Source organism: Eptesicus fuscus, chromosome 9 (genome assembly GCF_027574615.1).
Source record: "Eptesicus fuscus isolate TK198812 chromosome 9, DD_ASM_mEF_20220401, whole genome shotgun sequence".
Taxonomy (NCBI): Eukaryota; Metazoa; Chordata; class Mammalia; order Chiroptera; family Vespertilionidae; genus Eptesicus; species Eptesicus fuscus.
Genome location: NC_072481.1, coordinates 89,117,411 through 89,261,589, shown reverse-complemented (window position 1 = coordinate 89,261,589; position 144,179 = coordinate 89,117,411). Strand labels below are relative to the sequence as shown.

The window sequence follows — 144,179 nt, the reverse complement described above, 5'->3', positions numbered from 1 at the left end:
AGATTATAAAAAATATTAAAAGTACTGCTACAAATATATTCAAATTAAATGAAATCACTATCTCAGGTATATCTGCACCCCCATATTCATTGGAAATAACTTAAGTATCATGTGTCCATAGACAAAGAAATAGATTTTTAAAAATTACACACACACACACACACACACAATATGGAATTTTTTTCAGCCATAATAAAGAAGGAAATCCTATTTGTGACAACATGGATGAACCTTGAGGGCATTAAGCTAAGTGAGACAGGTCAAACAGAAAAAGACAAATACCTTATGACTTCATTTACATGTGAAAGCTAAAAAGAGCCAAATTTATAGAAACTGAGAGTAGAATAGTGATTGCAAGGGTCTAAGGGTTTAGGTGGAAATGTTGGTCAAAGGGCACATACAAAATTCCAGTTATAAAATGAATAATCTATATATATAAAAGCCTAAGCGACCATCGTAACCGAATGGACAACTGAACAGGCTGCGTGGGGCGACTAGACCAGCAGGGGGGTTAGTGAGGGGTGACCAAACGACTGAGCAACAGACTGCATGGGGCGACAAGGCCGGCAGGGGGTCAGTGAGGGGCAACCAAATGACTGAACAGCAGGCTGCATGGGATGACCAGGCCCGAGGGGGAGGGGGGAGCAGTTGGGAGTGACCAGGCCAGCAGGGGGGGCAGTTAGGGGCGATCAAGCAGGCAGGCAGGTGAGCAGGTATGAGCTAGTGGTCCTGGATTGTGAGAGGGATGTCCAACTGCTGGTTTAGACCCAATACCCAGGCAGTCAGAGATCCCCCAAGGGGTCCCGGATTGGAGAGGGTGCAGGCTGGGCTTAGGGTACCCCCCCTGCCATGCACTGGGCCTCTAGTCTCATATATTCATCTAGGATTCTAATATCCAGCCTGGTGACTATGGTTGGCAATACTACTTAAAAGTTGCTAAGAGAGTAAATCTTAAATGTCCTTACCACCAAAAATATTTTAATTATATGAAGATATGAAAATGTTAAGTAACCTTATTGTGATAATAATTTTACAATATACACATTACCAAATCTTCACAATGTACACTTTAAACTTGTACAATGTTATATACCAAATATATCTAAATAAAGCTAGGAAAAATCTCTAATTTCCTCATAAGAATTACAAAAATTTGCACTTCAATCACCTCCCTTTAAATTATATGCTATTGTTTTCTATTATTTTCATTTTATCTAGTTTTTTAACCCTTTGCACTCGCTTGCTTTTTTCTCAATTCCTTCATTCTACTTGGGATTTAATTTTTAAATATCCCAGATTTTACAAAGTGTGGCAATAGAATGAAAAACTGGGGTTTCTTTTCATACAAACTTATTTATTTGGATTTTTTTATATTTCAAATTATTGATACATTCAAAGAGTAATTTTAATCTCAATGTTAACTGTGTCGAGTCACACTCGACATCCAAGTGCAAAAGGCTAAAACATCACAAATAAGACAATTATTAATATTACCCTTTAAACAGTTAATTATTGGTATTCTGGTACCATTTTTCTTTTTTCTAAAGTACATTCTTCAGAAGTTCAAGTTGCTTGGAGCTAACCTCTTTTCCTTTTTGCCTAAAAATGACATTAATTTGCCCATATGCAGACATAGTGTTAGTAGAATGAGAATTTTAAATAGTTATTTACTCATGACATTTTGAAGATTTTTATTTTATTTTACTGTCCTCTGGCTTCCATTGTTGCTGGTAAAAATTCTGATGTAATAATTTTTTGTATGTTGTAGGTGACCTATCTTTTCTTTCTGGATCCTTTTAAGATATTTTCTTTGTCTTTTATCACAACTAGAGGCATGGTGCACAAAATTTGTGCACGGGGGGGGAGGGTGTCCCTCAGCCCAGCCTGTACCCCCTCCAATCTGGGACCCCTCGAGGGATGTCCGACTGCCTGACTGCAAGGATGTCCGACTGCCCGGTAGGATCGGGCCTAAATGGGCAGTCGGACATCCCTCTCACAATCCAGGACTGCTGGCTCCCAACTGCTCACCTGCCTGCCTTCCTGATTGCCCCTAACCACTTCTGCCTGCCAGCCTGATCACCCCCTAACCACTCCCCTGCCAGCCTGATTGATGCCTAAATGCTCCCCTGCCAGTCCGATTCCCCCTAATCTCCACCCCCCACCCGCTGGCCTGGTCACCCCTAACTGCCCTCCCCTGCCAGCCTGGTCACCCCTAACTGACCTCCCCTCAGGCCTGGTTCCCCCCAACTGGCCTTCCCTGGCCACCCAGTCACCCCTAACTGCCCTTCCCTGCCAGCTTCATTGCCCCTAACTGCTCTCCCCTGCTGGTCTGGTCCCACCCCCAACTGCTCTCCCCTGCAGGCCTGTGTCCCCCCCAACTGCCCTTCCTTGCATGCCCGGTCGCCCCCAACTTCCCTCTTCTGCCGGCCTGGTCCCTCACAACTGCCCTCCCCTGCTGGCCATCTTGTGGTGGCCATCTTGTGTCCACCTGGGGGAAGCCATCTTTGACCACATGGGGATAGTCATCTTGTGTGCTGGAGTGACAGTCAATTTGCATATTTCTCTTTTATTAGATAGGATGTATCAGTAAAATACTATAATGGAATATATTTTACTGACCCTGTTTGTCTTTCTTATATTCATGGAAAAATAGCTTTTATCATTCTGGAAAATTTTAGACACTATCTTTTCAAATATTGCCTCCATTTCCTATCCTCTGATTAGATATGTTAGACATCTATCTACCTTCCTTCCATATTTTTTCCTCTTTGCTCTATGTGGGTAATATCTTCAGAAACTTTCTCCACTTTATGAATTCTCTTGTAATTTGTATATGTTAAAAACATACATCAAGCTATAATTTCAACCATTATATTTTTATTTCTGGAAGTTCTATTTGCTCATTTTTAATATATCTGTTCATTATTAATAGTATCTTGCTTTTAAGTAATTTTGATTATTACATTTTTATTTCTTCTTACAAAAAGAATTTTTATAAGTTTATTTGAGCCAAACTCACAACATATGCCAGGGAACAAGTTCTCAAATGCTTCCTACATTTTTTTTTCTTAAAAAAATAATACTTTATATGCTGTGTCTGGAAAGTCTAATACCTAAAGTAACTGATCTAACTCTGTTGTTTACTTTTGCTAATTCTCACTAGCTATGGCTTGTTTTTGTGAGTGCAGGTAATTGCTATTTTGAACTCACATGTGGTTCAGTTTCAACCAGGGGGATTCAGAGTGGCTTGCAGAGGAATGCTTCCCTCCAGGGATGATTTATGTTTGTTTCTGCAAGGTGTCCAGAGTCCTTTAGAGAAACACTTGTCAGTATCCATGGCATCTCTACACACTGAGGTCCTACTGTCACTTTAAGCTGCAAACACAATTGCAGTCCAGTCCCTGACAATAATCAAAGCCCTTTGACTTAATGTCAAATATAGTCGTCTCTAGTCACCTGCAGAGGAAAATGTGGGTATTATCCCTCTTCTCTCTCCAACCCCCAGCATTCACCCTCAACTACTGCTTGCCAATGGTACCCTATCAGGATCAAGACCAAGATGGAGAGCATTAGGAAAATGGAGTCAAACAGCAGCTGGGCCGTTTTCTATCCAATGAATGGTTGGCTACTTCCTTCTCTCATAGACATTTTGGTGGGCACTTGAGTGGTTCTCCTGTTGTATTTTTCCAACTGCAACTCCTGAAACATGAATAAATTGAACTGGATGCTTCTTTCAGCCCTGCTCTTCTAACCCATTTTCTTGCACAGATTCAGTAGAGTCCATGACTCCTCCATTGAGGCATCCTGGTTTCAGGCCAGCTCTCTCCCTCCACCCAGACCACTCTGGCCCATGGAGGAGCATCCTATGATTTACCTACAAGAGAGGTGCAGCCCCTTCCCCCCCAAAACTGCAACTCCCTTTGTTCCACCCTGCCATCCAGTGTCTCTCTACTTCTAGATATTTTTCTTAACAAATGTGGATTGAATACAAAACCTCACGTGGCATTGCAACAGATTATCTTCCTCTCCCTTGCCTGTGGCAGAAATTAGAGTCCTCGAGGAGGCAGCCTGACTGCATCCCAGCAGGAACTGGGTCTGCAGAGCCCGTGCTGGGTGTTGCGTGAGAGCTGGCCTCTGGATCTTTACGTGGACTCTGAGGCTGTGTCTTTGGGGGTCTCAACTGACAGCTGAAGGTGCCTACAGAGCTCCTCCTCCTTAGTGGTCTCTAAACTGAAAGCTCCCGCCACCCAGCTCCACAGCATGCTGCAACTTTGCTCAGCTTCTACACTTCTTAGCAGTTGATTGTGTTCGTTTTGCTTTCTTGGCCTTTCAAATTTTTAATGTACATCTTAGAAATCAGGAAATGCCTTGAAGAGAAATTGCTCATAGACTCAGTTCTCTTTGGTTCCCTTTTCTCTGTGTCCCTGGCTCATCGAGTCTGGCAACTTGGTGTCTCAACCTTCAGGTTTTTTTGACTGAAGCAAGCTATGAACTGCCACATTCTGTTTGGGTTCCACACCCCATGCCAGGACCTGAATCAGCAAATGCTCCAAGAGGACAAGAACAGTTGTAAAGAAAGGAATCACCTCACTGCATCTGTCTCCTGTCTAGCATCTTGGCCCTAGGAATCCTGGCAATTTGATTGCTCTTTGAGGCTCAGACTAATTTACATTTTTATTTTATTCAGCTTTCACAGTGCTTCAGCACCAGGGTTATTCTGATACAAAGTACTCCTTCACAGCCAGAAATGGAAATCCTTTTCACATTTTTTTTCCAAGAAATGTACCAGGTGGTATATATTCTTATTTAATAAAAATGTCTTGCTACTGGCTTTAAATATGAAAGATAATTTGACATAGAACAAAATTCTTGGTTCACAGAAACTTTTTCCAAAATGTTGTAAATGTTATTGCATATTCTTTTTTTTTTCAATCCTCACTGGAGGATATGTTTTCATTTATCCTAGAGAAAGAGGAAGGGACGGGGAGAGAGAGAGAGAAAATATCCACGAAAGAGAAACATTGATTGGTTGCCTCGCCTATGCACCCTGACCGGGAATAGAACCCACAATGTGGGTAGTGCCCTGACTAGAAATCAAACCTGTGACCTTTCAGTGTATGGGACAATGCTCTAACCAACTAAATCACACCAACCAGGTTTTGCTCCATATTCTTTTTGCATTTAATATTGCAGAAGAAAAGTCTTACATGAGTCTTTTTGTTCATTTGGAATAAAAGTTAAAATCACTTAATGTTTTCATCAAGACACCAAAAAGGATTAAAGCTACAAAACAATGTCTACATAGGTTTTATGTATAGGTGATTGGGAAGGGATTTCACAATTTGAGCCCTCCGTATAGAGGATGTGGGATAGGAGTTGGGATGATTCGTGAAGAGGTTTTGGGGGATGCCTTTGGAGTTTGTTATTAATTCCAACCTATAGCTGGCACTCTCCCCTCAAGTGTGTTGGGGATGAGTTCAGTGGACACTAAGAATCCTTGAGAAGATTTCCATTTTGAGATAAGGAAGTCCTTTTCACACAGCCATTTATTAGTGTTTGTATACTGGCCATTTATAAGAAGTAACAAATACCGTATGGTCTCAACTAAAGTAAACATGCACAGAATAAATGTTTTAAGGAACCACAACAAAAGGATTAGTGTACTTGGAACCTAGGTGATTCTTATTTTTGTCTTCATACATTATCTTATTTTGCCAAAATTTACAAAGACATACTACTTTTTATAATTATATATGTTGTTTTTTAAAGATACCTAATTATAGCCCTAACCAGTTTGGCTCAGTGGATAGAGTGTCGGCCTGCGGACTGAAAGGTCCCAGGTTCGATTCTGGTCAAAGGCATGTACCTTGGTTGTGGGCACATCCCCAGTAGGAGGTGTGCAGGAGGCAGCTGATCAATGTTTCTCTCTCATCGATGTTTCTAACTTTCTATCCCTCTCCCTTCCTCTCTGTAAAAAACAACAACAAAAAAAACCCAATAAAAATATATTTTTTAAAATATCTAATTATGGACTTATAGACTTGGAAAGAGTAGAGTACCAGGATTGGGAATGGACGCTCCATTCTCTTATACCATATTTTGACCTATGCATCTCTTCCAATTTTACTGTTCTGGAATTATATCCTTTTATAATAAACTGGTGATCAACAATTCAAATGCTCTTCAATCAACTTCTTTTACCACTCTATTTTGTTGGCTAAGGCTTATAAACAACAAAGGTTCAGAGAATTTAAATAACTTACCTAAAGTCTACACAAGTGTGTGACACCTGTACAACAGCTTGCACAACATGGTTTGGGTGGAGCCGCACAGTCTGGTTAGTTTGAGGGAAAATCCCACCCACGAAGAGGACAACAATAATAATACCAAATTACAACAGGAGAGCCTAAATAAACCACACAAGGGACATAGGATATCAAGGATATTGCACCAGTGGATCCCCCAGGACACCTACTACATAAGGTCATGCTGTGAAGACTGAGAGTCATAGCAGTTCTATCTAAGACAGAGAATAAACACAAAGAGAAAGCTAAAATGGGGAGACATAAAAAACAACCACCGAATGAAAGAAAAGGAGGAATCACCAAGAAAAGAGCTAAATGAAATGGAGGCAAGCAAATTATTAGACATAGAGTTCAAAGTAATGGTTATGAGGATGTTCAAGGAATTTAGTAATAACTAAAAGGAACTTAGTGAGAACTACATCGGTATGAAAAAGGACATAGAAATCATGAATAAGAACCAATCAGAAATGAAGAATACCATATCTGATATCAAGAGTACACTGGAAGGAATTATAAGTCAGCTGGATGAAGCAGAGGATCAAAGCAGCAATTTGGAAGACAAGGTAAAAACAAAACAAACAAACAAACAAAACAATACATTCAGTTAGAGCAACAGAAAGAAAAAAGAATTTTTAAATAAAAGGATTGCCCCTGGCTGGTTTGACTCAGTAGTTAGAGCATTGTCCCATGGACTGAAGGGTCTGGGTTTGAGTCTTGGTCAAGGGCATGTACCTGGGTTGCAACTGATCACTGTCTGTGTCAGGGGGTGTGCAGGAGGCAACAGATTGATGTGTCTCCCTCATATCAATGTTTCTCTCTCTTTCTCTTCCTCTCTATCCCTCCCATTCTCTCTAAAAATCAATTGAAAAAAATATCCTCAGGTGAGGATTAACAAAAAAATCACACCACAAAAACAAAAACAAAAAATATGACGAGAGTTTAAGGGAACTTTGGGACACCATGAAATGTAACAATATCCACATCATAGGGATACCAGAAGGAGAAGAAAGCAAGTAAGGGATATGAAAACCATTTGAAGAAATACTGACAGAAAACTTCCCTAATCTCATGAAGCAAAAAGTCCCACAAGTTCAGGAAGCACAGAGAATCCCAATCAAAATGAGCCCAAAGAAACCCACACCAACACACATCATAATTAAAATAGCAAAGTGTAAAAACTAAGAAAGAATATTAAAGGCATCAAGAGAGAAAACAGTTACCTACAAGGGAATTCCCATAAGGCTGTCAGCTGATTTTTCAACAGAAACACTTCAAGCTAAAGGGATTGGCATGAAGTACCCAAAGTAATGAAAAGCAAGAAACTGAACCCAAGACTATGCTATCCAGCAAGGCTATCATTTAAAATTGAAAGTGAAACAGCCCTAACTCGTTTGGCTCAGTGGACAGAGCGTCAGCCTGCGGACTGAAAGGTCCCAGGTTCTATTCCGGTCAAGGGCATGTACCTTGGTTGTGGGCACATCCCCAGTAGGAGGTGTGCAGGAGGCAGCTGATTGATGTTTCTCTCTCATCGATGTTTCTAACTCTCTATCCCTCTCCCTTCCTCTCTGTAAAAAAAATCAATAAAATATATTTTAAAAATAAAAAATACATACATACAAATATATAAATAAATAAAACTGAAGGTGAAATAAAGAGCTTCCCAGACAAAAAACAAAAATGCTAAAGGAGTTCATTACAACCAAACCAGCATTGCAAGAAATGTTAAAGGGACTGCTTTAAGAAGAAAGATATAGAGAGAGGAACATAGGTATAAAGAAATAATGTCAATAAATAAGTACTGATCAATAATAACCTTAAATGTTCATGGATTAAATGCTCCAGTCAAAAGACATAGGGTAGCTGAATAGATAAGAAAACATGACCCATATATATGCTGTCTACCAAGACACCCACCTTAGAACAAAAGACTCACACAGGATGAAAGTGAACAAATAGAAAAAATATACCATGTAAATAGAAATTTTTAAAAAGCAGGAGTAGCAATACTCATATCTGACAACATACACTTCAAAACAAGGTCATAACAAGAGATAAAGAAGGTCACTATGAATACTAAAGGTGTTGATCCAACAAGAAGACATAACACTTGTAAACATATATGCATCCAATATAGGAGCGCCTAAGTATAAAAAGCTTTTCATGGACTTTGAGATATTGGTAGCAATATAGTCATAGAAGGGTACTTTAACACCCCACTATCATCACTGGATAGGTCTTCCAGATAAAAAAAATCAACAAGAAAACAGAGACCTTTAATGATACACTGGATCAGATGGATTTAATTGCTATTTCATCCCAAAGCTGCAGGTTATATATTCTTCTCAAGTGCACATGGAACATTCTCAAGCATAGACCACATGTTAGAATACAAAATAAGTCTTAATAAATTCAAAAAAATTGACACTATATTAAGCATCTTCTCGGATCACAATGGAATGTAACTAGAAATCAACCACAATTTAAAAAAAAAAAACCTGAAAAATATTCAAACACATGGAGGGTAAATAGCAATGAATGCACTACAAACGAGATCAAAGAAGAAATAAAAAATTACCTGGAAAAAAATAAAAATGAACACACAACAACCCCAAATCTATGGGACACAGTGAAAGCAATTCTGAGAGGGAAGTTCATGGCATAATAGGCCTACTTCAAGAAGCAAGAAAAATCTCAAATAAATAACTAACCTGACACCTAAAAGATCTAAAACAAATATTCAAAAATGTATATGGAACCAAAAAAGACCCTGAATATCATTAGCAATCTTGAGAAAGAAGGACAAAGTTGGAGGGATCACAACACCAGATATCAAACTATGCTACAAAGTCACTGTAATCAAAACACCCTATATTGGCACAAGAACAGGCATATAGGTCAATGGAACAAAACAGAGTGTCCAGAAATCAATCCAGGTCTTTATGGTCAATTAATATTTGACAAAGGAAACAAGACCATACAGTGGAGTAAAAACAGTCTTTTCTATAAATGGTGGTGAGAAAATTGGACAGGTACATGCAAAAAAAATGCAACAAGACCACCAACTTATATCATACAAAAGAATAAACTCAAAATGGATAAAAGACTTACATGTAAATGATGATACCATAAAAGTCCTAGAAGATATCATAGGCAGTAAAATATCAGACATCTCTCAGGACAATATTCTCCAAGGGCAAGGGAAACACAGGAAGAAATAAACAAATGGGACTACATCTAACTAAAAAGCTTCTGCACAGTAAAAGAAACCTTTAACAAAATGAAACCACTGTATGGGAACACATATTCACCAATGGTATATCTGATGAGGGGTTAATATCCAAAATTTATAAAGAACTTATACAACTCAACACCAGGAAGACAATCCAATTAAAAAATGGACAAAAATAGACACTTCTCCAAAGAGGACATACAGCTGGCCAAGAGACATATGAAAAAAATGCTCAAGGTCACTAAACATCAGAGAGATGCAAATTAAAACTACACTGAGGTATCACCTCACACCGGTCAGAATGGCTACCATCAATAAATCAACAAATGACAAGTGCTGGCAAGGATGTGGAGAAAAGGGAACCCTCTTGCACTGCTGGTGGGAATACAGACTGGTGCAGCCACTATGGAAAATAGTATGGAGTTTCCTCAAAAAATTAAAAATGGAACTCGCATTTGACCCAGTAATCCCACTTCGAGGAATACATCCTAAGAAACCCAAAACGTCAATAAGAAAGTATATATGCACCCCTATGTTCATAGCAGCATTATTTACAATGCCAAGATCTGGAAACAGCCCAAATACTCATCAGCAGATGGGGGGGAAGCGGGTGTGAAGGTGGGGTGGAGGTGAGCAAAGGGAGGGAGATGGGGGACATCTGCAATAGTGTCAACAATAAAAAATTCAAATAAAAAAAGACCACAAAATAAAATGCCTAAATATACCACACACACACACACACACACACACACACACACACACACACCGGAAACCTTTTCTCTGGATAGTGATTTCCCCCTCTATATCTGTTCTATTAGACGGGGAGAGGACTTAAAGAAAATCCCTGTTCCAGACATCTGGAAGGTCTGTGTGTTAGGTGGTCAGAAGGGCACACCGGCTGTGTTCTCTCCAGCTGCAAACTGAAAGTTAGACCAGCCCTCATTCTGCCTCTTCATGGGGCCACATGTTCGGTCCTTTTTTCTTCACTACCTCCTGCCACTCATTGTGCCTTCTCTCCTCTGGACCTCTCCTCTGCTCACACACAGTCAGCCTCTACCCCCACCCCCACTGGCTGGTACACAATGCAGCATGTTTTCATTCAACTATTTCGGCCTTATTTTGTGGGTCCTATTTCCCCCAGGAGCCTGTGAGCTCCTAGAGGGCAGGGATGTGACAATGCCCACGCTCCTTCTCTGGGCTGAGCCACTTAGGGCTTTTCCCAAATGCGATTAGACTAAGCCGGTGCATCTGCTCATTCTGCCTTCACCGCTTTTGCCCCATGCCTTACCCATTCCATGGCATTCTCAGCCCCCAGTTTTCTTTGGGGATTCAAACAAGGCCTAAGAGACAAAGAAGAGCATTGGTGAGAGAAATGCGGGCTCTCTCCCAGGAGAGAAATGAGCCAGACAAGGGTAGGCTCCCCGCCTCCCCGCCTCCCCCAGTACAGTACAGTCCTTAATGGCTCCTGCCCCAGAGGCTGCCTTCAGATCGACAGAGAAGTGAATTGCGATGAAAAATTCATCAGCTTCTGCCTGTCCACAGCCCAGAAACGCGAGGATCACGTGACCTCGGCAGCAGCCAGGGGGCAGTTAAGGCAGCCTCTGCAGAGGCGAAGCTGAGCTCAGATCTGCAGACCTGCAGGGCTTAGCCTGCAGCGCCCACCTGCCCAGGAGCATGCGCACCGCGGGGATATGCAGGCGGCTTGGCCCCTGGGGCTGAGGGCCATAGTTATTTTCAAAATCCTGCTGGGAAGCATGCCCTTGGCTCCCAGGACCCCTTGAGTGTGTAAATAGGCCGTCCCTAAAGACTGGGCCTCCCAATTAGGGCCTATTCCCTTGCCACTAGCTTCCGGCCATTGCTCAACCCGAAGGAACAGGCTTTGAGATTTGGGGTCAGCCAGAGTCCTCCAGTGCTGCAGTCCCGGTGCTGGGTGGGGTAATGAGGGAAGGTGGAGAGACCAGAATTAGAGACATGCAACTGAGCACCAGTTTCTGGAGGCCTCTGCAGCCCCTTCCATCTGAGCACAGAGCAAACAGACATTGCTTGTGCCCTCCCCCGCCACCACCACCACCTTCTAGCTAGCCAGCCACCTCCGCACTGCGCTGCCAGCCATGCCACATCTGAGACTGGGGGGAGGGACACAGAACTGCTTGCCTGCTCCCCAAGTCTCTGCATTTTGAAGTCACTTTCCTAAAATCAAACTGTAAATAGGCATGGATGACTTGCCTAAGGGTCACGCAGTACCATGAGATGCTATATTCTGACCTCACTGGGGTGCGCAGCATTTTCTGCTGTTTTGTTTCTGAATCAAATGCAGTGGTTAGGGGAATTTTAAATTCAGGTCAGGCTCTCCCAGGACCACCAGGCTAGGGAATGCGCTAAATCTTAGGCCAACAGCGCTATCTAGTGGTAGCTGACAATATGCAAGGAGGCGAGCTGAGTGATGTAATGGTCCACACGAGTTCCTCAGAGAGCTCTGCAGCAGGCTCCGAGAGGCCAGGCGTTTTATACTTCAGTTTTCCTTGTAAATGCATCATCTTACAGGGGGTTTTCCATAAGACTAATATTATATGATGAAACCGAAATGTCCCTCTTTGATTGCCATCTATTCTAGAGCTATTGGATTTGAAGCTGAAGAGGACATGGAGGTCTAAGCCCAACCTCCTTGATTCACAGCCTTGAGGGGCTTTCCTAGGTCCCGCCCAGCCAGGACGTGAATCCATGCTTCTGACTCCCAACTGCAGAATTGTTTTACATCTGTCTGCTCTCTTGGCAGCATCCAGCTCTTTTGTTCCCTGAGAACTGGAAAACTGACTCCTCACTATCTGAAAAATTTGGCGGACAGATTCTGGTCAGGGGCTCCCTAAGGTTTCGCTTCAACAGGGCTCTCTCCCTCATACTAGGATCCCTGAACTGTTCTCTGCCTTTGCCCCAACCCTAACCCTGACCAACATCTTGAGCTGTTTTCTTGCACCTCCTCCAGCCAAGACTAATCGCCCCCACCCCCCGGACTCCCAGCCCCACCCCCCAGACCCCACCCCCACCCGGAGAAGGGGTCACACAGGAGAGTGGGCCAGTGGCAAAGTTAGGCTGCTGGACTGCAGATGAGCCTGCAGTACAACTCAGAGCTTTCAACATTTGAGGGTTCCTGCATTGCAGATAGTCCAATCATTTCCTTCTGATCTTTAACTCTTGCCCTTATGATATCTCACAGTTTGAGAAACAAGTTATCTGCATTTCCAGAGGTGAAGTTTGCCTCAGGTGAGCTTCCTCAATATTGTTTTTTTCCCATTAAAAGGTTTGTATTGTCTCCTATCTTTTCATTCTCTCTTCTATTAGGGAGGAAATCCTTTGTCTTCTCCAAGCCAAATGCATCTACTTTTACCTCTAACATAAACTATTGAGTCCTCCCAAGAACACAGGGGAAGAGGGGGAGAAGAACTCATTAGAGAAAAAAAAATAAAAAGAAACTTTAAGAATCTATCAATCACATCTCAGGAGAATGAAAGGAGATATTGCTTACCTGAAAAAATAAAGATGACACAAGAAACAGAATATCCAGAGAACAGGAAAGACTCCTTGGAAATTAGAAATTATGAGAGCAACAATGAAAGATTCAAGAAAAGAGTTAGCATAAAATTTTAGGGACACCCCCAGAAATTTGAGCAAAAACACAAAACAAAACCAAAAAGACTAGAGTCTGGCCAGTGTAGCTCAGTGGTTGAGCATTGACCTATGAACTAGGACAGTGATCGGCAAACTCATTAGTCAACAGAGCCAAATATCAACAGTGCAATGATTGAAATTTCTTTTGAGAGCCAAATTTTTTAAACTTAAACTTCTTCTAACGCCACTTCTTCAAAATAGACTCGCCCAGGCCGTAGTATTTTGTGGAAGAGCCACACTCAAGGAGCCAAAGAGCTGCATGTGGCTCGTGAGCCGCAGTTTGCCGACCATGGAACTAGGAGGTCATGTTCGATTACCGGTCAGGGCACATCCCAGGTTGTGGACTCGATCCCCAGTAGGGGGCATGCAGGAGGTAGCTGATCAATTATTCTCTCTCATCATTGATGTTTCTATTTCTATCTCCCTCTCCCTTCCTCTCTGAAATCAAGAAAAATGTATATATTTTTAAACTAGAAAGTTAGTACGAGGGACAGCATCAGCTACATAATGTGGGGTCTCTTGTTTAAAAAGCATTTAAGAGTTTCAAAATGGTGACAGCAGAGCATTAACTCACACATGGGGTTGGTGCAATGGGCACAGTTGTCTGGTCCTTCTCTCCTTCCTCATAGTTCAGGGATCTCATCACCCCACACCATGAGGAATCTTCCTGATGGATTTTTCAACCACAAGGTCACTGCCTTTTATGCTGCTTTGGGATGGGGGAAGGCAAGATATGGTGTCCAATGTGATAGCCTCAGCCACACGGGCCATTGAGATGCAGATGGGATTAGTCTGATGGAGACGTGCTCTAAGTGTAAAACAGCCAGATCTCAAAGATTGAGTATGAAAAAAAGATGTCAAATATCTCATTAATAATTGTATTGAATTGATTACATATTGAAGTGAAAATATTTTAGATATGTTAGGTTAAAATAAAATATAGTTATGAGTTTGGACAATAGTATGGTGGTTACCAGAGGGAAAAGGGTGGGTAAAGAGAGCCAAATATATGCTGATGGAAGATGATTTGACTGTGAGTGGTGGGCACCCAGTGCAATATACAGAGTATGTATTGTAGAAATGTATACTTGAAACCTAGATGATCTTATTAACCAATATCATCCAAATAAGTTTAGTTAAAAATGAAATAAAATATGGTTAAAATTAATTTTACCATTTCTTTGTACTTTTTAAAAGTACGACTGCTGGGGAAAATTTAAATGTAGCTCCTGTTGTATGTCTATTGGAAAGCACTGGTCTAAAGAGATTTATTACTAAGACAGTCATTAACCTATGGTAGTTATCTCTGTTCTCTTTCTTGTTGTTATTACAAGGACTCAGGGCAGCAGGCCTGGCCATGCTGTATTGATCCATTTCCAAAGAAGAAACCAGAATCCACTGTAGGTATTTCAAAATGAAGGAGATTTAACATAGGGAATTGCGTTATCAAATTGTTATAAAGATTGAAAGAGCAAAAGGTGAAAGAGTTGTTGGCAGACACCCAGAAATGCAGAAAGCAGCTACCAGTCCCCCACAAGTCTGTGCTCTTGGGAGCTCACATCACTCACCCTGACCTATTGCTCAGTGGCGCCAAGAGCTCATGTGCTGGCCACAGCCAGGCAGAAGCCTACTTACCTGTGGCTGCTGATGGTTTCAAGATTGTTGGCACTGTTGTTGGAGCCAACAGTTAGCCTCCACTCTCCCCGAGCTGGAGTCACTGAGTCTGCTACTGAGAGGGGACCTGCCAGAAACACCACGGCTTCTACCTTCTCATACTCTCTAATTTCTGAGAATGCCTCCAATTGGCAGCCTTCAGTAGAAGTCGGCTATCAAAGGAGTCTGCAAATACAGTTTGCAAGCTTCCAGTCCTGGAGGTGAGGAGGAGGATAGAAGGAGAAGGTGCAGACCTTCTATAGCATCTCCTCACCGAAGAGGAAACTGGTAAACATAAGTGAATGGACCAGCAGGAACACTTTGGCTGACTATGAATGAATCATTGGTAGTGAAATGGAAAACTAGGAGAGCAATAAAATTTTTAAAATAAGTCAATTACAAACTCCAGGGGGAAAAAAACCAAAAAGTTGTACAATCAAGGAAATATAGTTTTAATGCACTACTTGGTCCAGCTGTGAACAATGTTTCTATGGTCATAATATTATAAGTAGTGAATATTAATTTACCAAAAATTATGTATAATTTTATTGGGATAATGGCAAGTAGACAGTGGATGAAATGAATCTGAGATCTAAATCTTCATCTCCCATGGCAGTAATTTAACACATAATTTCAAACCTGGGGGGAAAAGTCATAAAATAGCATTTTAAGTTAGTTGGTTATTTGTATCCTCAAAGGAAAAATTGAGTAGTTAAAGTAGGGAGTGGGGGGTCTGGAATGAGGAATGGGGTAACAGCATTGCAGGTTGGGGTGATAAACCTAATTTGCTTTAATGATGCACATATATTCCTTTGAAAAATATAAAATTGGATAAGAAGTTTTTAGCTTCATAAAGAAACCTTCTGCCCTCCAAAAACAAACAAGCTGTCCACTACTCATAGAGCATTCATTGTATACATACATTTATGGTAATAACGAAAAGAAAATGCCATTAGTGTCATAGGAAAGCGATGCTTGACAGCATTGAGTGGCATGATTTATTTGTGGAAGGAAAAGTTGACTGAGCAAGAACAAATCATTATCTTTAGCCAGTATTCTTTACCATAAACAAGTGTAGCTGTTCTTTGGTCGAGCAACGGTGGTTACAAATACTGTTTTGGAAGGGTAATTTGGAGCATGTTGTTTCAGACTATCATCCATGCCAAGACTGTTAGTTAGATAACGTTGAAATTGATGTTAACTCATGGAAGCTAAATTGTATTTGGACAGAAACATTTACTGCTCACCAAACATCTACCCTCTTGTAGTTCGGTAGGGCCGTGTGACCTTCCAGCCAGGAGGCTGAGTGGAAGTGATCTGTTTCTCTGAGCCGAGCATTGGGGAGCCAGCGCTCAGCTTCTCAGCCTCTCCTCCCAGCCTAGTGATTATTGAGAAGAGAGTCACAGATGGTGGCAGTGTTTTGCAACTCTGAGTGACCATGGGGAGGAGGTTATCCTCAGAGTCACCCATCACTCAGTGGCTTTGAGTGGTTGAGAAATAAACCTTTATTGTTTAAACACCTGAGGTTTTTGGCATGTACATGTTACTTAAATATAATCCAACCTATTCTGCCAAATGTTCTTTCGTATCGCTTCACTTACTATGTAATTGTAAAATGTGCTATTAATGGAACTCACTGAGCCACCGTCATGAATCCATCACCAGGTGTATTTAAGCAATGATTCTAATAAGAACAATGAGTTTATGTGGAGTCTCACACACCCCCTTACAAAGGCTTCTAAGATGATTATTTTTAAGATTGTTGTTAGGAGAGGGAAGTACAGCAGGTGGCCACATAACATATCTTTTCTCTGGTTAAATTTAACTTAACTTTGAGGGCACAGAACCCACAACTGAATAGTCATCATGTCCTAGCTAACTGACAGCTCTCAAAGGAAACAGAACTAAAGGAGTTAGACTGTTTAGATTCTGTCAAATATTTCAATCGGTCAATCAATAACATTATTTCAAAGCCTGCAGAGTTCAGTTGTTGAGCAAGTACAACACAACACTAAAAATGAATGGGAGATATATTTATTTTCCCCAAAACAAAAAAGAAGAACCACCAGGGGCAAGCACTGTTAAACATTTCTGTAAAGTAACATCCCAACAAACACACAATGATATACTTCCGATTTCATGCTTGTGCTGAAGCCACGGAACGAAGGAGACTGGAGAAATCACTCAGTGGAGGATTCACAGGGATGATGTTTCAAGTTGGGCTTTGTAGGAGGCAAAACAAGTATTAGTAGACAGGTGCAAAGAACATACACCAGATGAAAATATGGGAATGCAGAGAAGTCCAGGGAAGAGCAGGTTATGTGCAGAAGACAAGATCAGCATGCATGGGATGACAGTTCCTGAAGGAGGATACAAAAGATGGCATCCAGAGAGGAAAAAATTAGTGAGGGACCCTGAAGGCCAGTGATGTAAATCATTTAAGAATTGCTTAATGAGGTTTATATAAAATGATCTGGAAAAGAGAGATTATAGAGATGGGGAAAGAAGACCAACCTGGGACATAATGCCATGATTCAACTATGACATTATGAATTGGGATATTGTTTTGGGGTTTGGAAAGGAAGGAGAAAATCCAAAAGATAAACTCAGAAGGATTTGAAGATGGATTTAGACGTGAGGGTTAACAAAAATGTAACACATTTCTAGGGGGATGCCTAAGTCTCTGGGTGATGCTTCTTTGGGGGCTTTCTATAAAGTGGGAGGCTCCCCTCGTATGCACCTCTGCCCTTTGTCCTTCCCCTTCTTCTTACAAAGAGTGTGGAGCAGCTGCTGTCTTATGAATACAAGGCTTAAAATACATGAAGACTAAAGCCATGTGCCCAGGAAGGCTGAACAGAATATAGGTAGAAGGAGATCAGGGCCCTGATGGCATCAAAGAGCCACTATACCATCCCGATTGCCTACCTAGAGACCTCAGGTTATGAGAGAAAAATAATGCTACAATGGGGTTAAGCCACCAGGTGGGCTTTCATCACAGGAAGCCAACGCAGTTCCTAACCTATCCACTGCTTTTGCCCCTTTGCTCAAACACGTACACCATCTGCAGCACCCTAGCTCTACTCTCTGCTCAACTGATTTATTTCTTTATGTCCTCTGCAGTCCCCGCCCCTCCTTGGCCTCCAACACACAAGGGTTCCTCCCTCAGCCTGCCCCTCCCTGGCCTCCTGCACACAGGGATCCCTTCCTCATCCCTCAGCACTGTTAGCTGGTTGTGTCACATGAATAGCATTTCTGCTTCCTGTTAGCTCCTCTTTTGTACAGGAAGTGTCTTCTCAACTATGCTGTGACATTCTGATGGCAAAGACCCGTTACTGTTTGTTTTTCTTTTAACTTCCACAGAACCCTTCTAGAGTAGCAACTAGTCCCTACTGAGAGCTTCTCTCCTGGAAGGCTGGGTTGGAGAGGCGATGTGTCCTTGTGTAAGTGTGGAGGGTGGGAGCCGAAGGGGAAGCTTGTTTAAAATCTTTTGAAAAGTATCATTTCAGGCGTGCAGTGGGAAACATGGGTGACCCGGGGAGCGGGGGGATGGAGGGGAAGGCGGGGGGGGGGGTCAAAAGGTACAAATTTCCAGTTATAAAATAAATAAGTCATGGTAATGTAATGTAAAGCATGGTGACTATATATCCAGAGGACTTTGCATTAAAGTTTATGGGCTATTTGATCTCAAGTTAAAATTTATAGTACTAATTATGGTTTATTCAGCATAGTAACACCAGACTCCAGCCCACACACATAGCCCAGGACACAGCCACTCCCAAAGCTGCTTGAAACTGCCAGCTTGGGGTGTTCCCTCGTTTGAGCACTCCTAACTACTCCTGAGCAATGCTGAGTGACTCACCAGCTTCCTTCCAACACCTCCACCTCTCCACCTTGTGCCAGGTCCACCTAGCTTCCTAAGGCCAAAATAGCATCCTGGGACAACTGTCCTAGAAATGTACCAGAATGAACAGGCAGAATAGTTAAGCCCCTTCAGAGGCACTTGGATGATTTTCTGGAACAGAAAATAACAGTAGTTCTTTTCCAAATCAGAATCCTTTGTTTGGCCCAGTGTATTAAAAGTTCCCCGCTCCGCCCCATCTGCCCCCCTTATCTATGCAGCAACACAGTTGCCATGATTCTCATTCCCATGCTGTTGCCTGACTGAGCAAAAGTGCAAAAGGGCCCCATGGTCTGTGAGTACCCAGCTGGCCCATTTAATGGCTGTAGCAGCTCACGCAGACCCAGGTGCAAAAAGAGCAGGCTCCACCTCACCACGTCTGCTGTGTGTGATCTGAGCCAAGGAAATCGGCCTTTGATACATCCCGGTTACCCACCGCACTATATTTAAATGTGGACTAAAGCAGGGCCTGCATGGAGGCATGGATACATGGAATAGACTGAGAGAAGTCAGAGAAAAAAGGGGGTTGGGGTGAGGAACATGATCAAAGGTGAAGAGATTAGCCAAAGAACATATATGCATAGCCCATGGACACAGACAACAGTGTGGTGATGGCCAGATGTAGAGGGGGCAGAAGCTAGGTGGAGGTGGGTAAAGGGGGGTCGGGGGGACAAGAGGGCATGTAATAGTGTCAACAATCCTATATAATAAAAGGCTAATATGCAAATCAACCAAACGATGTAATGACCAATCGCTATGATGCACACTGACCACCAGGGGGCAGATGCTCAATGCAAGAGCTGCCCCCTGGTGGTCCCCAGCGGTGTTGGTGGGAGCCTCTCCTGCATCCACAGCAGTGTTAAGGATGTCCGGCTGATGGCTTAGGCCTACTCCTAAGCCAGCAGTCAGACATCCCTCAAGGGCTCCTCGACTGCGAAAGGGCACAGGCTGGGCTGAGAGACCCACCCCCCCCCCCCCAACACACACACACACACACACACACACACACACACACACGAGTGCTCGAATTTCCTGCACTGGGCCTCTAGTAAATAAATAAAAATATTTAAGTTATTTCTTATCTGACCCTCCAACAGGTGGCTCAAATTCCAGGAGCCTTGCAAAAAGCTGCAGACCAGTCAGATAGCCACTAGGGGGTGCCCTGCTAACGTTTGTCAGACCCAGAGGGCTCAGTCCCTGAAGTTTTCTGATATATTGGGCACGATTTACCAAACTGCTTATTTTATCCCTCCATAAAGATGTAGAAAGCATTAATAATGGGCACACTCCCAATAATGAGCAAATGAAACTAATTGTTTTACTTTCATTTGCTTTTGAATTTAACATTGGCCAGCAGTATTGAAATAAGGTGTTGATTGGTGGCAAGATAATGCGCAGCAAACCTTCTGAAGAAAACCCCTAGAATGGACTCTATCCCAGAAATGTGGGGCACAGGGCATTCCATGTCCATGCGGGAGTGGAAGTCTTTTTAGAGCTATCCAAACAGAATATTTCAGTAGAAGAGCCAAATGTCTTCTTAGTTTATTGGAATTTTTATTGAGATAATTATAGATTCACATGCAGTTGTAATAAATAATTCTAAGAAATCTCATGTATGCTTTCCCCCAATGGTTAACATTTTCAAAACATACTAGGTGTACTGGTTAGTAATGTGGATTTTATATAATCAAAGAAAACATGATAATTTCAAGAGAAACATCAAAAGTGCTTTATTCAAAGTAAGGTTCATCGCTAGCTACACATTTCCCCATCTTTCAGGTAATCTGTGGATACCGTCCCAATAGAACTTCTTGTTTTGAGGCAAACCATTCAGACCCAATTTTCCACTTCTTTGTATGTTTTGAAGTGCTGCTCAGAAAGTGCGTGTGCCATCGACCAGAACAAGTGGTAATCTGAAGGAGCAAGGTCTGGTGAATACAGTGGGTGAGTTAATACTTCCTAGGCAAGATCTTTTAACGTTTTGCACTCAGATGTCAAGTGTGACTCAACATGGTTAGCATCGGTAGCAGCTCGTATGTCGAGCCACACTCGACACGTAGTTTCACCGCGGGGGGAAGGGGGATTTTTGTCTATTTTTCCAGTATCTTTTCTAGTTTTCATTAGCATGAAAGGACAAGTAAAATGTAAATGCCATCTCAACTGATGCCACCACCTAAGCTTATCTTTTGCATAGGCAGCAATCTTGAGTAGGAGGGTCCAAGGCATGAGTCGTTGCATCATGCCTTTTTGAGCTTGCATCATCTTCCCTTGATAAAGAACCTTCCTTATCTTTTCGTCTCCTAGGTTTGTTTAGGTTTCTATTAGCATATCACAGATGTTGTCCTGACACAGGGTTTAGTTGGATGATTGGTTTGCCCCCTAGCAGTCGCACGTTCTGAGTGAATTTCCCCTTCTCAGGATGGATAAGTTTTCCAAAGACATAGAAAGCAGCGATGATGAATTTTACTTCGAAAACGAAGAAAAAAGTGAAAAATGTAATAGTGACAAAGTGAGTTCTCCGAGGATGCGAGTGGAGATGATGAACAAATCGCTGGTCCTAGTGGAACTACAGAAAGGAAAAAGTCCCTTGCTTTGCCCAAAGATCTGGCTGAAATACTGACAGTGACAGTGACATTGAACTCATAAAGGCAAAACGAAGACGCACATTTGTTTATTCGAGTGAGAGTGATGGAGATATAGGTGATATCATTGAGAAATCGGGTATAAGACCCAGTGAAAGTTACGTTTCTAGGGGAAAACAGGAAAAAGAAAAGTGGACATCTATATCTGTGAATGACAAAGAGCCTAGCAGAATCCCTTTCTCCATTGGTCAGTTACATGTTGGACCTCAAGTTCCTTCTGGATGTGCCACACCAATAGACTTTTTTCAGTTGTTTTTTACTGAGACGTTGATAAAAAATATAACGGATGAGACAAATGAGTATGCTAGGCATAAATTTAGCCAGAAAGAACTATCCCAGGGATCCACTTGGAATAATTGGAAAGATGTGACGATAGAGGAAATGAAGGCTTTCTTGGTGTAATACTAAATATGGGTGTATTGAATCACCCCAACTTGCAGAGTTATTGGTCCATGGATTTTGAGTCTCATATACCATTTTTTCAATCTGTTTTCAAAAGAGAAAGGTTCTTGCAAATATTTTGGATGTTACACTTGAAAAATGACCAAAAGTCAAGTAAAGATTTGAGAACAAGAACTGAGAAGGTAAACTGCTTCTTTTCATACCTTGAAATGAAATTTAGGGAGAGATTCTGTCCTAGAAGAGAGATTGCTGTTGATGAGGCTGTTGTTGGTTTCAAGGGAAAGCTACACTTCATCACATATAATCCTAAAAAGCCAACAAAATGAGGTATTCGTTTATATGTCCTCTCAGATTCCAAATGTGGTTACGTACATTCATTTGTCCCTTATTATGGAGGAATAACATCTGAAACGTTGGTGAGACCTGATCTCCCTTTTACTAGCAGAATAGTTTTAGAGCTTCATGAAAGATTGAAGAACCCAGTACCTGGTTCTCAAGGTTATCATTTCTTCACTGACAGGTATTACACTAGTGTCACTCTTGCAAAGGAATTGTTCAAGGAAAAAACACACTTGACAGGGACAATAATGCCCAATAGGAAAGATAATCCACCTGTTATCAAACATCCAAAGCTAATGAAAGGAGAGATAGTGGCTTTCAGGGATGAAAATGTAATGCTTCTTGCGTGGAAAGACAAGAGGATAGTCACAATGCTCAGTACATGGGACACTTCAGAGACTGAGTCTGTGGAAAGGAGAGTGCGTGGTGGTGGGAAGGAAATAGTTCTCAAACCCAAGGTCGTGACCAACTATACAAAGTTTATGGGGGGTGTTGATATAGCTGATCACTACACAGGCACATACTGTTTTATGAGGAAGACTCTAAAATGGTGGCGTAAATTGTTTTTCTGGGGGCTTGAGGTCAGTGTTGTAAATTCCTATATATTGTACAAAGAATGCCAAAAAAGAAAAAATGAAAAACCAATAACGCATGTGAAATTTATTAGGAAACTAGTACATGATCTTGTTGGAGAATTCAGAGATGGTACACTAACTTCCAGGGTAGATTATTATCCACTAACTTAGAGCAACGTTTAGATGGAAAGCTCCATAGAATCACACCTCACCCTAACAAAAAACACAAAGATTGTGTTGTTTGTTCTAACAGAAAAATCAAAGGAGGAAGAAGAGAGACGATTTATATTTGCGAAACATGTGAATGTAAACCAGGTCTTCATGTGGGTGAATGTTTAAAAAATATCACACCATGAAAAATTATAGAGATTAAAATTACTCTTTGAATGTATCAATAATTTGAAATATAAAAAAATCCAAATAAATAAGTTTGTATGAAAAGAAACTCCAGTTTTTTATCCTACTGCCGCGCTTTGTAAAATCTGGGGTATTTAAAAAATTAAATCCCAAGTAGAATAAAGGAATCGAGAAAAAAGCAAGCGAGTGCAAAGGGTTAATATGTCTTTAACTGGTTTTGAAGTGTGTGATGGTGCGTTATCATGAAGCAACGTAACTTTGCCATGTCTTCTGGCCCATTCTGGTCATTTTATGATCAAAGCGTAGTTCAAATTGACCTGGACGTTCTTTGTCTTTCACATCAAAATCATCACTTTTAAAGCATTTAAACCAGCGTTCACAAGTATCTTGAGATGGAGCATGTTCACCATAAGCTTCCCGAAGTATATGATAACTTTTAGCAGCACTTTTCTTCAAAATAAAGTAATGAATTAAAACTTCCTGCAAATGCTCTTTTTTTGGCACTAAAAATATTTAAGTGTAAAAATGTCTATGATGTTAACACCTTCAGAAAATTTGATATATGAAGTTTTGATGCTTGTTGTCAATACAACAAAATAGCATACATATCAAATCGCATATATATCAATATAGGTTTAACTCCATCTATTGAAAAAAATCTGCATTATTAACCGGTACAACTAGTAGTATATTATAACAACCAGGATACTGACATTAACATAACCCACTGATCTTATTTATTTAGATTACTTAGATTTCCCCAATTTTATTTGTATTCATGTGTGTGTGTGTGTGTGTGTGTAGTTCTATACAATTTTATTACCTATAAGTTCGCCCAACCACCACCACAGTCAAGACACTGGTCATTTCCTCCACCACAAGGATTCCTCATGCTGTCCTTTTTATAATTACACCCATCTCTCTTGCAAGCCCTGGCAATCACTGATCTGTCCTCCATTTCTGAGACGTTGCCATTTCAAAAGTATTATATGAATGGAATAACACAGTCTCTAACGTGACAGAATTGGATTCTTTTTACTCAGTGTAATTCCCTGGAGATTCATCCAAGTCAACAGTTTGTAATCACTACAGAGTGCTTAACCATTTGCCTCTCAGAGTACATCCCTGCTGTGCTGCCTCAAGATTTGGCAAGTAAATAAAACTACTATGAACATTTGGGTAGTGATCCTAGCACTGCTAGCTAATGATGTTGAACATTTCTATCTTGCAAATAGTTTCTTTTTAATAATTATTCCTTTTCCTTCTTTTTCTTGACTTGTTTTAGTGGTTAGAACTCCTAGTACTACCAATAAGAGTAGTTAGAGCAGACATCTTTGCCATATTTCTGATCCTAGAGGGATGGCATCGTGTTTATGAGGTGGGACATAGTTATTTTTGTAGATGCTTTTTATCCAATTCAGATCATTCACCTTCATTTACAACTTGCTAAGAGTTCTTAATAATAAAAAGGGGTTGGATTTTGTCAAATGCTTTTCCTAACACCAATTGATATTATTATATGATTTTTAATTATTATACACTAGAGGCCCGATGCACGAAATTTGTGCAAGGAGCTCGAAATTTTTGCGGGAGGCCTTTGCCTCTGCCTCGACCCCAGCCTGCAGCAGCTTGGTCCAGAAGGACATCCAGTCTAATTAGCATATTATGCTTTTATTATTATAGATTTTGGGGACACCTTCTATATGTAGGTTTATTTCTGGGCTCTCAATTCTGTTCCATTGGTCTGTGTGACTGTTTTTCTGCCAGCACCATGTTGTTTTGATTATTGTTGCTTTGTAGTATAGTTTCAAGTCAGAGAGTATGAGTATGATACCTCTGGCTTTGTTCTTTTTCCTTAGAATTGCTTTAACTATTTGTGGGTTTTTTTGTGATTTCATACAAATTTGACGACTCTTTTGTTCTATTTCTTTGAAAAATGCCATTGAGATTTTGAAGGGGATTACATTAAATATAAATATTATTTTGGATAATATGCCCAACTATACTGATTCTTCCAATCCATGTCCTAGGTACTTTATTCTTTTGTTGCAGTTGCAAGTGGAATTATTTTTTTTATTTATTTTTCTGAAATTTCATTGTTAATAGTACTGTTTATAGGAATGCAATGGATTTTTATACATTGATTTTGTATCCTGCAACTTTATTGTATTTCTTTATTATTTCCAATAGATCTCTTTGTGGAATCTTTAGGGTTTTATATATAAAAATCATGGTTAATATCCAAAATATATAAAGAACTCATACAACTCAGCAACAAAAAACAAACAACCCAATTAAAAAATGAGCAAAGACTAAACAGACACTTCTCCCAAGAAGACATACAAATGGCCAACAGATATATGCAAATATGCTCAACTTCACTAACTACAAAGGAAATGCAATTCAAAACCACTTTGAGATACCACCACACACCTGTGAGAATGGCTTTATTGATAAGACAAATAATAACAAGTGTTGGAGAGGTTGTGGAGAAAAATGAACCCTCATTCACTGCTGGTGAGAATGTAAATTAGTACAGCAGCTGTGGAAAACAGTATAGAGGTTCCTCAAACATTAAGAATAGAACTACCAGAGGATCTAGGAATCCCTTTTCTGGGTATCTACTCCCAACATTGATATCAACCTAATATATAAAAACCCAGGGTCTGTAATGTCCAAAGGCTCAACCAAACACCAGGCTGCACGTGCAGCAGGCTCTGGTGGGCGGAGACTGGCAAGCGGGCTGAACTGCTGACCTCTCTGGGAAAGAGAGAGGCAGGGTTGATCAGCAGCTACTGCAGCTGCTGGCAAGGCCCCAAGAGAGAGAGAAGCAGATCAGACCTTGCTTCTCTCTCTCTTGGGGCCTCACCAACAGCCTCGCCTCTCTCTCTCAGAGAGTTCAGCAAATCAGCCCACTCACCAGCAGCCTGGGTAGCTGTTGATCAGCCCTGCCGCTCTGATCAGGCCTGGAGATAGGCCCAGAGACGCTGACTGGCATAGAAACCGAACAATCAGAACTAAATCTGGGTGAAATGCGAGGAGCCAATAGCTGCCTAGGAGGCAGAGCTTTTGATGCTGACTGGCATAGAAACTGACAAATCAGAACCAAATCTGGGTGAACTGCGAAGGCAGAACCTAAGGTGGGGGCTGAGGAGGGGTTTTAAGGGTGACAGCTGTTTGGTGTAAGGTGTAGGAAAGCGGTTCAATTTTTTCATGAGTGATTTGACAGTATAGTGCATATGGCTGGCTATCAGTCCAGATCTAGGGATTATGTATTTTTGTCTGCCAAGAGCATCTCCTCCTGCTGAAAAAGGCTCCCCTCCCCCCCATTTAAGCAATCCTATCCTATATAATCTATCTATACTAATAAAAGGGTAATATGTTAATTAGACCAGGTCAACCGGCCATCTTCCAGATGTCCGACTTCCTTCTGGACAAAGCCATGTGGTGGGGGCCAAGGCAGAAGCAGTTAGGGGCAATCAGGCTGGCAGGGGAGGATCAGTTGGTAGCGAGGTCAGGCCGGCAGGGGGTTAGGGGAAATCAGGCCGGCAGGGGAGGGCAGTTGGGGGCAACCAGATTGGCAGGGGAGGGCAGTTGGGGGAGAGATCAGGATGGCAGGAGAGGGCAGTTGGGGGCAAGATCAGATTGGCGGGGAGGGTAGTTAGGGGCGATCAGGCAGGCAGAAGCAGTTAGGGGCAATCAGGCAGGCAGGCAGAGAAGTTAGGGGTGATCAGGCAGGCAGGCAGGCAGAGAAGTTAGGGGCAATCAGGCAGGCAGGCAGAGGGGTTAGGGGCAATCAGGCAGGCAGGCAGGTGAACAGTTAGGAGCCATCAGTCCCAGATTGCAAGAGGGATGTCCGACTGCTAGTTTAGGCCCAGGCCTAAACTAGCAGTCGGACATCCCCCAAGGGGTCCCTGAATGGAGAGGATGCAGGCTTGGCTGAGGGGACCCCCCCTCCCCCATGCACAAATTTCATGCACTGGGCCACTATAGTCTATATATATAAAAAGTCAGTGACCATAATGACGATAAAGACCGGTCGCTTTGGCACACATTGTGGCCAACCTCACAGCCCCTCCCCACTGCCAGCCTGCTCTTGATCAGACACTCCCACCCTGATGAAGAGCAGGGCAGCCGGCCAAATACCCACTTCCTTTCCCCCGCTACCAGCCCCACACCCAATCAGCCAGGCCCACAACAATAAACCCGCAGCCCCTCCCCCTGACCGGCCCCATGCCCAATCGGCCCCCCAACCCCAATAGGGGGTGGGGCTCACCATTCAATCACCAGTAGCCCCTTCCCCCAGCCAGCCTGGCCCTGATCGGGCTCCGATCAGGGGCAGGCCAGCCGGCCAACCTCCCACCATCTCCTCCTCCCAACAGGCCCAGCCCAATCCGCCCTGATTCAGGCCAGGCCTGCTGGACCCCACCAGTGCACGAATTTGTGAACTAGGCCACTAGTTTATTCATAAAGCTATATGCATCCTCATGTTCATCACAGCATTATACATGGTGGCCAAGACATGGAAACACAAAAGTGTCCTTAGATTGTGACTAGATAAAAAGGATGTGAGATATATATACTGAGTGGCCAGATTATTATAATCTCTGAATGTAATCTGACCACTCAGTATATATATTTGTGTCTATATATATATATATATATACATATATATATATATATATACATATATATATATGTATATATATATATATATTTGTGTATATATATATATATATATATTTGTGTATATATATACATATATTTGTGTGTGTGTATATATATATATGTATACATACATATATATATATATATATATATACACATATATATATATATAGTGTGTGTGTGTGTGTGTGTGTGTGTGTATGTGTATATATATATTGGAGGCCCGGTGCATGAATTCATGCATGGGTGAGGTCCAGCCAGCCTGGGAAGGGGGAGGGGACATGGGCAGTTGGCCAACCTGCCTGCTGGTCTAACTCCTGGTCGAGGGGACAATTTGCATATTAACTTTTTATTATATAGGATATACACTGAGTGGCCAGATTATTATATGTTCAGAGATCATAATAATCTGGCCACTCAGTGTATATAATGGAATACTTACTACTCATCCATAAGAAAAGATGAAATACTGCCATCTGAGACAACTTGTATAGGTCATGAAAATATCATGCTAAGCAAGATAAGTGAGATGGAAAAAGACAGCAAGCATATGATTTCACTCATATGTGAGATATAAAACAGAAAGCAACAAACAAACAAAAAAACTCAGCGATACAAACAACAATATGGTGGTTACCAGAGGAGAATGGGGGCTGGTGGGAGGTAGAAAAGGATAAAGAGGGGGTCAAATATATGATGACAGAAGGAGACTTGACTTTGGTGAACACAATGCAATATACAGATGATGTATTATAAAACTGTATACTTGAATCTTATATAATCTTTTTTTTAAATAGATTTTTATTGATTTCAAAGAGGAAGGGAGAGGGAAATATCAATGAGAGAGAATCATTGATTGACTGCCTCTTGCACACCCCCTACTGAAGAGGATCGAGCTCGCAACCCAGGCATGTGCCCTTGGCTGAAATGGAGCCTGAGACCCTTCAGTCTGCAGGCTGATGCTCTATCCACTGAGCCAAACCAGCTAGGGCTAATATTATATAACTAAGGGCCCAATGCACGAAATTTGTGCACTGGGGGTGGGGGGTCCCTCAGCCCAACCTGCCCCCTCTCACATACTGGTAGCTCTCAGGGGGTGTCCTACTGATGGCTTAGGCCCGATCCCCACAGGAAGCGGGCCTAAACCACAATCTGGCCTCCCTTTATGGGAGGCAACCAGGCTGATCAGGGGAAGGCACCAGCCCCATTACCCCTCTGCTGCAGCCACTGTCAGTCACCAAGGTGTTTTCATCAACATGGACTCCAGTCCCTTCACCAAGAAAAAATGACAACTTTCTTTAGGCATTTTTAAGATGTGTCTTTCATAGGATATGTATTTCTTTCTTTCTTTTATTTTTTTTATCCTTACCTGAGGATATGTTTTCATTGACTTTTAGAGAATGTGCAAGAGAAAGAGAAAGGGAAAGATAGAGAGAAACATCAAAGTGAGAGGAACACTTTGATTGGTTGCCTCCTGCATGAGCCCTGATCTGGGCACCGGCCAGGGAGGAGCCTGCAACCTAGGTACATGCCCTTGATCAGAATCGAACCCAGACCCTGTTGTCGGCAGGCCGAGGCATTATCCACTGAGTCAAACCGGCCAGGGCAGGATATGACATTTCTTAGCCCTCCAGCAGTGGCCTTCATTTTTTTTCTCCAGAAGTGTGGTGGAAAAACCCCAGATCACCTTTTTGGATTCTTATTACCCAAGTTACTAAGAATATTACCAGTGGCATACAGGAAGCTTAGCCAATGTACAATCAGAAAAGGTGTTTCCTCTACAGTTCACACCAATCACGGGCTGGACCCTGCCCAGGCCAAAAGCCTCTGTCAGAAGCTTTCAGCCTTAGGCAGGGAACCCCCAGCTCCCTCGATCGCAGGCTCCTCTCCTGCCCACTACGCAGGCTCCACTCCTGCCTCAGCCTTTCGGCATTGGGCAGGAGTAGACCCCCAGCTCCCTGCAATTGCAGGCTCTACTTCTGCCCCCTCATTCTGGTTGCAGGCTTGGCCCTGCCCAGGAGCCCCCTGGCTCAGGCCCTTCCCAGGCTGCTCTGGGCCCACCCGGTCTTACCTCACAGTGACCTGGGTGCCAGAATGTTCCTGGGACACAGGCACTGGGCGCCTATGTATGCAAATGAACTGCCATCTTTTTTGGGTTAATTTGCATACTCACTCTGATTGGCTATGGGCGTAGCGAAGGTATGGGCAATTTACATGTTTGTCTATTATTAGGTAAGACTAGAGGTCTGGTGCACAAAATTCGTGCATGGGGGTGTGGTCCCTCAGCCCAGTCTGCCCCCTCTCACAGTCTGGGAGCCCTCAGGGGATGTCCTACTGATGGCTTAGGCTCACTCCCTAAGGGGAGCGAGCCTAAGCCACAGTCTGGTCACAGCAGCTCAGAGCAGGCACCCCTGTGTGTTGTTCTCTCAGTCTCAGGCCGCGCCCAGCCCCTTGTCCTGAGCTGGTCATGACCGTTATGGTGTACCAACTTAATTTGCATATTACTTCTTTTTATATATATAGATCTTATTAACTAATATCATCTCAATAAATTTAAAAATATTTTTTAAAAATTAGGAAGTGTTCCTTTCTCTTGTTTTCTGGAAGAGATTGTATAGAATTGCTTTTAGTTTTTCTTTAGTTGTTTGGTAGAATTCTCCAGTATGCAGAGAAGAGTTAACGTGCAGACCTGAGACTGTGATTCTTACAAAGAGCTGCTTGCAATGTTGGCCCTTGGCTGGTGTTTGGAAACCTGGGTGGCAGATAAATCCCTATGGTGATATGGCACTTTCCCTGAATGTTAACAGTGGCTCACTGTGCCTAAACTGTTCCTGGGATGTGGTTCATGCTAAACCACTGCTTTCCTCTGGGTGTCTGGCATCTCAGTGACTGTGGTCTGTCACACAGGTGCCTTCATAAGCAACCCTGATGAAAAATCTTGGATTTCTAGGCTCAAGCAAGCTTCCTTGTAGGCAAGACTTCACATGTGTTGTCATTACCCTTTGCTGGAGGAATTAAGAATGTTTCACTCCACTGGAAAATGGCTCTCCAAAACTTGTACCTGATTTCCTCGAGACTGTGCCCTGTCTCCCTTTGTTGATTTTATTCTGTATCCTTTCACTGTAATAAATCATAACCATGAGTTCACAGCATGCTGAGTTTATGAGTCCTGCTAGCAAATCACAGAGCCTGCGGGTAGGCTCAAGGGCTCCCAACACATGCTGTGAATCCATTGGAGCCTAAAGATTTCTTTTTCAGATTGGTTTTAATTATAAATTCGATTTCTTTAATGGTTATGGTATAGTAAAATGATCTATTTTATCTTGGCTATGTTTGAGTAGTTTGTTTTCTAGGAAATAATCCATTTCTGCCAAGCTTTCAATTTTATGAGCAAAAGTGTTCAAAACATTCCCTTGTTAGTTTTTCAATGGCTGCAGAATCTGTAGTGAAATCCTCTAGTTCATTTCTGATGTCGGTATTGATGTTTTCACTCTTTTCATTTTTGTCAATATTGCTAGAGGTATTTTAATTCCATTGATTTTTTTTTTTCAAATAACCAGCTTTCTGTTTCAGAGATTTTCTCTATCATTTTCCTACTTTCCACTTACTCGATTTCTGTTCTTTATTATCTCCTCTGTTATGCTTTCTTTGGATTGATATTGGTGTGTTTTTTCTAGTTTCTTATAGCAGGAGTATAGATTACTGATTTGAGACCTTTCTTCATTTATGCTATAATTTCTTTTTCTGCATTGCTTTACCTGCATCTCACTTTTTTTTTATATCCTGTGTTATCATTTTCATTCATTTCTATGTTTTTAAAATTTTCCTTTTGAGGATCCTCTTTGATCTATGGATTATTTAAAAGTGTGTTGTTTAAAATTCATGTGTTTAGAGATTTTCCCATCTTCATTTTGTTATTGGTTTCTGGTTTGATTCCAACAGAGTCAGAGAACAAATCCTATCTAATAATAGACAAATATGCAAATTGACCATACCTCCGACACACTCACAAGCCCTGCCCACAAACCACACCCACCATCCAATCAGAGCGAGTATGCAAATTAACCCAAACCAAGATGGCTAAAGCCACAGAGAGCAAGGTTTCCTAGATAACAGAGGAAGCCAAGCTTTCCGCCTGCCTTTGCCAGGCCTAAGCCTCCACTCAAGCTACAAAGTTTCAATTACAGAAGGTAAACAAATTCAAACAAATGGCGGCAGAATGGAGCTTGAGAGAGCAGGCCAGGGTTGCCGCCGGCAACAGGGGAAGCAAAGCTTTCCACACACCCTGGCCAAGCCCACCCGCTTAAGGCAACAAAGTTTCAATTATAACCCCAACAGAAATGGCTGCCGGCCTCGGAGGGAGCCCCAGGCTTGGCTCTGCTCCAGGCTACAAAGTTTCAATTGTAGAAGGAAAATAAATTCCAGTTACCAGGGCCTCCACTTGGGTTGCCAGGGGGCGTGGCCGGCCTGAAAACCACCACAGACCCCTCGCTCAGGCCGCCCCACACCCCAAGGGAACCCCCACCTGATCCAGGACGCCCTTCAGGGCAAACCAGCTGGCCCCCACCCCTGTACCAGGCCTCTATCCTATCTAATAAAAGAGTTCTATGCAGATCGATCATCACTGCAACACACAATATAGCTGCCTCCATGTGGTCAAAGATCCTGCCCCCATGTGGACACAAGATGGCCACCACAAGATGGCCAGCAGGAGAGGGCAGTTGGGAGGCACCCGGCCTGCAAGGGGGGGGCAGTTGAGAAGGACCAGGCCTGCAAGGGAGGGCAGTTGAGAGGGACCAAGCCTGCAAGGGAGGGCAGTTGGAGGTGATCAACCCTGCAGGAGAGGGCAGTTAGCGGTGACCAGGCCGGCAGAGGAGGGAAGTTGGGGGCAAACAGGCTGGCAGCAGAGTGGTTAGGGGTGATCAGGCTGGCAGGCAGAAGTGGTTAGAGGCAATCAGGAAGGCAGGCAAGCAGTTGGGAGCCAGCAGTCCTGGATTGTGAGAGGGATGTCCGGTGGGATCGGGCCTAAACGAGGAGTTGGACATCCCTCAAGGGGTCCCATGTTGGAGAGGGTACAGGCTGGGCTGAGGGACAACCCCCTCCGTGCACGAATTTCATGCACCGGGCCTCTAGTTCTGTATAATTTCTTTGAAATTTGCTGAGTCTTGTTTTATGGCCCAGGGTATGAGGATATTTTGGTGAATGTTCCATAGGGGTTCTAGAAATGTGTTCTGCAGTTGTTGGGTGGAGTAGTCTATATATTTTATGTCAATTAGATTCTGCTGATCTCATGGTATTGTCCAGATGTGCTATCTCCTTGCTGCTTTTTTGTCTAGCTGCTCTACCAGTTGCTAGAAGGTGATGTTGAAGTCTAGTTATAATTGTGGGTTTTTTCTATTTCTCCTTTCAGCTTTATCAGCTTTAATTTGTGTATTTTGAGGTCCTGTTTTTGGTGCACACATATTTAGGAACATTATACCTCCCTCGTAGATTGATCTTTTTATCATTATATAATGTACCTTTTTTTCTCTGGTAATTTTTTTGCTCTGAAGTCTACTTTATCAGATAATAATATAGCCACTCTCATTTCTTTATTAAAGATTTCATTATCATATATCTTTTTCATATTCTTTTACTTTTAATTTATGTAATGAAATCTGAAGTGAGTTTCTTAGAAGCAACATATAGATTGGTAGTTTTTAAAATTTTTTTTTAAAACCTCTTTGTTTTGACTTATGTATTTAGACCATTTACTTTTAAGGTAAATACTGATATTTTCATGTTTGTGATGCCATTTAATTATATTCTGCTTAATTTTTATTCCTGTTTCTCTTTTCTTATATTCCTGTGGGTTATATAGACACTTTTTATGGTTCCATCTTTATTTATTTGGAATGCTTTTTAGTGTGCCTCTTCGTCTAGTTTTCATAATGGTTGCTCTGAATTGCTCATATGTGGTTTATAATAGTCTACCACTATCAATATGAACACTTTGAGTGAGATGTCAAAATCTCACCACTATTTTGGCCCATTTTTTCCTCCTTTTTAGATATTATTGTCTTGAGTATAAGGTAGATGTTATAATTTTTGTTCCAGTCCTCTAATATGATTTATGGAGAGTTCAGGAGTTCCCAATTTCCACCAAGCTTTCGGTTTTTGTAAGATCACTCATGTAATTTTGGGAGTCTCCAAATTTACATGAGTGATCTTACAAAAACCGAAAGCTATTACACTCACAGATATGGTTTATTGAAGGAAAAGAATAAGTCTTTTGACTTATCATCTTTGGGGAGGAGTCCAAGAGAGTTTCATGTGGGAAGTTCAGCTGTACTCTCCCAGTGGAGTTGTGGACAGTGCTAACTTTTCCTGACAATTATGTGTGTCAGTAGTCATAATGTATTGCCAACCAGGGAAGCCCACCTGAGTCTTTGTATCCAGAGTTGGTGTGGTTATGCAAGCTTATGGCTGACCTTCGTTTCTAACCACTCTAGAAGTTGAACAGTTACCAATAGCCCAAAACCCACACCATAAATAGACTGTCTGATGTGATCCCAGGTTCCTAGGTAAATAAAGATGCTCTTATCAAGTAAGATATTCCAAGGGGTTCAAGATTACCTCCGAGAAGCTAAGTGCAAAGGCCAGAACTCTCTTTAGGTAAGGTTAATTCTTTACTACACAATTTGCAAAACTCATGAGGAAAAGGATACTACATGCACCTATATTTCTACTCTTTCCATTGTTCTCTCTTCCTTCCTGATGATTCATGATTTCTTTTTATCATTTCTGCTTTAAGATTTTCTATAGCCAATCTTTAAGGGTGGGTCCAATAGCAACACATTCCTTTCATTTTCCTTTGTCTCAGAATATCTTTATTTCCTCTTCATTTCTGAAGGATAGTTTCACCAGATAAACAATTTGTGATTACAGTTCTTTTCATTCAGCATTTGAAAAATATGTGTCACTTCCTTCTGGCCTCCAAGAGAAATCTCTCTTCCTTCTGAAGAGAAATCTCTCTCATTTGAATTGGTGTTCCTATACAGATTATGTGTTTGTTATCTCTGACTGCTTCCAAGATTTTTTTATACTTCTAAGGTTTAATTATGGCATGCCTGGCGTGGCTTTCTTTTGACTTATCATCTTTGTGGATCTGTTATTTTGTGTTCTTTGACAAATTTGGGAAGTTTCCAGCCACTATCTCTTCAAATTATCTTTCAATCCAATCTTTCTCTTTTTCTCATACTCTGATGATACAAATGTTGAATCTTTTCTATTGCCCACAATCCCTGAGTCTCTGTTCATTTATTTCCAGTCTTTTTTTTTTTTCTTTATATTGTTCATATTGGCTGAATTCTATTGTTCTGTCCTCAAGCTCAGTATTTCTATCTTCTCTCAGGGAAGACTGCCTCCCCTGGCTGCTCATTGTTGGTGGGACTCCCAATGGCCAGTGGTATTGGGCACACTGAATGTAGTCAGAGGGACTCAGCTTCAATGTAGTGGCAGAATCAGCCTCCCTATTCTGCTTCCAATGTTAAGTTGAGTGCCAAGGGGAAATGCTAGGTCTGGTGGCCTTTTTCTGTGGTTGAAGTTGTAAAATGCCGTGCCTCTCTCTATGTTGTTCCTCCAGCCTCAGGATTCTAAACAAATTCATCTTTTTTCTTTCAGAATTTTCCTTTGCTTGTCTCTTACATTATTTTCAGAGTTTATAGCTGTGCTTCAGAGGAAGAGCACAGGGAAAGGGGGATTCAACCCCTTTATCACTTCCCCTTGGAAGTCTTCAGAGGGCTAGGAAGGGATGCCGAGAGACCAGATTGAGGGTCTATGGGTTGGGAGAGTCACTATAAGTGTGCTTATATAGGAGGTTGTACCCACACATTGAAGAAATCTCACTGAGTAGAGAAAGGAATTAGAAGTGACCCAATAGCCAAATAGCACAGCATGACCTAAGGGGCCACTAGGATAGATTTGTAGGCCAAAAGAACAGTGGGGAACTCTTAGTTAAAAGGGAGAGGAGACATCACATTTAAAGAGTTAGGAACATTAGTAACTGTTGTGGACGAAAGGGGCCACATGCTAACCTGACAAGCTCAGGGGAGGCCTGCATGGCGGTCTTACAAACTCAGAGACCTAAAGTAACCACAAAGGATGGTCTGAAATTAAACTAACTAAAAGCAGTTACGTCCTAGGCCGGTATCTTCACTGACAAGGTCAACCTTTACCTTAACTGAATCTATGTGTCTTTTTGCATCTATAATAACATACCCTTGAAGTATCTGGGTAACTTGTAACTTCCCTTTTTTGGACCCCCTGGGGCACAACCAAATGTGCTGAGCGCCAGGACAGATACCACACATTTCTTCATTATCATGTTAATTGTTCCTGCACCCACCTAAGTGTGTGTTCATCATTTTACTTTTTATTTAATCCCAGGGGTTTCCCCGCTTTGCTTTCTCCTGCCTCCCTAGTCTATCACCAGTGGATTTCATGTAACCCACCTACATCCCTTCCTTTGATTGCAATGTATAAATATAGATGTAACCTGCCATTCTCCAGAGCATTATCTCAATTTGATGAGGTTCTGCTTCCCGGCATATATCAACAGTTTGGCTCAAATAAACTCACAAAAATTCTTTACAGGTTTCAATGTGTTGTATTTTTTTGTTTGTTTTTTTGTTTTTATGTTAACACTGCTATTATACTATTTCATCATTTACAAATAGGGGAACTGAGGCTCAGGGAGGTCCATTAATAGCTTCTAAGAGGTAGAGCTGGATTTTGAAGCCAGGTCTTCCTGTCCCTAGAATGAATGCCTCTTCCAATACACTTTCCCATGAATGGGTCTAGGCCCCTGTCTTTGAATTCACGAGGACACATGTCCTAGAAATAGAGCTAAATTGGCCTTGCTTCCTACTTTCAATATTCTCTCCCTTGTTGAGACTTAGCAGTGAAGCATCTGGGCTAAACCCAGGGAAGGTGCTTGACCAAAGACCCCACACATGAGAAAACTTTAAAAAAGCAGAGATGAGGCACCTACCTGACCAGTATTGCCCAGCGTTCTCTCGTCTCACCCTGCCCATCACAGCCTCATCTCTTTAGAGGCACATATTGGGCCCCGTCTGAACATGGCGTGTGATTATCCTCACTGCCCCCCTGCCAGTCTTGCCCACCCTTAGTGAGGCTTCCTCACCTTTGGCACAAGCAAACGTGATTGAAATTGGAAGAAAGCTAGATGTAGTGGTGTTGCCATGATGATATGGCTGCATTGGTGTAAATACAGCCTGGTGGGGAAGAAAAGGATTATTTGTTTTGTTCCTCATAGTTAAACACTGAAAAAGGCTGAGATGCAGTGTGCAAATTCTCCTCCATCTTCATCTCCACTAAACCCAAACTGGACATTTATTAGAACTGAATTTTAAATTTTTTAAAAAATCTCTTCCTTTCTAGAGGGAAAACATTGTGTGTAGCTGGTGCACTCTGTAATAATGGCTAAAATTAATCTGTTGAAGGTCTGTGCAATTCGAAATGCAATAGACAGGAACTCTGGCTGCTCCTAGGCTTTGCAGCCTTTGGCTTCAGAACAAAGACTGCAGGTTGGAAGGTGATGATACAGCATAAAACCCAAGAGCCACCTTTTGTCTGATCCACTGTAAAAACTTTATCTGCAATGTCTTGTGGATATCAACTTTTAGGGAAATGTTATGTTTTAAAAATCAACTCTCCTAAGTTTAGCTATAAATCCTATGGTAATTAAAGATGAAAAAAAACAACATTTCTTTTTCATTGATCTCATTTGTCTAATAAATGCCTTAGGGACTGACAGCTCAATCAATGCTTCCAATCTCCTGAAATTAAATTATCTTCCTTTCATGAGCTAGATAAAGATGATTTAACTAGGTGGAATAATTTGGCTATCTTAGTGTTATTAACTGAATGGCATTATCATCAATGTTTGTTCCCTCCTGTGTTATTTATTTTAAGAACAACCTGAGATTGCTGTAAAAAATAATTTTATTTCAGTAAAGATTATGTTTATAGCGGTTGCTCCCATTTACCCTTTGAATAACAGTGTAAATGTGAGGCCAGTAGGTCTTCCTCAACTGAAAACTAGATTTGGTCTTCTTCAAATCAGAGCATTCATAATACATTGAAAGCATTCTTACATAAGATAAGCACACAAATTATAATTACAGAAGAAACATAGAAAATGTCTTGGTGGCTTAATAAGAATCGTTTTGTTGGCATTTTTTCACTTGTTGTTTATTACATAAACATTTGTTAAACTATCATTACATACTAGACTCAATGCCAGGCTCTGTGGATAGAAAGATGAATAGCACAGAGACCTGCAGTTCGTGCACTTTATAGATGGAGAAGTAGACACAAATAAATAATGCTGATATACATAATGCGTGCAAATGCTATAGATGAGATAGATAACTGGACCCTAAGTGTGCAGGAACTGGGGATGGGGGAGGACCTAGATGACATATATTCTAAAGCAGCACTGTCCAATATGATAGCCACTGGCATCATGTAGCTATTGAGTACTACAAATTTTCAGGTTTATTTCATTTTAATTAATTTGAGTAGCCAAATGTAGCCAGTGGCTACCATAGTGGATAGCAGCATTCTAAAAGAATAGTTCTCAAGCCTTTAGTCTGCATCAGAACCACCTAAAGACTTCTGAGTTCTGATTCAATAGATCTGAGGTAGGGCCCAAGAATTTGCATCTTTACAAGCCTGGGTGACTCTCATGCTGCTAATCCATGGATCTCACTCTGAGAGGCACTGCTCTCTAAAGGAATCGTGTCCTTGGAAGTCACCATAGGGCTAACACCCGCCCTTTGCCAAGTAGACTTACGATGGAGTGAATGCAGTTGGCTCCAGAGCCCGCATTTCTATGGCCCCTTTGGAGACTTAGGAGGGTCTTCAGCAATGTGTTCACACAGGTCATAATTTATAAAATTGGTAAAACCCGAGATGGGTTAAGACCACCATCTGACAAACTCTCCATCACACTCCCTCTCCCATTGGCTGATGTGGAGAGGCTAATGGCATTTTGAGAATGGTGCTAAGGGGAGATTGATTGGCTTCCATTTAGCTGCCTAGTGGGTATGTTTTTGTGGTTTCCAGTCACATGTATGTATAGAACTACTGCAGCTGGTTTTGGTGTAAGAATTGCATCAAGACTGCTCCTATCAACCACTCTGCTGATCTGCTGGCACTGAGGTAAAGGTTCATTGCTTTACAGACTCTCCATACCACCAAACAGAAGTATGTGGATTGTAGGGGAGAAACAAGGTTTGAAATGGAATCTGTGGGATGTTTTCAATCATTGAACATTTATAATTGTAAGTGAAAGATTCAGTTCCTATAGACACCTAGTCAAAATGGAAACTCATTCTTATAGAAATGTGCTTGATTCAGCTAATACAATATAAACAAACCATTTTCTTTTTTGTTGTTGTTGTTTTTTTAAGAGATAGATATTTTGAGAAAGTTGTTTTCCCTAATACTGTTTCACTTGCAATTTGGCAAGAGGTTTTGGAATGTATATTTTTAAAAGTGAAAAATTACAGAGTTCCAACTTAGATATTTATTTTGATCATCATTAAATTTATTGAATCCAGCTAAAAATAAATGTAATCTAAAACAAAAGTCATAGAGATGAGCAGTGTAATTAGTAGAAATTATTCTGATATTGAGAAGTAAGTAGTGGAAAGTTTTGTCTTTATATTAAACCTAAAGTAGTAGCTCATTACGAGGAAGTAATACACGTTGAATGAAAGTAAAGAATAGGCTATTTGGGTTGTTTGATATTCCAATTAATGAAGAGAAGTAAGTCCTATAGCAAAATGGGAAAACATTGAACTCTTATTGATTTGTCACAAACCACTAGTAACAATAAAAACCTAAAACTCATAAGAAGCCATGAAATGAAGGCCTGGTGACAAGATGGTTTATAAGTGTTTCTAACTCAAACACTTCTTTAGAAATTAATATACCAAAAAAGTTGAAAAGTCCTCGGTGCAAGTATTGTAAGAAAAAAACTCAGTTGATATTTTCCCAAATTTGACAATAATCTTAAAATTTTACCAGAAACAAATTGGGAAACTAATAATTTTTTGTAAGCTATCAATAATTTAAAAAAAAAAAAAAACTTCAATCAATGATGCTAGAAGAGGCTCCTCGCTTCACTGTCCCACTGTCTGGCTTCTGAGGACTCACAACCTGTGGACCCACTACCCCACTACCCACAAATCTGCCAGCTCTCGTGTGTACAATCTGGTTCTGCCAGCACCACCTCTATGAAGACAGTGATTCAACAGCTCTGGCTGGAGGCTCTGCTCAACTGTGTGAAGATTCCCCAAGCAGCTGCAGATTTGAAACAATTCTGTCTGCAGAATACTCAATACGACCCCCTGCTGATGTGAATACCTTCAAGTACCAATCCCTTTGAACCCCGGAAAGTCTGTTCTTTTTTGTAGTGAAATGAATCTTTGAAGGTGTTCTAAACCACTTTTCATGAACCGGTGAATATTCAAAGAGAGCTATATTTGAAGCCTATACAAAAAGCTTGCCCTATAACATGTGCCATACTACAGAAACTTCTGCTTTTGTCCGTCCTTAACATCTTCCTCTCTAAATTTCATGAATTTCTATTTCACAAAGATGATTATTTTATGTACACTGGCAGCAGCATACAAACAAAATACTAAGTATAAACAACAACAAAAAATAATGCTAGAGGAAAGAAGAAATTATCTTCCTAAAATTGTCATCTGTAGAGAGTGAAGTAAAAAAATAACAAAAAACAAAACATTAGGTGAAAGAGTAGTTAGAGGATATCCAGAGAATTAATTAATTAAAATGTTATTTTTATAGATTATGTGATGCTTGTGGTGTCAGCATTTTAAACTTAATGGTTTAAAATTGAATGATATATTATTTATCTTATCATTTGAAATATCAATTTGTGTTTGCAAATTTTTTTCTTCATGAGGGCCCACAAATCATGAAAGTGTTAGGCTCTACAAAACCTGATTTTGCCCCTGGCCTTCTTAGTACTTATGAAGTGAATTGAAATAATGTTTCTATAAACAAATGAACTTAGGAAATGCTTTCTCCACTATGGCACCCACAGTGCCTAGTTCATAGTAGGTGCTCAATAAAAAGTTGTTAAAGAGTAAATGAAGAGTAAAGCCCAGGAGTGAATAATGGTGAGCAATTATCTGAGACAGAGCTACATGTGTGGGGTGAGGGGCTAGGGGACAGGTCAGGAGGAACCTTCTTTTTACACACCCCATTTTGCTTCTCCTCAGTTACTCAGATTTATTGGTCATGTGAAGCACACTCTGCTAGATTCCCGAGGTCTAAAGGTTTACACGACAGCCCCTCAAGGGGCTCTAAGTCCAGATGAAGGGACAAACTTATATAAAACAGTGTCACTGGGATGGTGAGGTAGCCTGGTGGACATCAGAGGAGAGAGACCACCCTGGGCCAATGTAATTGGGATGGAAAAGTAACTCTGAATCAGAAGAAAGGAGAAGTGGGAGAAGAGTGGGACAGGCAAAGAGTGGAGGTGGGAACTCACATGGCCTTCTTGAAAGGGGTCAAAAGGCAAACCACTTGGTGTGAATAGGAAAGTCCTGAAGGGAAAGCTTGGAGCTTCTTTGGAAAAATCAACTATGAAGGCCAAGAATACCAAACCAAGGGGCTTGGCACCATCCTAAGCATAGAGAAGAACATGCAGAGGGTTGAGTATGGGAGATGAGTGTCCAGTGGGGTGCAAAACACTTTGTCCCCATGGCACAGAGGAAGGCTTGGAAGAAAGGACTCCAGGCTGGGAGACCAGACCAGAGGTACTCCACCAGCTCAGGAGCAAAGGAACATAGGTCAGGGCTGAGGATGTGGGAACAATAGCAAAGGAGGATGGCACTGAGGCACAATATAAAAGAGAGAGACTTGGGGTTTTGCTTTGTTCTGTTTTAACATTCATTGAATGCCTAGTGTGCAACAGATGCTTTTTCATGAACTACTTCATTTAATCCTCAAACTGAAACTGGAACCAAGGATTGACTGCCTGCTGCCAAAAAAAAAAAAAGTCAAATTCATGAAACAGGTACTGGTGAAAAGAGAAAGAGGTTTATTCAAGTGCTGATCACCTGAGAAGATGGGGAACTCTTGTTCCAAAGCCCATCTTAGCATCTCAATGCAGGCAGGGGTTTTTTAGGGAGATAGTGGAAAGAGGGGAACTAAGGAATTCTGTCAATGTCCAGTTTCACATTCCAGTCTTGAGTAGTTTCACTGTTCTCTTTTGTGTGTGTCAGTGTCTGGTGTTTTCTTTCTCTGTGGGTTTCATTGCTGATATCTGGGCACAGGATGTTAAAGGCCTGGTCAGCCATGAGCATCTGCTACTCCTCTATGGCCGAGGCCAGCAAAAAGAGGAACGGGAACTGCTGCTTCCTGCAACATGCTTACATATGAAACTATTAATATTTTAGACTATATGTTTTATTAGTATATCCTTACTTTTAATTCTTGGTTAGTTAGTTAATTACATGTGAGGTTTTTTATACCCTACTAGAGGCCCGGTGCACGAAATTTGTGCACTCAGAAGGGGAGGGGGGTCTTTCAGCCTGGACTGCACCCTCTTGCAGCCTGGGAGCCATCAGTCAGACATCCTTAGCACTGCCGCGGAGGCAGGAGAGGCTTCCACCACCATGAGTAGGGCTTCTGGCTGAGCAGCGCTCCCCCTGTGGGAGCACACTGACCACCAGGGGACAGCTCCTGCATTGAGCTTCTGCCCCCTGGTGGTCAGTGCGTGTTATAGCAACCGGTTGTTCTGCTGTTCAGTCAATTTGCATATTAGCCTTTTATTATATAGGATAATGTCTTATTACGGGCAAGGCCTCTAATTCAATTTTTTTTAGGTAGTTAAAGGGAGGAGCAGAATTTTCACTTGAGCCTAAAGTTAAAATTGTCCTTAGCTCAAAAATCTGCATACCACTGAGACACATCTTGGTGAGTCTCATTCTGAACCCCCACACTGTTCTGTTATGTGTATAAGTATCGGGAACCATCTTATCTCTTTAGTGAAAGGAACCTTTTGTTATGTTACAACGACTAACTTTATCTCATGAGTTGTGTTTTCACAACTTCAAGCCTATATCCAGTATTCATGCAGCAACTTCAGCTCTCCTGTTCAATATTTACCTGGCATATCTTTTATTTTATTTTCTCTAAATCTTTCTAGATTTTTATGTATTAGATAGGAATAGCCATCGGACACAGACAACAGTCTGGTGAAGGCCTGGAAGGGGCGGGTGCAGGGTGGAGGAGATCAATGGGAAAAACAAAAACTAAAACAAAGGGACATCTGTAATACTTTCAACAATAAAGATACATTTTAAATAAAGGACAATATCTTAGTTGAAAAGAGTTTTATGTGAAATAATATAAGTAATTGCTCTACACTGTACTTTATATTCTCAACTCCTCTCAAAGAGATATTAATTGACTCTATGTTCACTTAATATTAATCGACCCTATGTTCACTGACTGCAGGACTGACTTCCGCCATGCCAACCCAGCACTGACTGCACAGGGGCTGCTATCAGACCCTGCTTTTCTCTCCCAGCCTCTGTCCAGACCTGATTGCAGTCCCCTCGGCAGCCAGTGCTGGGTCACTGAGACCCCCACAGTGCGGCAGTCAGTGCTGGGTCTCCAGGACTGCCTTCCGCCACGCTGACCCAGCACCGACTGCCACGGGGGCTGCGATCAGACCCTGCTTTTCTCTCCGGGTCTGATCACAGCCCCCTCGGCAGTCAGTGCTGGGTCGCTGAGGCGCCTGCAACACTGACTGCAGGACTGACTTCCAGTGTTCGGTCAAGCCTTTGGTCGCTTTGGATGATATGGACCCTGGCTCTTTATATATATATATAGATACCCTGTCACAAAACAGCCTGGAAAAATGGAGGCCATCATCCCCATGGCACATGTAAGGAACGTGGGGCTCAGTGAAGTAAACATTTGCCAAGCAGGCAGGATTCCGGGGGTTCCCCGTGAACACATTGTTTTCAGCTCATGCTCTTTCAACTCATGGCACAGGCCTGGGAGGGGAGACAGTGGAGAGTGTGCAGCATGGAACTGAGGAAGGCCTGCCAGAGAGCCAGTGGGGGGAAGGAGAAAAGTGGCTGGTTTTAACTGGGATCTTTTGCAGGAATTGATTTCTACTTGAACAGCTGGAGGATAGCTTCTTTCTCCTTGTTTTCCCAGCCTGACAAGTATTTCGAGCCCTGAGACTAAGAGAGAATCACCCTGCAGCTGTCCCTGACATTTTAAAATCTGCTCCCAGTTTGAATTAAGTGGAGTCTTCATTCCTGGATATGAAAGCTGTTGCCAAAAAGGTTGTAGAAAGCAGTTTATTTCAGCTTTTTCTCCATGTTGCAACTGACCTTCTAAATAAAAAATGTGCAATATAAATAGGTCTTCCTGTCTCCAGTGAAGGAAAGTAAGAGATAAGATCCAGGGCCAAAGTTCCATGGCCACATAACATATCTAACTCCAGAAGAGGGGTTCGCTCTGCCTTTCTGTCCCTAGAGCTAGGCCATGGTCACACTTGAGGTTAAGCTAATACAGTGTGATCGTAATACTGCTTCCACATGCGTGTTCTTTGTTTGCTCCAAATATCTGAAGCTCAGTCCTTGGAGGAAATACAATCACGGGGGTATGCTTTGGAGAGAGTACTTCTCCTGTTCAATAAGGAAAGAAATACTGATGTATTTCCACAATTTACATTTTAACAAAGACATGTTCATTTATTTTAACTATTTCTTGACAAGTCAGTTTTAACATCTTATATTAATCTTCCAAAGACAATTCACTACAGCTGCAAAACATCCCCCCTCTTGCAAAAACAAAAATTGTTCATTAATCACTTTAAATTTTTCTCTTCTATGGAAAGTGCGAACATTAAAGAAACACACAAATGGTACTCCTACAACAGGTAGCTGCTTTTAAAGACCCTTTAGGCATTCTTTAAGGTTTGAGGAAATGAAATAAGAATTTATATGCATATATGCATAATCCATGGACACAGACAATAAGGTGGTGAAGGCCTGGGGTGGGGCAGGAACTGGGTGGAGGGGAACAATGGGGGACATTTGTAATACTCTCAACAATAAAGATAAATTAAAAAAAGAAAGTAACAATCTCTACTTGCACCATCTAGGTGAATACTTTTTAAATCATCTTTTTAAGTTGCACAAGTGCTATGTGGTCACTATAAAAGTGACAAATGTCATAAAAATATAATTCAAAATATTATTGTCTCTCACCAATTATTACACTGTTGGGAAGATTGCATATAAATATTCTGCATACAATTTATAGTGCATACTCCAGGGATAACATAAAATTAGACAGTGATGCACTGGATCACTCATAACTGCCACTATAAAATGTCCCAGGTGTCATCCTGTTAGCTCAAAAAGCCTTTTTTGAGGTGATCAGCAGTGGTTCTGAAGTGCCTGCCCACAAACATGAGGAGGTACATGAATCATTTTTACCAGGCCCCAGCAAAATAAACAAAATAAGAATAATATTAATTTCAATGTGATGCTGCCAACTGTCTTGATTGTAAAGAACTTTGTTTTGCCGAAATCGGTTTGGCTCAGTGGATAGAGCGTCGGCCTGTGGACTGAAAGGTCCCAGGTTTGATTCCGGTCGAGGGCATGTACCTTGGTTGCGGGCACATCCCCAGTAGGGGGTGTGCAAGAGGCAACTGATCGATGTTTCTCTATCATCGATGTTTCTAACTCTCTATCCCTCTCTCTTCCTCTCTGTGAAAAATCAATAAAATATATTTAAAAAAAAAAAAAAAGAACTTTGTTTTAATACAAGAATGTATCTTTCTTTCATTTTTTTGGTTGTAAAATATCATTTCTCTAAAAACAATTATATCAATAGTAGATGATAATTTGGGATTTCTGTTTTCATGCCATTTATTGCAAAATAATAAGTTTAGCAATACTAGTTCAGCTTATTTTTAACAACTTTAAGTGTACAATTAAGTGGCATCAATTACATTCACAATGTTGTGCAACCATCATCACCATTTTCATATTTTTTCATCACCCCAGATATTCTGTAACCTTTAAACAGTAACTCCCCTCCCCCAACCCCTGGTAACCTCTATTGTATTTTCTGTCTCTAAGAATTCACCTATTCTAGGAACCTGATATAAGTGAAATCATACATTTATCCTTTTGTGTATGGCTTATTTCACTTAGAATAATATTTTCAAGGTTCAGCCATGTTGTAGAATGTATCAAAACTGCATTCCTTTTTAAGGCTGAATAATAATCTGTTCTACATATGTACCAGTTTGTCTATCCACTCATTTGTTAATGGACCCATTGTCTTCCCCTTTTTGGCTAATGTGCATAATGCTGTTATGAACATTGATGTACATGTATCTGTTTGAGTCCCTGCTTTCAATTCAAGTGCTAATGTAGCTAATGGCTAGCCTATTGGACAGCACAGCTCTGAAGGAACCACTAACAACATAAAACAAGGAGAGAGAGCTAAAAAGCCAACTGAGGAGGTAAAGTGGAATGCTGAAGAAGTACTATATTAATTCAGAAGAAGGAAAGAAAGAAAAAAGGCAAAGAATAAATAGAACAAATAACATATCTAGGTATGGCAGATTAATTTCTCATTAACTACAGTGGAATAGGGTGCAGGAAAGGGGAGCAAGAAGGCTCAAAAGCAGTGTTTTAGTCCCAAACCCACCTTATCACATTGCGGACCAGTAGTTTTATTGCTAGCTTTATTTACCCAGTGACCAGATAAGTTTCTATTGAATAAGCACAAAAAAGTTTTACATAAATGTTAAAGGCACACTTTAAAATTAAATACCCATTGCATTTTGAAGTTATTTATTACATGTTCTTACAAGCTAATATCTTTTTAAAGTATGATACTATGTAAAACACTGTGTAATATGAAGCGAGAATTCTTGTGATCCGTCCACAATGTGTTAACATGCTTTGTGAACTTGAGAGACCTAATCTTTCTCATCCTGCATTTATTCCTTTACCAAATAACTTACCAGAGGTGGGGCCAGAACGAAGTCACCACCCACCCCACCCAATCTCTCCCTTACTGGGGCAATAGAATATTGTAGTTAAGAAAATGGACTTGAATATTAGCCCCAGGTTTGAGTCCCAGCTCTGCCATTGTGCGACCTTGGACAAATTACTTAATTGCTATAAACTTCAGTTTCTTCATCTGTATAATGGGTATTATATAATACTTACCTTAAATCCATGTAAAACATGGTATCTGTCATCTTGGAAGCCCTTAAAATATTAGTTGTTTATTATTATTATCCACTCCACTAACTCTAAGGACCATGAACTATGAGGTAGACACCATTCAAGGCAGCAAGGATTCAAAGGTGAATGGCAAGGGCCTTTTCTTCAACAGAGAGGTCAGACATGTGATATCTGACTGATGGAAATAGCTATGCTGAGGCTGAAGTAAGAAAGTTCAGAGAAGTGAAATCAGACAACCAATGGATCTGGGCTGCCTGTCACTACTTCAATTAAACAGAGACATGGTTGAATCATATATGAGCGTTTATTCCAATACTGCCAGCAGTATGGGAGAGCAGCGGTCATCAACAAAAGTCTGCTCTCCAACACCCTATAAGACAGCTGCTTATATTGGATAGGACAAATATTACAGGGCAAAGTAGGAATTACAGGCATGGGGAAGTAAGCAATGCCGGCTGGGGTGGGACTCCATTGTTTGGGCAATAAGGTTATTAATCTTCCCATGATATTAGGTAGTTCTTGAATGAGAATGGACCACATTCCAAGGTTGACTCCCAGGTTCAAGGTTGACTCCCAGGTCCCAGTGGTAAGGGAGGTATACAACTCCCAGCCAGGTTAGAATATCCTTTCTTTAATCAGAACAAGGTAATCACAGTTAATAGAGCATGATTAATATTTCTTATAAATATAGCTACTCCCCAATATTCTATTTTTGCCCCTAACAGAACCATTAGGATAACCATATAAATGTTGCTATGTCGGTGTTCATATTGTGATGTGTACTCTTTTTTTTTTTTAGTAAAATACAGTAACCAAGGAGCCTGGAAAAATAATGAATATAGTTCTAATTCAGTTGAGGAGACAAAAGAAGCTAGGCAGATTGGGGCAGGACCATGGGAGGAGGAACCCAACTAGGCGGAGTTACTAAGTGAGACACACCTATTGGGTGGGGAAAGAAGGGTGGGCTCGGGAGGCACAAGCTGGAAAATGTATGGATATTTCTAAGTCAGGCAGCGAGCAGATAACCAATCACAAGATAGTAAGGCGCATAAACCAATTCCAAGGATGTTGATAAAGCAGAATTATTTGAAAAGACCAATCAGGAGCTAGCAAGGCTATCTCTACCCCCTAAATTAAAAGGTGTGTGCTTCCTCTCCCCTCTCTCTTCTCCCAGACTTGCTAAGATCTTGGGTTGATGGCAGGAGACGCACTCCCCTGCACCCACGTGGCTTATGGCCATGTGGGCCTCCACACATGGACTAATAGACTTTAACTTGGAAGCTAAACTACTCCCAATGCAACATGGAAAGGAAGCTCCGGACACTGGCCTGCTCCTGGAACCCCAGCTGCACCTTTTCCAGGACTGGCTTCTCAATAAACTTCGGTTCCACTAACTGTTTTTGGTCCATGACTTTATTCTTCAATTTCATGAGACAATGAACTTGGACTCAAACCCCACATTTTGGTTTCATAGTTACTCTTTCCAAAAATTATTAGGCTTTATTCTGTCAGTGAATGGGAATAAATTACTTCCATTTAACTTAAAAGAGCAGTTTCTACTCATTCACAAAGAAGCTCAAATCTTCTGAATTTTACTCAGTGTTGTTAGGAAGTAGTGTTTTACTGATAGTCTTCCTCATCAGCATCCTTTCACAAAGTATTGTGCTCATTTATGGGACCCAGCTGCTAATTTCTGAGAGAATGATTCCCTAATGAGGATTATCAGGTGTTTAGTGCCAATATGTAACAAGCACTTTCCATACATACTCAATCAAGTTTTGTTTTCAAACCCAAACCGTGGGTTTGGCGACCTTCATTTTACAGATGACTCTGTGACCTCCCAAGGTCACACAGTGGTCAGAGGTGGGACCAGAACCAAGTTGCCACCCAACTTCTCCCTTACAAAGCTTGCTCTTCTAGTGGGTCTTTAAGAGGGAGCACTTGTTGAGTAATAGTATTTCCTATATGTTCAAAGTGTAAGGAATTGGTCCCACACCTTCCATCGGGTTTGGCAAACCTTTGGAGGGGCTCCAAGGAGACTGCGCACTCCCAGGCGCAGCAGCAACAGCGGCGCAGCAGTCCAGGCCTGAGTTCACTGTCCAGAGCGGCAGCCACAGCAACGGACCCAGAGAAATCTCCTGTTTCCACACAACTTCTAAGGTAATCATCACAAAGCTAAAGAAAGTACCCACACAAATACAACATCTTATCTAAAGCACCTTTATTTGTATATGTGTATTGTCAGCACTGTGTCTTTAATTTTTTTTTATGTTTTATTTTTTTAAGATATATTTTATTGATTTTTTTACAGAGAGTAAGGGAGAGGGATAGAGAGTTAGAAACATCAATGAGAGAGAAACATCAATCAGCTGCTACTGGGGATGTGCCCGCAACCAAGGCACACGCCCATAACTGGAATCGAACCTGGGACCCTTCAGTCCACAGGCCGATGCTCTATCCACTGAGCCAAACCGGTCAGGGCAGCACTGTGTCTTTTATTAATAGCCTGCATCCTCCTCCTAATAAACTTGAGTCTCAAACATTTCTCATGGCAGGCTTTTCTTTACCTGCACCAGCTCATAACACCGTTTACCCAAGGATAAAGAGCACCGAGCAATGAGGAGGTAACAATAAATGTTTGTTAATTAGGTTCTCATGAAGATCTAAATTTAGTCTTCTTACTTTCCATTTCTTTTCTTTACCTTTGATATCATAATAGAAAAATGGGCAATAACTATGCACAGGCATTTTCAAAGGAAGAAATACAAATGATCAATAACAATAAGATGAAAACATGTTCAACTCTATTTGTGCTGAAAGAAATACAAGCAAAACAATTTTTAAATACGAATGTCTAACTGCTGGTGGGATTGTTGTACCATTACTGTGTCTGGAAAGAATATGGTAGCATGTATGAAGAGCCTTTAAAGCTGTATTTCACTTTGAGGAGTTTACCCTGAGGAAGTAATCATGCCTGCTGCACAAAAATACAGCAACAAGGAGATTTGCTGCTGCATTATCTCCTCCTATTTTGCTATTAATAACAATCTAAATGTCTAAAGCATTAATTGATTAAATAAATTGTGGTTAATCCATGCAGTAAAATACTATAAGTCATTAAAAGCCATGTCATGGAAGAATTCTAACTGACCGGTGTAAGTGATGTAGCATGTTACAGTAAGCGCAGTTTGTACAGTGTGGTCTTGTGCGTATGTGTGGACTGAAAGGATATTTCACAAAATGTCAATAGTGGTTTATCTGGATATTGAGACAAGTATTTATTTTCCCTTTCTCTTCAGCTTCACTGCCCCATCTCCTTGCAGGAAAAGTTTGTCCTGTATATCTCCCAAGTCCTTCAATTAGAATATATTACTTTAAGAATGAGAAGCAAAAGGAGAGAAAAGGAAACTGTAATGCTCCTGGGAAAAGATGATGTCACACTTGGTTAACTACTCGGGGATCATGGACTCCCTAGTGATAGAGAGCTGCTTGCTTTGCCTTACTTGGGCTGGCCCACTACGCCCAGAGGTATAGTCACCTCGGCTAAAAAAAAACAAGCTTGTTGGGCCACACCCATCCTGTTTGTCATCCATTCAGACTAAACTATTTTACTGAGTACTTGCTCTGTGCTAGGCACTGGGCATACAACCATCAGGAGGGAAAGGAGAGAAAGAGAACGAAGAAAGGATGGGAATGTGGGAGGGAAAGAGGAAGGGAGAGTTACTGATCAAATAAGGTCAGATAAAGGAATCTGACCTTTACTGAATGATGGCCTGTGAACAGTGCTGTGAAGACATGAGGTCCCCCTGGCATAAACTCATTTTAGGGGGAGTTACCCTGTCTCGGCAGAGCAGCTTTCTCTGGGAAGCAAGCACAGAGCTGAGCTCTGAAGGAAGTGTAGGCATTAAGGCAGGAAGGGGACAGAGCATTCCAGGGTGAGGTAACAGCAGGTGATGGAGATGCTGGGCAGGAGAGAGCAGGTGATGCAGGAACCGAGAGAGGCCTGGGGCGCTGGAGTAGGAGAGACCAAATCGGGCAAGGCCATGGACATTTACATGGAGCACCTCTGAAGGGCTTTGCAGGGCATCCCTTCACAGATTTGCATCTCAGCAGGTATCTCAGTGCCAGCTGGAGAGTGTGTTTGCCAGGGGCCAGGCTGGATCCTGGGAGACCAGGAGGACTCTCATGGAGGGTGGCGGCAGCAGGGATGGCCAGACATTGACAGGAGAAGAGACCCTCACACAGTCAGATGGAAAGCACATGGTGATGGACAGACTATTTTTAAGTGACTTCATCTTTGACTTCATGGTGAGTAATCTCTAATCTTGGAGTTCAAAAGCATGAACAAAGGGAAGACCAGCTTTTTGAGAAAGAAGTGAACTCCGGGCCATGGCTTTTTAACACAATTGAATTCCACGTGAGCAAGGCCACGGCCATGGAAAGCATGGTTTGCCTGGAAAGCACAAAGTGGGGGTTTTTCCTGCTTAATTCATCAATAACCTTGTGATTGCAGCTGACATATCCAAGCTTTAAAGGGAAAGTGAAGAACTCGGCTTCTGAATGGTAAGCGGCTTGCAGTGAAATCACCTGAGCCTTTGTTTCGGCAGTGTCCGGGGCCATAGGAAAGGTGCTTTGTTAGACTCCTTCAGGGCCATTCCCATGGCCTCGGTCCTGAACTGTCACTTCACAGTTCTAATGGGAATATATTTCTCCCATAAGAATATATTTATGTGTCACATAAGCTCATCCAGGTAGTCACCTTTCCATGGGGTGGAGGGCTTGGCTTTGGCTAAAGAGCAAAGCATGCAAACTAGATTCCTGAGAAACTCTCCAGCCTCTCCCAGGATCTGGTTTCCTTTAAGTATCTATTTATTTCCTTTAATATAAATAAATATGCTTAAAAATAGTAACAAAATCATGTACCATTTATTGATTATTATTGATTATTATTGATTTTTGCAAAGGTAAAGAAACTTACAGTCAGTGATATTCCAATACCACACAATAGAGGCAAGATTTTTGCCCAAGCCAGCTGACTACAAAACCCATTCCATGTGCACTGTCCCTGTTTGCCCCAGCACTCAACTTCCCATTGCGGCAGTTCTCTGACAGAGATGCCTATTCCTTGAAGCTACAAAGGCCAGTCCCATCAGTTTCTAAGTGGTGGGGATAATTTGCTTTGATCTCACAAGAGAGGAGGATAAGCAAACTTAAAGGCACAGGAGTAAAGAGGCTGTTTATTCTGGGGTCAAGAACCTTGGATTCTAGAGTCTGTCTGACTTTCAACTTGGCTTTACCAAATGTGTGATCTTGGACTAGTTACTAACTGTGCCTCAGTTTCCTCATTTTGATAATAAGGATCATCACAGAACAAGTCCAGTAACCTTTCACTGGAATATTTAGTACAGATCTATTTAAAACTCAGAATTTCTTGATTTTAAAAAGGTAATAGGGTTTATATTTTATAACATCCCAAGTGGGGTCTGGTGCAGGGTCCATTGCTCACTAATCAATCACATTAATATTTTTGCAGTGAAACAAATTAATATTCAGTTAATATAATAAAACTAGAGGCCCGGTGCATGAAATTCATGCACAGGGGGAGGTATGTGTCCCTTAGCCCAGCCTGCAGCCTCTCCAATATGGGACCCCTCGAGGGATGTCCAACTGCACGTTTAGGCCCGATCCCACTGAGCAGTTGGATGTCCCTCCCACAGTCCAGGACTGCTGGCTCCCAACAGCTTGCCTGCCTGCCTGCCTGATTGTCCCTAACCACTATTGCCTGCCAGCCTGACCACTCCCTATCCACTTCCCTGCCAGCCTGATTGATGCCTAACTGCTCCCCTGCCAGCCCGGTCACCCCTAATTGCCCTCCCTTGCCAGCCTGGCCACCCTCAACTTCCCTCCCCTGTAGGCCTGGTCCCCCCCAACTGTCCTCCCCTGCTGGCCTGGTCACCCCTAACTGCCCTCCCCTGCGGGCCTAATTGCCCCCAACTGCCCTCCCTTGCAAGCCTTATCCCTCCCAACTGCCCTCCCCTGTTGGCCTGATTGCCCACAACTGCCCTCCCCTGCCGGCCATCTTGTGGTGGCCATATTGTGTCCACAGGGGGGTGGCCATCTTTGACCACATGGGGAGGCCATCTTGTATGTTGGAGTGATGGTCAATTTGCATATTACCTCTTTATTATCTTACCTTATAATAGACAAATATGCAAATTGACCGCACCTTCGCTACGCCCAAGCCACGCCCATCAACCAAGCCACGCCCATCAACCACGCCCACCAGGAAACCGTTACAGGGACGCTGGGGCCGGTGGCTTTCTGGGCACCTGCTCCGATCGCAGGGACCTGGCTGGGGTGCGGTGTGGCCGAGCCCATGGACCGGAAAGCCGCCCGGGGCTTTCCGGGCCTTGGGCGCCAGCCGGGTTCGTGCTCCGATCGGAGCAGGGACCCGGCTGGGGTGCGGTGCGGCCGAGCCCATGGACCGGAAAGCCGCCCGGGGCTTTCCGGGCCGTGGGCGCCAGCCGGGTGCGTGCTCCGATCGGAGCAGGGACCCGGCTGGGGTTCGGTGCGGCCGAGCCCAAGGACCGGAAAGCCGCCCGGGGCTTTCCGGGCCTTGGGCGCCAGCCGGGTGCCTGCTGCGATCGGAGCAGGGACCCGGCTGGGGTGCGGTGCGGCCGAGCCCATGGACCGGAAAGCCGCCCGGGGCTTTCCGGGCCTTGGGCGCCAGCCGGGTGCGTGCTCCGATCGGAGCAGGGACCCGGCTGGGGTGTGGTGCGGCCGAGCCCATGGACCGGAAAGCCGCCTGGGGCTTTCAGGACCTTGGGCGCCAGCCGGGTGCCTGCTGCGATCGGAGCAGGGACCTGGCTGGGGTGCGGTGCGGCCGAGCCCATGGACCGGAAAGCCGCCAGGGGCTTTCTGGCGGCTCAGATCGCAGGGACCCGGCTGGGGTGCGGCGGAGCCCAAGGGCTTCCGGGCCTTGGGCGCCAGCCAGGTGCCTGCTCCGATGGCAGGAGCGAGCCGACCTGGGGGTCTGCTCCTGCAATCGGGTCGCAGGGACGCTGGGTGCAGCTGAGCCCAAGGCCACCGCCCAGGGCCAAGCCCGGACCCTGAAAGAAGGTAGATGGCAGTGGCCACAGCCAAGGCCTGGGTCCCCGGTGGCGGCAGAAAACTGGTGCAGGCAGCCAGGTGAATGAAGGTCTATTGCACGAATCTTTCTGCAAACGGGCTACTAGTATAATCTAATAATAGACAAATATGCAAATTGACCATACCTCCGACACACCCACAACCCACACCCACAAGCCACACCCACCATCCCATCAGAACGGGTATGCAAATTAACCCAAACCAAGATGGCTACCGCCACAGAGAGCAAGGTTTCCTAGGTAACAGAGGAAGCCAAGCTTTCGTTGCAGGCCTAAGCCTCCACTCAAGCTACAAAGTTTCAATTATAGAAGGTAAACAAATTCAAACAAATGGCGGCAGAATGGAGCTTGAGAGAGCAGGCCAGAGTTGCCACCGGCAACAGGGGAAGCAAAGCTTTCCACACACCCTGGCCAGGCCCACCCGCTTAAGGCAACAAAGTTTCAATTATACCCCAACGCAAATGGCTTCGGGCCTCGGAGGGAGCCCCAGGCTTGGCTCTGCTCCAGGCTACAAAGTTTCAATTGTAGAAGGAAAATAAATTCCAGATACCAGGGCCTCTGCTTTCGTTGTCAGGGGGAGGGGCCGTCCTGCAAACCACCACAGGCCCCTCGCTTAGGCCGCCCCACGCCCCCAAGGTACCCCACCCTGATCAGGGACACCCTTCAGGGCAAACCAGCTGGCCCCCACCCCTGTACCAGGCCTCTATACTATCTAATAAAAGAGTAATATGCAGATTGATCATCACTGCAACACACAATATAGCTGCCCCCATGTGGTCAAAGATCCTGCCCCCATGTGGACACAGGATGGCCACCACAAGATGGCCAGCAGGAGAGGGCAGTTGGGAGGCACCTGGCCTGCAAGGGAGGGCAGTTGAGAGGGACCAAGCCTGCAAGGGAGGGCAGTTGGAGGTGATCAACCCTGCAGGAGAGGGCAGTTAGGGGTGACCAGGCCAGCAGAAGAAGGAAGTTGGGGGCAAACAGGCTGGCAGCAGAGTGGTTAGGGGGTGATCAGGCTGGCAGGCAGAAGCGGTTAGGGGTAATCAGGAAGGCAGGTAGGCAAGCAGTTGGGAGCCAGCAGTCCTGGATTGTGAGAGGGATGTCCGACTGCCCGTTTAGGCCCGATCCCTGGGATCGGGCCTAAACGGGCAGTCGGACATCCCTTGAGGGGTCCCAGATTGGAGAGGGTACAGGCTGGGCTGAGGGACAACCCCCCTCCGTGCACGAATTTCGTGCACTGGGCCTCTAGTATAGGATAAGTCTCTAAATAAAGACTATTAAACTGATGAGACTATATAGTTTAGATCAGATTTTTCCACCAAAACAATGTTTAAAAACTCCTTTTCCAAGACTTTGGGATTTCAAAGTTGTGGTAGCGGAATGATGGTACCGCACCTATATGCAAGGCTATTTTGAGGATTAAATGAGTAAGGGAATACAATACTGAGTGCTTAGAAGAGTGCCTGGCACACAACAGTGGTCCAGCACATTTGGCTATTCTTATTTATTCCAGGGAAGAAATAAACTTGGGCTATTTCAAAGATTATTATTTATATGTCAAAATTACTGCTGAGTAAGCTTACTACTTCAGGGAGAATTCTAGATGGATCCCATAGCCAATACTGGCAGAGAGAAGTCAAGAAAATATTCTGAGGTCTGATGCAAATAATTGGCAAGTTATTTCATTCCAACTACCACCTGCCAGTCCAGCAAAATATGCTCTCCAACAACATGGCTCAAATGTGACTCATGTAAGCCCCATAATGAACAGCTGGAAATCTGGGACCAACCAGAGTGGGAGGTACCTACTGAAGCCAGAGCCAAGGCACAAGCTACAACTGCAAACTAGGACCCCTCCTCATAGCACATAAAAGAACTCTCCTCATTCTTACCCACACTTTTGGTTTCCTCCCTAATGCTTTTCCTTCAGCTTATCAAAATCATTTCAATCTTAACAGAATGAAGTCCTGAGAACATCTGAATCTGGAGAGAGTTTTAGCTCCAAGTTGCTATTTTGTCCCAGGCTGCAGAGAAATTTTAGACAGTGTACATGAGTCCTTTCAGACTAGACCTACCCTCTCTGAATCTCAGAGCAGTTTCTTGTGCCTTAATCACTGGGAAATTTGTGGCCTTTTTCATCATTGGGAAATTGATCAGACTAATCTATAAAGCCCACTTCTTTCTTGGCCCAGCATATCTGTTCCCCAAACAAACAAACAAAATCATTTCTGTTTGTAGTTTGTCATACAATTTATGGCCCTGTACTTTGCATATTATGTCCCCAGAATAAATAAACAGGAATGTTAATAAATGGAGCAATAATAAGGAAGTTGGAAGAGGCAGTAGCTCAGAAAGACATGCTAGACTGCAGTGGTTCTCAACCTTCCTAATGCCGCGACCCTTTAATACAGTTCCTCATGTTGTGGTGACCCCCAATCATAAAATTGTTTTCATTGCTACTTCATAACTGTAATTTTGCTACTGTTAATGAATCTAATGTAAATATCTGTGTTTTCTGATGGTCTTAGGCTCTATAGCAGTGGTTCTCAACCTGTGGGTCATGACCCACAGGTTGAGAACCACTAGCAGGGTTGCCTAAGACCATCGAAAAACACAGATATTTACATTACGATTCATAACAGTAGCAAAATTACAGTTATGAAGTAGCAACGAAAATAATTTTATGGTTGGGGGTCACCATAACATGAGGAACTGTATTAAAGGGTCGCGGCATTAGGAAGGTTGAGAACCACTGTGCTAGAGTTTGTCTATTAGAAAAGCTACTAGAAGCTCTGATGAACTACCAGTCTGGGGCAAATTAAAAGGGAGGGGCAGTTAGTGTATATAGACATGCAACAGGAAGCTGAAAGTACTAGTATTTCAGAAACCTCTGTTCAATTTTTTATGGGAAAACCAAGCAATATTTCAAGAAGTGAAGTCTCTTTTCTTTTACTAAACACATTTACTCAACAAATGTGTTGATTGTCTTCTCCCACTAGAAAGTTAGCTCTGGGAATAGGCTCCTTGCTTTGCTGGACTCCTGGTGCCTGGAATTGTACCTGGAATGTTGGAATGCTTAATAAATATCTGCCGAATAAATGAGTGAATTAATCTGAAGCAGAAAAGAGGTGAAATTTTTCTTCTTTTCTGTAAAAAGCAGACTTTTCTCTTTTCTTTGCCTTGCTCTCTGCAGCAAAGTCTAGTCCATCCAGCTTCCTCATGTGGAGCAGCTTCCCCCTTACCCTTTTATGTAGTTAGACTCTTGCCCTCAGAATCTCACCTTTTATTCATAAAGTCTCTTTTAAACATGAGTTTTCCTCTTAAGAAGATTTTTAGTGACAGCCATCCTGATAATAACGTTTTTACCTTTCAAGAAAATATAGACACCATCCCCAAGCAAAACTCGATGAAAGGAGAGCAGCTTGAGACATGGAGAAAGTGGATTATCAAAAGAAGTAGAAGTCTGAACGAGACCAGAACAGCCCAGCTTCTGTAAGGTCCTGGAAGTCAGAATCAGAGTCTGACAGTATATTCGGTTGTCATTTACATGTATAAGATCATTTTTAAAAACAAATATCATGAATTCATTCTAATTTTATTCTATGGTTAGGGAGCAGGACATTATCAATAAGCTCTTCTGAACTCTACAATGCTTCTAGTGGAAGCACTCCTCAAGTCAGTATGGATTGATGGAACTAGTGAGCCATACTGATGATTTCAGTCAAATCCTGCTTTTCAGGATGCCATACTCCTTCCAGAAAGTTGCTCACTCATTGTTCTTCTTTGGGTGTGTTATGTATTTTACAAAATGTTGTGCATCATATAGCAAAATAACATCCTATCTAATAAAAGAGTAATATGCAAATTGACCACCACACCAAGACACAAGATGGCCGCCCCCATGTGGTCAAAGATGGCTGCCCTCACGTGGACACAAGATGGCTGCCACAAGATGGCCTGCAGGGGAGGGCAGTTGTGGGAAGTTAGGGGTGACCAGGCCAGCAGAGGAGGGCAGTGGGTGATCAGGCAAGCAGGGAGGGCAATTAGGGGTGACCAGGCTGGCAGAGAAGGGTAGTTGGGGGAGACCAGGTCAGCAGGAGAGGGCAGTTGGGGAGGACCAGGCCAGCAGGGGAGGGCAGTTGGAATGGGGGAAGGCCTGGAGGGGAGAGCAGTTGGGGGGACCAGGCCTGCAGTGGAGGGCAGTTGGGGGGGGACCAGGCCGGCAGGGGAGGGCAGTTGTAGGCGATCAGGCCAACAGGGAGGGCAGTTAGGGGTGGCCGGGCCAGCAGAGGAGGGCAGTTTGGGGGGACCAGGCCTGCAAGGGAGGGTAGTTGGGGGGGACAAGGCCTGCAGGGGAGGACAGTTTGGAGGGACCCAGGCCTGCAGGGGAGAGCAGTTGTGGGGGGACAAGGCCAGCAGGGGAGCATAGTTGGGGGGGACAAGGCCTGCAGGGGAGGACAGTTTGGAGGGACCCAGGCCTACAGGGGAGGGAAGTTGGGGGGGGGACAAGGCCAGCAGGGGAGGGCAGTTGTGGGGGACCACGCCTGCAGGGGAGGGCAATTGGGAGCCAGCAGTCCTGGATTGGGAGAGGGATGTTCAACCGCCCATTTAGGCCCGATCCCAAGGGCGGTTGGACATCCCTCAAGGGGTCCCAGATTGGAGAGGGTGCACGCTGGGCTGAGGGACACCCCCCCACACACCCCCTGTGCACGAATTTCATGCACTGGGCCTCTAGTGTCGTTAATAAGAGGATTTTAAAAATTGTACACTCTGCAAGAGAACAAATTCCATAATCTAGGGCAAAATTCTCAAACTATGGCCCCAGCCCAGCAGCATCAGCAGCACCTAGGAACTTGTTAGAAATGCAGGTTATAGGGCCCCACCCCAGACCTCTAAGTGGGGCCTTCAATCTGTGTGTTAACAAGCCATCCAGCTGATGCTGATTCCCACTCCCCCCACCCCTAGGTCAGAGAACCACAGCTGTAGCATCACCACGCCTCCAGAGCCTCTCAATGGATGGTCCCTTTTGAACATTTCTGTATGCTAATGCTATCTCTGAATCATGGTTTTTTTCATTGCCAGGACCTTTGATTCACAAAATATCTGTGGCCCGGTCCTCAGATGCTCTGATTTCCTTACTAGTAGCTGCTCACAGCTCTCTGCCAGCCTGCCTGCTCCCTGCTCTGCACCCCTAGGCCAGTCTGCTGGTGTATTGGTCGTGCCGTGCTCTGCAGGGTGGAAGGGCTTTGCCTTGATTGCTCTCCTCACTCACTGTTCAGAGCTCTCTCACAGCCTTTAGAGACCTCAAAGGTCCCCAGGGAAAGCTGCCATGGCCTTGTCCTGGAACTACTAGAGCTTAAACGCTCCCCTGGGCCCACAACTCTAAACATTGAGCTTCTGGCTCTCACCTGAGCTCTTGTTCACAGCACAGCTGACCTCTGTTCACACAGACCACACGGTGCTATCTTGCCTCCTCTTAGAGCAACTCACCCTCCTCTTCTTCGGGCCTCAACTTTCACCCTGAGTTTTTATGTGTCAGAGAGCTTATTACAACACAGAGTGCTGGCTGGGCCCCACCCAGAGGTTCTGATTCAGTTGGTCTTGCATGTAGCCCAAGAATATTTTTTTGTAATAAGTTCCTGGTTTAAGTTGACGCTATTGCCCAGGAACTATACTTTGAGAACCACTTTTGAAAGCGAATGCCACTGTACTTATTTGCAGATGAATACCTTTAAAAAAAATTAATCCAGACCTGCCCCAAATGACTAGTCTCTGATGTCTCCCCCAAAAATGTAAAGGATCCATCAACTAGGTCAATTTATTTGTTTGTCTTTATTGGCAATTACATTCCACTTCAAAAAAAAGCTTTGAGGTGTCTTTAATTCTTATTTAGCCGTCGGCAGAAATTGTCAGTTTCACCCACTGTGCTTAGTGAAATGCTTTTTCTCCCAGGGGAAATAGTGTTCTCTGTTGCTCCTAAAATCTGCCGGCGTTGGCTGTTGGCTCTGACTCCAGTGCTCTCCAGTGAAAGTACAATTGGGTGGGGGCGGGAATCAGTGTTCAGAAACCTTGCTGTCTAGAATCAGGGCAACAGTGCTGGGATAGGGAGACAGAATCTTGGCTTTGAAAAGAAAGTGAGACATGACTTTAACAATCCCGCCAATGACCAAAGCAGTTAGACTCCCAGTCTTAAAAGGGAGGCCCTCACTTCCCCATCTTCCCCTACCCCGTCCACCAAGCTGAACCAGAAGTAGCCCACAGCTCACTTCTCAGGGTGACTCCCTCCCCCTCATCTTCAGAGACCACATTTGCAGCTCCCAGAAAAAGGTTCCGTGCTAGCAGCTGCACAAGTCGCTGCTGACATCCTCATCCAGAGAATAGAGCTGAAACCAGAGAGAAAAATGCCAATAGGGCAAAATCTTCATTCCAGATCCCCAATGCCCGATGCTGCCTGCCAGTGCCAGCCAGGTCCAGGTCCACAGCCCGCATGGGATGCCTGCAGGGACCTAGGGGCCTGCTGATGGAAAGCACAAGGTGGGCTGTGGCTTACCTTTCCTGAGTTCACAGCTCCACCTGGGGTGGGGACTCTTAGGAGGGATGTTTTTCGGGGACCTGAGGCATAAGGCCACACATTGCTTCCTAGTTTCTCTCTGTGAAAGCAGAAAGTCAACATCCAACCTACCCCCAACCCAGACTAGCTTTACTCTGATTCAAGTGCCAGAGGTCCTGGGGGAACAGTATTCAAATGCCTCTGCTAACGGCCTGTGCTTCTCACAGTGGTTCCCCAGGAGCATAAAATATGAGAAGTGAAACTGAACATGTCACCCTTTTAATGAGGGGAGAGGAAGAACCACCCTGAAGGCCCTTCTTATTGGGCCTGTTATTTTTCTGTTGGTCACACACAGGCCTGGCCTGCACCATGAAGGGTTTCACTGCTGCCTTCCTCATCTGGACCCTGATTTCTCCCAGTGGTGGTGGCACCCCAGCCTGGCCCACACACACAGCCTGCAAGGACTCGAGCTTGGAAGTGCTCTACCAGAGTTGTGGTAAGGACTTTAACTATCCATTTGTGGCTCAGTGGTTGAGTATCCACCTATGAACCAAGAGGTCACAGTCTGCTTCCTGGTCAGGGCCCATGCCTGGGTTGTGGGCTCGGTCCTCAGAGTGGGGCATGTAGGCGGCAGCCAGTGAGGGGCATGCAGGAGGCAACATAGAGAGATGTTTCTATTTCTCTATCTCTCTCCCTTCCTCTCTAAAATTAATAAAACTATATTTAAGATAAATAAATAAACATCCATTTATGTTTTAGGGAAAATTAAGGCCCACAAACGTGGGCTGCTGTAGCACTTAGTTGGGGTGGGTAAAGGGTGAGAGAATTAGTGGCCGAACACTTTCTCCACTTGCAGCAACGAGGAGAATGCATTTTGGAAAGATCGCTCAGGTAATAGGTAGGAGCATGGGTATTAGGTTGAAAGTTGTTTAGGGCTAGATGCAGAGTGTGTAGCCTAAAGAATCAATAATTTAGGAAAGAAGCTATAGGAGCTTGAAGCAGCATCATTTTAAGAGCTTTAATGTCAGAGGGAATCTTTGGTTCACTTGGTGTCAACAGAAAGGGAAGCGGAGTCCTGGGAGCTTCTCAAGAGACGGGCCCTGATTCCTGTCTCCATAGCCACTGAGCTGTCAGAGACCAACAGGCTGCACACCCTTTCCCAGATGGAGATGGTTTCCTGTCAGATTCTGGATTCACAGTGGGACGGCCGCCCTCCCTCCCCCTGCCTCCATCCCCAAGGCCTTCACATGGGTAACACAGCGCAAAGGCTACATGTGTGATGCCCTGCCCTGCCCTGGTGTTTAGGGGCTTCAAGAATTCTAATACGCATGTGAATGTGGGAGGGTCAGCTGACAAAACAAAGGATCCATTGTTTTCTGGGTTTACTGTTTCATTTTTTTCCCTTCTCTTTTTATTTTATCATTTTAGTGGGAATGGGAAATCTTAGGCTTCAAACTGTTTCGAATAATACAAAAATCCTTGAGAAGAAAGACCCTCATAAGCACTCACGGGACTCTGATCACTGAGCAGGAAATGAGCAAAGCTATCTGAAAAAACAAAAGTCCTGGGCTCTGTCCAACTGTTAGTGCTACAGTAAAGAAAAGAGCAACCGTCTTTACGAAAGCGAAGGGGGAACAAAAGCAGTCAGGAGCCTTTCTCTGGTTAAATCATAAGACAATCTGCAGGCCTAGGAAAAGCCCACGCACATGCCACAAATGTCCACCAGTGTGTTTATACACTGCCTCTGTCACGCATGCAGTAGATTACGCAAGTACAAGATGGGAAGATGAACTGCCAGTGAGAGAAGCAGGATAAGGAGAGAGAAAACAAAGCAAATAATAATGCCAAGGTGGTTAGGACAGGCACAACAGATGAGGCAGTATAAGGGATAAGATCTTGGGTTCTGGGGTCAGCAAATCTCATTCCAACCCTTAGGCAATATTCTTTAAGTCACCTGTTCTTGAATGTGCAAAAGGTGTATGAGTTTCCTGTAGCTGCTGTAACAATGGTGACTTAAAATGACATACATTTATTCTTTTAGAATTCTGGAGGTCAGAAGTCCAAAGTCAATTTCCCTTAGTCAAGGCCACACTGTCTTTGGGAGAATGTCTTTCCTTGTCTTTTCCAGCTTCCTTAACTGCGCGCTTTGCATTCCTTGGCTCACAGCCTCTTCTTCCATCTTCAAAGCCAAGAAAATAGCATCTCTCTTCAGCTATCACATTGCTTTCTTCTGTGTCAAATCTCCCTCTGCATCCCTCTTATGAGGGCACTTGTGATTAGGATAATCTCACTCTCTGAGGATCCTTAGTTTAATCTTAATTGCTAACTCTCTTTTGCCAGATAAGGTAACATTCAAGGGAGAACATGGATGTCTTTAGAAGCCATTCATCATCCCTCTACAAAAGGGATAATAAATTAATCTACCTCTCAGGGCTGTGGGAGGATTAAGTGCAAAGGACTGCATGAAAAAGTGCTTAGCACATACTGCATGCTCAGTAAATCTTTGCTGCTCATGACTTGTAAGATATTTTATAGTCACTAGAGATATTTGACTATAAGCTCTCTTGAAACCAAATCAAACAAGGACATTGCAATATTTGCAAGGTAAAACCAGTTTTTAAGGAGAAGTCCAGCTTTTTCTGCTACCTGGATGTGTTATGAGAGAAAGTTGTCCTTGGAGAGATGGCATCCTGGACAGCATCTCAATTAGAGATGCCACAGTGACTCACATTTGTTGTTTCTTGTGGTGTCCCTCAGTGTGGACCAAGGGCTCATTACTAAAACGCAACTCAGGATCAATTTTGCAAAGGGCCACAGTGGAGCCTCGCACATACACAGCACTTGCAGGTCTGGGTTACTCAAAGAAACAGCCTGTAGGACTAGATGAGCTGCATGTGCCCCAGGCAAATCAGCCATAAATACCATTATTGCTGTCATTGTTGTTGCTGTCCTAGGAAGTGGGTCTGTGATCCAGCTCCAGCATAGTCAACTTTTAATGGAAACAGTTACTGAATTTCCCCAGGGCAAACAGAATGTAAGGAGGAGGGAAGAGTAAGAACAAAGAACTGTGTAAGTGAATCAGCATCATGGTGGAAACCCACGAGGCTCCAACCTCAACTAGACAGGGGGAGGTGGACACAACTAGAAAAGGCCTCAGGCCATTGTTTTAAATGGCCTAATGGGAGACAATAAGACCAAGGCAACGTATGAGGAAACTATTAAGCCCATGGTACTTAGCCAATGAGGAACTGGAGGAGGGACTCCCACACTTTGGGGATAAATAGGCTGTGATTTCTACTCCATGTGTGCCTGTGCAACCGGACACCCACTGGGGAGAACGTATTAAAAGTCTCATTTTCGCCATACTTCTGTCTGTGAGTTCGTTATTTGAATTCAGACAGGTGAGCATTTCTCACACTGTTATGTGATTCTTGATAAGGATTGGAGAGTAGAGATCTAGGTGGCATTTTCTGTAAGAGCCTTGAGTGTAGATCTCAATGTTGTCATTTAACATGCTTTGACATCAACCAGGCAGAGTGAGGGGTCATAAAAATAAGGGACCTGTGACACATGTCTAAATGACTTCCTGTCCTCCCTTTAACCTTTTGCACTAGGATGTCGAGTGTGACGGTTATTGAATTTTCAATAATTTGAAATTTTAAAAAATCCAAATAAATAAGTTCGTATGAAAAGAAACTCCAGTTTTTCATTCTACTGCCGCGCTTTGTAAAATCTGGGGTATTTAAAAAATTAAATCCCGAGTAGAATAAAGGAATCGAGAAAAAAAGCAAGCGAGTGCAAAGGGTTAATCTCTCTGACACAGTAACCTGGCCTTTTAAGAGGCTCCTGGGAGTTGTGTAGGGCAGGTGTCAGCAAATGAAGCCCTCAGGCCAAATCCCAACTACTGCCTGTTTTTGTTTGGCCCAAATGGTTTTCTACAAATGGTTTTCACATTTTTAAATAGCTAAAAATTTCAAAAAAGGAATAATCTTTGTAGCATGTGAAAACTGTATGAAATTCAAATGTCTGTGTCCATAAACATGTGTCACACTCATTCATTTATGGATTGTCTTTGACTGCCATTGTACTAGAATGGCATAGTTGAGAAGTGTGACTATTCCTTGGTCAAGATTAGGAAGAAATCTCTCAAGCTCTTCACCAGATCAGAGTCTCAAGTTCTAGGTCTTCTGGATGACTCTAGCCATAGAGAGGCTCCATGGTCAAGTTAACTTGACACCTAAGTCACCAGGATTGCAAGGAATTTATAGGATGTCCTTGAAAGGATCATCATTACCATAAAAATCTCCTGCTTCTGCATAACATTTTCCAGTTTACAAAGTCCTTCCATTTATAAAGTGCCATTCTATCCTTATTAACAGCCATAGGAGGTATGTAGGATGTTTAGCTCCATTTCCCAGGTAGAGAAGCTGAAGCACATACATATTAACCACCTTAATTAACATACCTGAGCCATGATACAAACCTGAGGGTCTAACTCCATGCCCAGTGCCTTAAATCTGGATTGTGGAATTAGAATAGTGAACAACTCCTGCCATTTGATCCCAGAAACACAGGATGGGGACAGAGAGAAGGCACAGCTCAAAAACTAAGTCTTTGGGTGAAGAGATAAAACAAAAGTATTTTGTGGACTAGAAAGGGAAGGAGGAGGAAGAGGAGAAGGAGAAGAAGGAAGAGAGGAGGGGAAGAGAAGATTTATCCTCTGATTTAAGGATTGCCCCATCCCCTCCAGCCTCCTCTCTCTGCACACACTCAGAACTTGGCCAGTTTGGCTCTTCCCAGCATGCATCAGGCCTACAGCAGCCACAGAGGAGAAGCACTCACATCTATATTTTTCAGCCATGTGTACCAAGTCCCCTTTTGTTGCAACAGTGTCTGGAAATAACATCTCCCAAATTAAAATGACATCTACCATTTTCTTATCAGTAACAGCATATTTTTCAGTCAGAGCCCTCCTGTGTATGCTTATTCCACAGGAAGCCCTATGTCCCCCACACCTGACAGCAGTTTCCTCTGTGGAGAGGTTGGTGAATGGGGAGGGGGACACAGCAGGAGCCCTATCTCTGGCAGTAAGTTGAGGTCTGTGGGTGATTCCTACGGGGCCTGGCCAGCCACCTGGGAGATTCTAGGGTCAGGAAACCATGGCATCCGGTCACATGTTTCAACTTTGTAACAAACACCCGCTCTCCTCTCCTTGAAGGTAAACAGTCTTGTCCATAGCTGCCTGAATAGGTTTTGTGCGTTGCCGAAGTTTGCTGCAGGGCAGGTACTTTCTTTGACCTCCAGAAAGTCCTTAATTACAAAGTCAAAGTCAGGTCATGTGCACCTGGATAATCCATCAAGAGAGTCAAACAGGACAATCAATCAGACTTTATAAGAGTGCAAAGCAATGCTGGCAACATTTCCTCCAAAATAAAGGGTAAGCTGCAAATGGCTTAGCTGCATAGCAGAATGAACAGGCATGTTGATAAAATGTTCATAGGAAACTTTCTTCAAAGCTGCCCTGGGAGGAAAAGGGGAGAGAAAAAAACACCTGCTTCTCTCAAACCTAATAATTCCTAAGTAAATGAGCATAAGACAAACCCAAAAGAAGCAACAACATTGAAAAATAGTAGTAATAATGGAAAACATCCCTGGCCAAGTAGTCCTTTCACAGTACTTTAAAATATTGCACACAGAAAGCATTTCTCTCTTAGTTTATTTTTCAAGACTAACAGGGATATAAATAAAGTACAATGAAAGGCAAGTAGACAGATAGCCAAAGAAACAAAGATGCATTCCCAAAGGGTTAACCTTGGGTGTGCAGTATTAAACAGTGTGCTGCTTTGAGCAGACTGAGGCCTTTTGGCCCACATCTAAAGACAGGAAGTTGACATGCAAATGTGTGTGTGTGTATGTGTGTGTGTGTGTGTGGTGTGTGTGTGTGTGTGTGTGCATTTTAACATTGAGATGCAGATTTTTATAAATGGGAACAGAAAAATGTTCAGGCGGAACAGAAGTTGGAAGAGAACAAAGCTTGTAGGTGTGTTTCTGCTACCAAGCCACTGGGTTCCTCCCTGCTAATTCTCCATCTTTAAAAAGAGATGCCAAGTAACTTATGAATAGGGACCTAACGAGGATTAAAAGCTGAGAGTGGGATTCTAAGAGGCCTCTTCTGTGCAGACAGAAAATGTCTCCCCAGGTCTTTCCATCCTCAGGCCAAATCCCGATGGGCAGCGTTGCTCCTGTTTTGGAGGAGGATCTTTGGAGAGGAGGAAATGGGGCAGGGCTGTCCTCCAGCTCTGCAGCTATTTTTGTAGAAACTATGACACAGAAAACATATTCCCAAAGCAGCTGCCAGTGTGAAGACCTGGGCGTGGCTTTGCACTCAGGCAGCAGAAGGGGGAGAGTAGGGGGAGCAAAGCAAATTTTTTTCTTCATGCCAAGAAAGGCACAGGTGAGAGAGCCCCTTCCCAGCCCCTGGAAGAGCCTGCAAGCACCAGGCTCCAGGTGACAAAGGGGTGACTTTCCCAGGAACTCTGTGCCATCTGGGCTGGTGTTTGGTCCTTTTCTTAGATTCCTTGTAAAGTGCTATCCCAGGCCCCTGACCCAGTAGCTTTGTTCTGGGATCCCAGAGAAGCCACATGGGCATCAGAAGATGTACTCTGGATTTACCTGGGAACAACTATGTGCATATCCATCTGGGTGCAGCCAACGGGGGATTCATGTGCAATGGGCGATGCAGGGTCAGCTTTCTTGTGTGGGATCCAGGAAGGCATCAGCGTCCCTTTCTGAGAGTCAATGCCAGTGCCCTTCTAGTGTCTCTCTGCCTTCAGGACATGGTGAGTGGAAACCACCCAATGGCTAGGAGGAGAAAGAAAAGGTTCCTAGCCAGAAAGTGCTGCCTTCAAGCACAGTTTGTACTTGAAGATTCCTTCTCACAGGCTGCCTGCTTAGCCAAGGTGCTGCCAGTGGGCTCCCTTATTTGAAGCCTGACATCTCCCCTTGATGGCCTGGTAGGAACTGCACCAGCCCCATCAAGAAAGCTAGAACCTGGTGTCCAGGTTCCCACTCCCCATCAGCCAGCAGGCTCCTTCCCCATAGCTGGGAACTTGTTTATTCAAAGGGCTCCTGTATATGGTCAATGTAGTCTTCCTCTACTGTATTAAAAATGTGCCTCCACACAATTAAACTACTTGCATAATTAATAAATGAAAACTGTAAATTAAATTTATTGCCAACATACATACATTGGTCACGATTTTATTAACACAATTTTAAGCCTTTAATCTAATACAGCAGATTGCCTCAAATGCCTTAAAAGCAGGCAAAGCACACACAAATTATCACAATGATTCTGTTTATTACCTGTTTCTTAAACTAGTTTCCAAATATTAATAACATGGGTTTACATTACTTCTTTATCATCTTTACATTGATATTTGTTTTTTCCTGTATTCTAATGTTCCTGGGGTTATAGTAATACTTAGTTCCGTATTTCCTAGGTGTCTCGTGTGCTCTAGACCAGTGGTAAAGACTGTCACCTTAGACCAGCTGAGGGCCCAGGTTTTGCCTGACCAATCAATTGATTCTGGGCGTGGTTAATCAGCAATCTCTCTTTACATAAACTAGACCCTAGACCTTTTACACCTTGAAGACCTTTTAAGTCCCTTCCTTTCAAAAGTTCCCTGTATCATGGTGCTTTTTCTTCAAATGATGTGCGTTTTGCTGGGTCACTGTGAGGTTCCTCATTGTTCTGGCATTATTACCCATCAACTTGGTCTGTCAGCAGGAAACTTATGTCTGCCATGGTAAAGTCAAAAATATAATTAGAGGAGTTATTTAGAGGAGTTGATAAACTTTGTCTGCACAGTTGAGATCGATCTGTACAACATTTAGCTGACTCATCATCTTAGGACATTCTTTCCTATGTGATCACTGGTGCTGATTTAACTCTTGTCCAACATTTTATCCAATTTTTATGTGAGACCACCTGAGCTGATCAGTCCTTCTGGTCTAGTTTTTTCTGGCTCATTCACAACTCTTTGTCCTTACTCCTTCCTACTTACAAAGATAGAGAAAACCTCGTAGTTCTCTCTGGTCTCTCCATAGGAGTGGAAAACTCTAAATCTCCAAATAACTAAACACAAGGCCTCATGCTCCTCTAGTGCTTAGGATGTGACCCAACTTCCTTCCTGTCATTGTTCAGGCTGATTATCCAGAAACACTTGCTAAGTAATTATTAAAAACAGAACCGGAGAGATGAGGTCTTCAAGAGCCCCAAACGACAGTGTGGCTTTCTTCCTATTCCCAGCTGCTGTCCGGCATGGCTAATGCCATCTGCTCCAACCAAAAGGAGAGGGAAGTCCCCAGTGGTCCCTCCCGCCCTCCCTGCTCTGAGCCAGAGATGAGCGTAACAGGCTACACTAGCACTGACTTGCAGTCTGTTTAAAAAGCTGTGGCCAGTGTAGACAGTCACAGTTCACGTGGCTGAGGAGCTGCACATGGAGGAGACGGGAAAATGTTCCAGGGAAGGGCGAGGTTGCTGGAGCCACTCTTGGGAACAACCTCATGCTTTGTAAGACTAAAAGATCAGTTTCTGACAGTCAGCCTGTGGCCACCTATTGTGGTAATGGATGCTATTTGGTTCCGGGTCGGGGCTATTACATAACCATCTATTTTTTCACAATCCCAGCGTGTGCAGGCACGTAGGAAGAGTCAACGTCCTGCCAGTCCCAGCCCATAGTCTCAAGGCAGACGGAGGACCTCTTACAGAATTGGGAAATGTTCTTGCCAGATAGAACCTCAGGGCTCCAATCCAGGTATCTCTTTGTTCAGAAGAAACTGAGCCACCAGGCTAGATGGCACAGAACCTGATAGGACCCTCCCAGCAGCTCTGCTTCCTCTCTCAGCACAAAGGCCATGAAGTGAGCTCACCAGTTTCAGGTTAAAGATACCATGTCCACCAGAACCAGGCCTCTTCCCCACACCCACATCTCCCAAGGGCACAGGATCCTCTTTCTATGCAGCCCTTCTCTTAAGGCGATCTGCCCACATCCCTTCTTGCCCAGACCCTATAAAACAAGAGCCTTTGTATATGCAGACGCTCTGTGAGGGCTCATTGATAACATTGAGATGACCAACAGTTCCATAAATGTACTATCATTGTAGATTTTACATAGAAATGACAGTTTCATAGAGTAGTAAAAACAAGAGCTTGTTTGGATAAGAGCTGCTTTCTTCTGTGGTATGAGCCTCAGTTAGGATTCTAACAATGTTTAGAAAACAAATAACCATGACAGACAACAGCTGACGAAAGTATGACAGGTGACTCGGGCCCCTAAAGCCCTAAAGATTGATGCCAGCAACCTGCTTCTCCTGGTCTTTTCTCCATGTGTAAAAAAAGCTTGCTCAGGACAACCAACTTGAGCCATCAGGCAAATGCCCAAACCCTTCCACCCTCTCTTCCCCTTCCACTGGGGTCAGCTGGCTGGGTCTGGGCTCTAGATGGAGGCTACTCCAAAGGGAAGTACTAGGAGCCTCAGCTCTCCAGAGACCCGAGTTCAGCGTGACCTACACTGAGCTGCTTGAAATCCAAGTGGAGTGGAAAGTCAGCAGTAAGATTATTTTTCCAGGGTGAACAATAGCTTTTCTACCTCATACTTGGCTTTGGTTTTAACTAAATTAAAGGGCAATTCTTGTGTGAGTGTGTACATTAAAAAAATAAAAACAACCCGAGGAGAAACTTGCCCATGGCTCTTGGTTTATTTGAACCAGCGGTGAAGCAGAGCACAGGCTTGCTAGTTGGTATCAAGTGTCCTAACAAAAATGTGTCTGAGGTTTTAGAGCAGTGATTCCCAACACGGGGCACAATTTGATTTTTAAGGGGGACAATTTGAGAATGAGTTATTAACAGTGAATTTTTTTGCATTTCTTATGGGTCTAGAGGCCTCATATACAGTATATAAATATATATTGTGACTTATTTATGCATCTCAATTCTCTATTATATGTTTTGAAACTTTATTTGTTATTTTTTCATGTCACTTCATATTATTATTATTTTTTAAACAATTTCTTAGTGATTTCTTCCTCAGTACTTCAACTGTCCTTTCGTTCTTTTATTTTTCCCTTTCATGGATGCTATGTTCTTTAGAAGCTTGTTTAGACCAAGTTGATGGCCTTTGAGGCTTCCTGCACGTGAATAGGAGTTCACTGTTTGAATAATAAGAATTATATGTCACGGGGAGGCCATCAGGATTTTAGAGATGCTTAGGTGTGGCATGGCCAAAAAAGGTTGGGAACCACTGTTTTAGAGCGAATTACCAAAATCATGAGCAACAGGCTCCCATGCAAACACTGCCTGCTCTCAGGGACTCAGCAGTGCTGCCTTCTTGGAGTGTGGACCTTCAGAGTTCTAGAAAGCAGGACAGGAGGACAAGCAAGAGAGAGAAGGCCTCAGTTACTTCCTGCAAAACTTGTCATCTCCATACATCTCACCCATTCCGGAAGATGCAGAACGGGGGTAAAAAACAAAACAAAACTCAAATGCTACCTTGGCTGATGTGGCTTAAGTGGTTGAACATCCTAAGCTACCCAGAGGTCACCAGTTCAATTCCTAGTCAGGGCACATGCCCAGGTTGCAGGCTCAATCCCTAGTATGGGGCATGCAGGAGGTAGCCGATTGGTGTTTCTCTCTCTCTTTCTCTCTCCCTTCCTCTCTCTTTAAAATCAATAAAAACATATGTATATTTTTTAAACCCTCAAATACCCTCCTGGAAAAGGCAAATTATGAATGAAGTGGATCAGTTGTAATATACAATAGAAAGTGACAGAGACAACAGCACTTGCCTCATCTCAAGAAGAAACTATTCTTCATCCCCATCTGATCGTCATGCGAACTTGTGGGACCTTTGATGTCTAATCTTCTAATTTTTTAAAAACGAAACTAGAGTTTCTAATCCAGACACACAACTTCCTAATTTATAAATATGGAAACTAGTCTAAGTATTATTAAAGATTATGAAGGCTAACAAAATATATCTGAAAGCTAAAAGCATCCCATAGGCTAGCAGTTTGTAGCCTTTTTCACCACTCAAAGCATCTCTAAGAAACCACGTTACGTTTCAGTTTTAACATCACTATCCTCTGTATCAAAGTGATGTCCCCACATGAATCCCCAAGCATGCCAAATTATAATATTTAGGTATCCACTTATTCAATGTAGAATATCCTTACTGGCCCAACAATCAAATACTCAGGTATGTTCACTCATGCTATTTCCATCTCACCCAAACACCTGAAATTGCTAATTAGATTTTGTGCCAATTTTGACCAAACTTATTGGAGGGCTTTTTGCCACCTACAAATATTATTAAAATGTACATTTCTAAAAGATATCAAGAAAGCAGGAAGCCTAGAGTATAAATATTCAAGATGAAACTATTTCTTAGAATTTAAGATAATTCTACATTTAACCTTTTGCACTCGGATGTTGAGTGTGACTCAACACGGTTAGCATTAGAATAAAGGAATCGAGAAAAAAAGCAAGCGAGTGCAAAGGGTTAACACCATATAGTCAATACCCACTATAAATTAGAGGAATTTAGTTTAAATATTAAGTTTAGAGTTTCTTCAGAAATGGTCCCTGACACAATAATTGAATATAAATGTATTTGAGAAAGGATCCTAAGAAACATTAACATGGAGTGAAGAAGTGAGACAAGGAAGTAAAGGAAACCAATCCAGGTAACCAATATGGGCAACTGGGGTTTGGTCCTTCTGGGGACCTCTGGGAGAACCCGTGAAACATAAGTTAGAGTGGTCAAGATCTGAAGGGAGAAGAAACTGGAGTATTGCTCTACCAACTCTTATCGGTTGTGGTTGTTCCTAGAGAGGCTAACTCCTAGCACTTCGGCTTGACTGTGATGGAGGTAAGCTCACTTCCACACCCAGAGAAAGCCCTCAGGCAGCCATAGGTGTTCGAAAGAAGAAGGCTTTGAAGAGAGTGAATGGCCTTCTGCAGTGTCCTTGTGCATTTGAATCTGATATACACTAAAGCTCCCTTAAATAGGACACTGACAAAAGACAGACCAAGATAGCCCACCAAAAATGGTCTATGCTTCAATTGAAAATGTATGGAGTGGGCGATCTCCTGGTCTACATATGAAAACTGTCTTGCTGTGAGATATCTGAAAAGAATGGGTAAAGTGTGACACAAATCTTTTAAAATGCTTAGCTGAGCTTGCAAGGAAGGATGGTTTCCAGGAACCAAAAGAAAGTGAAAGCCCAAAACAGAGCAAAGCCAGCACTGAAACTGTTGTGTGCCTGCAGTAAAGGTGTGTCTTCGTGAACCATGACTGAGGCTTCAGTGGCTGTGTGGGAGTCTGGCAAAGGTGTCTTATGCTGTGCAAGATGGGAAATGGATTCCTCCATGAACCTCAGACCTTCAAAGAGCTACATCCACAATAAAAAACAAATGAATAAGAAAAATATATACTATTCCAAAAAGTAGAAGACAAGAACACTTATTTAACTCTACCTGGCCTCTAAAGAAAATAAATCTTCCCTGAGAACTAGTAACACCAGATCTGATATCACATAGGTTTGGAATCCAAATGTATATTGCCTTCACGATCCGGAAAAGTCCAACCCTAAGAATTAAGTTAAAGTGGGTCTTGATTAGGAACACCTGGGGAATATTGGCATAAGGAAATATGTCATCTGAAGGGCACACACTCTCAATTCACAGGATTTCTGAAGATTGAGCTGATAATCCAAAATTTAAAAATATAAGGAAATAAACCGCCAGGAGGGAGAGTCAGAAGAAAAAACAAATCAAAATCATACCCCTATATATTTAAGATTTAAAAAATATAACATTCATAATATAAAATTAAAAAAAGTATCATTTGGCCCTGGCTGAGTGGTTTAGTCAGTTGGACTGTCCTCCTGGACATCAGAAGGTTTGATTCCCAGTCAGGGGCACATAGGGGAGGCAACCGATCAATGTTTCTCTCTCTCTCTCTCTCTCTTCCACCCTCTCTCCTTTCCTCTCTTTCTAAAAACAAACAAACAAAAAAACATATCCTTAGATGAGGATTTAAAAATTATCATTTGTTTAAAGAAATAAAAGAGGTACTCTGTAACATAAACAAGGAAAAATACATAAAAAATATCAGAAAGATTTGACAAAAGAATAATATAGAAGCCCTTAAAATAAAATATTTAGCCCTACCTGGTTTTGCTCAGTGGATAGAGCATCGGCCTGAGAACTGAAAGGTCCCAGGTTCAATTTCAGTCAAGGGCACATGCCTGGGTTGTGGGCTCGATCCCCAGTGGGGGACTTGCAGGAGGCAGTTGATCCATGATTCTCTCTCATCATGGATGTTTCTATCTCTCTCTCCCTCTTCCTTCCTCTCTGAAATCAATAAAAATATATTTAAAAATAAAATAAAATCTTTAATTGTTGAAATAAAAAATTAATCATTAGTTTAAAACAGATTTTAAAAATAGCTGAAGAGAAAACTAATGAACTAGATGAAAGGTCTAGATACTCAAAATGTATCACATAAAAATAAAGAGATGGAAAATATGTTCTATAGCTTAAGAACAAAATAGATAAAATGGAAAGTAATGTCTGAAGAAAAATGCTGGGATTTCCCAAAATCATTGAAAAATATGACTCTTTAAATTCAGTAAACACAATTTCCATGTAGGAATCATAAAAATAATTCCACAACTAGATCTTTTAAATCAACGAAAGCATATATATATATATATGAAAAACAAAACAAGAAAAAACCCCGCACACAACTGGTATAAGTGGCAAAAAAAATTACCTACTATGAAAGTATATTTTGACTAATAGCAGATTTCTAAATAGCAATAGCAGAGAAAATAACAATTAACCTAGACTTCTATATATAGCTAATTGTCATTCAGTAACAAAAACAAAGAATATTTTGAACAAACAAAATCTATAGTTTGCCACCAAAAGACTCCCAGAAAAGAAACTTTCTAAGGGATATCTCAGAAAGAACAAAATGATCCCAGAAGTTAGTTCTGAGATGCAAGATAGAATGGTGAGCAAAGAATCAGGAAATTTTAATAAGGAGTGAATGTTAGGATGTGAATAATGTCTAATCTGAAACAGGAATATTTTGTCTTCTATTGTTGCACAACAAATTACTCTAATGCCCAACAGCTTAACACAGAAAACATTATTATCTCACAGTTTTTCTCTGGGCAGGAATTTGGGCATGGCTTAATTGGGTCCCTGTGCTACAGGGTCTCTCACTTGCCAATCACTGTGTTGTCTGGGCTACCACCCTCTCAAGGCTTGACTGGGAGAAGATCTGCTTCCAAACTCATGTGTGTATGTGGCCATAGGCAGGCCCCGAAAGGTCCACTCCAAGCTCCCTCCTATGGCTGTTAGCAGGGTTCAAGTCCTCAGTGGCTATTGGCTAGAGACATCAGTTTTTTGCCACATGGGCCCCTCCATGCTCCTATTCACAACATAGCATCCCTGCTTCTCCAGAGTGAGGGCTCTGAGAAGACAGTAAGAGAGGGCCAGAAAGACAGAGAACACCAATTTTTGTAGCCTAATTTCAGAAGCAACATAACAACAAATTTGCCAATCTACTACTGCTTAGAAGCAAGTCACTGAGTAACTCAAGGGGAAAGGTGTGCACAACACTGTGAATTAGGAGGAGGGATCATTGGGGGCCCAATTGGAGGCGGCCCACCACAGGACACAACACAGCACAAAACCATGTCTATTATAAAAACCCCTTGGTCATGACGCCGTCATGCCGTAATGACCAAGGACTGGTCACCAGGAGGCTGAGTGCGTGGGGACTGGCAGGGACTTGAAGCCAGCACGGGTGGGTGGGGCCACGTGATTTTGTGGGCTGGGCTTCTAGTCCTACCTAATAATCCTACCTAATAATAGACAAATATGCAAATGGACCGTACCTTCGCTATGCCCGCGATTGGCCAGGAGGCGCGGGGGGGCGGGACTCGGGGTGGCCGGGGTGGCCGATTGGGCCGGTGGGATGCTGAGCTTGCGTCGCCAGCGGCAGCTCGAGCTCAGCATCTGCGCCATGGCTGTGCTGCGGCACAGAAGGGGCCTCTGGGGCAGCGAGCTCATGTCCCACCATGGACCATCAAAAGCGGGGGAGCTGGGTGCCTGTCCGCTCAGGAACCAGGACTTTCAGAAGCTTCTAGTGGGGCGGAGGCTTCTGAAAGGCCTGGTGCACCAGCGGACAGGCACCCAGCTCCCCTGCGATCGAAAGTAAAAGCGTGGGAGCTGGGTGCCTGCCCGCTCAGGCACCAGGCCTTTCAGAAGCCTCTGAAAGGCCTGGTGCACCAGCGGACAGGCACCCAGCTCCCCAGTGATCGAAAGCGAAAGCGTGTAGGGCACCCTACACGTGCATGATTCAATCATGCACTGGGCCTCTAGTAGGGTAATAATAGCAATGGAGGAGGGTGGTGATGGAGCAGAAAGCATTCTGATGTCCTTGTATTTTTCAGGGAGAGAGAAAGATAATATTCCGTTTTACAAGATGAAAAGTTCTAGAGGTCTGTTGCACAGCAATGTGAATATACATAACACTATTGCACTGCACACTTAAAAGTGATTAAGGTGATAGATTTAATGTCATGTGCTTTTTACCACAATAAAAAATAAATAAATGCCAAGAAAAAAGTTTTTTAAAAAGATAATGTTTAACTTTAAGCTTTGTTAAGTAAAACATGCATTTTAAAATTTCAAGGGTAACTATTAAAAACTAGTAATTAGTATGTAACTTTCAAACTAGTAAAAAAGAAAAATTTTAAAACACTCCAATCAATCCCAAAGAATGCTGGAAAGAAGAGTGAAAGGAACTTAGAAAGATCTGGCATAAAAGAAAGAAAATTCAAATATAAATGAGAAATAATTACAAATATATTAGGAGTCATAATAAGTATAAATTGATTAAAGTAATCTGATTAAAAAAGAATGCCAGATTGAATTCTAAAAATCTGTTCTCTGTGCTCTTTACAGAAATGCTCCTAAAATATACATCTACAGTGACCATCACATTTATTGGTGATCACTGAAAGCAATCCCTTTAAAACTAAGAATGAGACAAGAATGTCCATCATCACATCTATTCAACATTGTACCGAAGACCCTAGCCAGCATAGTAAGTCAAGAAAAATGAAATGCTTAAGGATTTGAAAGGAGAAAACAAAAACATTATTATATGCATACAGTATGATTGTCTATACAGAAAGACCTAATCTAAAAATTATTTGAATTAATGAGAGAGTTGCATCAACAACTTATTTTGGGACCAATTTATGACATTATTTCAGGAGATAGCACAAGTAGCTTTGGTTAATTTGGTTTCATGGTTATAGAGTATACTAGAGGCCCAGTGCATGCACTGGAGGGGGGGCACTCAGCCTGGCCTACCCCCTCTCACAGTCCCGGAGCCCTCAGGGGTGGGAGGCGACCTGGAGATCAGGGGAAGGCGACACCCCCATCACACCTCTGCTGCTGCCACTGCCAACAGCGCAAGCCTTGGCCAGCCCTGGTTATCTGAGCCTCGGGTGGCCCTGAACAGCTGGGCAGCCACCATCTGAGGCTTGACTGCGCCTTGGGCCGGCCCTGGATGACTGGGCAGCTGAGAAGCTGCCATCTGAGGCTTGCCTGCACCTCCGGCCAGCCCTGGGTGGCTGGGGTGCTGAGGGGACTGGGGGACTGCTGCGCGCCTGCCACCCCAGTGGGGCTGAGGGGACTGGGCACCGCCATCTTGTGGCTGTGGGCGCCACCATCTTTGTGAGGGCATGATAGCATATTCCCTCTTTATTAGATAGGATAATTATGTGTATAGATGACAATTGTATCTATTCTCCTCTTGATGAATATTTAGGTTGCTTCCAATTTTTTATAGTTACAAACTGTTGTGAACATTTATTACTTATGTTTTCTGTATCAAAAAACAAATTCTCAGCTCAGGACTTTTCTTTCCAGTTTTCTGAAGCTTAAGCCCAGGTAAAGGTATTTTGGAGAACCGTTCTGAGTTTCACCAGTTTTGTCTAGAAATGTTTCCACACAAGGATAGTTTTTAAATGTTATGTTCTGAAAACACAAACAGATGGCAAGAAAAGGTGACAGTGATGGTGTGAAGGAGAAGGGTGAAGGGTTGAGTTGGGGTCTACTTGAAATTCTGCTGTGATCAACTCATGAGTTATTTTAAACTTGTGTGTGGGATTGATTGGGGAAGGGAAGCTGTGGTTAATTGGCAGGTTACACTCTTCTCATTTACTGATCTGAGGTCAGGTCTCTCGTCTTATTTTTCTTGTCAGTTTGCTATCTTCCTATATAATTTTTTATATTTTTAGCAAAAGTATTCTTAATCTATAATCACGGGGAAAACACTAGAAATTGTGTTGATTCAGAAAACAGAGAAATGAGTCCTTTACTTGGTTAGGAATTTGTTTTGCTGGAAGAAAGGAATTTTGCCAGCAGAAGGCAAAGGAATCTTGTCTCTCCATCATCAACCAGTAAGGGCTGTAGTCCTGTCTTACTTGTGCTGTGGGAATCTAGTCCCAGGTGGTTTGTGTTACATCCATGACAACATGTAAAGGAGAAGCATGGAGGTTCCCTGGAGGCACCTCTCTCCTTCCCATCAGGGAGAGCGCCCTGAAGAGCTCTGGCTCCATGTCACCATGTGAGAGGTGCAGGAAGAAATGGTGGCCTGGCTTTAGGAATAAGGAATTCTGCTTCCTTGATTTCAGTACAAGACATCCTATAGTAGAAGCTCATGATGGAGCCTATAGGTGGAGCCCCTGATAGGATTACTGTCCTACTAAGAGGAAGAGAGCAGAGCTCTGTCCCTTTCATGTGAGCACACATGGAGAAGTCACCATCTACAAAGCAGGATCAGGGCCCTCACCAGGAACTGAACCTTCTAGCATGTTGACCTGGGACTTCCCAGTCTCCAGAGCTGTGAGAAATTAATGTCTATTGTTCAAGCCACCTCGACTGTGATATTTTGTTATGGCAGCCTGATAGGCAACACGTCAGCTCTGTCAGTGGCCTTGCTTCCTAGGAAAAGTGTAAATTGATTTTTTTCTCTTGTGAGTCTGATGGGGGATTGGAAGCAGCAGTAGACAGTTCATTATCATGTGCAGGACAGCAGTACTCAAGGAGGAAGAAAAATATATGAAGTTGATCTCTTACTAGAAAGCATTGGGAAACAAATCTCAAGAATTAACACTTGTTCTGCAGGCCTCTGTATGGCCAAGAGTGGCCACAATTGCATTGGGGGCTCTGAGTGCAGCATTGAAAAGGAAGGGTGGTGGCTAAGTAAGGCACCCCCATCACAGTCATCCAAGCCTCCCTCTCCCCTGTACAGGCATCAAGGACAATTAGCTATGGCTGCTTGTGCACTTCATGGCTCCTAATATTTGCATCACTTCTGGAAAAATCCTTCTCACGTCACAGGGGAAGTTAGCTAGAACCTCCAAGGCTGATGGGTATAAAAGTTGTCAACCCCACATAGGACTACAAGCCACTCTCCTGATTTATCCCTGGGGAACAAGCTTCTATGACAAGAGCTTCTCTCTGAAATGACCGGCCTGCATTGCTGGAGGAAATGTAATCACAGCCACTCAGGAAAAACAGTTGTGCCTTTTCTTATAAAACTAAACACATACCATATAAGCCAGCAATCCAAGTCCTGAGTATGCATCACAGAGCAATGAAAACTATGCTCATACAAAAAGCTATAAGTGAAAAATCGTGACAGCTTTATTTGTAACCAGAGGCTTGGTGCACAAAATTCGTGCATGGGGGGTGGGGGGGTCTCTCAGCCCAGCCTGCACCCTCTCACAATCCGGGACCCCTTGGGGGATGTCTGACTGCGGGTTTAGGCCCAATACACAGGGATCAGGCCTAAACTCTCAGTCAGACATCCCTCTTGCAATCCTGGACCGCTGGCTTCTAATTGCTCACCTGCCTGCCTGCCTGAACACCCCTAACCACTCTGCCTGCCAGCCTGCTCACCCCCAACTGCCCCACCCTGACGGCCTGCTCACCCCAACTGTCCTCCCCCCCCCCCCCGCTGGCCTGCTCACCCCCAACTGCCCCACCCTGTTGGCCTGCTCACCCCAACAGCCCCCACAACTGGCCTGATCACCCCCAACTGCCTCCCACTACCAGCCTGCTCGCTCCCAACTGCCTCCCGCTGCCAGCCTGCTCACCCCCAACTGCCCTCCCCTCCTGGCCTGATCACCTCTAACTGCCTCTGCCTCGGCCCCACCACCATGGCTTTGTCTGGAAGGACGTTGGAAGGTCTCCTGGTCTAATTAGCATATTACCCTTTTATTAGTATAGATTTTATTAGTATAGATAGGCCCATGCAGGCCAAATGTCTCTCAACAAGTGAATGGTTTGACAAATTGCAGTGCATTCACACTGTGAATACTACTCAGCAATAAAAATGAATGAACTATTGACACACAAAACCTGCAAGGATTTCTCAAGGGCATTATGACAAATTAAAAAGTTTAGTCTCAAAAGATTGCATATTGCATGGTTCTACTGATGTAACACTCAAGATGGAAGGGGTGATGGGTAGAGAGAGACTAACAAAGGACAGCATGAGAAAAACCCTTTGTACCTGTATCTTGATTGTGCTAGTGGTTACCAGGTACATGTGAGAAAATTGCATAGAACTACGCGTGAGCATGTGCGCGCGCACACACACACACACACACACACACACACACACACCATACACAGAGGACACATAAAAACTGGTGAAATCTGAAGGTGGTTTGTAGACTTCACCAGTTTTGGTGTCCTGGCTTTGAAACCCAGTTATGGAAGATGTTACATGAGGGGAGGGGAGTTTGCAATTTCCTGGAAGTCTATTATTATTTAAAAATAAAAAGTTAATTATAAAATGAAGGCCTGGCCTGTAGCTTTGAGCCTAACACCCTGCATCTCACTTGCAAGGGTACCGTCCACAGTGCAGATCCCCGCCCCCCAAGTGCAGGCTCCACTGCCCTGGCCTCTAGGGCAGTGGTCGACAAACCGCGGCTCGCAAGCCACATGCGGCTCTTTGGCCCCTTGAGTGTGGCTCTTCCACAAAATACCACGAGCTGGCACACGTACAGTGCGATTGAAACTTTGTGGCCCATGCACAGAAGTCAGTTTTCGGCCTGGGCGAGTCTATTTTGAAGAAGTGGCGTTAGAACACTCAAGGGGCCAAAGAGCCGCATGTGGCTCGCGAGCCGCAGTTTGCTGACCACTGCCCTAGGGCATCTGAGAAGCTGGCACCAGAACAAGTGTAAAGCTTAAGGTGGTGCCAGGGTCCTCCTTTTACAGGTGAGGACATGGCAGCTCAGTGAGGCCAGGTGATGGCCAGCTGTCATCCTAATTTACATTCTGAGTTAAGCGGAAGCAGCTGTTCCTCGAACCACTCCAACAATGAGTGCTCCAACATGGTCAGCCTAGCAGGCCAAAGTGAGCTGGGGTTGTTGTATTTCTGAAGTGTGTGTGTGTGTGTGTGTGTTTATTTATTTAAAGTCTTCAACGGATAAAGAATAGGCATCAATAGGACAGTAATTTAATTCCACATGATGGGCAGATGATCAGCAAAGTCAAGAAAAGGGTGAGAAGGCCAGAACTTATCTGTAAAACACAGGCCAATGATGATGCTGGAAACTGTTTCACCAAAGTGTCTCCTTCTCTGGAAGTCATGGGAAGAAGGTGGAGACCTACCTTTCTGGTGCCACTTTAGCAGTAGGGGAAAGAACATTACATTCTTCCCAGCATCCTTCCAGATGTGACTCCAGGATCTTTAAGGTCCACCCATGTCCCTGCAAACACCTGCCACCTCTGACCTCACCTCTTCAAAAAAAAACTCTCAACTGGTTGCATTTATGATGCTCACGGTGAACAGCACAAATGTAGGACTGGCTTGATTTCACCAGGGGCGTTTGTCGGCAGCTGTGGAGGTCCCAAAAATCACAGGCTCTTTAGAACTCGCTTCTGTGTGCATGCTGTTCTCTGCCCGAAGGCTCACAGGGAAGAGTTGCTGTAGACTCAGGAGACAGACGCCCCATCTGGGTCCATGCTCCAGCCCTCCCAGAGGGCTGACTGTGCACAGTTTCTTTAAACCTTCTTTGCTTCAGTTGCCTTGACTCTTAAAATGAAGGGAATTATTGTATTTCTCTCTTAAGGCTTTAGTGAGGATCTCAGTTAATATCCATATAGTGCTTAGAATAGCACCTGCCTGTGGGCAGAACTATAAAAGTGACCTCTCCTGTCACACCCCGCTGGATCCCCTGCAGCTTGAAGACTAGGCTCTGGTGTCACTGACACCTCCTGCAGTCCCTGACCACCCACGATAGGTCTGAGTGCCTCCCTTGGGCTCTGTGGCATCTTGTGGCAACTGTGTTTACCTTCTTTCTCCTTCTACACTCTAGGTTCTGAAAAATCAGGGGCTATGCCTAAAATGGAATCATCTCTTTGTATCCCCACATGTAGATCAGTGTTCAGCACATAGTAGGCTCTGTAAGCAGGTCTGTGATTGGATCAATAAACAACAGGTATCAGGTTTCTTATCTCTCCTGTCGAAGTTGCATCTCCTACTCTATTTTCTCAGATTGTACCAAAAATAGGAAAATTTAATTTCTGGCATGTTCAGATAGCTACTCTGACTTCAAACATGTGTCCCAAACACAATCTAACTGGAAGAATATTTACTCCCAAGTCTGAGGATTGAGAAATAGGAAGGGAAAGTAGTCCTTATTTCATGTATACCAAGAGAGGGCAAACTAAGGGTATTTTAGGGTTAATTGACTTATTAAACAAGGAAATGTGTTAGCAAAACATTTGAGGAGATAAGCAGGCAGGCCTTTGTCAAAGTCAGCTCAATTACTGTAAAGGAGATCTGTTCCCTCACTTTCCCTGTCTGATTATTGATTAACGTACCTTCATTCGTTCAACAAACATTTCTCCCGCACCTATCACAGTGCAAAGAGCCCAACGGGTGTTGTCAGGAAGGGAATCAGAAAGAGTAAAAGGACTGTGTTGTTTTTGGTTTCTCATTCTCAAACTTTTAAGGAGTTATTGTTCGGAGAATTCTCAGTTTAAACCCTGCTACCTCTCTCTCAAAAGAAGAAAGTTATTCTCTCTGTGTAGCCCGTATGTGTGCCTGTATCCAGGACCAGAGGCAGCCTTGGGAAATGAAATGGTGTCAGGAATAAGGAGGTGGTTGAGTTGCTATTCTAATCCCAAAGGTCCTGGAGGTTTGTGGAGAGACACTGGACACACAACACAACACAACACAACACACTCCACCCAAGTCCCCACCACGGGAAGAGGGTGCCCAAATTCCCAGACTGCAGAGTTGGCGACCTCTTTGAACACAGAGGGCAGAGAAAGACAAAGCTGACCAGGCTGTGAAAGATGCTGCTGTCTCCTTAATTAAGGCTGAAAGTCTTTCGTTTACAACCACAGGCTGTTTTATTTTAATTTGATTTCAGGGACTGCTCTGATCCCATCCACAAATGATGCTTTGCACCCCAGCACAGAGGCCTGACCGAGCCCCTGCAGGTGGCCACCACTCCCGCACAAGCCCCAAAGCTCCCACTCACATCTGCCAAAACCCTGCTGTGTTTCCCCGGAAGTTCTTCCCCACCTTTGGAGTTTGTTATGCACACGCCATGTTTCATGTCCCCATTCCACAACAGCTCTCACTGTCCATAATTTAGCTCTACCCTCCTCATCCCATCTCAAACCTTTCTGTGTCTAGATTAGTGTTAGGCTCAGAGTCAATAATCCTACCTAATAAAAGAGTAATATGCAAATTGACCCTAACTCCGCTACACCCACAAGTCACACCCACCAGCCAATCAGGAGCAAATATGCAAATAAACCCAACCAAGATGGCTACAGCCACAGAGAGCAGGAGAGAGGCTTGGGTTTCCCAGGCAACAGCCCTTGCCAACCTAAGCCTCCACTTAAGGCTACAAAGTTTCAATTATAGAAGGTAAACAAATCCAAACAGAAATGGCGGCAGCTACCGAGCTGGAAAGAGCAGGAGGCAAGGGTTGCCCTCTGCAATGTAGGAAGCCAAGCTTTCCACACACCCTGGCTGGCCTAGGCCTCCACTCCAGGCTACAAAGTTTCAATTGTAGAAGGTAAATAAAATCCAGATACCAGGGCCTCCACTTGGGTCACCAGGGGGCGTGGCTGGCCTGCAAACCACCATAGGCCCCTCCCTCAGGCCGCCCCATGCCCCAAGGGAACCTCCACCCTGATCTGGGACACCCGTCAGGGCAAACCAACTGGCCCCACCCGTGCACCAGGCCTCTATCCTATCTAATAAAAGAGTAATATGCAGATTGACCATCGCTCCAACACACAATATGGATGCCCCCATGTGGTCAAAGATCCTGCCCCCATGTGGACACAAGATGGCCACCACAAGATGGCCACCAGGGGAGGGCAGTTGGGAGGCACCAGGCCTGCAAGGGAGGGCAGTTGGAGGTGATCAACCCTGTAGGGGAGGGCAGTTAGGGGTGACCAGGCTGGCAGAGGAGGGAAGTTGGGGGCAAACACACTGGCAGGGGAGCAGTTAGGCATCAATCAGGTTGGCAGTCGGGCCTAAACGGGCAGTCGGACATTCCTCAAGGGGTCCCAGATTGGAGAGGGTGCAGGCTGGGCTGAGGGACACGCCCCCCCCCCCTCCGTGCATGAATTTCGTGCACCGGGCCTCTAGTCCTGAAATAAAATAGAAAAAAAATTCTCTTAGGGGTTGTTATAAGAATTCTAACTAGCAGAGCCCTGCTTTTTTTGAAAGAATTCCTTAAGGAGTCACTGGGGTAGCTGCTGAGGCCCAGGGACCTGGTGTGGTTTCTTCCCCAGCACTGAGACAGAAATACTTTGTTGTTTCTCTAGAGACAAAAGTTAGAGAGATGATGCAATATTGCCATTTGTGACAACATGGATGGATCTTGAGAATATTATGCTAAGTGAAATAAGTCAGTCAGAAAAAGCTAAGAACCATATGACTTCATTCATATGTGGGATGTAAAATTGAAACTTATGGATACAAACAGCAGTGTGATGGTTGCCAGAAGGGAGGGGCGCTGGAGGGTGCAGGGGGCCTAATATATGGTGACAAAAGATGATTTGACTTTGAGTGGTGGGCACACAATGCAATATACAGAACATGTGTCATTGAAATGTACACTTGAAACTTATATGATCCTATTAACCAATGTTATCCCAATCAATTTAACAAAATAAATAAATAATTTTTTAAAAAAGAGAGGGAGGTAGGCAGGAATATGGTGACAGGTAGCTTATGGGGAGGGGCATGCCTTCCCGAAATCCCCAATCTTCAGAAATTCTATTAAACTTATGGGCAGGTTTGTAAGATTTCTGAAGAAAACTTTGAAGGGGTGAGACTTTAGCCTGGAGGGATGCATTGGCGATCTGGGAGCCCACCCACAAGCGCATGCACCAGGACCGAGTGCAGAACTTGGTGTGGCTTATGAACAGTGGTTTCCAATGAGGCTGAGCTGTGGCATCAGCTGGAAGCACTGAAAAATCTCGATGCCCAGGCAGCACCCAGCCTCCTGGGGTGGGGCCCAGGCCTGGGTGTTTTTAGAGCCACCCAGGTGATTCCAATGTACAGTCAAGTTTGAGAACCAGTGGTGGCAAGCATCCGGACCACAAATTGTGTTCAATGCAATCCTATTTATAGCCCAAGGGCTGGAAGGCCCTCGCTGACATCTAGGTTTTGTTCCAGAAATATCTACTGAACTTGACTAAATTATTTTAAACCTAGAGTGCTCTGGCATTAAAAAGAAAATTTTTAAAAGAAGTTCGTTTCTACAGCTGCAATGAGAATAGTCAGCAGCGCCTTTCTATTGAGAATCTACTATTTGCCTGGGACTGACCTAGATGCTCTACAAACTTCACTTTTCTTGATTCCTACAAAAACCTTCCGATGCCTCTGCTTTTCACTCTGTGCCATGCCAGTGTCTTTTGGGTAGAGAAGCACGTGTCCCTTTGCAGGGCAGCAGTGACCTACCTGACCCCAGCCAGCAAGCATAGCATAATTGGGAAGCTGTTTTTTGGGTTTTTTTGTTCCTTCCTGTGATCAGCCTGCAGCGTAAGAGGAGCAGGGTCTTGGCGCATGTGTTTGGACTCGTTTTGCCTCTGTCCAAAGCTCTGCTTCTTTCTTTTTCTTAGTGCCTTTTTGTGTCTCCCACGTGGCAGCAGGAGGGCCGAGCCACAGGATCAGCACTGAGAGCACTGGAGGCTGAGTCCGCAGACGACAGTCCCTTCCCTGCCCTAGACCTCAGCCTCTTCATCACATGATGGGGATACTAATACCCGGTGTCCTGGCCACTCACAAGATTGGGAGAGAATGGATGATTCAAGTACTAGTATACCTGGGAACTCCCAGTACTCTGGGCTCAGATGCAGTTCTGTAAATGAGCAAGGCCAGCGCTGCCCTCGGCTGTTACCTCCCAGCCAGCTTACCAGTTTCTGTCACTCATGCATCATGTTCCACAGCACCAGACGCCGAGGACAAACACCCAGCACTCACCCTCGCAGCCACACACCATCAGGTGAACCGCCCTGCACATCGGGACCCAGCTCTGGTCCCCTGTCAGAGATGAACAGATTTGTGCGAAATGCAGAAATGAAATATGACGGGTGTATCTGGTGGTGTCTCGATGTCACCAAATACTGCCATGGGTCCCACTGTTCCTCAGCCCGGGACTCATGAAGTCACCAAGGATCCCCCCTGGGAAGGGGGGTCTGCCTGCTTGTGAAACCCAAACCCCCATGCTCAAAGTGCAGTGGAGACATGCTCTGAATTCTACTCTCCCATTAAAAACAAAACAAAACAAAAAAGCAGAACAAGCAAGCTTTACTCCGTTTTCCTATCCCAGGGGGACTGATTCCAGATTAGTTACAGGAAGTTAAACAATTATCAATACCAAACAGAATAGACAGGCTCCCCGATGCTTCTAGACTTGGAGGAGCCCTGGCAGTTTCATCACTGCTTAACCAATACTGGGGCTCCAGGTATCTGGCCTGGTCAAGAGCCTCTTGCCCCAATTGGTCTAGCTAGCAGTGTCTGGTGCGTATGACACAGTTAATACATATGATTGAAAGAGTGGATAGCAACATTGTCATTAAGATTAAAAAGGGGCCAAAATAGACAGAATGAAGTGCGTCCATGGAAGACGTACCTTGCACAGAGAAGACCATAAAACATTGACTCTATGTTGACTATAAATGAGAGAGTGAAGTATACATGTATCTTTTAATGAGTCTATCATTCAGTTGTATGGCATTGTAATTAGATGATGGGAGTGTTGCAATCCAGATGAGAGTAGATGCATTTTCTGATTTGACTTTGTACAACCAAGGCCTGGTGCTCTTCCTGCCAAATGTTGAGGGATCTAGAGACAAGTTGAGGGATCTAGAATTTTGAATTTGGTAGCACCAAACATACCTTTATACTCAATAATGCATTCACTAAGCTTACCAGACAGCCTGCAGATGTTGGAACCCTCTCACATTACAAACAATAGATAATCCACTGTGACGATGTCCATTCCATTTTTGTTGTAGTCAATATCAAGTACATATTTAAGTGAAATGAATGAGAAGCTACATTAGAATTCCCATTCTCAAGCCACTATCTGTCACCTATAGGACAGGTTCTAGTTTTCTCTCATCCTCATGTTAAGTTTCTGTGCTATGTGGCACCATGGTGCCCTCTTGGTAACACACAATACAACTGTGCATTTAGAGTTCATTGTTGATCTACTCCTAAGACCCAAAAGATCAAGCATATCAGCCTCTAATGGGTCTTATTTTTCTTAAGACATTTGACGAGGTATTTCGGATAAAAGCTTGTCTTCATTGCCATTTATCTCTTTATGGTCTCAAATGTTTACATTATGATACAAAAACCATCTCATCCTAAGCTGATGGAAGCCAATCTCAGGTTATTCTGGGGGAGTGGAATTCAGAAGCCAAGGGGGCCATGCAGGTAAATACCCCTTTCCATCAATAATGAATTCCATTGAATTCCATTTCTTTTACAGTTAGAAGCAGACAAGTTGAGGGATCTAGAATTTTGAATTTGGTAGCACCAAACATACATTTATACTCAATAATGCATTCACTAAGCTTACCAGACAGCCTGCAGATGTTGGAACCCTCTCACATTACAAACAATAGGTAATCCACTGTGATGATGTTCATTCCATTTTTGTTGTAGTCAATATCAAGAACATATTTAAGCATTTTGATTACACAAGAAGCCAGGTCATATATCAGACTGTGTGTGTGTGTGTGTGTGTGTGTGTGTGTGTGTGTGTGTGTGTGTGTGTTTCCAATGAAATGTTGACCAAAAAGACTTGAATGGGAATGGAACTACTCTTATCTGAAATAGAGGCCCATCAGGAGTCCTTGCTGTGCCATTCTATAGTGATAAGATTTGACAAGTGTAAAAAAGAAGAGATCAGGAAATGACAGAACAACATAGATTAGAATATATTTGCCACATTGTATGTCATGTCTTTCTCTTCCAAGTCAGGGAAGGAGTGAGGGAAGAGTGGAAGGAGCACACCACAGTGGCATCAAGGACAGACAAAATGAAGGCTAATTTTGTGTTGTTATGATAATGAATTTCCAGCAATGGCGTCTCGCTGAAGCTTTACTCATCATGCTCCTTTTAGCGATTCACAGTGACCCTTTAATGTTTTCCTATGAATCACAACAGGAAAATTAAAAAAACCCAACCAAAATACAGCTACACAAGAAGGCAAATTTTCAGATTCGTGCATAACTAGACCTGTATTGTAAACAGAGTATAAGCTTGTAGAATTGGTAACCATCCAACCTAAAGGAAGATGTCAAGAGCAAATTGTTTATTTTGTTTTATTTGGAAAAGAATTCTGAAAGATGACAGGAATATCTGCTAGCATTTGGACTGGGTCTGGGTTTTCAGCTACACTCAGGAACTCTATCATAAGTGCCAAAGCAAATTCCCACTATTACGATGACGAAGCTAATGCACTAGCACCTTCTCAGAAAGCCTTCTGAGTGTGAGGAGAGATCAATATTAGTGGCCTCACAACTTAGGCTTTCCAAGTAATCGCTGGCGCCCAGCAAACCTGCAAGTACAAGCTCAACTTCCCTTCTGCTATCATCAAAGTATCTGACTTTCTTTCCTTTCCATCTATTTATCCAACCAAGTGACATTCCTGGACACAGCTACTAGAATAGACTCTGGTTATAAAATAGTTCCTACCCTAGTAAAATCCATGAGAGGTGCAAACTAGCAATACTTAGCACATTCGTGATGATAAAGGTATGGAAAGATATACACAGCCTGCAGTGCGAGACCAGAGAAAGGACATATGATGAAAGGGAAGATAGCATCCTGGAGAGGCGTGAAGTTGAGCTGGATTGTGAAGGAACAAAGGCCCCAGAGAAGCAATCAAATTTTTCCTGTATGAGATCTAAACCTCTCACAAGACATTTATTTGAAATTATTCAAATTGATTTTTGCACTGCAGATAGAGGTAAATATGTCTTCTGAAAGTAGAGAATTAAAGCAAGAGCCATTTATCCAGCAAATAGTGAGTTAGCACCTGCCATTGCAGGTGCATATCAGACACAATGAGAAGGGGAGGGTAATCAAAGACATAAGAGGATATAATATAACTAGAGGCCCAGGGCATGAAATTCATGCATGGGTAGGGTCTCTAGGGCTGGCTGGTGATCAGGGCCTATCAGGGCCTTCCAGCTGCTGGCTGGGGCCTTCCTTCCCTAACTACCAGCTGCCAGCCAAGGCCTTCCCTCGTTCCATGCCACCCCCTCATGGTCAGCACACATCATAGTGAGCGATCGAATTCCCGGTCTCCTGGTCAAACTCCCGAGGGGACACTTTACATATTAGCCTTTTATATATATAGATAAGATATAATAGAAAAATCCTGCCCTGGAGGATCAGACATTCATTGGGGATGCAAGGCATTATCACATAACGTATTGAGTAAGTACACAATGCAGTCTGTTACATGTTAAATAACTGGCATAAATCATAAGTTCATAGGAATGGAGAGAAAGAAGCTTGTGGGATGAGGTAACATTTCCCATAGAGGTCAGGATTTGGATAGAAAGGCAATGAAATCATAGATCAGATCATGTCACCCACTCCCTCTAAAATCATCATTGGCTCCCAGGAAGTTATTGGCTCACTCTTGGTGCTTCCACAGGACCAGGACATCCCTATTCATAATACTCCTGAAACTGAGATGGCTTTTTCTAACCTCTGTATCCCAAGCACTCCACATATTTCCTGCCACTGGTAGGGGCTCCAAAACTTCATCCCACAAATGTACAGAGCCATTTAGAGGCATTTAAATCTTGAGCTAACTATTGACCATAGTGGGAAGGGCTGTGAATGCTCAACTGGAAGAGCTGTTGAGGATTCGGGCAGCGTGACACAAAAGGCCCCTGTGGTGGGGGACTCTATGTCTCAACTTGTTAGGCTCTGGCGCCAGCTGTTCGGTGAGGATGTGCTGTGAAGGCATTGTGGGTGTGATTAACATTTACAATAAGAAGACTTTGAGTAAAGCAAACTGTCCTCCACACTGTGTGGGGGTCTGATCCAATCAGCTGAAGACCTTGGGAGAAAGGACTGAGGTTTCCTGAGGAAGACAAAGTCCAGTCTCAAGACTGTGACATGTAATCTCAAATTTCTTGCCTGCTGGCCTGTCAGCTGTGTCCACCAACCCAAACTATGTGAGGCAATCCTTTATAATAAACCTCTCAGGTAGATAAATAGATGATAGATACATAAATTAGATATACTATATGTATTTACTATATGCACTGAGTGGCCAGATTATTATGATCTCTGAACACATAATCTGGCCACTCAGTGTATATAGATATATATTAGAGGCCCGGTGCATGAATTCGTGCATGGGTGGGGTCCGGCCAGCCTCACCAGGGGGAGGGGACATGGGCAGTTGGCCGGCCTGCCTGCTGGTCGAACTCCTGGTGAAGGGGACAATTTGCATATTAGCCTTTTATTATATAGGATATACAGTGAGTGGCCAGATTATTATGCGTTCAGAGATCATAATAATCTGGCCACTCAGTGTATATTATCTATGTAATACCTATACAGGATGTAATTACAAAGGCAGTGTTTATTAAAATACATTTCATTTTCATTTAACAGCTATCAGCTTTTTAAGTGTGTATACATTTTTGGGACACCCTGTATATTATACATATACAATAGCACATGCATATTCTCTAGAGAACCCTAACATACCCCTTTTATTAAATAACAAGAAGCTACCTGGTACTATTTTATTAAGCAACCAGAAGCAAACCAGCTTCACTCACAATCTCTTTGCCCAAGTGTTTCTCCTCTCCATAAACTGTTAGAGTTGATCTCGCCAGTGCAGCTAAGCTGTGTGTTAATGGTAAAGCCTCCCCATTCTCTATTGTCCTTCCCTCCCCTCCCCAAGCTGTGCCTCTATTGAAAGCATGCTATGAAATATGCTTTGTAATTTCTAACTCCTAGAGTCAGCCTGTATTCTGCTCACAGAACATGTAGGAAGCAACACCAGCTCCTAAAGTAATGGGGTTACAGGGGTGAACCAGAAGGTTAAGCTATAGTATTAGAAGAAAAGTCAGTGTTCTGGGTCTCAGATGTCATCCATCTAAGTACTGGGTGGGTGCAAGGACAAAAAGAGAGAGGGAAAGGGGGAGGGAGGGAGAAAAGGAGAGAGAGAGAGAGAGAGAGAGAGAGAGAGAGAGAGAGAGAGAGAGAGCCTGGAAAGAGGGGGAGAGAGGTACGGGAGTGAGAGGAGGGAGAAGAAGAGAGAGGTGGGAAGAGAGCAGAAGAGAGGAGGGCAGCAGGAAGAGGGAGAGGGAAAGAGAAGAGAGAGGGAGACAAACTTCATGCAGCAGGAAGGACATGGACAAGCGTGGGGATGGACTTGGATACGAACCTGGGAGGCGAGCGGAGGTGAGGCTGGAGGAGCACCAGCTCCTTTTCGGGGTGGCGCTGCTGTAAGAACCCCACCTCCCATGGGGCAGGGGAGCCAGTGTTCACCCACCCTGCATCAGGTTTTAAAACCTAAGCAATAGAACTGTAAGCCATGTATGTGCACACAGCACACAGATGCACACACAAGCTCATGTAGAACTGGTAAAATCTGAATAAGTGCTGTGAATTATATCTATGTCAGTTTCCTAGTTTTCATACTGTGCTATATTTTATGTCAGATGTTACCATGGGGGGAGCTGGGTAAAGGGTACCTAAAACCTCGCTTTATCTCTTTGCAACTTTCTGTGAGAATATAATTATGTCCAAATATGAAGTCAAACAAAACCCCTCAAGCAGAGCTATGAAATAGAAAAATGGCATGAGCAGCATGAGAGTTGGCTCCTCCTCTATCCCTCAAACCACCCAACCAGAGACCAGGCTGCAGGGCGCCCAGCGATGCCCTGACTCGGGACTTACTGACATGAGCCTGGGAAGACACTGCCCAGGGCCCACCAGGCTCGCAGCCTCCCTGTCCTTGGTTGGGGAATGCCCCTCCCGAGGCTGTGCCAGTGGGTTTTGTTTCCTTCCCCTGGGTCCAGCTGAGACCCGAACTCTGGTTAGAAAATACCCAGGTGAGCTTGTCTTCTCCTGGACGACCGCCCAGTCCCAGCCGGGCCCCAGAGAGCACAGGCCACCTCCAGAGCTTCAGGCACAAGAATGTTTCCGGAGCTGAGATATGTGAGACCCTGCACAGGCTAAGCCCTCCTGTTTACCTAGGTCTGGTCCACTCCGTGGGTGATCCCGAAGCAGTTCCAGGACACGCTGGCGGCTGCTGCTGCCCTTGGAGAGCCAGGCAGATGCTGCGCTGCTTTCCCGGAGCCACTTCTCAGTCCCAGGGGACTAGCTCTCAGCTGTTGGGGGCGGGGGGGGGGGCTGCTTCCATGCACCCATGTCCCAGGATGGTGGGGGCAGCAGGGCGATTTTGGGCACGCTGGGCTCACTCACTCTAAGTACCATCTTCCATTGGGTGGCAGCCATACATGTCGACAAGGAACTCAGAGGCTAAGGAAAAATACTTTACATGAGCAGATTATATATTTTACCATGAAGCTTCGCTTCTTTGCTCAGTTTGTTTGCTGCTCTCTATTCAATGACGAGTCTGGAGGAAACATTCTCTCTGCCCTGGAAGCCTGAGAACACCAACTCTCACTAACTTTCCAATTTACTCTTTCACAACATCCAAGTTCACGTAACCCAATGTGTATGTATTGCAAATCACCTGAGCAAGTGCCCAAGGGCAAGTCTCTGCCTCGCCCCCGTCAGTTCAAATTCTTTATAAAGAGAACGACTTTAAACATGCAATCCACCACCTTTTATTTTGGCAGGTGATTCTGAGACAGTTGGTAATCTGGTAACTGACAAAGCAATTCTTTAAAGCAGTGGTTCTCCACAGGGTGAGGGTGTCCCTCAGGGGATATTTGTCCATGTCTAAAGACTTTTTTGGTCCTCACAGCTGGAGTTGGGGGCAGGCGTGCTGCTGGTATCTAGTGGGGAGACGCTAAAGGTGCCTTCTACGATGCACACCACCACAAAAAAATGTGCATGTAACTCTTATTATTAATTCAGCAAACAATTATGTGGAACCTGTATAATCTTAAGGCATTATGCGGGCCCTGAGGCTGGGGAGCCCGCTTGGCAGCATCTAGTGGAGGAATGTCAGAGGTCTTCAGACCATATAGTGAAATGTAGGGCATGCTGAGTGCCTGAGTGCAAACACAACCCAATAGGGGGAGGATGTGAGATTGTGAGGATGGACTTGGGGAATCGGAGGAACTGATGTCATGTCCCCCAAGATGACTGCAAGCTGCATATTCACTCTCAAATGTGAAACTGAAATAACTGATAGGAAAGATCGCCAAACCCAAGGAGCTTTTCCAGCAATCTAATATTCTGTTTTTATAAACACATCTTCAGAAAGCCTACTGCTTTCTTTGTGACTTTGTTCCTTATTACGATTATTTTCCTAACAATATTTTTCCAGGATCAAAGACATATTTTATTTCCTTCTTTGTCCTTAGTTTATTCTCTCTATCTATATCTTTAAATATTGATAAACACACAGTATCATTCTGTAACTGCTAAGTAGCTAAGCATTACACACTAGGCCTCTTATTTTTCCTCAGGTAGCAACCTAAATTTATTCACAATTTTCAGATGTACTTTTCTAAACATCTGTTAGTTGGACTCTCTTTTTCAATACCAAGTGCCAAGTATGTAATAGAAACAATTGCATTTTTACCCCCTTCTCCTACTTGCCAAGCTGAAGGAAGCCCTTGGACAGCACAGAGATGTTTCTGAAGAAAAATGAGAGGAGAAAATGGCTTTCCCCCCAGAAAAGTTAGCGGCCAGGTTAAAGGTCACTAGATTTGGTTTACAAGGCTGAAATTGCCTAGCGATCATTTCTACAGCAAAAGCCACAGACAATTATGCATCCCCCAGGTCAGCAATGTGGGTGATGAAACTGTCTGGCACACTATCACTGACAAATGTGAGCTCATAGCTCAGCTGAAATTGAAACCAGTTATGAAAGAGAACTAGCAGATGCCACAGGCCTGCACACAAATATTCCAGGCCATCTTTCAAATCAAGTAATGAACATGCATCTTTGAGGCTCTGCTTTGTGAATGCCTCTGCACAACACTAAGAGGCAATTAATTATGTGTTTGTTTGTTTTTAATTCTGGTTTTAATCTTGACCCTGCTAGTTAATAGCACCTCTCTGAGTCTATATTTTTTTTATCTATGAAATGGGGAAAATCATACCTATCTCTCAAGATCATTATTTGTTGTAGCGGTCTGGACCTGATCAGGAAAACAGGACCACATCAGTTATTTTAACAGAGAATTTAATATAGGGAATTGCCTAAGCAGTTCTTAGAGAACCAAAGAAGCAAAAAGGGGACAGTGAAGATGCAGTTACCACCCCAAAGGCTGGGAAAGCAGAGGGCAGAGGTTGGAGCTATTAGAACCCAAAAGCTTGACAGAAGAGCCCTGTGGGGCTGTAACACCCACTTCGGGAGAAGGGGTGACAGCTTCTGAGGTACTGTCATCACAGGAGCTTCGGGCCGCAAAGCCGAGCCTCTGCTGATTCTGGGAAGGTGCAAATGAGAGTTGGACATGAACCAATTGCCACTGACAGGGTGACCTGCCCTCACCAGGTGACACTCTCAAGTACTAGCAAGTACGCAGGAAGGAGCAAGTCTCTCCTCCCGCTCAGCCTCAGTTTCCCTCTGGCACCTCTAGCAGAGAAGAAATGTGATTTTGAAGAGCCCCAGCTTCACAAAGCAAGAGTTGGGAGGCTGGGTTTGGAGCTGAGAGACAGTGGCTTATTACACGGCCCTTTCATCCGTTCATTATGTGATTTATCCAGTGCTTGCTGTGTGTCCGATCATGAGGCTCTCTGCTAGATGCTGGGAGTCTGAAGAATTCAATGGAAAACTCTTATAAATAAAGTGAGCAGCTCAGGGACTAGTGCAATGTAGACCCAGCTCTCCTCTCTCAGGCCCAGTGAGAAACATAAAGGAAAAAGGAATGGAAAACAAAACAGCAGCTCCTGCCTTTTAGGAGTTCTGCATTATGGGGTAAATCAAAGAGCAAAGTATAAAATCATACATGTTTGTGCACTTTAAAAAGTATTTCAGACATAACTGCTTTAAGGATTCAGCAGCAAACAAATATTTCGGTGACTATCAGGGAAGCTTTCACAAAGACAAGGGGAATGAGCAACACCTTAGTACTTAGACAATGTCCCAAAGGGGTGAGACGACTATAAATGGGAGGAAGCGCGTGCGTAACTCAAGCACGGTGGGAACTTCCTGGGTGCTTACATTGCAGCCCCGACCTCAGGGAATGGAGGATGGCTTTGTGACATGGAGGGTGGAAGATGGGGCCGGTAGAACATTTCTTGACACTCTTCTAGGGGATAGGTCAGTGATCGGCAAACTGTGGCTCGCGATCCACATGCGGCTCGCGAGCCGTGATTTGCCACTCTGTTGACTAATGAGTTTGCCAACCACTGGACTAGACTAAATGTTACCGTGTATTTGGAAGCTGTGAGGATTAGGCAATTGTGGCATATTGTGTGCAAAGAGGTAAAGGGTAGTATATGACATTGGTCGGCAAACTCATTAGTCAACAGAGCAGCAAACCGCGGCTCGCAGTTTGCCGACCGCTGGGATAGGTGAACCACTGAAAATTTTTGAATAAGTAGATGTTATGTGTAAAAAAGTGATCTTTGTAGTCCTTATCAGATCTAACATGATACCTTACATATAGTGAAATATTTGGGGGGAAAAAGCCTTACATTGAATAGGATGGGATGGAATGGGATGGAATTTTTAAGACAGGTCTTAATTTTGAAAATCTGCATATAGATTCTTCTGTTTTCATTATAACAACAAATACTTTGTGAAGTGTTTTGTTCAATCAATGAGCAATTTTAAGTCTAAGTTCAGGAAATAAAAAGATTCAAGCAATGATAAAAAGTTAACAAGTGAAGATGTAACCCACCAAAAAGACACCACGCTCCTTTCTCAGACTGAACGTGACACTGAGCAGCGTTGCCTTCACAGAGAGCGTGAGGGGTTGCTGAAAGTATCAGGGACTTATGCAAGCAATGTATTGGGCAGTATGTTTCTGAATCAATTTTAGTGACTCATATAGAAAAAAGAATATCATTGGTGTGAATTTTGAATACGAGTCTACAGAGTATATGGTGTACTCACACCTAATCTGCTGTTTTTCTCTTGGCAGATCCATTACAAGATTTTGGCTTTTCTATTGACCAGTGTTCCCAACACTTAAAATCAAATATCAACATTAGATTTGGAATCATTCTGAGTAAGTAAAACTATTGACATGAAATAAAACCGCCTCTTCCTGGCTCACACACCCAATTACTTGTATTAACTGGAGTGGCTGGCTCAGCCCCTGCTCCCAGCACTCTGTGGAATTAACTCTATTTCCATCTTCCTCTTCAGTTCTCTCTCTGGTAACATCCAGATAGAGTAAAACTCTCATTTAATGTTGTGATTTCTGTACTGAAAAGACTCTAGGCACTCATTTGGATGATACAAGCACCTGGGATCAGTATATCTGGCAGAGAAAGAAAATATTTTGAGCCTAAGTATTGATGTTTGCTCAGGAGAGAATTTTTGTTTAGTTATTTCAGCAACAAACAAGTCTACCACCAGCAACATGGCTAGTCTTTGTGTTATTTCATTTCCCAGACAGCTCATATAGTTCTTCAACCTTGACTCAGTTAAAGGCATGCAATATCTTCTCACTCCACCCCAATCAATGAGCTCAAATGCTTTCTGATTGTTTATATTTGTATGGTCATGCCATCACAATTAATCATCATATTGCTATAGTTCCTAGAGTATCTCCTTTCTAAAAGAGCAGAGGATTTAATAAACTTAGCATGGGGAGTCAGTCCACAGAGATGGAGGGAACATTCCCAGAGTCCAAGGACTCTCATGCATCCTTGTATTTCTCAAACCTCACGCAACATCTGGACTCTATAGCAGCAGCTCAATAAATGCTATGAGAGACAGAGAAATGCAGAATGAAAGGAGAATGGAGCAGAACATAAAACGAGGAATGGAGGAAAGTTTCAGAAAGAATTGGAAGCCAGCACTGCCGAGCACCCTGAAGCTTCCTTTGTAACTATGCTACAACATCTGCCCAGCAACAGTGTGGGTGTGCAGGCTTGCCCACACCCCAGTGCTATCAGGGAGGTATCTGATACTATGGGGCTGAAAAGTGATAGAAGCCAGACCTGCAGCCACCACATTAAGGGGCCATGGCATCAGGGCAGGGGAGCGCAGCAGATAAACTATCTCCTCCAAGCAGATCAAGTTTGTGAAAGCACCTCATCTCATACTCAGGGCTGGCACCACAATCCCCTGCACCACTGCCTACATGCTGTTTTACCAAGAAAACAGTTCCCTATGCAGCACAGACTGCTGGAAATGCAAGTTTTGGGGGCTCGGATGTGTATAAATTTTTAATGCTTTGATATGCAGCAAAACCCACACTAGGTAAAGCCCATCTCTTTTCCTTTAGGAGAGGACATCAAAGGGTTGTTTCTTGATGCAAGTCTCCTGACGGGAGGAGTGTCCGTTTTGAATTACTCCTATCCCATCTGTGAAGAGGAGCTTCCCAAGTTTTCTTTCTGTGGAAGAAGGAAAGGGGGTAAGTTGTCTGTCTTTCTCACTGATTGCTGAGGCCCAGGAACAAGATCTCTGCTGAGGTCAGGACACCTGGCGGGGATCTGGGCCCTGCCCCTCACCTGTGGACAAGTTTCACTTCACATGTCAGCATCTAAGTGCTGTGCCATATGCTGTTACATAAAAATAACCATAAGGCTCATCCTCAGGGCCTACCTGACCATGTGGGTGTGAAAATCAAATTAAACAACCATATATAAGGTACTTTATAAACACAACATGTGTTAATTGTGGCACTTTATTTATAAAAATAAAAATAAAAAAGGAGGGTTGGCAACAGAAAGAATCAGTAGCTTCCCCAAATCCATTGCTGTTCAAAGTGTTTCCAACTTTCTCCTCAGCAATCTCTTTACTGGCAGCGTCTCCTCAATATAGCAATGGATTCTGAAAAAAAAAAAAAAAAAAAAGTGGCAGGGGGAAGCTTTCTGACTGTCAGCATTTTACTGTAGTCTTTCTCATTTGAGTCATTGACTGATGGGGTAGTAGGTGGCTACATTCAAAGTACAGATGTGTAAAACCCATTGTATTATTGCTCTTTCTCCACCCACTAGGCCGCCAACTCTGCCATCCCTACCTCAGTAGTGCCCAGGAACCCCCCTCCAGCCTGTTCCCACCTCGCCTCTCCTCCTAGTCCTCACCCAGCATCTTCACCAAGACCCTGAGATGCCTCTGTTTATTTAACCAAAAGTTGGGTCTGCTCTGTGACTTTCCTTCCCCAGAAATTGTTCCTTTCCTCTTCCCAGGGTCCCCTTACCATTCCCATTGGCCAAGGGGGAACATGCCCCTAATCCCCCACCCTTGAGATACTCATCTATTTCCTCATTCAAGGAAGCTGGAGGGAAATCACCTAATTACGCTTCTAAACAAAGGCTCTAAAGAAATTGGGATCCCCTTCCCATAGTGAAGATGCAAACTCGGGTTCATCCATGTATTTTCTGAGCACGGAGAGCTGTTCAGTAGCTGGTCCCTATTGAACTTTTTCTACCTGCCCTCAGCCATTCCTGTCCAAGACTCCTCACCCCACCATCAGCCACTTTTTCTTTCATTCCTTCCCTTCTTCCTCATTCACTTCTTCCTTCCTCCTTTCCTCCCTTCCTTCAATACTAAGTCTCTACTGTGTGCAAAGCACTTTGGGGAGCCTGAAGATGAACCAAGGATGGTTTCTGCCTTCAAGGACATTGATGATGGCTAGAGGAGATTAGAGATCCACAAAACTCTGTGTGGTGTGTGCATTAAAGAGGCACAAACAAAATGCTAAGGAAACGTGAGAGGTATAGTTCATTCCCAACAGGTTGGCCTGTTGGAATATGGAAAGTCTGAAAATTTTAATATAGAATTATTTTCCTGTTTGCCTTAAAGTTATTTGAAATTCTGTTACAGACTTTTCAGCATTCATAATTCTAATATATAAAAACCCATGGTCCATATCATCCACAACAACCGGAGGCTCGACCAACCAGAAGTCAGTGCCTGGTCGCCGTGGTGACCCAGCACTGACTGCTGAGGGAGATGTGGATCAGGTCCAGAGAGAGGCCTGGGGAGAGAGAAGCAGGGTCTGATCCGTAGCCTCCGTGGCAGCTGTGGATCAGCACTTGCCTCTCTCTTTCACTCCAGGCCTGGCCAACAGCCAGGCCTCTCTTTCTCTCTGGTCTTTGCTGGGGCTGCTGATCAGCCCCTCCTCTCTGATCAGGCCTGTTGATAGGCCCGGAGACGCTGACTGGCATAGAAATCGACCAATCAGAACCTAATCTGGGTGAACTGAGAAGGCAGAACCTAAGGTGGGGGGCTGAGGAGGGGTTTTGAGGGCAACAGCTGTTTGGTGTAAGGTGTAAGAAAGCGGTTCAATTTTTTCATGACCAGTTTGGCAGTATAGTGCATATGGCAGGCTATCAGTCCAGATATAGGGATTATGTAATTTTTCTGCCAAGAGCATCTCCTCCTGATGAAAAAGGCTCCCCCGCCCCATTTAAGCAATCCTATCCTATATAATCTATCTATACTACTAAAAGGGTAATATGCTAATTAGACCAGGTCGACTGGCCATCTTCCGGACATCCGACTTCCTTCTGGACAAAGCCATGGTGGTGGGGGCCGAGGCAGAGGCTGTTAGGGGCAATCAGGCTGGCAGGGGAGGAAAGTTAGGGGTAATCAGGCAGGCAGAGGCAGTTGGGGGCAACCAGGCCGGCAGAGGAGGGCAGTTGAGGGTAAGATCAGGCCGGCAGGAGAGGGCAGTTAGGGGCGATCAGGCAGCCAGGCAGAGGCAGTTAGGGGCAATCAGGCAGGCAGGGGCAAAGGGGTTAGGGGTAATCAGGAAGACAGGCAGAGGGGTTAGGGGCAATCAGGCAGGAAGGCAGAGGCAGTTAGGGTAACCAGGCAGGCAGGCAGGTGAGTGGTTAGGAACCAGTGGTCCCAGATTGTGAGAGGGATGTCCGACCACCGGTTTAGGCACAATCCCCAGGATCGGGCCTAAACCGGTGGTTGGACATCCCCCAAGGGGTCCCCGATTGGAGAGGGTGCAGGCTGAGCTGAGAGGACCCCCCCCATGCATGAATTTCATGCACTGAGCTTCTAATATATATATATATGTATATATATATGCATGTATATATATTCTATCTAATAAAAGAGTAATATGCAAATTTACTATCACTCCAATACACAAGATGGCTGCCCCCATGTGGTCAAAGATGGCTGCTCCCATGTGGACATAAGATGGCTGCCACAAGATGGCCAGCAGGGGAGGGCAGTTGGCAAGGACCAGGCCTGCAAGGGAGGGCAGTTGTGGGTGATCAGGCCAGCAGGGGAGGGCAGTTGGGAGGGACCAGGCCTGCAAGGGAGGGCAGTTGGGGGCAATCAAGCCTGCAGGGAAGGGCAGTTGGTGGGGGACCCAGCCTGCAGGGGAGAGCAGTTGTGGGGGGACCAGGCCTGAAGGGGAGGGCAGTTGGGGGGGGACCAGGCCTGCAGGAAAGGGCAGTTAGGGGTGACCAGGCCTGTAGGGAAGGGCAGTTGGGGGGGACCAGGCCTGCAGGGGAGGAAAGTTTGGGGGGACCCAGGCCTGAAGGGGAGAGCAGTTGGGGGGGGGACCAGACCAGCAGGAAAGAGCAGTTAGGGGCGATGAGGCTGGCAGGGGAGGGCAGTTAGGGGTGACCAGGTCGGCAGGGGAGGACAGTTAGGGGCAACCAGGCTGGCAGGGGAGGGCAGTTAGGGGCCATCAGGCTGGCAGGGGAGGGCAGTTAGGCATCAATCAGGCTGGCAGGGGAGTGGTTAAGGGGTGATCAGGCTGGCAGGCAGAAGCGATTAGGGGCAATCAGGAAGGCAGGCAGGTGAGCAGTTGGGAGCCATCAGTCCTGGATTGTGAGAGGGATGTCCGACTACCTATTTAGGCCTGATCCTGGGCCTAAACAGGCAGTCAGACATCCCTCGAGGGGTCCCAGATTGGAGAGGGTGCAGGCTGGGCTGAGGGACACACCCACCATGCATGAATTTCATGCACTGGGCCTCTAGTGTGTGTGTGTGTGTGTGTGTGTGTGTGTGTGTGTGTGTATATATCCCGGGAATCAGGCCTAAGCCGGCGGTTGGACATCCCTCTTGCAAGGGACCGCTGGCTCCTAACCACTCGCCCACCTGCCTGCCTGGTCACCTCTAACTGCCCCCCACTGCCGGCCAGGTCACCCCCAACTGCCCCCCCCGCCACTGGCCTGATCGCCCCTAACCACCTCTGCGTGCCAGCCTGGTCACCCCTAACTGCCCCCCGCTGCCAGCCTGGTCACCTCCAACTGCCCCCTTTGCTGGCCTGGTTGCCCCACACAGCCTGCTTGTTCAGTCATTTGGTCATCCCTCACTAACCCCCTGCTGGCCTGGTCACCCCATGCAGCCTGCTGTTCAGTCATTTGGTCATCCCTCACTAACCACCTCCCCGCCCCCACCGGCCTGGTCGTAGGCAGCTATCTTGTGAGGGTGTGAGGGTCAATTTGCATATTACCTCTTTATTATATAGAATAGTTTGTGCACAGCATAATGCTGGTAGTCTACAAGCCTTCCTGATTTTATAAAATGTTTTGAGGAATTCAAAGTATCTTGAGCTGATCTATAATAATAAAAGCATAATATGCTAATTAGACTGGACCACCTTCCAGATGAAGCCGTGGTGGCGGGGGCTGAGGCAGAGGCAGCTCCTGCTGAAGCAGGGGGCCAAGCTCCTTGCACGAATTTCGTGCACCGGGCCTCTAGTAATTAAATAATAACCCCTGAGAAGAATGACAACTCAGTAGGCTGCCACCTGGAGTCAGCATCTATAGTCCTATCTCCCATGTTTGCTTATCTTTCCAATTTTCCCCCAAAATAATTATTTTGAATCCAAATGTGGAAACAGGTATGCTTGGAAGTACTACTAGCTTAGTAAGAAAGAACCCATACTGGGCTGTCCTTTTGTTCCTACTTTCCTACTCCCTTCTATTCCCCAGATCAAATCTCCCCACCTCCTTCCTAGAAGATGGAAATGACTTCCAACCTACTTCCTTACTGCTTCTGGGGGGAGGGGTAGTCTTCCCAAATCAGTGTTGATCATATCACCCCCCTTCCCAAAAGATTTCAGGGGTTCCCATTTCTATAGAACAAAGACTAAGTTCTTAAGTGAGCAAGGTTCATCACGGATTGCACTCTAATCAGCTTCTCCTGCCACATCTTGGCCCACAAGCACCTTCAGCTACAGCTTCATCAAATGATTTGCCATTTTCTGACCACACCCTGTGTTTTGACACACATGATGCTGTTCTGATGCTTCCCTTCACCTCCATTGCCTGCTCCCCATTTCTCTTCTATCCAGACATCACTCAAGTACCACCCCCTCTCAGAAACCTTCCTCCTACCCAAGCCAGTTAGTTGTTCCCTCTGGATGTTCCTGGTGTATCACATTTCCACTTATCTCATCCATCATTGTATTTTGTATTCTAGTTATATTAAGTGTGTGCATGTATACTACTAGTATGTGTGTGTTCCTTGAAAGCAGACACTTCAAACTTTGAACTCCTTGAAGGCAGGAGTATTTCTTACTCCTCTCTGTCTCTGTAGACTTTGAAGACAAAGAGAGACTGGTACAGAGTTAAGATGCAATAAATTCTTGTTTTATTGAATTTGCATGTGATGAAATGAATGCAAGTATCCCACCTCCTAAGTGACTATCTAATGATGCTTATGCATGCCACAAAGACACATTCAATCCCAGCAACCAGTAAATTATCTTGATCTTCCACATTTAAGAAAACCTATTTTTCCTCAGTGATTGACTGAATGGTGGAATGACCGGAACACCAGCGGCCCCTCAAGCTGGCAAGCTCCACCCCCGAGCAAGCCCCTGGAACCCAATCAGGGGTGGAGCCAGCTGGCAAACTGCCCGCAGTCACTTACCCCAGCCAGTGCATGAATTCATGCATTGGACTCTAGTAGAATTAATAAAACAGAAGAGATATTGTCCCCCAAATTAAAGTGTTCAATTCCATTTAGCAGCTCAAAAAGCTGGTTTTGCCTTATTCAAATGCTGGGCAGCCCTTTAGACATTTATTTGCTTTGTTGTCATGGAGTTGATAGCTGCATAGGCAGGCTGAGAAGCCAGAACTCTGGAAATTGCCAAGAAATTTCATATAGTATAAAATGATCAGAAAAGTAATATACAAATGCTATATGAACAAATAATATGCAAACTACTAAACCAGAGAAACTAAAACCTTAAATTCAGAGGCTTCTTGAGTTATTACATTTTTTAACCCACCCAGCAACCTAGTGCAGGAATGATGCTGTTGAAAAGAAGTGATGACTTCTAAGACCAGAATTAAGAGAAAAACATGCACCAAGGCGGAACTAAGACAATACATACCCAAGCACAAGCTGCTGCTAACATTCTAAACAGAAGCAAAGTCCCTCTGGGGTTCACAGGTCCTTCTTAGCAGAGCAGTGAGAAAACTTGGCGTCCACTGTGGGCAGCCCATTATGGTGTCAGTTGCAGCTGAATTGTTTGATACTTCCATGGCATTACAGTGCACCCCTCTGCAACCTGCACCCCACTGGCTGTAATCCGAGTCAGATAAAAACACAAAATGAGTCAGGTTTAATGAGACTGTGTGGACAAAATGTTCTCTTTTCTTCTGCATCTTCCCCAGCTAGCCAATATAAGAGCACATTGGATTTGAAAACCAAGTGATAGTCTTTTGGCATTGGTAATTTGGGGGCAATAGCTTGTAAGTCCAATCATAGGGGATTGACTAAGTAGACTATTGTCGGGCCAAACTAAGGTATTTAAATGACTTTGTAGGATATTATTAAATTACATAAAAATAAACATATAAGGCTATTGTTAAGTGACAAAGAAGCTTGCTATAAAAGAGTAATCACTATTGCATCCAGTTTTTATTTAAGTGTATACAAATGTATACACCAAAAAAAGCTTTAAAATAGCATACACTTAGGTGCTCAGTAGTGGTTATCTCCAAGTGATGGAACTGCAGATCTTTATTTTATCTTTTCTTGGAAATCTCCTTTGATTTTATAAGAAATACTAGTGGCCCAGTGCACGGAATCTGCATGGGTAGGGTCCCTAGCTGTTGCCAGCTGCCAGCTGGGACCTCCCTTCTCCCGGCTGCCTGCCACTGCCACCAGCCAGGGCCTCGTTTCCCCCAGCGGCTGCCTGTCACAGGCCAGGGCCTCACTTCCTGCGGTTGGCCGGTTGGCCCCACCCCCTGGTCAAACTCCCGGTGGAACTCCTGGTCGAACTCCCAGTCGAGGGGATAATTTGCATATTAGGCTTTTATTATATAGGATACATGATTACCCCTTTAATTATTAGTTGATAGTTTTGGAAAAGACTAGAGAGGATGAATTCTCTTCCTCTGTAGAGTAAATAAGAGTTCTAAAAAAAATCACAATCTACTTAATATTTAATAACTAGAGGCCCGGTGCATGAAATTCGTGCACTGTGGAGGGTGTCCCTCAGCCCAGCCTGCATCCTCTCCAATATGGGACCCCTCGGGGGATGTCCAACTGCAGGTTTAGGCCTGATCCCTGTGAAATCGGGCCTAAACCTGCAGTTGGACATCCCTCTCACAATCCAGGTCCGCTGGCTCCTAACCGCTCAACTTCCTGCCTGATTGCCCCCTAACTGCTCCCTTGCTGGCCTGATTGACACCTAACTGCTCCTCTGCGGGCCTGATTGCCCTCAAATACCCTCCCCTGCTGGCCTGATCACCCCCAAGGCTTTTATTAGTATAGATATTTGGAGTTAAAGAGCAAGTTCTGAATCAAAGAGTTGCATAGAATGTCATGGGACCATCAACTATCCATTCTATATCTTTTCTCTGGGACACCTTTAGCCCCCACTACCCAGGTTCATTGAGAAGGGACCAAAATGGGCCCCTGTTTTAATTCCTACTCCATTAATGCTAGTTTAGGTCTTTTGTCTGCTAGTCACATGGATTAATCTGCTTTACTTGATCTTCATGCTTTTAAACTGTCTCCATCAGCTCCATATCAATTAAATTGAATGTTTAATAACTACATCCAATTACAAACCTTAAGGAAGGAAGCTGCAGTAACTTTGTTAATATTTAAGTTAAGAACAGTAATGCTGGTAGAACCTCTATGTGGTTAGTCAGGTTTAGCCTCGTCCACAATCACCAACTGCGCCCTTTCCCCAGGTTACACATTACTTAGTCCCATGCTGTTGTCTTGGTTACACATTAGTTAGGCACATGTGGCTTCTCAGCCATGAAAACATAGCTAGTCTAAGTTGAGATGTACTGCAAGTGTAAAATACAAACTCAATTTTAAAGACTTAATATGAAATTGTTATATTGGTTATCAGTTTAGATTATAATATTTGGGATCTATTGACTTGAATAAAATTTATCATTATTACATTTATCAACAATAAAATATATTATTAACATATTGTTAAAATTAAGTTTACCTATTTAAATGTGCCCCCCCCCAAAAAAAAAAAACACAAAAAACCCACACATGAAATTATACATGCAACCATCATTATATTTCTACTAGAGGCTTGGTGCACAAATTTGTGCATGGCTTGGGTCCCTCCCAGCTAATTGGGGCTGATCAGGGCCAATCCAGGCTGGCCGGCCAAGTGGAGGGACCGTGGGAGGTTGGCTGGCCGCAGGAAATTGGCTGTGGGAGTACACTGACGACCAGGGAGCATCTCCTGCATTGAGTGTCTGCCCCCTGGTGGTCAGTGTGCATCATAGCTACTGGCTGGTCGGCCGGTCGTAATGGTCACTTAGGCTTTTATATATATAGACTAGAAGCCCGGTGCATGAAATTCGTGCACTGGGGGGTGTCCGTCAGCCCAGCCTGCACCCTCTCCAATCTCGGACCCCTCAAGGGATGTCCGACTGCAGGTTTAGACCCTCAGGGATCGGGTCTAAACCTGCAGTCGGACACCCCTCTCACAATCCGGGACTGCTTGCTCCTAACCACTTGCCTGCCTACCAGCCTGATTGACACCTAACTGCTCCCCTGCTGGCTCGATCGCCCCCAACTGCCCTCCCCTGCTGGCCCAATTGCTCCCAACTGCCCTCCCCTACCAGCCTGATCACCCCAAATGCTCTCCCCTGTAGGCCTGGTTGCCCCAACTGCCCTCCCCTGTAGGCTTGGTTGCCCCTTACTTCCCTCCCCTGCAGGCCTGGTCTCCTCCAACTGCCCTCCCTTGCAGGCCTGGTCCCCGCCCCCGCAACTTCCCTCCCCTGCAGGCCTGGTCTCCTCCAACTGCCCTCCCTTGCAGGCCTGGTCCCCACCCCCGCAACTTCCCTCCCCTGCAGGCCTGGTCACCCCCAACTGCCATCCCCTGCAGGCTTGGTTGCCCCCAACTGCCCTCCCCTGCCGGCCTTATTGCCCACAACTGCCCTCTTCTGCCAGCCACTTTGTGGTGGCCATCTTGTGATGACATGGGAGCAGCCATCTTGTGACGATGTGGGGGCAGCCATCTTGTGGTGGCCATCTTGTGATGACATGGGGTGGCCATCTTGTGATGACGTGAGGGTGCTAGGGTACAAGGGCGTGAGGGCCACCTAGGCTTTTATTAGTTTAGGTTAGGCCAGTGTTCGGCAAACCACGGCTCGCGAGCCACATGCGGCGAGCTGCGGTTTGCCACTCTGTTGACTAATGAGTTTGCCAACCATTGGACTAGACTAAATGTTACCATATAGTTGGAAGCTGTGAGGATTAGGCAATTGTAGCATATTGTGTGCAAAGAGGTAAAGGGTAGTATATGACAGTGGTCAGCAAACTCATTAGTCAACAGCTGCAAACCGCAGCTCACGAGCCGCATGTGGGTTAGGCAATGAGCATTATAATCTCCCTTTGCAATTTTCAAGATTCCCAGATCAATTAAATCAGAATCTCTGGGGGTAAGAACCAAGCCAGGTGATTTTAATGTTCAGCCAAAGCTGAGGAAGAAGGAGGACCTTAGCCCCAGATAGGCATTGCACAATATGTGCCAGGGACCTTTCCAGGCAATAACTACTTTACTGTTTGCACCAACCTTATAACATATAGAAACTAATGCTATTAGCCTCATCCTATATAATAAAGGTGTAATATACAAATGGTCATTACGCTGTGAAATGTAACAACCGACCGTGTAACAACCGGATCACAGATCAGCCGGAGGGTGGGGCAGCAAGCTACAAGTGGGCGGTGGAGAGCTAGAGGAGGGGGCAGGACAGCAAGCTATGAGGGGGGCAGGCAGGGGGTGGAAGGAGCTACAGGAGGGCGGGGCAGTGGGCAGAGAGCTACAGAAGGGTGGCAGCGAGCTACTGGCTACAAGTGGGTGGTGGAGAGCTACAGGAGGGGGCAGGACAGCAAACTATGAGGGGGGTTTGGGGGGAAGGGGGCAGGGGGAGCTACAGGAGGGCAGGAGAGTGGGCAGAGAGCTACTGGAGGGTGGCAGTGAGCTACTGTCAAGCTACTGGCACACAAATTCGTGCGCAGGACTACTAGTGTTAACATATGAGGAAACTGAGACACAGAAAGGTAACTTACCCTAAGTCACAAAGCCAGCAGGCAGTGGAGCTGGGTTTCTCTCCAAAAAGTTGTCTCTTATCCGTCTGCTACCTATCCTCTTGGAACATAAATGAAACTGCTGGAGAAGTTTATCTCATTTTAACCCTCCACTAAGACTGAGAAGTGATCAAAAGACATGACCAAATTATAGAAATCAAATCATCATTTTGGGGCAGAACCAGCCATTATATAAGGCAATGTTTCTTCAAGTGTGGTCCCCAAACTAGCAACATCAGCATCATCCAAGAAATTTTAATAATGCAAATTTTTACTTTCTCCCCAGACTTACTAAATTAGCAACTCTGGGTTTAGGGCTTACAATTCTGTACTTTATCAAGCCCTTTAGGTCACAAGTCAGCAAACTTTTTCTGTAAAGGAAAAAATAGCAGACATTTTAGGCTTTGCAGATTATATTTTCTCTACTCAACGCTGCTGTTATAGTGTGAAAGGGGTACAGACAATATGGAAATGAATTGTGCTGTTTTGTTTTCTCACCTCTATCTAAGGTTAGCCCCTAACGTTCTCATTTTCTGACCTGGGCTTGATTTCCTTTCAGAATGAGTGCCCATGGAAATGCCCACTCTCTTCAGGGAAACCTGCCATTTAGCCATGGAGGTGTGACCCATTCCCACAGCCCCAACAAGCTTATCCCACAATCGTCTGACTTCTCCCGAAGTCTGGGTTTGTCAGCACAAAGCAATACCACAAACAAGGCACCCACTACCTGTCTAGCTTGGAAATGAGTTGAGTTCACCCCTGTCTCTTTTATTCTCTTCTGATTTATCAAGAGTTCAATACACCTTGATGTCCATTTTCAACAAAATGGGGTCCAACAAGTTTTCTAGAATATCCCATTTTAGGAAGATGAGAGTGAAACAATAAGTGAAATAGAGTAAAAAATTGATTGTAGGATTTATAATCTGGGAAGTATGAATAACCCCCTATAAGACCTGCTCACCCCCCCCCCCAAAAACACACACACACACACACACAAAAAAAAAAAAAAAAAAAAAAACATGTAGAGTGAAAATTACTCAAAGAAATAGGGTGGCTCATGTTTTGGCTGTCTAGAATATATTGTATAGGGCTATGTGAAAAGCAGACTCTCAACTGGACATGAACCTGGAGATCTGGGCAAAGACCCAGATTAAGGCCATAGAGTAAATAGAATGAAGATAGGATTTTCACTCTTGATGACAAAAGACACATCAACTGTTAAAGCTTGTTTCAGCCCAAGCCTCTGGGAGTTCTAGCCAGGGTAGGTCAACCCAGGCAAAAGGCTTTGGTTTCACAGCACTAAGTAGTAATTGGCTTTCAAAAATGATTTGTTTATTGTTTTATGGATTGACTTGTGGCTATCAATTGTACCTACCCCTTTGCCAAAACCAGTGTGTGTGTGTGTGTGTGTGTGTGTGTGTGTGTGTGTGTGTGTGTACACTGGGTACATACTATGATTATAAAGTAGGAGACTGATATTGACATGGTTGAAACACGGTGAAAACTCGGGCGGACTTGATCTTACATGTGGGACAGATCCCAGAGTCGTGCCTAAGACAGCAGGCCCCATAAGAACTGCTGGTGCGCATGCACCACCCCTGTACATGAGCACTAAGCACTTTCAGTAGGAGCAAAATCGATTACGAAATACATGTACCAGGTATTAATACACTTCACTTCGTGCAGTATGTAAGCTACAGAAAAAAATTGGTTGGGGATTTAATTGTCAATGCATCTGGAAAGCTTGCAATTAAATATTGCAGTGACACCTTTTGTAGGCTGAAGAATCCTTTAGTTGAAAAAATAATTGCTCCTTGATGTATCTTTTGTGTAAATCTGAACTTTCCTCCTTTCACTGTTTATCCAAAGTGGGGAATACATCATAATTAGATGAATTTCAATGTACGACAGAGTAGGTCCCATGAGAAATGCATTTAAAGTCTGACCTGACATTGTCCACAGGGCAGATACTTTCTCTGATAGCAGCTACGAGATTCTGCAATAATGCTGATTTTACATGTACAGATAAGACAAAGATACAAGCATAGCAGGTACTCACGTTGGCTCCCTGTCCTTCCTCACTTGTATTAGCTAGAGCATTTCTCATCTGTCCCAGTTCACACTGAACACATGTGTCCGGCCATCCTTGAAACATCTTTAATTGCTGAGCTTTCTCAATCTTTGTAACTATTCAAAATTCAGTCCTAATAGCAATTCAGATTTCATTGGCTAGATTTCTATTGCCTTCGCTATCTCTATTTCTATGTGCTCCTTTTCACAGGTTTATATAATGGAGGACATTTGGAAATTGCCTTAACTGGGAAAAATTCCTATAAATGCTCTCTGCAAAATGCCTTGCACATTGCACTTCTCTAGTGAAAGATGGGCAAAAGTCACCTTCCAGGCAAGTGCTACCTGGAAGAAGCTCCACCATTAATCTATGCCGATGACCTAACACCTCCAGAAAGCACACCCACAGCCACGCGCCCCTACAGTGGGCCTCACTTCTCATCTGTTTAACATCCGCTGCACCGGCATTAACAAACGCACATGCCAGGAGCGCGGTCATTGGTTTGTGCTATAGAAGGAGAAGGCCTCAATTTTGAAGCATGTCTTTACCAGGATAGCACTTCTGTCCTACCTGTTTGTTCACCTTCATTTTCTGGGCCATTAGACCATCTGCTCTATAAGCTCATTTGCTTCAGGCTTTCTGCTCTGCTGGTCCCCGCACTTGATTCTCAGTCTCTCCCAACCGCAGCTTCTGGTTCCATCCTTCATCAATTATTGCTAATAGCCCCGATGACAGAGTGGCTTAGGTGGGAACTCGTGGTTTCACTTCCCAGGGATGCATCAATAGATCGGCAGGGCGAGTGATGTTCTCTGCCACCTGGGAAATGGCAGTTTCTCCCGCCATCATCATTTGCACTGTCATTTTGTAGTTGCAGGCAGCATGCTACCAAAACCAATATCATCCTGAAAGAGTGTTCTGTTGCCTGCCGCATCACACTTGCTGCATCGGGAGCAGGGCCCCGCCCAGTCCAGTGATTCTCCAGCCTGAGCATCAGCATCACCTGGCAGACTTGTTCTACCACAGACTGTCTGCCTCACCCCCAGTTTGCAGTTCAGTACGCCTGGAGAGAAGCCGGGAAATCTGCATTTCTCCCAAGTCCCCAGTAAGGCTGGTGCTGCTGGCCCAGGGACCACGCTTGAGAGCCACCAGCCTAGCACATAAGCACAGGGTTTGAAGCTAGACGCACAGAGATGGACCTCTACGGCTACTTATTGTTATGTGACTGCAGGCAAGTTCATCTCTCTGAGCCCCAGTTTCTTCATCTGTACGATGAGGAAAATACGAGTAACCTTACAGGACTGTTATAAAGACAAAATGGGATCATCTGTGTGAAGGCGTTAGAACAGAAAGCCGTTTGGCACAGGGTAAGCGCTCGATAAGTGATAAATGCTCGCCACTTCCTGCAGCTGATTAGGGATTTCTCAAGCAAGGGCCCTGAGCCCTGAAGTCATCCATCTCCGAGTGCAAGTCTGCGTTTTAACAAGGCCTGGAGAGGCAGTGCAGCTTTCGAGGCTTAGAATTTAAGGCCTTTTCCCTCAGAGGTAGCAGAAACCTGACTTTGGTCCAAGTTGTGTGTCCTCTAGTGGCTGACAAAGTGGGGGCTGCAGGCCTGCTTGCACCCTTGGGGAGAGAGCCCCATTTGCACTTCTCAGGGAACTGGAGATTGTTAGCACCATCTCCTCAGCCTTCAGCCTTCCTTCTCTTCATGTTTTATTCTTTGTTTGCATACTCCAAAATGTTTCAGGCAGCTGTGGATTCCTTCTTGTGAGTACAGGGCAGCAGCGGCTGCTACAAATTCATAGAGAATTAACAAAAACAGCAGTTTAGTATTGAATTAACAGGAACTTCCCACTCTTACTCTGTAAAAAATAGAGCTAGAAACAACGGTCACCATAGAAAGGGCACCAGCAATGACCAAGCCTAAGAGGACCTTTTCTTTCTAAGAAAAAATAAAAACCAAACAAACAAAAGGAAACACATTGCCTATTACAAAGTCCTACAGCCTGGGAGCTTCGCCTCCTTCCTCAAATTCAAGCCTCTTAGTAAGAGCTAATAATACGGGTAAACTCCCTCCACATCAGCCAGGTCTCTGCTTTAGTTGAGCTCAGCACATTGAGACTAGTGATGACCTAGGGCCAGAAGCATTTTCAATTTTCTACACAATACAAGCTCCTTTACAAACCCGGGGCCTCCTATGGAATTTCACAAGTCTGCTCAATGACTCAAACACTCACCTTGTGCAGTAATCATTAGGAAGCTAATTAAGGAGGCTGACTGCCAGCTCCCCATATCACATCAAAGCTCTGATCCCAGGGATCAGTGGATTTGCATTTTAACAAGCATCCTGAGAGCTCTGATGTGTGTGGACCCAAGAGGCCCTCAATCTGCAAAAGCCTCCCCTCCAACCCCCCCGCCCCATGATGTCTATTTCATTATTTCCAATCACATTGCTCTTTCCTGTCGCTGCCCCAGGTTTCTGGAGATCAACTCCATTTCTTCTCCTCTCTCTCCTCCCATCACCATCTTCTTCATTTCCATTCTGGGAATCCAATCAGCCCACCAATTCGCAAGTTGTATTTTGAGAGTTAAGTGTTTATCCACAGAAATCCAGAAATAGGTTGATAGAGAAAATAGCTGAAATTCTCTTTCCCTCCTAACTGCCAGAGTTATGTATCTCCTAGAGGGAACTGGGGCAGTAAAGACAGAAAGGTCTTGAAAGAGGAATACAATTGGAACGAATCATTTCACTTTTTGAGCCTCAGTTTCTCCTCAATGACTTCATAATTGACACTCTCTCTAGATTCTAGAGTCTAGAACAAAGCCACTAGCCACCTGTGGCCACAGAGCGCCAGAAATGTGGCCCGTCCACAGTGAGATGTGCTCTAAATGTAGCATACGCACTGAATTTTAAAGACTTAGTGCAAAAACAGGTATAAAAATAATTTTAAACATCTTTAATATTTTTATATTGGTTACCTATTGAAATTATAATATTTGGGTTAAAATACGTATATTATTAAATTGATTTTACTTGTTTCTCTTTCCTATTTTTCAAATGTGGCTACTAGAAAATTTTCAATTACATAAGTGGCTCACATTATATTTCTATTGGACAGTGCCAACCTAAAGCTGCTCTGTCCAGGTTGGCAGCCACTAGTCACGTGTGGCTATTTAAATAATTTACATTTAAATTAAATTTAAAAGTCAGTTCATCAGTCACATTAGCCACCTTTCAAGTTCTTAATGGCCACAAGTGGCCAGTGGTCACCAGATTTGTGGTTACAAGTGTAGCCAAGCCCCATCTCTGCAGAATGCTCTGTTAGACAGCACTCACCTAGTACCTTCTATGTTGGTCTAAGTGTTCTTTAACAGTCTGTCCTGAACACATTCGGATTCGTGTATGTTAGCAATTTTACTCTCTAGCTCAGTTGTAGGCCCAAGCACCTTCCATTTTGTCCAAATCCCAGATCATGGTGGAGAGGTGGAAGCAGCAGGTCCGTGAGTGAATAGCCCTGGTAGGGGTCTCATTTGATAGTTTCAAATGGTCCATTTCAAGCACATAGTGAATGCTTAAATAACATTAAGTTTCTCCAGTAGTGAAAGGCCACAAAGAGGATCTCCCCAGCCTGTTTGAATGGACTAGTTAAGATAATCCATGTAGTAAGCCAAACTCTAATTAAATACTTACGAGCTCCCAAGTATAGTCATGATTCTGAAAAGGACCAAAGAAATGAATGATGCCCAGAACACACTGACCCTATGTACAGCCAAAGGGGCCAAATAACATGAAAATAATATTGGAAATAAAATTGAGGTCCCCTTAGCAATAGAAATAATCCTACCAATAGAGGGTCACCTGACAGGGCCAGAATCCCAGAGTTTGCAAATGCAGTTTCTGAGTGCACTTTTATTGCAGGTCCACTATTCAGTGACAGTAAAACGCCACCCAACCGAATTGCCTGGGGACTTTTCCAGCATCTAGAAGGGTTCAGGAATCTGGAAAAGGGGCTGCTGTAAATTAATCAAGAGTCCAGAGATGAAACATAATTTTGGAAGGCATTTTGAGGAGCCAGAGAAGACTTAGCTAAAGAAACCAAGTTCTCTTGTCTCTCTGGACCCCTTGCTTTTTATTAACACAAATTGTCCTAAGGCAAAGTAGATATACATCAAAGGCAAGGTTTGGTATACAGAATCCATTGTCAGATTGGGGGAACTGCCTACTGCTGTTCAGGTGTTTGGCCAGTAGGAGGCAATAACATGTAGATTGAAATGCCCTCAGCTGTCTGGCAGCAAGCAATCATCTATGCAAATCTTTAGGTGTGGGGAAATGCCCTTAGCCATTTCCAGCAGGCAATCCTCAAGGTTCCATCAACCTTTTGTGAAACTTCTTGCATTTAGGACATGCTGTAAATAAAATTGAGGTCCCCTTAGCAATAAAAATAATCCTACCAATAGAGGGTCACCTGACAGGGCCAGAATCCCAGAGTTTGCAAATGCAGTTTCTCAGAGTGCACTTTTATTGCAGGTCCACTATTCAGTGACAGTAAAACACCATCCAACCGAATGAAGCAAACAGAAACTGGGGCTAGCTGTGCACTTCTCCTCTCCTCTCTCTGCTGTTTCTTTCTTCTCAAACTTGCTGGCTCCCTCACAGCCACTCATCCGCTCCTGTTCATCCTCTTCTGGGCAGAGCTGTGGTCTTCATCTCCTTGTCCTTCTCTCAGCCTCTATCTTCTCCCAAAGTGGGAGGCTCGGAGCCCCACAGGGACAGTGCAGGGCATTCATTCTCCTTGCTGTTCTTTGGAACAAAAGTCATAGACCAGGTTATAGGGTGTTCAGATTTCGCTTCTTGGCTGGGTGGTTCTGTCATCAGAAACAGGTTTCTGGAACTTCCCATAGCTCATATGGGCCCTCATATGAATTAAGAGAAGGTGCGCTTTCCACCAGGAAGCGTTCTTAGTTTGGGGTCCTCCCAGAAAAGTCGGAAACAAAGACCTGGGGGTGAATAGTTTATTGGAATGTGAAGCCAGGAAGCAAGAATAGGAGAGGAGCAAGAGGGACTCAGTGCACGAAGAAGGGCCAAGAAGTGAGGTGTCAAAGAGCTGATGACCAGTGTGGGGAACTTGGGGAACTATAATGTGTGTCTCAGAATTGTCCCTCTGAAGATTAGGAATAAATGGCATTTATCCCTGATTCCAAGTCTTCTAAGTTGAGGATTTACCCAGGGAACAGAGTCCCTGAACTTCCCCCCATGGGCTGGTTTGCAGCAGGCTAGTGTAGAAAGGCAAGCACTTGACCTGGGATATGGCAGAAGTGCAGCTGATGCTCACCATGGCTGGCGTGACGTCAGGTTGGGCAAGGGGATGTGCACAGGATACCAGAAGTATCTGCGGGTGGCATCCAGCCTAGCCCCAGGCTGCACAGTCTGGCGCAGTGGGACAGGAGCTAGATTTCTGCTCCTACTACCCCCTCAGATGGGCCCGGTCTGTGCAGCTGTATGTGGTGTGGCTGCAGGACCACCTCTGAGATGGTACAGGCAGTCCTATGTAGTGTAGGACAGACAGAAAGGACTGCAGGTGCTCTAGAGAATAACAGGAAAAATGGCTGGGAGATGAAGAAACTGACAATTAGGACTAAAAAATATTATAAAATATAAACAATAGACCTGGGCCTATCCTAGAGCCACCTACTCACACTGCCTGGAATCCACCGAAACCTTGAAACCTCAAGGTTCTCTGGCCCCACAGGGATTCCGGCACAGGCACGTTCACCCTGGAGGCAATGGGCACTCTTCTGAGTCCCCAGCCCCAGGCAAGCTCATTATTAATTTAAATGATGTCTAACCAAGAACTGGCTCTGCACCCTGTGGGACCAGAAATGCAACAGCCTCCAGGCCAGAGACAGAAAAAAAGCAGAACTCAAGGCGGCAGTGAGGAGGAGGTAAGGAGCAGGGGGCCTGGCCCCGCCCCCTGCCAAATCTGGGGTCTCTTTAAGGAAATACCCAAGGCAGGGAGAGGAAGCAGACTATGTTTAGAGCTCACCAAAAGGACCTAATACACTCGCTCCCTCTCACTCCAAAGAGGAGACTCTTGGTCTGCCTGCAACATTCTCTCCTCCTCCCTCCTCACCGTGGGACCATGGCCCACAGGAGCTGCTGCAATGGGCCTTCCCAGACCCTGAGGTCCCCACTCACAGGAGGACAGGGTGAGGGCTGTGTTCCTCCAGGGCATCGCTGTCTCCCAGCCCCCGCTGCACTGGGCAGGTAGGAAAGGGGCTCAAATGCTGAATAAATAAATAAGCGATAATTTTAAAAAATTTGTTCTGAATATACTAATCGACCTATAAATTGAACTCTATATTATCCTGTCAAGCACCCTCATAATATTTATAAATTGGACATTTTTGTAATAAATTTGGAAAATGAGGGAATTTCAATAGCAAGGACTAGGAAATGACAGGAAGGCCATGCATTGGACCAGGCCACATCCTGGTTACTGAGAACCAAGGGCCGGGCCACAGTCCTGAGTCTCATGTCAGTCTAACCCAAAACCCTCTGTGACGTTTCATCTTCACAATTTTCAAGTCAATTTCCTCTCTGAAAGACTCTTATGTACCAACCACACAATGATCTGGGTCAAAAGTCCTATTCACAGAAATGACTTCAGGTCTTCAGAGCCAGAGGGTGAACTTCTTTAATTCACTGTCCATTTAAACTGATAATGATCTTAAATGAAGGAAAGAAAGAAGTGGTAGAGATATACTGGGGCTCTTTTTATAGTACTGGAGTGTGAAAATGTTAATTAAAGGAATCTCAGAATCAGAGAGGATCTGAGAAAGGAAGAAGCAGGAATTTAATTTTAGGTCTTGTTTCATCAGGTTTAAAAAAAAAAAAAAAAGACAGTTTCATGCTTTGCTTGCAGCAATTTTCATGACTTCATGGGCCCCCAGAACCGCTCCTATTGAAATGGTAAAGTGTTTGATTTAATAACTCCCTTTCACCCCAGTAAAAAGCCCATTAATAGTGAAGAGCACAAATTAGTAAATTACCAAATCTTTGAAAATTAAATGAGCAAAAGGTTTGATATCATTCCCATGGTATTCTTCAAAGAGCCATGCTCAGCCTTTTTACTTAAGCAGAAATTAAAAAAGAAAAGAAAGGGCAGCAACAGGTCTTAGTTGTGTACATTGACTTGGCAAAAAGTTCCCAAACCTAGTCTCGCTCTGTTCCTCAGCAGCCGCCAAGTGAGCCCTCATACGTCATATTTAGGAACAATAATATAACAAATGATTACTATTTCTACCCTTACAGGGGACCCCACTTTGCTCAGCGAGTTTGCATACAAATTCTTAAGTCCTCTTAACGCCCTGCAGGAGAGGGACCCTATTTATATTCTGCTGTTAGGAAGCTGAGTCACAGGATGGCTAAGTAAATTGCCCACCAACACTTAGTTAGTGACTAGGAGAGGTGGGTCCTGATCCCAAGTGTGTGCCTCCTAGGTCAGGTCATCTGCCACTTTAGAACAATAAGTGGAAACGTAAGTAGGTATAACACATGCCCAAGAGCATCCAGTTGGACCAGACATGGACGGGAACACTCAGTCCCCATCCTGGACTCTGTTCTTGAGTCACACTGTGACCCACACCCTGATGTCCAGCATGAGTGGTTTTTATTGGTTCATGCCCTCAGCAGTCCAAGTCCCTGAGTTGCAGAAGGTATAAACCTATTCTAGTCAATGAAAGCAAAGACATTTTCTCAAAAGGAGTCACAGAATCAGTGAGAAGGCTGCTATGCCAGGCAGTTCTAGAGACTGGTGAGTTGAAATGAAACAAACCATCTCTTGCCAGGAGAGACTGGTCCTGGGTCTCTCTGTCCCTCTCTCAGAGTGTCCTGGTTCAGGTGAGAGAGTACCCAGTGGGAAAGAGATATTTTCCTAAAATGAAATCAGGTACTGTAGCTGGGGCACTGTGTCGCCCAATTCCAGGGGCACCATAGAGTCTAATGTGAGTGGTCTGCCCTCGGGTTGCAACACACCAGCAGTACAAATGAATCCCAGCCCGCCCCTCTGACCCTCTGCACCTGTGATGTACACTGCCCCCACACACCACTGGCTCCTCACAGTTAACGTCGGTATAGCTTAATTATTGCTTCTCCTCCAGGTGCACTGGAAGATTCTTAAGGACAAGATCCAGAATGTTAACATCTCTGTTTCAAATGCCACATAATATAGAGTAGCAATTTCCAATAAAATTTCCCATATCCACACCCAAATATATACTTCCTTTTAAACATGACTGGACCAGTACATATAGTGCCATAAAATGGGGGCATCGGCCATCTGGAACACACTGCTTTTGCATGTGATCCTTAAGGAAGGATAGATATGCTGAGGACATGGGCATTTAACAGAAGCCAAAGTCTGTACTAAGAACGGTCTCCTGGTAGAAGTTCAGCCTCCGATTGCCCTGGGGAGGTCTTTTTAAAGGAAATTTATCCTCACTCTCCTGGTATTGTCCCACGTGGGCAGCTGCTCTTGCCGCAGCCATGCTGCCCCTGGCCCAAAGCCCCTTTTAATGTGGAGAGTTTGATCTTTCTGCAAATATTTACTGACCAGGTCCTGTGTGAAGCAGGAAGTCTCTGTGTCATTGAAAGAGCTCAGTAGCTAACAGCAATAAGCATGTATTCACCTCCATTCTCCTCCACCATCCCTCCTCCCTCATACCAGGTCAGTTGTTCTGAGTGACTCATTCCCTAATCCAGCCTCTTGTGTCAGCACATCCCAGGCCCAGACACTTCCAGAGGGTCACAATAGCAAGAGCACGAATGGAGTTGGTTGGCAAACCCATGTCCTGACTCTGGATCTGCTCATTCAGTAACCTCATTCAATAACCATATATGGCACCTAGCTGTGTGTCAAACTCTGTGCAGTGTGCTCAGAACCATGCAAACAAGAGGCACAGAAGCCCAGTCTAGTGAGTAAAGCAGCCCTGTAAACAGATTATGACAATTCTGGGTGGTCAGCAATTCAAATGGTTCACATAAGGTTCTTGTCTACTATCATATCCAGCACCTCGAGTAATACCTGGTTTATATCAGATGGACCCCGGTCATGTGGATTGGTGGATGAATACATTAAAGGCTAACACTTAATGATTGCCTATCACAGGTGCTGTTATAAGAGTTTTACATGTATTAACTCATTTGATGATCACAAGAACCCTGTGAGATGAATGTTATTATCACCCTCATTTCCTAATAGGGAAACTGAGACACAGAAAGGTTGGATGACTTGCCCAGTTAGTAGGAAGAAGAGCCAAGATTCAAACCCAGCCAGGATAGTCTGGCCCCATAGTCTCTGCTCTTAGCCTCTGCTTATAATATGCTACGTGCACAGTGCTGGGAGGCAGTCACCATCTGAGGAACTGGTCAAGGTTCCATCCTTTCTTCTGACTTAATATTGACATGGATGGCCCACCCAGCACCACGATACCTCAATTCCTCAACTTCCTTACTTCTAATAACCATTTCCATAATTCCACCTCAACTGTTCTCTCCCTGCATCCTGCTATCAACTCTGTATCCTGTTATCACCAGTAAATGCTCTACTTCTGACATCTGAGTCAAGCCTTCTGACCTCTGGCTTCACCATATCCGTCCAGCTTACCTATTCTATGACCTTAATTGCAATACTGGAGACTCCATTCAACTGACTCCACCACTGTTTTGCTATTAACCAACTCCTCCTGCCTTCATTTTTTTCCTTATCCTCCTTAGATTCCATGCTGTTATTATAAGCTTCTCCCTGTATCTATTCCTAGTAGTCTTGCCTTTCTCTCCTTGTCATTTTTGTCCAGTAAAACTCTAATCCAACCATCTACCCTCTCTATTTTTCATCAGAGCTACTGAATGTTGCTGAGAAAATATAAATCTGAGCCAACCAGAGAATCTTTAAATTCATAGCCACAAGCCTCAAAAAAGCACTCAGCAATGCTGCCTAGTAGTCCTACTGTGTTTTTCAAGTAAATTCCTCCCCCACTATCCATAACTATTGTATGCCATCTTCTTGCTCCTCAATGGACCAGAGTCATCACCCTCAGGTTTTCCTTACATCTCTGCCCATGACCTTCATTGGAAAAAAAAACAAAAACACAAGTAATCAGTCTGGAGCCCTGTCATTGGTCCACTGGCCAACCTACAAATCTATCTACATCTGAACCTGTTCTGCTGTCTTTTCAACCTCATGACTATGGGAGCAATCTTTGTGCTTCCCTCAAAGGCAAATCCCTCCCCTCTCATCTTCTTAAAACACTTCATCCCTTCAGTTATTTCCTCTCTTCTGCATCTTCAATCCCTCTCTTTCTACAATATAATTCCCTTCAAATGACAAACATGGAGCAATATCTCCTGTCTTAAAGAAACAAGCCACTCAACCCTACACTCTCTTCTAGTTGTTGTTCGTTTCTTTTTTGCTTCTCTCTATAGAAAGCTTTTTTACTTTCTTACCTTCATATCACTCTTCAATCCACCCTATTTGGGCATTTGTTCTCACTTCTCCAATGATCTTGTCAAGGTCACTAAATGACGTCCATATTACCAAATCTACTGCAAATCTTTGTCCTTAAACAAATTTTTTATATCATTCAACACAGCTGATAATACCCTCCTTTTTAATTGATTATAGAGAGAAAGAGAAACATTGATGTGAGAGTGAAACATCGATCGGTTGCCTCTGGAATGTGTCCCAAACAGGGATCAAACCTACAACCTGGGTATGTGCCCTGACCGGGAATCAAACCTGCCACCTTTTGGTGTATGGGATGATGCTCCAACCAACTGAGCCACACCCTCCTCTTTTGAGGAACCTGACTTCTTTGATCCATCCACTTCTGGTTGCCCTCCTCTCCACATCTGGTCCTTCTTGATTGCCTTGGCTGGCTTCTCCTTCTCTGTCCCTCTCCTGGACTTTAGAGGGCTTCAGGAGTGGTTCTGGCCCTTCTCCCTTTTCTACCTATTAATTTTATTTTCCTGAGGATTGGGGGGGGGTGCTCTCATACTGTCCTGTGCCCTTATCACCATGTACATGTTAATGACTCCAATATTCATACTCTATCCCTAACCTCTTTCAAAAATTCCAGATTCATGTATCCAACTGCTCTCAAGGTCCCTTAGTAATCAACCCAAAGATAGAGCTCTTTAATCACTGTCCCCACACAAACTTCTTCCTCCCCAGGCTCTCCTATCTCAGTAAATGGTACCCCTATCTACCCAGGTGCTCAAGCCTAAACTCTCTTTTGCCCTCACTTTACATGCAACTCATCAGTAAGTCCTGTCTCCCAGTGTAGTCATGATTTTATTAACTTTTCTTCATCACCACCATCATGCTTCACTAATCCATCACTCTCCTTAGCCACTGAATGGCCTCCATTCTAGGCCTCTCCACACATATGTCATTTGACTTTTTACCACTTTTTTACATGGGCCCTTTTGTTCACTATACTTCAGCACACTCATCTCCCTCTGTCCTTCCTTCCCAAACTCTTGTCCATATTAGGGCCTTTGTCCTCTTTCTGGTGCCCTGGGGTTCTCTTCTCCCAGATCTTTAAATCATCACCTCACTCTCCTCCCTCAGGGCTTAGCTCCAATGTCATCCCCTTAGAGATACCTTCCCTGACCAGCCGTCCTATCAAACATGGTGTCTCCCAGTGCATACTTTTGGAAGCATTTATTGAGTGCTTCCCAGACACTGGTGCTTTACATTGATTAATTCTTTTATTTTTCACTGCCTGATGAAGTGAGCACTGTTGTTGTCATTATTATATTCATCTTAAAAACAAGGAAACTGAGCCCAAGGAGGTAATGACTGTCCAAGGTCAAACAGTCTTCAGAGATGGTTTCCGGATTTAACCCTACGCAGCCCAGCCCCAACCTGGCCTCTTAACCATCACACCACCTGCCTCGCTAGCCTTACCTGATGTCTCCTTCTAGCCCTTTTTACAGTCTAGCTACTGTTTATGTGCTGTCAGTGTCCTCATTAGAATATCAGCAGTGTTTGGACAAAGATCTTTTTCTTTACCACTGGATCCCCAGGGCACAGTGAGCACAGAAAATATGAGAAATCATTTTTGTTTTAAATGGTTGAATAACACTATGCATGTTTTGTATATTTTTCAGAGCAGATTTATTATGCTGGCCCTGCCAGTAATCTTGGATTTGATATTCCCAAGGTAAGGTTTTGTTTTTCCATTTTGTTTTGTTACTTAATTATTATATTGTGCAGTTTCTCCAAGAACAGAATAATGGGGGGTGGAGGAGGAAGAGGAGGGGGAGGAGGAGGAATAGGGAATTAAACAGTTAACCCTTCATAGGCCACCAGTAAGAAAACCCTCTTTCAGTAAAGCTGATACCTCATCGTGGGCAATTTCAAATGTTTGACACACTGGTTTTGTCATTTTGGTATTTGACATTTTACATCATGTCGGACCTTTGGGAATCCTCAACACCTCCCACGTAGAGAGATGTGTCCCTTCAGGGCTGCCCCGCCTGTGGGGACTCCATGTAACTGCAGCTGCTGGGGTGTGGGAGGCAGGCACAGGCTGGCTGTCTTTAGCGCTCAGTAAGGCTGGCCTTTCAGAGAAAGGACTAAACACAATCATGAGGGCTTACAGGGGACCCAGTTACACTGCTATTCAGGGGCTGCCACTGAGTAAATAAAGTGTCTACATCCTGAGTGTTCACGGGAGAGCCTCACAGTTAAGAGTAAAATTTTCCACTAATTCCATTTTTCTCAAAACAATGTGACTTTATTTTATGGCTGCATGCAAGCAGCTCTGACATAAGCCATACATTTTCAATATGCTACTCCTCAGAGAACCTTATGGAACAACATAAAAATAATCAGAAAAATGTAATAATCTTATTTTTTGTTTGTTTTTAACATCATCGTTTTTGTCCTCCAAAGGGTCTCCTTCTTCATAAAAAATTTGTTTAATTTCATTTCATTTCTCTTGTGTTTCCTTTCTATCCTAGCCTCTGGTTCGTAAGGTCAAAGCTGTGGTGTTTGAAGGCCATCTGGGACCTTCACCAGCATTGCTCGAGCATCTGGGAACTTCCTTCCTCCCTCTCTCCTCTAGGGTTCTTCTTCTCCAGAGCTCTCTGCAAGCCTTTCAGTATAATATGAGTTTTGCAAATTCTCTTCATTTCTAAAATGTGGGGTCTAAATTCTCCAGATAGATTTTTCTATAAATCTTTGTTATTTGAATTATTTTTCCTTATTCATTTTCTTTCTGACCCCCCCACCCCCACCCCATTCACACACACACACACACACACACACACACACACACACACACACGCACTGGAGATTGACTTAAAATTTGCAAACAGTTAACTTTCATCTTTATTGCTTTTTTTTTAAATAAATCAGTTTCTGTTAGCAATTGCCATGAAATAGAAGGGGAAAGAACTCATGGAATCCCTCTGAAATAAAATTTACCAGAGCTGTACAAAGCTTTGTTGCCAGGAAAGATGCCCAATGAGATTATTGCCCAACATGAGGGCAAAGATGCAGTCAGGTCTCCTGGCCCTGGGTCTGGGTGTTTAAGCATCTACAGACTGTCTTTGCCTGGTCCTCTTGCCTCCTTCTCTTCTGAGGCCTGGGCCTGGGAAGCAGAAACCTGGCCAGCCCTGTTCCCCCAACCCCCACCCCACAGCCTGCTGACACCTTGCCAGACCCAGCAGGGGAAATAACCCAAGTGGGACACATGTGGCCTGTCACATAAGCAGCAGAGGCAGCTGGAGGCCTTAATCCCCACGTGGGCTCCCATGTTGGCCGAGGACCAGCTGCGGTCAGCTCAGGGTACCTGGCTGACGGCCAGCTTACAAGGCTCAAAGACTTCCCTTCCTAATATGGGACAGAGACAGTGTGAAGCCTTTTGGTTTGAAAACATCCCCTCCTCCCACCAAATCCCCTGGAGATGGGCTCTGTGCTAATTCTGTACCTGCTTGGCTGAAAACTTCCACTCAGCAGTCAATCTTTACTTTTCATAAGCCGTGCCTGGGCCCAGATGGAGGCCCGCTGGGGCCCTGCATCTCCCTGTGACTGCTGTTTTCTGGATTAGAGCTCAAGATCCTTGGGCCTCCAAAGCACATGGACAACTTGTAGGTACAGCCTGAACTGCATAAGTGCCGAGGACTGCACGTCCCTAACTCACACATTCAGTGCTCGTCTCCACAGCGGAAAGGCCACCGCTCTCTGTTCCTCTTCTAGCATGTCCTTCCACCTGCCTACAGTCGGGCACAGTTGCCTAAATACTATTGCCTCTTAAGCCAGAGTATCTATAGTTTATAGTTCATAATCTAGAAACCCTTCCTTCAAACACTACATCTGACATTAGGCTTATAAAGCAATAATAAAAACTATATTTTGTTTTTAATAATTTTATAGGGTATGGACATAAATGCACATGGGCAGTTAAAAGAAAAATAGGTGGTGATAATTAAACATAATCAGATGCACACTTGAGCTGGTTTTTACTCATAATGAATTCTCTTTTTCACCGCTTCGGTTAAATTCCTAACACTGCTCCTGTAAGCACAGCTGCTCCATATTTGAGCAGTCAGACCCACGGGAGCCAATACAGCACAGACGCCTCAAGCTGAATGGTGCCTGGGGTGTTCTAATCAATCCCCATGCCCAAGACACCGTCCCGAGTGGAACCTGGGTGTCTCAAATACAGTTTTCAGTGCGGGGAACCCGCTTGCTCCTGGACCTCTGCTAACTGCTAGGAAGTTGTTCTCTTCTAACAAAAACTGCCTTTCGTGCAACTTCTACCCAGCAATCTGATTTATCCCTTCCCTCTGGCTTACACAGATTAGACCCCTTTCCTTCCTCCCGTGACAGGCGAGTCAAAGATGTGCCAGGAGTCTCCTGCATCCTTCCCTCCTGGGCCCTTGCCCTGCTTAGCGTGGCTGCTGCCCGGCCCCAAGCTTTTCCTCTCCAGACTGCTGAGTCTACAGACACTTACCACGTGGACCTGTGGGGGCTGGGCAGGCCTTCTGCTGGGAGCAAAGCAGATGTGGTTAACCCCTGGGTTCTTTCTGCAGCTCCACACAGGCCTGTGCGCAGCCACTAACACAGACAAGAGGATTCTTCTGCAGAGTGTTGTTGCCAGAAAGGAACCCTAAAAGACAGCGATACTTTTTCTGATACAGCATGCTGGTTTCATACGGTTGACTTTTGCTCCCCCAGAGGTCTTCCCTGTCTCAGCAAATGACACTTTATCCTTCTGCTTGCTCAGGCCAGAATCCTTGGAGTGACCCTTAACCCCTCTCTCTCCCACCCACATGGGTTTCCTTAGTAAATCATATCAACTCTTCTTACAAAATCTATCCAGAATCCAACGCCCACTCCCTGTCCACCATCTGCTCCAAATCAGCATCTCTCACCTGGCTTGTTGAGTCGCCTCCCACCTGCTCTTCCTGCTGCCCCCTCCCTCCCTGCAGCCTCGTGCTAGCTGGAGGCAGCCACAGGGACCTGTCAACATGCAGCAGGTCAGACCACTCCCTCGGGGAAAACACTCTCATGACCTGCGTCCCTTTCAGGGCTGAAGGCAGCATTCCCATGGCCAGTGAGGCCTCCCTGACCTCCTCTCCTCTCCGTGCCCCTGGGGTTCCCTCTCCCTGAACCCCACTGAAGGCTTCGCTGGTCCTTAAGCATGGGAGCCTAGCCCCGAGCAGCATGGCGTGCTCCTGCACCTTCTCCACGGGTCTGCCTTGACCATCCTACTTAAAATTGCAAGCCAGCACTAGCCCCATCCCGCCCTGCCCTGCCCTGCCCTGCCCTGCCCCGCACTCCCACCACCCCTTCCCTGCCGAGTTCTCTGTGTAATGTCAGCATGTGACACACCACATACACAGCTAGTGATCACATGTGCTGTCTGCCTCTCCAGCGAGCCATAGGCTTCACAGGACGAGGTTTGGTTTGTCTGCTTCTACTTTATCCCCAGGGTCCAGAGCAGTGCCTCACCTGGAAGGTGCTCGATGACTCTTTATTGAATGGTCGATTGCTCTACGGCTCACACACCTCGTGCTTTCCTTTTCAGGGAGACTACCAGGTTTTGGTGAAACTGTATAATGAAAACCATTCCATGGTGGCCTGTGCCAATGCTACCATCATTTGCTCCTGAGCAGCTCAAAAGCACAGCAGCCTTGTCATGTGGAAATTCCAGGCATTTCCAACTGAACCTACCGTGTAAGCAGAACCTCTACGAGAAGGCTTGCTGAAGGCACAGGCGCTGACGTAGCCCAGCACCAGGGGCCCCAGTCTCCACACGTGGAATGAAGCTCCCGAAATCACCTGCTTCTAAGGAGCCTCCTGGTAGTCACTCAGCAGTCCTGAGGGCCCGTCCTTCTGTAAGTGGGCGCCTCACACCAGATGCCCTGCTTTGCAGCTCCCTAGGAGTACTTCCTCAGGTACCAGAATAAAGAAAGCTGGCTCACAGTCGATCATGGTTCTTCAAAGAATCTGAGTACAGTCCTGTAGTTAAGTCATTTCCTGCAGACACAGCGCCGGGACCTGGCGCAGCATGGGTGGTTCTAAGAGGTTCCGGAGGATGGTGGCCCTGCCTAAGTTAGTGCGCTGGGGAAACGTGCCTGTCCTTCTGCTGGGCAAGCCCCGCCCCCTAGACCTCGAGGGCAGAGAAGCTGATGAAACCTTGAAAAGAGTGACATCAAAGTCTTATTTGATGGATAGCTGCAGAGCTATGTACCAGGCCCTGCTCTCAGCCTGGTACTCCAGGGAGCAAAGCAGGCACTGTCCCTGCTTTCACGGAGCTTGCGGTCCCCTGCAATATTACAAAGCCACATGTCGGCCAGTGGACACATTTATTCACACACAGAAGCACCTTAATGCCCTCTGTTATGAGCAGGTTGCCCGCCTGCTGTCAAAGCCATTTTGGCAGCCCCATCTTCTCCTGTCCCTGCACCTGCAGAACCAATTGGTGGGCCCCACAGCCCCTTTGCCATCCCGTGTCCTCCCCAACCCCCCTTCCTGTGTCCCTGGGCCTATCTGACACTGTTGTCCTGCAAAGGGGCTGGAGTCATGTGACTGGGTTGACTTTATCATTTTCAGGTCTTTTCTATCCATTACAGTGTCACTATCTTAGAGATTGAAGAGGAAAAAACGCCATAGTTTTAAAAAGTTCATTGCTATCAATTACTGTCTGTATATAATTAAACTACCTAGAATAGCAATCCATAAATACCTGGTGAATCCAAACTTAAAAACCAGAATCTGAGGCTCTTTGAGATTATAGAGAGACAAAATTACAGTGTTGCTTCGCCTGTGCCCCTAAATGCTCAGGAGGAAAGACCAGCTGTGGCCTGGCGGCTCAGGAGACAACCTCTGACCACACACAGGGCGGTACTGCTCTGCACACAAAGAGCAAGCTGAGTTTCTGACTCTTCACGGTTCCGGCTAGCAAGACTCTCCCCTGCACCCTCTTCAGTAAGCATCCCTATTCTAGCGAAGGCCCGGGGTACATTCTGGGTACCCACACATGCCAGCCACTCAGTCAGCTGTCAGCCTTCCAACGATGGGCTGAGGAATAGGGACAGCTCACTTCTTATTGTTCTACAGCTCAGCTGTTGCCTTTCCTATGCTTTGCCCTCTTCTTAAAAATTCAACTGTGTGTGTGTGTGTGTGTGTGTGTGTGTGTGTGTGATTGAGAGTTTCAGATGCTATAGGTGTGGGTTAAACAAGGATTTTCATATACGGAGCTAACCTTGGCCATGATTGTATGCACAGCAGTTGCACTAAGGGTGCTGTGATTTGAGAGAAAAGGAAAGTGTTTCTCTGGCCCAAAATATGTCTGTCCTTGGTGTCCTGCCATCGGCCTTAAATTTCACTTTTGAGTTTCACTTTTGCAAACTGAGAAAATTACCCACTGTCTACAAGTCTCCTGTTAAAATACAAAGTCCTGGTAGGAGAAACGCCCAAAATCATGATCACTCTTTAACCCTCTGGCAGAACAGAGTGACTGGGACGAAGTTGGGAGCTGCCCTCCGGAAGCAGGAGGTATTGAGGAGCTGGCAGCACCAGGCAAGCTCTCTTAGGCGAACTGTCTGTCTGTGCACCTGAGGGTGGGGGCGAGTGTGCACCGTCTATGTGTGCACCTGAGGGTGGGGGCGAGTGTGCACTGTCTATGTGTGCACCTGGGGGTGGGGCGAGTGTGCACCGTCTATGTGTGCACCTGGGGGTGGGGGCGAGTGTGCACCATCTATGTGTGCACCTGGGGTGGGGGCGAGTGTGCACTGTCTATGTGTGCACCTGAGGGTGGGGGCGAGTGTGCACCGTCTATGTGTGCACCTGGGGGTGGGGGCGAGTGTGCACCGTCTATGTGTGCACCTGGGGGTGGGGGCGAGTGTGCACCGTCTATGTGTGCACCTGGGGGTGGGGGCGAGTGTGCATGAACAGAGAACTTATTTTACTTCTCATTTTCTCATAAACAAAGTTTGCTACTGTTTCAAAAACATCATCAAGAATTCCAAAGTTTCTCCTCAATAAACTTCCCTAAAAACAGTGAGTTGGTTCAAGATTATGCTATGCCCCCGGAACCAAAGGACACTGCAGAAACCAGCCAGCCCATCACCATGGTGCCACAGACCTCCCTTATATTTTAAAGGAAATTGTAACTCTGTGTTTACTTTGTTTTTGTGGGGTTTTTTTTAAGGAAATGCCAGTGCCCAAGGGAAGCTTCTCCAGGCTAGGCTTCAGCAGAATGCTGAAGATTCATTTGGGACAGTGTGATCACATCTCTCAACCTGTCTGGTCTCTGAGAAACAGACCCCTTTCAGGCTGGCTTGCACACAGGGCGACCTCTGGGCCCCTGTGACTGTCCAGCTACAGGGTTCCGCCTCAGCCGCGTTTGCTGCAGTTTCACACTGTCCTCAGCACTTCACCCCCATTTCTCTACAGTTCCTTCACCTCTCACCTCCCTAAATATTGGTTTCACCCTCAAACAGTCTTTCCTATAACTGCAAATAATTGCACATGTCCAAAGTACAAAAAAATGAGGGACAACTTTATCCAAAACTCTGTCGTTCATTCTGAGTGCAAAGTCTAGGATCACATGACTACTCCTGGCCAGTCACTTTGGCCTGGCACTGATTGGCTTAGCCTAAGTCACCCCGCACCGCCCCCCCCCCCCCCCCCCCCCCCGCAACTGGACTGATGTTAGTCCCCCTGGAACCAATTTTGCTAAGTGGAAACTGGGGAGAGAGGGGAGTAAAAGAGGTAAAGAAAAAAGAAGAGAGCGATACTAGAGTCCAGAACACAACTAGAATTAGGCCAGTTTCTGTTCTAATTTCCCTAGCTATTAACTCAGCAAGTGACTTAAATTCTCTGAGCCTCAGCTTCTTCGTCTGTAAGTGTGGACAATAATAATACCTACCCTATAGGAATATGGTGAAAATCAAATGAGAAAAGGCGTGTAAAGTGCTTGGAACAAGGCCTGCATGTAACTTGAAGTGAGTGACTGTTATAAGCTGGTGCCTAATCTTTTCAAGCTGCTATAGTAAAAATGCCATAAGCAGGTGACTTTATTTAAATAACAAAAATTTATTTCTCACAGTTCTGGCGGCTGGGAAGTCCCAGGTCAGGGCGCAGGGCGACCTGGTGTCTGGTGAGGGCCTGCTCCCTGGTGCAAAGGCAGCTGTTTTCTCTGGGTCTTCAGCGGGTGGGAGCGGGGAGGGAGCTCACGGGCAGCGGGGGGAGGGCCAGGGATGGATGCCCTTCTAGGAGGGCACTAATCCCCTAAGCACCTGCAAAGGCTCGCTTCTGAATACCATCACCCTGGGAGTTAGGGTTTCAACAAATGGACTGGCAGGTCCCTAAGGGGTGGGTGTTCCCCACAGAGCTGAAGCCTCGCCTAACTCCCCTCTACTAGTTACTGGGCGGCTCCAGCCACAGCCCACAGTCCTTCCCAAGGCCTGGATGGCTCCTTGGCGCCTTGATTTCTTCTAAATGTAGCTCGTTTATTAGACCTGGGGTGGAGTCTTATTTGCTGAGCTGTGTGCTCTGACCATTAACTTGGAAAAGAATTTAAGGGAAACATTCGAGTATAAATTTTCCCCCAAACAGAATATAACTGGGTCAAAGGAGCCTAGGAAAGAAAATGTGTGTGATTTTTTAATTAAACTTGTTTTTAAAAGAAAAGAAAAAAGATATATGTCCAAGATGCGAAGAACTAAATGTAACATCTGCAACTTTAACAATTACGTCTGCCTTCAAAAAAAATAACCCAAAATAGCTAGTGAGAGAACGGAAAGGGCCACGTCCTGATTTCAGGGGACCTGTTAGGGAGAGGGAGCCAGCAGTGAAACTTCAGACTTGCACCAGCTGCATGGCTCCCAGTCAGCAAACACGCTCCTGCCTAATTTCCCGACCCTTTTATCTGGCCGAGGTGGCTCCAGAGGAGTGGGAAAGAGCTGTTTACTTCTAGTTAGTAAATAACTTCAGTTGTTCCTTCAGCTGCCTTCAAATGGACCAGCCTGATTTTTTTTCTCTCCTCTAACCCAGCTTTTCTTTAAAATGTATGATAAGACGGAATTCTCTCCTTCAGCCTCTTGGTCTCCTTATTGCTGAGGAAAAAAATGTATACATCAATGTTACTTTAGCTGAAAACAATAAGTTCTTCCCCGAGCTGATATTTTTATGGATTCCCTGAAACCCAACTAACAACAGAGGAAAACACATCCATGCACATGAATCGTGTCACTGTCTCATGGCTTCCCCCCTCTCTTCCACTCAGAGGTGGTGGGGGGACATTGGAGAAGGGGCCAGAGAATATTATTGAAATGATCAAAGGGATACAACAAGGTTTCCACATAAAGGTAGACTAAAAAGGTTAAGATGTGTGAGTTGGAGAAAGACAACATCTGAGAAGGCAGAACAGCAGCAATAACAGCAACAATTTTTAAAAAGCTACCAATGATGTGAGCATTTTCTATGTGCTGGGCACCATGGGAGGTGTTTTACCTGCATTCAATACTTAATCTCAATAACAGCTCTACAAATTAGGAATTAAAATCAGCACAACTGTGGAAGGAAATCAATCCTCATGTTAGCACAGCCCACGTGTCATCTCTTCTGGATATTTGGGTGGAAGTGATGATGGTGGCATCACCTTGTGGGTGAGCTCCTGGGGGCAGAGGGAGAGGAGAAAGGAGGACCTGGTGTCTTGGGTCCCCACCCAGCCACTCAGATGCGAGACAGAGTCACGAGGAGAGAGGAGCTGCAGCCAGAAGTCAAGCCAGGAGCTGACTTCACAAGGGTTTCTGAGAAACTCCAGGACACCAGTGGCATTTTGTGGGCCTCCATGGCCATGTGGTACAGGGTCAAGAGGGTTTAGCACAGCGTGGCCTGTTCCATGAACCTAGGGAAGGAGGGGAGGGAGCACAAAGAGGGGAGAGAGAACCAGGCCTGGGCGTGTGCGCCATGCTTCCCCCACCCCCAAACAGCAGTGGCAGCAATGGTCTGCCTCCAAGTGGCCTTAAGAGCTTGGACGCCAGCCCCGGGAGGAGGGTGCTAAAGAATGAAATAGGAAAGCACTGCTCTTGAGCTGACTTGAGCGTCCAGAAATAACCAGCAGAGAGTGGGAGAAGAGTGTGAAGGGATTCTGTAATATGCAAGTGAAGTGATAAGTCGGTGATATCTATTACCTTATCATTGTTAGAGTGTCTTCCTAGGAAGCCACAGGCCAACACATAAGAAATTCCAGTTTTGCAGCTGAGCAGGGTTTCCCTGCCCGATGACACCTTTATGCAAAGCAAAGGGGAACTGATCCTCTGGGCAGGCCTGGGCCCAGGCCCAGCACGCTGCTTGGTAAGTGAGTACATGCTGGATTTCAGTCCCCTAACTCCCCTTGTGCAATCCACAGCCTATACGACCTTACCCAGGGGCCTAGGTCAAGCTTTGGAATCTTGTCCCTCCATGTGGAGCATGTTGAAAAAAGAGCTAATGAAGGGGACTATCCCGCCTCAGGAAGACATTGGCCTCTGCCTGATGATTGATGTGCCCTGATCTCATTATCACCCTACCCTACTCCAACCCCACGCACCATTACCAACCCACCAACCTTCATGAGGAGGCACCTAGCTAATGTTGCTCTGGAGTGGAGTCAAAACTGCTAAGTAAACCAAACACATAGGCTTCTCTCTAATCGTGCTTGTTTCCTGTCATTTTGCACATCAGCTTGGAACTGAGCTTCTTCCATTATAACAACAAAGACATTAGCAACCTGGCTCCATGACAGCCTTGCTCTTGTCAGAAATACTGCTCCATCATGTGTGGAATATCACTCCCTCCAAGACGCCGTCCATCTCTGATGCCCAGGCTGGGTTAGAGGCAGCCCTTGGGGGCTCCCCTGGCACCCTCCCCTTGCTTGACTGAAGCATGACACTGTCACATTCAATTGCAATTGCTTGTGTACTTTTTTTCTGCGCTACTGGGACATAAGCATCTTGAGAGAAGAAACAAGGCCTTGTTCTCCTTTGAACAAATCTCCAGTGCCTGATTTAAGATTTTTGTTGAGTTAATGGTCTAAGGAGGGGAGGAAAACATTGATTGTGTACTGTATTCATTTGCTAGGCCTGCTGAAACAAAAAAGTATCACAGATGCGTGGCTTAGAACAATAGAAATGTATTGTCTCACTGTTCTGGAGGCCAGAGGTCCAAAATCAGGGTAGCGATGGGCCATGCTCCCTCTGAAGGCGCCAGGGAAGGAAAGCATTATTCTGTGCCGCTCCAGCTTCTGGTGTCCCCAGGCATCCCTCAGCTGTGGATGCATCATTCCCATCCTCCACCTTCTCGTGGCCTCTCCCTGCCGTCTTCACATCATCTTCCCTCGGTGCAGGACTATTTTGTCCGCAAAGTTCCCCTTTCATAGGGACATCAGTCATATTGAATTAGGGGCCACTTTAATGATCTCATTTTAATTTTATCACCTCTGGAAAGACCCTATTTCCAAATAAGATCACATTCTTAGGTTCTGGGAGTTAGGACTTCAACACATCTTTTGGGGGAGGGATGTAATTCAATCCATATCATGTACCTACAACATCTTCACGTGGATTATTTTATTTAATCCTCATAGCAATCCAGTGAAGTAAGTAGGCCAATTCCGATTATTCATAATATTATAGAACTGAGACTTAATGAGAGAGCACAGGGCAGTAAGTAGTGGAGTCAAGTTCAGTACCTATGTGAATGTGACTTCAACATTAGGCGACAGAACGTCATGGTGGGAATAAGCATGGACTTGGAGTTCAGTTGGGCCTCTGCTGAGGCCTGCTCCTGCCACCTCTCGGCCCTGTGACCTCATCTGTTAAATAGCCACAAACAGAACCTAAGTCTTCATGTCATTTGGAAACACAATGCAAGTAAAACAATCCTATCTAATAAAAGAGTAATACGCAAATTAACCATCACTCTGCTACACTCACAAGCCATGCCCACCAGCCAATCAGGAACGAGTATGCAAATTAACCCAACCAAGTTGGCTGCAACCACAGAGAGAGCATGAGGCTTGGGTTTCCCTGGTAATGGAGGAAGCCAAGCTTTCCACACACCCTGGCTGGCCCAGGCCTCCACTCAAGGCTACAAAGTTTTAATTATAGAAGATAAATAAATCCCAGATACCAGGGCCTCCACTTGGGTCACTGGGGGGGGGGGCGTGGCCAGCCTGAAAACCACCACAGGCCCCTCGCCCAGGCTGCCCCATGCTCCAAGGGAACCCTCACCCTGATCCAGGACACCCTTCAGGGCAAACCAGCTGGCCCTCACCCATGCACCAGGCCTCTATCCTATCTAATAAAAGAGTAATATGCAAATTGACCATCACTCCAATGCACAAGATGGCTGCCCCCATGTGGTCAAAGATAGCTGCCCCCATGTGTACACAAGATGGCTGCCACAAGATGGCCAGCAGGGGAGGGCAGTTGGGAGGGACCAGGCCTGCAAGGGAGGGCAGTTGTGGGCGATCAGGCCAGCAGGGGAGGGCAGTTGGGAGGGACCAGGCCTGCAAGGGAGGGGGTGATCAAGCCTGCAGGGGAGGACAGTTAGGGGTGACCAGGCCAACAGAGGAGGGAAGTTGGGGGTGACCAGGTCTGCAGGGGAGGGCAGTAGGGGTGACCAGGCCTGCAGGGGAGGGCAGTTAGGGGCAACACAGGCTGGCAGGGGAGTGGTTAGGGGTGATCAGGCTGGCAGTCAGAATTGGTTAGGGGCAATCAGGAAGGCAGGCAAGCGAGCAGTTGGGAGCCAGCAGTCCTGGATTGTGAGAGGGATGTCCGACTGCCCATTTAGGCCCAATCCTACTGGGATCCCAGATTAGAGAGGGTGCAGGCTGGGCTGAGGGACACACCGCCCCTCCCACCCACCCCTGCACGAATTTCATGCACCAGGCCTCTAGTTACCATATAAAATCTATTACAAAGATTTCACAAAAAATTAGTTAATATCATCCTATATAATAAAAGCCTAATATGCTAAGTGTCCAGTTGTCCATTCAACCAATCAAAGCGTATTATGCTAATGATATGCTAAGGCCACTCAACTGCTCCCTATGATGTGCACTGACCACTAGGTGGCAGATGCTTCAACTGGTAGATTAGCTTGCTGCTGGGTTCTGGCCGATTGGGACTGAGCAAAATGGGCTGGACACACCCCTCCCTGCCCTGATCATGTACCAGTCAGCCTGGCCTGCACCCTCTTGCAATCTGGGACCCCTCAGGGGATTTTGGAGAGCCGGAACGACTGGTCACTATGACACGCACTGACGACCAGGGGAAAGACACTCAATGCAGGAGTTGCCCTCTGGTGGTCAGTGTAGTCCCACAGGGGGAGCACTGCTCAGCCAGAAGCTGGGCTCACGGCTGGCAAGCACAGCATCAGTGGCAGGATCCTCTCCCACCTCCACAGCAGTGCTAAGGATGTCCAACTGACGGCTTAGGCCTGCTCCCTGTAGGGAACGGCCTAAGCCATCAGTCAGACATCCCCCAAGGGCTCCCGGACTGCGAGAGGGTGCAGGCTAGGCTGAGGGATCCCCATTCTGAGTCCACGAATTTCATGCACCAAGCCTCTAGTATCATAATATAACTCTAACTACATTTTCCTAAGAAGCAGCCCCAGGAACAGTACCAGAATTGAGTAAGACATTAGGCATACGTTTCCAGTTCATCACTGTAGAGGATGAGACTTCCATTACAAAGTCCACCCATCCTTGTATGAATGAAGAAGCCATCTGCTTTTTCTCAGCACTTGCCTCTTCCAGCTCAGATATAATATTCCAAGCAAAACAGGGACATCTGGGAGCAAGAGCCCTGTCCAAATATCCACCCCTCTGCTGTATTCCATTGCCACTCACTCTCTATATCTGTCCCTTCCTCATCTTTGTCCCTAGTGTCACTATTTCACAAAGAGAGGTGACAATGGAGCTACTTTAATGCAAACACAAATCATAAAAATCCTTTAGAGATCCTTTCAGTCCAAGGATATGTGCGACAAGAAAAGAGTTGACTATTCTTAAAATTTTCCAACAAAACCAAACCCATGCTTTGCTGGAAGTATCTTTCAGTACCTAACAATCCAACGGTCCTAAAGTTCACATTTCACCCAGTCCCTTCTTCCTCTTTTCCTTTGTGCTGAAATAGATTTATACAATGCTTTGCTAAAAAATTTAGTGAATGCTTTGCAATAAAACTTAGATTTTTGGAAGGGTGTGTCAAGTATTAAACGTTCATGGTTCCATTTTCTTTTCCTTGCCCACTAAGGAGATAGTTTCAGAATTAACTCCTTTTTATTTTTAAAAAATGTTTGTGGAGCTGCATAATATGAGAATATGGTTCCATTGAAAAACTGACAGGGGTTGAGTCTCAGCTCCATCACTTCCTAGCTATGTGACCTTGGGCAAGCTGCTTAATTCTTCTTTGCCTCAGGTTCCTTATCTGTAAAATGGGATAATAGTTTCTGCTTCACAGACTGTTGTATGAAATATGTAACACATTGGGCTTGGTGGCACTTAATAAATATTTCCTCTTCCCTTCTTCCTTTGAGTCATTTTTAGCTACTTGTATTCAAACAACTATGTGGTATTTATATAGAACATTAAAATTCTGGATACTAGCACAGTCAAAAGGAAAATGTGGGCTCTAAATTCCCTGATGCAACTTGCATCTGAAAAAAACACAAAGTTGATTTTGGGATGATGACACAGTCTGGAGATGAACAGTGGAGATGGTTACACAAGTGAATACACTTTGTGCCACTGAAAGCTTCAAGGTGGTTTAAAAAGTAAATTTTATGTTACATATAGTTGACCAAACATTTTTTTAAAATAAAAAGGAGTTCATTCTGAAACTATTTTTCTTAGTACGCAAGGAAAAGAAAATGGAACCATGAATGTTTAATACTTGCCACACCCTTCCAATAATCTAAGTTTTTTGCAAAGCATTCACTAAATTTTTTGCAAAGCATTGTATAAATCTATTCAAAATTCTTTGATCTTAAAATTTTGGCAGATATTGACACTATAATAAAACTGTGTTCAAAGACATTGTTTAAATTGTTCTCAAAAATCTTTGTTCTTTGTGAGGGTAGCAGTCTCTTTAACTGAGGCTGGGAACAGATTCAAACTCTCTTCATGGGACAGGAAAATACCTCTTATCAGAGAAATGCAGACAGCGAAGCTCTGGGCCCCCTTGAGATTCATAACACTGAGAAGGTTCCCTCCACCCACCCCTCTCGCCCTCTTCCCCTTCTTCTGAAGAAAAGAAGGAAACTGGAGACTCAGATGCATGGCAAGCAAACAAATTTGTTCAAATACCCCAGGAAGAGTGAAAGCAGAAGAGAACGCTTCACTGAGAATCGGTGACCTAGAGTGCCTCGGCTCTGCATTTCACCGGAAATGGTGTTTTTAGTCCTTAGTGCTTATGATGGGATTGCTTTTAAAGGCAACGTACTAAGCACTTTTTCATAAATTAGGTAATTTAAAAGTCACTGCTACTCTGGGAGGTAATACTACGCCCATTTAAAAGTTTTTTTAAAAAATAAGGTTCAAAGAGGTTAAATGAATTACCCATTTACTGTGACTGAAACCAGTATCAGCAATTTACGTAGAACCATTCTTAGCATAACCACGTTTTGATAAAGTCTAGAGGCCAGAAGTTTGTGTGGGCAGCGCATCAGCCCACACTGGCTGTTGTCCAAGCTCCTGAAGCTACTAAAAGGCCCAGCCTCACTGCCGTCCTGCTTTGGGGCCACTTGGTGCCCCACCCTAGCCTGGCCTGGCCTTTCTCCCCTTGGTGCTGACACACCCTGCAAACCAGTCTCGTGTTTCTTCAGTGCGTGGTGGTCATGCCCCACCCGGAGGCCCTGCGCTGGAGGCCAGGGCTCTGTGAACAGGCGCCACTGTGTCTGCTTTCAGGTCAGGAGAAACAGGGAAAGTGCAAATGTGAACTCTGACCCTCTGGGACCACCTGTATTAGTTTCCTACCACTGTTCTACTAAATAACCCCCAACTTAGTGGTTTGCTCGACACAATTTTATTATCTTTCAGTTCAGGAGGTCAGAAATCTGAACTGGCTCTCACTGGGCTAAAACCACGGTGGAGGTGAGAGTCTGTTCTTCTGCAGACCCTGGAGAAGAATCCGTTTCCTTGCCCTTGAGCTGCCCACATTCCTTGGCTCATGGCCTTTTCCTCCATTGCTCCCCTCTCTGTCTTTCTTCCATAGTCACATCTTCCTTGGAGTCTCTCCTGCCTCCTGTATACACCTTGAAGGACCCTTGGATTACATTGGACCCACCTGGATAATCCAGGGTCATCTGCACACCTCAAGGTCCTAATCACACCTGCAAAGTCCCTTTTACCATGTAAGGTAGCAGGTTCTGGGGATTAACACAGGGACATATTTGGGGCCCCTATTCTTTCTTCCTCACTAAACAGGATTGGAGACATGGGCCGGGCTCCCAAAGGAGAGGCTGATTTAGTGAGACTATTTTCACATTTAAAAATAAATAAAATGTATCCTTTGTTAAATTGAAATATTCCAACCCAGCCCTAGCCCACATGGCTCAGTTGGTTGGGTGGCATCCCATGCACTGAAAAGGTTGCTAGTTAGATTCACAGTCAGGGCACCTGTCCAGGTTGTGATATTTTGCTCTTGCATTGATGTTTCTCACTCTCTCCCTCTCCCTCTCCCTTCCTCTCTCTAAAAAAATAATTTAAAAAAAATTCTAACCCAGTGCTACCAAGTAGCATGTCACACTCGTGGCCCACAATGAATATTTTTGCAGCCCAGCCAATATAACAGTATGTAAAAATGTTTTAATAAAAGTTTCGTTACTTAATTTTTACAATATCCTGTTACACATACTAGTAATCTATATAAAAGGCTAAGCGAACATCAGACCATTCCACTGGCCAGTAGGTATGACGCGCACTGACCACCAAGGGGAAGATGCTCAACACAGGAGCTGCTGTGCTGTGGTGACTTGGCAGCGGTGGTTCTCAGGTGACTCACCACAGAACCAGAGAGGAGGGAGCCCGATTCTGGGGTGCATCCCCTGAGAACCGCCCTATAGCAATCCTGGATCCCTCAGGGGATGTCGGAGAGCCAGTTTTGGCCTGATGCCCACAGGTCTGCCAGAGGGACCCCGCTCACTACACAGACACCCTTGGAGCCACGGTGCCACCCCAGGTGTGGCCGGCCAGGGAAGTACTGCTAGAGGTTGACTCCAGGGCGTGTCCAGCCCATCTCTCCAAGTCCTGCCCTGCCGGCCACCTTCTAATTAATTTCCTTTCAATGTGCATGAATCCATGCACCAGGGCACTAGTTATTAATAACAAACTACAATGTTCGCTAATGACTGATTATTATAATCGTGTTGCATTCATTGCCCTTAAGCACCTTACACACAGGCACACCATTTCTCTCCACTAATACTAGCAGTGAATATTTTAGCAGCCGATGGCCATGTCATTAGTCTTGGACTTACTTGTTTGGTGTGTGCAACAGGAAATATTTCGCTTTCGGAGAACAAGAAAAATAGGTTTATTTGCGTTATGCTTATTAATTTGTGCAGTTATTCAGTGTCTTGTAAGTTAATGTTCAAGAAAAAATATTAATTTTTATTAAAATGTTCTATTATTTTATGTTAATGATGACTAATTTATTTCAGCCCTTTGTATTCAGCATGTCTCTATCGAAATAAACCTACATTTCTATGAAAATTGAAGCTTTTGTTTTTTTGTGGCCCACATACTAGTAAACTTAAACCTTGTTTATTTGGCCAGTGTTAGCCTTTGAGTTTGACATGCTTGGTGTACACCATGAATCCAGACCACTGACACACACTTTTCGTATTGTGTTTATATCTCTGGAAAATTCAATATCTCTTAAACATTTCCAATGTTCAGTCAGTGCCTCTATTTATTCTCTGAAGCAGCTCTGCAGCCAACACGGAGATTTGAATCCATGTCAAAGTGAAAGTGTGAGCTTGGCAGAGCCTGCGTGGGCCCCCAAAACTCCCCAGCCCTCAAAGCCCTTCCACATACACAGGCCTGCAGGGTCAGGGCTGAGAGAGGAGGCAGGACACTGAGGTGGGGATGGCGCTCAGCTCCACAGCTCACAGAGGCCACAGCTGTGGGGAAGGCCACGTTCGGAGGTGGAAATAGCAGACCCTTAGCGAGGATTTGTAAGTCTGTCAACGCAACACAATAGAGCAAACGCTCGATAATGGAAGCTGTCATCATTTGTTATAATGACAAGTGACTTGGGACATACTGAAATCCAATCAAGAATGTGCTCTGGGTTTAGCACTTAACTCAGAATAATATACCCTAACTAAACATTTCATGACCCCGGGGTCTTCTTCACGGAATTTAGGAAAAGAGAGCTAAGTCAGGTGTGAGCCTCTGGACAGTTGGCTACTCCCTTGTTTATTCCGTGGGCGCTAAGCAACCTTCTCACTGTGACTTGGTTTCTCATATAGACTCTTCTTGCTACAGCAGAGACTGGCTCAGTCCTAGCGTCCTTATAAAACAGGGTGGGGTCGCATGGGAAGCTGTCTAACTATGAGTGAGTTTTCACCTCTTCAGGGTCAGTGTCCTGGACTAAATTACTCAGATTTTCTTTTACCCTAATATCTTGTATCTTCAAGCATCTCAGTCCACTGCAGTTACAGTTACCTTTTCACAGCAACTAAATAAACTCAGTATTCTTTTTTAAAAATATATTTTTTTATTGATTTCAAAGGGGAGAGGGAGAGAGAGATAGAAACATCAATGATGAGAGAGACTCACTGATCGGCTGCCTCCTGCACGCCCCCCACTGAGGATGGAGCCTGCAACCCGGGCATGTGCCCTGACTGGGAACCAAACCGTGACCTCCTAGTTCATAGATCGATGCTCAACCACTGAGCCATGCTGTCTGGGCAAACTCAGTATTCTTTATGGGTTCGCCTCTCCCGAGTTGAAGATGAGCCACTTCCTCTGATCCTGGTTATTTCAGGGAGAAATAATAAATATTAGTTTCTGGATTTACCAGCCTAAGGGCAAAACCCCACCTCGTGGAGAGGCAACCAAGTTCATCATTGTGTCTTCAACTCCCTCAAGTGCAGTGGCTCCAGCCTCTTTTCCATCTGCAAAGTACAGACGAAGTGGGCTGAGGAAGACTAAGCTTTTAAAAGATTCATGAATTATACATATGCATAAGCACAAATTGTGCTACTTGTTTATTTTCCAAGTGTCATTGGGTGGCAAATTTACACTGCCAGTCGGAGAGGAAAGAAAACATCTCTTAGTTTGGGTCTGTACCTGACCTGGTTTGCTCCTGCGCCCACCTGTCAGGTGGCAGAAGAAAGACCATTGATGTAGAGGCTGCTTTTCAACCTTAGTTGCAGTAACTTATGCAGCCCCTTGGGTATTCATTCTTGGGAGCTTATGTCTCGGTCTCCTGTTTCCATGCCTACCCTTCCAAGATGGATCTGATGTCTGAAGGAGGAGGGCTCCTACGACCTCACGATGTGGAGTGAGGAGTTGGGGGATCCAGGATCTGTCCTCAGCCATGCTCCCCTCGGCCAATCTGGCACTACAGTGTAGTTGGCCTGCCCTTGTCTGTTAGATCTGTCAGCCTGCTGACGACATTGTGCCTCATGAACCTGTGACCCATTCTCTCCTAGTGGGTCCTCCCACTGGCTCAGCCTTCCTCAGCTCTCACTCCTGAGTCTGAGTTGTCTGTTAGGTTCTGTGGTGAGGCCCTCACCTTACCACGATGGGCTCCAAGTCTGACTCAGTGGCTTTCAACTCAGCATTTATGCCACGTGAGAAACTAGGTAGGGTTGAGAGTGTTAACCAGATTCACTCTCTGTCCAACCATGTCACCTGCCATGCTGGATCACCCATGCGGGCACATGTCCCCACATAGCACTTTCCTCCCATCTTTCAAATAGTGCAGAGGGAAAGCAGGCCCCACCCTCTGTCCCCCTCCCATTTCTCCTTGGTCCATCTGTCCCCAGAGGTGTGCAAGTTAAACAACAGGCTTTCGGGGATTTTAAGTATTTACAAACATTCCCACCAGATCCAATTTCAAGCTGCCAACTATGTAACAATCAGCCTATAAACTCCTGAAATTTTAATAAGCAGCCCTCAAGAGTTGGTACAAGCCAGCTTCAACACATCTGGACACTCTGACACTCAACCCTCTCCAGCATAAAGATAGAAAACTGCAACAAACTTCCAACCAGCCACCTCTCCTGCCTCTTTCTCACTATTTTTTCTCTCATCATCTCCCAGTTTAAGAAGGGGTGGGTTTTCCCTCTTTCCTCTACCCAGAGCAGTAGGCCACATGACCAAGGCAGGCCCTTCTCTGTACTATGGAAAGACCTCTAACATCTGAGGCCCCAGGCTTGGTCCTTAAGATGCTAAACAGGAGCTAAAAGTATCAGAAAATGCTCTCCATACCAAAGCTTATTGTCAGGCTGTAAAAATCAGCTTTGAATGTCAGAGCTGAACATTCTGTTATTCATACTGGGTCATTTCTATTGCTCCGCCTTCAAGCTCACTGACGCTTTCCTCTGTCACCTCCATTGAGACCATTCAGTTTTTAAAATGTTGGTTACCATATTTTTCATTCTAAAATTCCCATTTGATTCTCTCTTCTACTTAGTATTTCCGATATTTGCTGAGACTTTCTATTTTCCCACTGACTTGGAGAGGAGTTTCCCTTACTTCTTGGAACATCCTTATAATTGCTGCTTAAAATCTTTGTCAGATGATCCCAACATCCGTGACATCTTGGTTTTGGCCTCTGTTGGTTCTTTCCCCTGCAAGTTAAATTGCTCCTGGTTCTTTGTATACTAACTAATGCTGGGTTATTTCCTGGATATTTTGGATATTATGTTCTAAGACACTATGTGTTTTGTTTGTTTGTTTTGTTAATCCTCACCCAAGGATTTTTAAATTTTTTTTTAGAGAGTGGAAATGTAAACTCGCCGCTGACTTAGAGGCCCTTCAGATGCTGGCCCTCCTCCCCAGTCCACTTGCTATCATTTACCTTCCAGAGTCCCCAGATAGCAGCCCACACACTCGGTCCTGGTTTTATAGATGACTTCAGTAGGAGAGGCAGGGTGGAGTGTGTTTAATTCATGTTATCCAGAACCAGACCCCCCACAGTGTAATCAAAGAGATCTTTCTAAAGCACAAAACGGGCTTGTCACTCCTCTGTTTAAAACTCTTTAAAGCCTCCCCCGCACCTACTCCACCCTGTCCCCTCATAGTCTGGCCTCTCCTCCTTTCTCCAGCTTCTAGCCATCCCCACCTTTCACTTTGCTCTGAAGCAATGCTGAGCCTCTTGCAGCTCCTGGAGCCATAGCACTCTCCTGACCCCCGGGCCTTTGCACATGCTGCTCCCTTACCCTAAATGTGAGTCTCGCTCTTTCCTGGCTACTTTCCCACACATCTTAGTTGAGATGCTGCTTTCTCTGGGCCACTGCTCCTTATCCACAGAATGGACTCACTTCCCTGCAATGAGCTCCCACTGCCTCCTAGCACAGCATGTTATCACTCTGTGCTGTAGCCATCTGTCTGCCTGTCCTCCACCGCCTGCCCCACAAGACTGTGAGCACCTTGCAGGCAGGCAGTGTTTTCTCCAGGTTCTAACAGAGGGTGTGGAACATAGTAACTTCCAATCATTATCTGCAGAATTGAATAGTGTCAGTACCAACAGTGGCCCTGGGAAGTAGATTCCTAACCCTAAGTTGCTGAGTGCTGCTTCCCCAGGTGCCCGCCCCTTGACCTCAGTCAATATCTGTGGAACTAAATTTCATCAGTATCCACAGTGTCCCCAGAAGTAGATTTCCTCCCCCGAGCCTCTGCCTTCATTGTCCACTCCCCTGGTAACCACCAGATACTGCTCACACGGACCTCAAGCTCCTGCTTCACTTTACCACTCACCCCGTCTATCTGCCCAGGCCCAGGCTGTATCAAAACCTGAGGTCAGCCACATATGAAATTTAAAATTAACTAGTAGCCACACTTAAAATGAAGAAAAAAAACAGGTGAAATTAATTTTAACAGTATAATTTAACACAATATATAACACATTTAATCATTTCAACATGTAATCAATATTTTTAAAAATTACATTCTTGTTTCCATACGAAGTCTTCAAAATCTAGTCTGTATTTTAACATTTACAGCGTGTCTCAGTTTGGACAAGCCTCATGTCGAGTGCTGAATGGCCACACGTGACCAGTGGACAGCATACTGGATGGTACATGACTGGAGATGGGGTATTAATATTGACAGTAGTAGCTAATGCTT

General features: G+C 44.5%; 1 protein-coding gene, 1 long non-coding RNA gene and 1 pseudogene across 3 annotated transcripts; 2 read left to right on the top strand and 1 right to left on the bottom strand.

The window, feature by feature from the left end:
• Positions 1-37,213: 37,213 nt before the first annotated feature.
• Positions 37,214-40,219, top strand: LOC103298129 (guanine nucleotide-binding protein G(I)/G(S)/G(O) subunit gamma-5-like; annotated as a pseudogene).
• A 20,504-nt stretch (positions 40,220-60,723) lies between these two features.
• LY86 (lymphocyte antigen 86) lies at positions 60,724-126,822 on the top strand. 2 transcript variants are annotated; one of them, XM_054720929.1, is made up of 6 exons: positions 60,724-60,753; positions 61,125-61,265; positions 96,699-96,785; positions 98,013-98,141; positions 122,479-122,531; positions 126,408-126,822. In XM_054720929.1, exons 2-6 carry the CDS (start codon positions 61,139-61,141, stop codon positions 126,489-126,491), a joined length of 480 nt encoding a protein of 159 aa, XP_054576904.1. In that variant the 5' UTR covers positions 60,724-60,753; positions 61,125-61,138; the 3' UTR covers positions 126,492-126,822. The 2 variants fall into 2 exon arrangements, with proteins under 2 accessions (XP_054576904.1, XP_054576905.1); XM_054720930.1 differs by lacking the exon at positions 60,724-60,753 and adding an exon at positions 76,815-76,956 and having other exon boundaries at positions 61,203-61,265.
• LOC114227559 (uncharacterized) lies at positions 98,405-111,216 on the bottom strand. Its single transcript, XR_008556960.1, has 3 exons — positions 110,880-111,216; positions 108,561-108,609; positions 98,405-98,560 (listed from the first exon to the last, which is right to left on the bottom strand). It is a non-coding gene; the product is annotated as an uncharacterized LOC114227559 (long non-coding RNA).
• Positions 126,823-144,179: the final 17,357 nt, after the last annotated feature.

What these genes read in the sequence shown, in the direction of transcription:
- LY86 (XM_054720929.1), top strand. Translation starts at nt 61,139, where the DNA reads ATGAAGGGTTTCACTGCTGCCTTCCTCATCTGGACCCTGATTTCTCCC. An exon ending in AGTGCTCTACCAGAGTTGTG is followed by an intron (nt 61,266 to 96,698) that starts GTAAGGACTTTA and finishes TTCTCTTGGCAG; the next exon opens with ATCCATTACAAGATTTTGGC. An exon ending in CTGTGGAAGAAGGAAAGGGG is followed by an intron (nt 98,142 to 122,478) that starts GTAAGTTGTCTG and finishes TATATTTTTCAG; the next exon opens with AGCAGATTTATTATGCTGGC.